The sequence below is a fragment of the Mesoplodon mirus genome, assembly GCF_964341445.2.
Source record: "Mesoplodon mirus genome assembly, chromosome: X".
Classification (NCBI taxonomy): Eukaryota; Metazoa; Chordata; class Mammalia; order Artiodactyla; family Ziphiidae; genus Mesoplodon; species Mesoplodon mirus.
The window spans coordinates 76390962-76535140 of NC_138981.1; positions in this window are offsets into that span (position 1 = coordinate 76390962).

The window sequence follows — 144179 nt, forward strand, 5'->3', positions numbered from 1 at the left end:
GAGCTGAGGCTTGAGCTTCGGTCAGAGGGCAGGGAGAGGACTGGCAGTGTGAACACAGCCTGCAGGGGGTTAGTGCACCACGGCTAGCCGGGACGGAGTCTGGGAAAAAGTCTGGACCTGCTGAAGAGGCAAAAGACATTTTCTTCCCTCTTTGTTGCCCCGTGCGCGAGAAGAGGGGATTCAGAGCGCTGCTTAAAGGAGCTCCAGAGATGGGCATGAGCTGCGGCTAACACTGCAGACCCCAGAGATGGGCATGAGATGCTAAGGCTGATGCTGCCACCACCAAGAAGCCTCTGTGTGAGCACAGGTCACTCTCCAAACCTCCCTTCTGGGGAGCCTGTGCAGCCAGCCACTGCCAGGGTCCTGTGATCCAGGGACAACTTCCCCGGGAGAACGCATGGCATGCCTCAGGCTGGGGCAACATCCCACTGGCCTCTGTTGCTGCAGGCTTGCCCTCCATCCGTACCCTTCCTCGCCCCATCCTGAGTGAACCAGAGCCCCTGAATCAGCTGCTCCATTAACCCCATCCTGTCTAAGCGAAGAACAGACACCCTCAGGTGACCTACACAGAGAGGTGGGGCCAAATCCAAAGCTGAAACCCGTGAGCTGGGTGATAGAAGAAGAGAAAGAGAAATTTCTCCCAGCAGCCTCAGGAGCAGCAAATTAAGGCTCCACAATCAACTTGATGTACCCTGCAACAGTGGAATACCTGAATAGACAACAAATCATCCCAAATTGAGGAGGTGGACTTTAGGAGCAAGATATATTATTTTTTCCTCTTTTTGTGAGGATGTATGTATATGCTTCAGTGTGAGATTTTGTCTCTCTAGCTTTGCTTTCACTGCCTGGTTTTATTTATTTATTTATTTTTACTTTTTATTAGTTTCTGCTTTATAACAAAGTGAATCAGTCATACATACACATCTGTTCCCCGATCCTTTCCCTCTTGTATCTCCCTCCCCGCCACCCTCCCCATCCCACCCCTCCAGGCGGTCACAAAGCACCGAGCTGATCTCCCTGTGCCATGCGGCCGCCTCCCACTATCTATCTACCTTACGTTTGGTACTGTATATATGTCCATGCCTCTCTTTCGCTTTGTCACAGCTTACCCTTTCCCCTCCCCATATCCTCAAGTCCATTCTCAAGTAGGTCTGTGTCTTTATTCCTGTTTTAACCCTAGGTTCTTCATGACATTTTTTTTCTTATATTCCATATCTATGTGTTAGCATACGGTATTTGTCTTTCTCTTTCTGAGTTACTTCACTCTGTATGACAGACTCTAGGTCTATCCACATCATGACAAATAGCTCAGTTTCGTTTCTTTTTATGGCTGAGTAATATTCCATTGTATATATGTGCCACATCTTCTTTATCCATTCATCCGATGATGGACACTTAGGTTGTTTCCATCTCCGGGCTATTGGGAATAGAGCTGCAATGAACATTTTGGTACATGTCTCTTTTGGAATTATGATTTTCTCAGGGTATATGCCTAGTAGAGGGATTGTTGGGTCATATGGTAGTTCTATTTTTAGTTTTTTGAGGAACCTCCATACTGTTCTCCATAGTGGCTGTACCAATTCACATTCCCACCAGCAGTGCAAGAGTGCTCCCTTTTCTCCACACCCTCTCCAGCATTTATTGTTTCTAGATTTCTTGATGATGGCCATTCTGACTGGTGTGAGATGATATCTCATTGTAGTTTTCATTTGCATTTCTCTAATGATTAATGATGTTGAGCATCCTTTCATGTGTTTGTTGGCAGTCTGTATATCTTCTTTGGAGAAATGCCTATTTAAGTCTCCTGCCCATTTTTGGATTGGGTTGTTTGTTTTTTTGCTATTGAGCCTCATGAGCTGCTTATAAATTTTGGAGATTAATCCTTTGTCAGTTGCTCCATTTGGAAATATTTTCTCCCATTCTGAGGGTTGTCTTTTAGTCTTGTTGATGGCTTCCTTTGCTGTGCAAAAGCTTTGAAGTTTCATTAGGTCCTATTTGTTTATCTTTGTTTTTATTTCCATTTCTCTAGGAGGTGGGTCCAAAAGGATCTTGCTGTGATTTATGTCATAGAGTGGTCTGCCTAGGTTTTCCTCTAAGAGCTTGATAGTTTCTGGCCTCACATTTAGGTCTTTAATCCATTTTGAGCTTATTTTTGTGTATGGTGTTAGGGAATGATCTAATCTCATACTTCTACATGTTCCTGTCCAGTTTTCCCAGCACCACTTATTGAAGAGGCTGTCCTTTCTCCACTGTACATTACTGCCTCCTTTATCAAAGACAAGTTGACAATATGTGCGTGGGTTTATCTCTGGGCTTTCTATCCTGATCCATTGATCTATTTTTCTGTTTTTGTGCCAGTACCACACTGTCTTGATTACTGTAGCTTTGTAGTATAGTCTGAAGGCAGGGAGCCTGATTCATCCAGCTCCGTTTTTCATTCTCAATATTGCTTTGGCTATTCGGGGTCTTTTGTTTTCCCAAACAAATCTTGAAATTTTTGGCTCTACTTCTGTGAAAAATGCCAGTGGTAGTTTGATAGGGATTGCATTGAATCTGTTGATTGCTTTGGGTAGTAGAGTCATTTTCACAATATTGATTGTTCCAATCCAGGTGCATAGTATATCTCTCCATCTATTTGTATCATCTCTAATTTCTTTCATCAGTGTCTTATAATTTTCTGCATACAGGTCTTTTGTCTCCTTAGGTAGGTTTATTCCTAGATATTTTATTCTTTTTGTTGCAATGGTAAATGGGAGTGTGTTCTTGATTTCACTTTCAGATTTTTCATCATTAGTGTACAGGAATGCCAGAGATTTCTGTGCATTAATTTTGTATCCTGCTACTTTACCAAATTCATTGATTAGCTCTAGTAGTTTTCTGGTAGCATCTTTAGGATTCTCTATGTATAGTATCATGTCATCTGCAAACAGTGACAGCTTTACTTCTTCTTTTCCAATTTGGATTCCTTTTATTTCCTTTTCTTCTCTGATTGCTGTGGCTAAAACTTCCAAAACTAAGTTGAATAAGAGTGGTGAGAGTGGGCAGCCTTGTCCTGTTCCTGATCTTAGTGGAAATGGTTTCAGTTTTTCACCATTGAGGATGATGTTGGCTGTGGGTTTGTCATATATGGCCTTTATTATGTTGAGGAAAGTTCCCTCTATGCCTACTTTCTGCAGGGTTTTTATCATAAATGGGTGTTGAATTTTGTTGAAAGCTTTCTCTGCATCTATTGAGATGACCATATGGCTTTTCTTCTTCAATTTGTTAATATGGTGTATCACATTGATTGATTTGCATATATTGAAGAATCCTTGCATTCCTGGGATAAACTCCACTTGATCATGGTGTATGATCCTTTTAATGTGCTGTTGGATTCTGCTTGCTAGTATTTTGTTGAGGATTTTTGCATCTATGTTCATCAGTGATATTGGCCTATAGTTTTCTTTGTGACATCCTTGCCTGGTTTTGGTATCAAGGTGATGGTGCCATCATAGAATGAGTTTGGGAGTGCTCCTCCCTCTGCTATATTTTGGAAGAGTTTGAGAAGGATAGGTGTTAGCTCTTCTCTAAATGTTTGATAGAATTCGCCTGTGAAGCCATCTGGTCCTGGGCTTTTGTTTGTTGGAAGATTTTTAATCACAGTTTCAATTTCAGTGCTTCTGATTGGTCTATTCATATTTTCTATTTCTTCCTGATTCAGTCTTGGCAGGTTGTGCATTTCTAAGAATTTGTCCATTTCTTCCAGGTCGTCCATTTTATTGGCATAGAGTTGCTTGTAGTAATCTCTCATGATCTTTTGTATTTCTGCAGTGTCAGTTGTTACTTCTCCTTTTTCATTTCTAATTCTATGGATTTGAGTCTTCTCCCTTTTTTCTTGATGAGTCTGGCTAATGGTTTATCAATTTTGTTTATCTTCTCTAAGAACCAGCTTTTAGTTTCATTGATCTTTGCTATCGTTTCCTTGATTTCTTTTTCATTTATTTCTTATCTGATCCTTATGATTTCTTTCCTTCTGCTAACTTTGGGGTTTTTTGTTCTTCTTTCTCTAATCGCTTTAGGTGCAGGGTCAGGTTGTTTACTCGAGATGTTTCCTGTTTCTTAAGGTGGGATTGTATTGCTATAAACTTCCCCCTTAGAACTGCTTTTGTTGTGGCCTATAGGTTTTGGGTCGTCGTGTCTCCATTGTCATTTGTTTCTAGGTATTTTTTGATTTCCTCTTTGATTTCTGCAGTGATCACTTCGTTATTGAGAAGTGTATTGTTTAGCCTCCATGTGTCTGTATTTTTTACAGATCTTTTCATGTAATTGATGTCTAGTCTCATAGCATTGTGGTCGGAAAAGATACTTGATACAATTTCAATTTTCTTAAATTTACCAAGGCTTGATTTGTGACCCAAGATATGATCTATCCTGTAGAATGTTCCATGAGCACTTGAGAAAAATGTGTATTCTGTTGTTTTTGGATGGAATGTCCTATAAATATCAATTAAGTCCATCTTGTTTAATGTATCATTTAAAGCTTGTGTTTCCTTATTTATTTTCATTTTGGATGATCTTTCCATTGGTGAAAGTGGGGTGTTAAAGTTCCCTACTATGAGTGTGTTACTGTCTATTTCCTCTTTTATGGCTGTTAGTATTTGCCTTATGTATTGAGTTGCTCCTAAATTGGATGCATAAATATTTACAATTGTTATATCTTCTTCATGGATGGATCCCTTGATCATTATGTAGTGTCCTTCTTTGTCTCTTCTAATAGTCTTTATTTTAAAGTCTATATTGTCTGATATAAGAATTGCTACTCCACCTTTCTTTTGATTTCCATTTGCATGGAATATCTTTTTCCATCCCCTTACTTTCAATCTGTATGTGTCTCTAGGTCTGAAGTGGGTCTCTTGTAGACAGCATATATATGGGTCTTGTTTTTGTATCCATTCAGCCAATCCACCGTCTGGTTTTCAATACTTTTTTTTTACCTATTTTTTTCTTAGTAACTATGTTTTATTTAAATAACTTTATTTTATTTTATCTTTATTTTATCCTCTTTCATTCTTTTTTTTCCTTCAATTTTTTCTTCCTTTTATTCTGAGCCATGTGGAGGACATTCTCTTATTGCTCTAGCCAGGTGTCAGCACTGTGGCTCTGAACTGGGAGAGCCAACTTCAGGATACTGATCCAGAAGAAACCTCCCACCTCACCGTAATATCAAATTGCAAAAATCTCCCACAGATCTCCATCTTAACACCAAGACTCAGCTTCACTCAACGACCAGCAAGCTATGGTGCTGGACACCCTATGCCAAACAACTAGCAAGACAGTGGGGTTTATTCCAGGAATGGAAGTATTCTTCAATATACACAAAAAAATCAACATGATACACCATATTAACAAATTGAAAGAGAAAAACCATACGATCATCTCAATAGATGCAGAGAAAGCTTTTGACAATATTCAACACCCATTTATGATAAAAACTCTGAAGAAAGTAGGCATAGACGGAACTTTCTTCAACATAATAAAGGCCATATATGACAAACCCACAGCCAAGATCGTCCTCAATGGTGAAAAAGAGAAAACATTTCCACTAAGATCAGGAACAAGACAAGGTTGCCCACTCTCACCACTCTTTTTGAACATAGCTTTGGAAGTTTTATCCACAGCAATCAGAGAAGAAAAGAAAATGAAATGAACCCAAATCAGAAAAGAAGATGTAAAGCTCTCACTGTTTGCAGATGACATGATACTATACATAGAGAATCCTAAAGATGCTACCAGAAAACTACTAGAGCTAATCAATGAATTTGGTAAAGTAGCAGGATACAAAATTAATGCACAGAAATCTCTGGCATTCTTATACACTAATGATGAAAAATTTGAAAGAGAAATTAATAAAACACTCCCATTTACCATTACAAGAAAAATAATATAATATTTAGGAATAAACCTACATAAGGAGACAAAAGACCTGTAGGCAGAAAATTATAAGACACTGATGAAAGACATTAAAAATGGTTCAGATAGATGGAGAGATATACCATGTTCTTAGACTGGAAGAAACAACATTGTGAAAATGACTCTACTACTCAAAGCAATCTACAGATTCAATGCAATTCCTTTAAAATTACCAATGGCATTTTCCACAGAAATAGAACAAAAAATTTCACAATTTGTACGTAAACAAATAAGACCCCGCATAGCCAAAGCAATTTTGAGAAAGAAAAATGGAGCTGGAGGAAGCAAGCTCCCTGACTTCAGACAATACTACAAAGCTACAGTAATCAATATGGTATAGTACTGGCATAAAAACAGAAATATAGATCAATGGAATAGGGTAGGAAGCCCAGAGATACACCCACGCACATATGGTCACCTTATCTTGATAAATAAACCCACGCACATATGGTCACCTTATCTTTGATAAAGGGGACAAGAATATACAGTGGAGAACAGAGAGCCTCTTCAATAAGTGGTGCTGGGAAAACTGGACAGGTCCATGTAAAAGCATGAAATTAGAACACTCTCTAGCAGTATACACAAAAATAAACTCAAAATAGATTAAAGACCTAAATGTAAGGCCAGACACTGTAAAACTTTTAGAGGAAAACATAGGCAGAACACTCTATGACATAAATCATAGCAAGATCCTTTTTGGCCCACCTCCCAGATAAATGGAAGTAAAAACAAAAATAAACAAATGGGACCTAATGAAACCTAAAAGCTTTTGCACAGTGAAGGAAACCATAAAGAAGACCAAAAGACAACCCTCAGAATGGGAGAAAATATTTGCAAATGAAGCAACTGACAAAAGATTAATCTCCAAAATTTACAAGAAGCTCATGCAGCTCAATAACAAACAAACAAACAAAAAAACAATCAAACAACCCAATCCAAAAATAGGCAGAAGACCTAAATAGACATTTCTCCAAAGAAGATATCCAGATTTCCAACAAACACATGAAAGAATGCTCAACATCATTAATCATTAGAGAAATGCAAATCAAAACTACAATGAGATATCATCTCACACTGCCTAGAATGGCCATCATCAAAACGTATACAGTCCGTAAATGCTGGAGAGGGTGTGGAGAAAAGGGAACACTCTTGCACTGCTGGTGGCAATGTAAATTGATACAGCCACTATGGAGAACATTATGGAGGTTCCTCAAAAAACTAAAAATAGAACTACCATATGACCCAGCAATCCCACTACTAGGCATATACCCTGAGAAAACCATAATTCAAAAAGAGACATGTACCAAAATATTCATTGCAGCTCTATTCACAATAGCCCGGAGATGGAAACAACCTAAGTGTCCATCATCAGATGAATGGATAAAGAAGATGTGGCACATATATACAATGGAATATTACTCAGCCATAAAAAGAAACGAAACTGAGCTATTTGTAATGAGGTGGATAGACCTAGAGTCTGTCATACAGAGTGAAGTAAGTCAGAAAGAGAAAGACAAATACCGTATGCTAACACATAGATATGGAATTTAAGAAAAAAAATGTCATGAAGAACCTAGGGGTAAAACGGGAATAAAGACACAGACGTACTTGAGATTGGACTTGTGGATATGGGGAGGGGGAAGGGTAAGCTGTGACAAAGCGAAAGAGAGGCATGGACATATATACAGTACCAAACGTAAGGTAGATAGATAGTGGGAAGCAGCCACATAGCACAGGGAGATCAGCTCGGTGCTTTGTGACTGCCTGGAGGGGTGGGATAGGGATGGTGGGAGGGAGGGAGATGCAAGAGGGAAGGGATGTGGGAACAGATGTATATGTATGACTGATTCACTTTGTTATAAAGCAGAAACTAATAAAAAAAAAGAGTCATGTACGAAAATGTTCATTGCAGCTGTATTTACAATAGCCAGGACATGGAAGCAACCTAATTGTACAACAACAGATGAATGGATCAGAAGATGTGGCACATATATACAATGGAATATTACTCAGTCATAAAAAGAAAAGAAATTGAGTTATTTGTGGTGAGGTGGGTGGACGTAGTGTCTGTCATACAGAGCAAAGTAAGTTGGAAAGAGATAAACAAATACCATATGCTAACACATATATGTTGAATCTAAGAAAAATAAAAAGAAAACAATGTCATGAAGAACCTAAGGGTAAGACAGGAATAAAGTCACAGACCTACTAGAGCATGGACTTGAAGATATGTGGAGGGGGAGGGGAGGCTGTGGCGAGGTGAGAGAGTGGCATGGACATATATACACTACCAAATTTAAAGTAGATATCTAGTGGGTAGTAGCTGCATAGTACAGGGTGATCAGTTAGGTTGTTTGTGACCATATACATGCTTATATGTATAACTGATTCACTTTGTTATAAAGCAGAAACTAGCACACCATTGTAAAGCAATTATACTCCAATAAAGATGTTAAAAAAAGAGAAAAACAAATATCATATATTAACTCATATATGTGGAATCTAAAAAAATGGTACAGATGAACCAGTTTGCAAGGCAGAAATAGAGACACAGATGTAGAGAACAAATGTATGCACACCATGGGGGGAACGTGAGTGGTGTGGGTGGGATGAATTGGAAGTTTGGGATTGACATATATACAGTATTATTTATAAAATAGATAACTAATAAGAATTTGCTGTATAGCACAGGGAACTCCATTTCACTGTACAGTAGAAACTAACACAACATTGTAAAACAACTATAAACCAATTTAAATGAAAATATAATAACAAAAAAAACTTAAAAAGGGCGAAGTGGGAGAGTGGCGTTGACATATATACACTACCAAATGTAAAATAGATATTTAGTGGGAAGCAGCCACATAGCACAGGGAGATCAGCTCCGTACTTTGTGACCACCTAGAGGGGTGGGATAGGGAGGGTGGGAGGGAGACACAAGAGTGAGGTGATAGGGGGATATATGTATACATATGTTTGATTCACTTTTTTATGCAGCAGAAACTAACACAACATTTTAAAGCAATTATACTCCAATAAAGATGTTAGAAAAAAAAAAAGAAAATATGTATGCCATATCTTCTCACAACTAAATGCTATGTCCTTTCTAAGTTAAAATTAATTAAAGAAAGAAATAGAAGATATTTCTTTGTGGCAGTATTATATTCATTCCACTAAGGTGAAATCAGTAATCCATGTACTTTTAAAATTTATGAGTACCAATCTGTTATAATTTCAGAATCAATTTTTTCTTTACAAATGTTGCTTGAAATAGACTTAGATACCATTTTCATATATTTCAAAAATAGCATTTAATTTTTGAGACTATATGTATACTAAAACTATTCTATTATGTGTTGTGCTCCTTCAATATCAAACTCTGGAGGAAAATTATAAATACCAAACACTCTACAATTCACCCCAATATAATAACCATTTTCCTGTGTTTCAGATTGTTTATACTATTTCAAACCACTCAGGTTGTAGGGGTCAAATTAGTCTTAATTTCACCAGTATTTATTGAAACACTGTAAGGGATATGTCTAATTTTTGTTGAAGTCCAGGATTCATGCAGGAGAGTCATTGCAAGTGAAATCTACAAAGACAAGGCAGATACTAACATTTAGTGAGTGTTTTCCTGGTACTGGCACTGTTAAAATTATTTTATATTAACTGACATAATCCTTAAATAAAACTGTTAGGTATGTCCATTAAAAATAAAGAAAGTGAGGCACACAGAACTTTAGCCACTTTCCAGAGAGTACACAAAGTAGTAGAACAGGGATTTGAACCCAAGAACTATTAACAATCATTAAGCTCTGGAGTCTCTATGTAATTACAGTCCTTAGATCAGTGATTCACAAACATTACTTCTTAACTACCTCCCAGAAGGAGCAGTAATATTTCTTTTTTTTTGGGGGGGGCGAGCTCTCACTGTCGCGGCCTCTCCCGTTGTGGAGCACAGGCTCCGGACGCGCAGGCTCAGCGGCCATGGTTCACGGGCTTAGCCGCTCCGCAGCATGTGGGATCTTCCTGGACTGGGTCATGAACCCGTGTCCCCTGTATTGGCAGGCGGACTCTCAACCACTGCACCACCAGGGAAGCCCCAGTAATATTTCTGTTTGGTATTTTTGATGTGAGACCTGGAAATCTGTTTTCCTACAGAAGTAGGTCAGGTTATTATAATAATAAGATGGGTTTTGAAACACCTGGCTTAGGTCATTTCAGAAACTTAATCAGTACCAGAATTTCCTGTGGATGGCACCAATATTCTCCATCTCATTCAGAGGAGGAAAGAATGCATTTTCTAGTGGAAAATAAGAAAGATTTGGTTTCAAGTCCTAGTCAATATAAAATGTTAGAAAAACTTCATTTTCTATTTGGGCCTGTCACTGGCCTGTGATCGTGCTTGTAACAAAATAGCTTCAACCGAGGAGGTCAATGGAAGGCCCAGACCAGCAATCTCTGTTCCACCATAGTAAGCAAAGTACCACGTTAAGCTTAAGCACCAAGAAAAGTTTATTTAAGCATAAGTTCACTCTCAGAGAGAGAGAGAGAGAGAGAGAGAGAGAGAGAGAGAGCTGGCTGACTCTGCAAATTGAAAGCAGCATTCCTATACGGGCTTAAGGGGGCTTTTAGGGAGCATTTTGCAGGGAGGTGGGGGTGAGTGACAGGGGATCATTATTTGCTTGACAGTCCCAAGCTATGTAACAGGTTTACTGCTGCACATGCTCTTACTTTGAATCGCTAAGAAACGCTAACTTGGTGGGGCGGGCGGGCAAAGCCACATGTACATTTTATTATAATTATGGTATAATGAGTTCGGGTTTACTATAGACCTGTCTGGTCTGGGCATGCACAGCCCGGGGAAGTACCCTCATCTTACTGTGCCCCTCTTTATCAGGATAAGCTGCCCACCACATGACTATAGTTTTGCCTCTTTTGGGTGAGGTCAAGGGATAGTCCCCAGATGGCTGGTTGTGTATCTGGATTTCTTCTTCTTGTCTTTCTTGCCACTGTCACCTCCTTGCTGTTAATGTCTGACTAACAGGCCTAGAGTGTTTTTTCCCCACAGTCACTTGAGAATGAGAAATATGTGGTCTCTTTATCTCTTATCTGAGCAGGGCTCACCTCCTCCTAACTCCTGCTATTATCTTTATCTTGGAGTGTCTGTGCACAGGGGACAAACTCCAGCTGCTCAGCCTGGGGCCAATCTATCGCTTTCCTCACAACCCATCAGCTTGATGGAGTTACCTACCCTGTTCTTTTAGATAGAACTTAATATTCTTGTAAAGATAAGAGATTTGACAGCTAGGAGAATATTTTTCTCTTTTTTACAGGTTTTCAGAGTACCCATATGTTAACTGAATTTGTTCTTAATATGGAGAATAAAGCCTTTCCAAGTTTTAAGTAACTATTCCTTTTACTGCTCAATTATGCTAGTTTATAAACAGTTGACACTATACACTTTTGTTGTGTTCAACTTTGTTGGCATTTTTGATGTTTTTGTGAGACACTGTGAGAGGTTGTTTCTTTACTATTGTCATTTTCAAAGTATGATTATTAAAAAATGATGGGAAAAATAGCACTTTCATTCTGAGGAAATGGTGGTTCAAATGAATATTTCAACCAAACTTCATTTTCATTTGTATTGAGTTGTAAATTTTCACTGAACTTCATTTCTATCTAGTAACAGGAATATCTTCAACCAGAAAACCATAAAGCTTCAAATTGTTTCTGAAAAATGTTCTTTCATAATGATGACATAACTCATAAAGGCTTTTTCACCTCAGTTTTTAAGTTATTTACATTGTCTAGTTAAAAACCACACACTTTAGGAAGGATGTAAAAGGCTAAGTAACTTTCTACCGTAATGTTAAAAAGCAAAGTTTTCCCAGCAAAGGTTATTTTCACTGTGCTTTTATTTACAGTAATGTTTTCTTTATTTGTATCATATTAATGAAAACTAAACTTCATTTACACAAGTAGACCATAAAAATAAAAGGAAGATTTTGACCTATACAGTATACTATTATATACTGTGCAAGTGAAGTGTTAAATTTTGCAATTTTAGTATGAAAATTACAATTTTGTTTTATTATCACAGTTTTGATTGATAGTACATGAGTGACGGCTCTTGCCATCATAAATTTGACTTTTAAAACATTTTTAACTCCATATTATGAAAAATGTAGCCAACTAGAACAGATTTTCATATTTAGGACTATGGAAAACAAACAACTATCAAAATAATCTAAGCTTTCAATATTATTATTTTTGTTGTTAATTATTTTAATAGCTTTTTTGTAACTTTCTCCTTAGAAATATTTGGGAAGACATGAAGAATTAGGCTTTTCATTCTTTAGAAAAAAAAAAAGGATATTCTCTTTACTGATATATTGCTCTCTCATTGAATCTTTTACATGATTATCTCAAAGTCTTTGTTTACTTAATTATTGATATAGAAAATACCTTATCAAGGGGAATTATTCATATTATTCACCTCTTTTCTAACAGAGCCTTACATTCTTTCAACTAAGGCTTCTTTCAGATTGAATTGATACATTTCCTGGAGAACAATAACAGGTTTCACAATGTTGGGAAACTAATGTGTTGTTTATTAATTATCCATGAAGTTTGCTAAACACTCCAGGTCTATCTAAAAATATTAGACAAATAGGTAATTGTTAGATCACTGTTTTTCACTTGAACTTATTAACATGGCTTCTGCCATTAAGCAGGTTATTGTTTAGGTGATAAACTTTGATTTTAGTATAAAAAAGAAAAAAAATGATAATATATAATTATTAAATTAATTTGTATAAACTATAAATATTATGCTAATTCAGAGAATGGATAACTCACTAAGGCAGAAAAATGCTTCATAGAGAAGCTGGGCATTGAGGTGAGCATTATAAAAAACAAATAGAAATTGGAAGTTCAGAAAGGTATAACTTTCTCTAAATACAATGAGATCATCTAAGTTCAATTAAAAAATGAATGCAATTTAGAAGTAGTGGAGACTATAATGTGATGTTTATTAACAAGAGAGGTAAACTATACTAAAGTTCACATATCACAAATATAAATTCTATTTGATTTTTAAAATAGTGAGCAAAAAGTGGGGAATGATAAGACAAAAAATAGCAATGTTCTTACTTGCCCTGGTCAAAGATTTACTTTTCATATATATAGATATGTAGATGTATAAATATAGACATATATTAGTCAGTTTGCTGATATAGTGCTTCATTATATGCTAGGTAATCTCTATACTTAGTCTGTATTAAGGTAGAGGAATAAGATAAATGATAAATGAGAATGCTTATTATTGAGCAGTTTTCTACTTCCTCCAAAAACAATGACACAGAATAGTATAGAAATATTCAGTGGTTACTCCAGTTGCAACTGGTCCTGTTGTTGTCACAGTAGATCCCTAGATGTCAACCCAAACAGATTAAATGTTAATCTAATGCAAAACAGAGACCTTCTATTGAGAATCAATGAGATTTATATCTTAGAAGACATGGAAATGTTTCAGTCTGTGGGTGTAAGATCACGTATGCTCATATTATCAAGAGTATAATGACACCATGATTTCATGGCATTTCTAATAAGTCAGCTTGTGCCCTAGGAGAAAAAGCTAATATCTATACCATTTTCACTCAGATGGACTTTTCTCCCAGATCAGCTATTGATATGTCATTCTGATTTTATATCTAGTCTTAAGAATGAACTCCTCATGAAAAGTATAGCTAAAGACTGTTGAACAAGCCTTGTGTGGGAATTTTGGATGGTTTCATCAAGGTTGGAGAAACAGATGTTTCTCATGAATTGTTTATATGTTCAATTTCAGTTATTCTTGTAACTGAAAAAAGGGTAGAAATCACATAATTTCTTGCCATTCTTGTCTCAGCATTCTATCAGTTTCTATTCTTCAAATACATGTTAAGAATATTGTCCACAAACTCCCCCACAGGGAGCACTCTGGTTTTCACACTACAAACAGCCTAAATAGAGTCAATAGTCGTGGTTAGTTTAGAGTCCAAATAGTTGCATTCCTGATTCTTTTGAAGACAGTGGTCAACTCTCAAACATAGTTATCAAAAAGACCTATTATTCCTTGTTGCCCATGTGCTAATTAGAATGTTACAACCATTTGTAAAGATATTTGCATATTTGATGTATACACTGCTTATGGAGTTCAATGTTAATAAAATAAATATCATATGGAAAAATATGGCTGTCTTTAAAAATAAATATTTATGATATATTAAGTTTAGGCTATCTGCAGACTTCATGTGACTATTTTCTGATATAATTTATAGAAGTTAAGTCTAACATTTCCTATCTAATAACTTTCAATCTGGAATTTGTCTTGTTTCACTATAATAGTATCACTATAATAGTATGTGATCTTTCATTTATAACAAATGTAAGCAAGTAGCAAGAGCTATAAATTAAGAAATATACTCATATGAATTTTGACTCTACTCAAGGACTGACACATCTTTCCTCAGGAATCTTATTCTTTTCCTTATCACTATAATTCTACATGAGATTCAACAATAAACCAGTATGAATTCCCTATGTTCCCTTGATAAGATTTTTCTGAGCTTATTTATGGAAACCACCAACATCTTATAAATGATATTATTAATTTTCTTGTGATTGAAATGCTCCCAAGTGTACCTTGTTATTTTGTTTCTTTGCATATTCTTCCGGTTTTCCTTTCTGTTTCTGGTTAGCTTTAAATATGAGCAGGTATTTGTTCAAAAATTTTCTGTGGACAAAACATTGCTTTGATGATTTTCATTTCAGGTTTTTACTGTAGAAATTATTAGCAAACAGAAATTTCCTCCAAACCCATTTCAAAAATAAGTTAGAGCTTAAGGTCCAGAAAAGGTTCTGTAGACTCATCTCTACTCTATCCTGCTAAATACAATTATAAGTCCTGGAAATAATGCAACAACTTCAGGAGTAAAGTAAAAACAGAGTGGTTTAGTGCCTTACAACACCCCACCCAGCAGAAGAAGGCAACCCCGGCCCAGCATAGCTAAACATTCAAAATAGCAGCAGAAGATGGCTCAAGTAAGAAATTCCTCTCCTGGATTTAATGAAAATTTCAACAATAATACTAGACAGCCCTGTGGCACTGGCAGGGGTGATTCTACTAACAACAAATGGCTTGTATCAGGGAAGTCTTCTCTTTCCCCAAAGGCCTTTCACCCACCTATAAACACCGGCTGCCTGGCCCAGCATTGGGAAGTACCTTCCATCCCTGTGGGCTAGAGGGTCATTTTTCCCACCTGAATGCAGCAAGAAGGATAATTCCTCTGGAAACAAATAGCTTGATGGGATGACTACAGTATGAAACTCCCTTTCCCAAGAAACAGACAACAGGTATTTCAGCAACTCTACAGAGGCTATTAAGTAGAAGATCCTAGGACAAGAAGTGGTCCATAGAAGCACTCTCTGTCTATGTGGGCCAGAGTATCCTATCACCCACCTAGAGATAACAGGTAAACCAGCCAAGAAAAGTACCTCTACCACTGTGGGAAACAGCATTGGAAATCACAAGAAAACAATAGAGAAGATGAATGAAACAAGATGAAAAAATTATAAAACTGATAAACCTCTGACAATACAGGCAAACATAGAGAGGAGATACAAATAACTAAATTCAGGAATGAAATGGAATATTGCTACTATTCCTTTAGTCATTAAAAGGGTAATAAGGACATACTATGAACAAATTTACATTCATAAATTTAACAACTTAGTAGAAATAGACCAATTCCTCAAAAACTACCAAATCTCAACCAAGATGAAATAGATAATTTGAATAGCCCTGTAGCTAATAAGGAAATTAAATTTATAAATTAAATCTTCCTGAAAAAGAAATCCAGACCCAGCTAAATTTACTGGAGAATATTTCTAAAAAATTTAAAGACAACAATTACTTTTGATAATCTCTTATAAAAAATGGAACACTGTCTATCTCCTTTTATGAGACCAATATTAGTCTAATACTAAAACCAGACAATGACAGTAAAAAAAGAAAAATTACAGGCCATTATTCTTTCAAAACTTAGACACAAAAATCTTTAACAAAATACAGTTATGCTTATTATTCACAGATTCTGTATTTGCAAATTTGCCTACTCACTAAAAATTTATTTATAACTACAAAACCAATATTCATGCCTCTTTCATTCTCATTTAGCAGACATGTGCAAAGAGGTGAAACTTTGAGTCACCTGATATGCAAATTCTCACCTAAGTTTGAAAAAGGCTTTTATGTCTTTTGTTTCAGTTTCATACTGTAAACAAATGCCCCTATTGTGGTCTAATTAGTGCCAAGTTTTCCACATTTTTGTGTCTTTTTTGGTGATTTCACTGTTTATAGTTGTCCCTAAGCATGGTGCTAAAGATCTGTCTAATATTCCTAAACCCAAGTAAGCTCTGATGTGCCTTACAAAGCAAATATGCCTGTTAGATAAGCTTCCTATAGGCATGAGTTGTAGCACTGGTCATGTTTTCAACGTTAATGAATCAACAATATGTAATAACATGTCTTTAAACAGAAACACACATAAAGTAAGATTATGTATTGATCCATTGATAAAAATCATGTGAAAAGAAGCTTAAATAAACCTAACCTTATATTTTCCTTAAGAGCAATGGTTCAGCATTTTCTAATTCAGAGGTTGTGGCAATTTCATAAAACATCAACTGTATTAGCAAATAAAATGCAGCAAAGTATAAACATATACCACAACCAAGTAGAAAGAATAACATAGAACTACACACACACACAAGCACACACACAAATGAGTCTGTATAAAACTGATGAAATCTGAATAAAGTCTGTAGATTGTGTCAATGTTAATTTTCCTTTTGTCATATTGTACTATAGTTATACAGGATGTTACCTTTGGGGAAAACCAGATAAAAGGTATAGAGAATCTGTATTACTTCTTAAAATTACATGTGAAACTACAGTTATCTTTAAAGAAAAATGTAATAATATAACAGTAAATTGCTCCTCTCTCACTCTTTTTCTCATGCTCTCTCTCACACACACAATCACACACAAACACAAATACCTTTCCTATTTATAATTTAAAAATTTGTCTTTATGACTTTCTTGAAAGGGTTCACTTTCTTTAATAAGGTGCTTTTGTCATATATTTTATCCTACACTGATTAACTGTGGACCAGAATACAATTTAACAATAAAAACACCTTTTTTCCAAACCAAGGCTGGCAGAATGGCTCCTGAAAAAAAGGTGATAAGCAGAAGGGCATGTCCACCATCAATGAGGTGGTGACCAGAGAATACACTATCAACATTTACAAGCACATCCATGGAGTGGGTTTCAAGAACCGTGCCCTCAGGTACTCAAAGAAATCTGGAAATTTGCCATGAAGGAGATGGGAACTCCAGATGTACACATTGACACCAGGCTCAACAAAGCTGTCTGGACCAAAGCAATAAGGAATGTCCCATACTGTATCAGTGTGTGGTTGTGCAGAAATTGTAATGAAGATGAAGATTCACTAAACAAGCTCTATATGTTGGTTACCTTATGTACCTGTCACCACTTTCAAAAAGCTACAGACAGTTAATGTGGATGAGAACTAACTGTTGATTGTCAAATAAAGTTATAGAACCTCAAAACAAATAAGCAAAAACAATAAAAACAATTTCAATGATTTTTACCAAACTCAATCGAAAAATATTTATATTTTGAAGGCAAAGTAATTTTCAAGGTTTCTGCAGATTTTAGTTTCAGTTTTTAACCTTGCTGATATTTATTCATATATATATATATCGTATCCACAATTTTAAGATGTTACTAAATTTAATCAACTCAGTCAAAGCTACTGCACTAAACTTAGACTATTATCATTCTCATTATATAGATAATAAAACAGAGGCTTAGAGACTTTTTGACTTGCTCCATGTCTCAAAGCTATAGACAAATAAAATTCTCTTGATTTTATTAGAAAATTTGCATTTCAATGAACAGAAATTCATTCTATTGGTAATAAATCTGCTTAGTACATGATTGTATTTCTCCTCTGTTTTTACACAATCAGATCACTTGGCTCTTGAATTAGGTGACTAAAAATAATTAGCTTCCTATATATTTTTGGGGATTTTAGAGAGTTATCAATTTATAGTATCTCTAAGAAGATATTTATTCTCACAAATGTGTATTGATCTTTTTTAAGTTATCAAGCACTGTATTCAGTCTTTTCATCCACATAATAAGTAATTTAAGCTGCTCTGATAAAATGAGTCTATAAGACAAATGTATAACAGATATATGTTTATAACAATTCTAGGATAATATTTTTAAGAGAAGGAGACTAGAGGTTGTGTTATTGGGAAAAATTAGGCCTATATTAGCAAAAGAAGTAGATGACTGAGGAAAAATATATAATTAAATTCTATCACCTAAGATTTTAAAAGATTTAAGTGGAAAAGTCTGAGTTTTGGTTGTAGTAGTAATAGAAGCATGGTTTGGGTACCAGGTAAAAGATCAAGAACACAAAGATTATGACAGAAACAGGTATAGGGAAACTGAGAATGAGTTGAACCTAGAAAGAGGAGAGCAGAGCACTACTGGAATTTCAAAGTTTAAGCAGGTCTTCAGATACTAAAAATTTACAGTGGTTGAGGGAACAACAAAACAAAACATTGGAACACATGGTTAGGGAAATCATTAAACCAAATTTTAAATACTAAAGATGAATATGTTTGGATATATAAAGACTAAACACTTTGGAAAAGTACCTGCATCCTTTGGTTGAGTGTAATTTTTTTCAAAATTTTGGTCTTTTTTTTTTTAATAACCTGATTTTATAATATTGGTAAAAATGTTTTAGATGCCAAATTGATTTTCACTTTCTCAAGACAAAAGGATTTAATTGTCTTAGGGAGATTTGCTATTGTGCAACATAGTGGCTCCCATGATGGAGGATTTACTGTGGTGGAGCAAGATGAGAAAAATAATGCTGATACCCAAAAGAGCACATGCTTTTAGGTCAACCAGCCTTAGTTTGAACCCTGAATCCATCATTTTCTATCCATATAATATTACCTAACACCTTGCAACAACAATCAGTGTTAATGGTTATATTATTATCATCATCATTGTTATATTTGTGATTTGTTATTACCCTAGGAAAAAGTTTGTGCACAATTATGAAGAGTGTTAAGCAGGCGTAAACTTCATCTGTCTGGCTTTGAATATCAATTCTGCCACTTGTAAGCTCTGTAATCTTAAGCATGTCACTCAATCTCCCTGAGCCTCAGTTTTCTATTCCATAAAATAGTGAGAGTAATGAACATAATGTAGAATGAAATTTGGATGAAATAATGGTCATAAAGGTTTAACTTAGTAGCTAGTATATTATAAATGTCTCATGTTAATTATTATTTCTTAGATAAAACTTTACATTTATTCTAGCCTTAGGTAGTTCCTACTTTTGGAGTTTTAAAGTGGTAATTTTTGTGTGTGTGTGAAATCACAGCAATGTTATCTAGAGTCAAAAAAATATATCCAGAGGGAGATCAAGATTGAGGAGCAAGAATTGGAGCTCATTACCTGTCCCCTAAGAACACATCAAAAATACATCTAGAAGTGGAACAATTCTCATGGAAAACTAACTGGAAATTGCAGTAAGGACTCCTATATAACCAAGGCTATAGGAAAGAAACATGTAATAGAGTATGATGGGAAGAAAAGCATCAGGAAGGGACCTGTGACCCTGGGAGGGGACTAAGAGGAAAAGGGAGATCACACAGGTGGACACTCACCCTGAGGAGTAAGTGGGTTGAGCCACAGACTGAACATCACAGTCCTAGGTTCCTACATGTTAGAGACAAGCTCCCTTGGCTGCTTGGAGAACTTCTGCAACAGATAGAAAAGCTGGAAAAGCTTAGATTCTATTCACGAAGAGTGCATGCATGCTGATTTGCTCCCAGGCAGAGTGGAGAGTGATCTTCCATAGCTGCTGCCACTTTCCCAGTCCAAGCCAAGCAAACACTCTGGCCCTGTTCACTCCATGACACACATTGGCACTGGATCTAGGGTGTCCAGGACCTGGGAAAAAAACTTGATCTAGGCAGATGGAGGTGACCCAGGGGCATGCAGTGCAGCTCAGTTGGAGTGGCAGCTGCCATTGTTGGCACTCATTCATGTGGAACCCCAGAAACAACCCAGAGTTCTGACAACAGTATAACTGCTGGAATTCTGGCCACCAACTCATTTTATTCCCCAGTTCAAGCCAGGAAAATGCTTTGGCTCCACCAACTCCATACCACAGCCTAGCTCTAGATCTGGAGCAGCCATGATAATGGGAAAGACACAACCCTCAGCTGACTTTGAGTGGAGTCACAGATGCATACACAGGCAGAGCATTGAGCCTCTGTAAACTTATGAGCCACCTACTTCAGTATTCCCCTCCATCCAGTGCAGGGAGAAAGAAAAACACAAACTTAAAGGGAAAAGAGAGCACTCAAACCTGATACTCAAGACTTCCACTCCAGGAACTTGTGAGCTGACTCCCCCCACCCCCCACCGACAAAATGGTGATGGCCACTGAGCCATCTTCCCAGAGGGGAAGACTCACCTCACATCCTGTGCAGTCTTTTGTTCATCCATCACCAGCCACATCTCCTAACAAGATGACAGTTGCCAGCACACCCTGAGGAAAGATGTGACTGGTGTCTACATCAGATCCAGCCCTCCCACCAAAGGCTTTGGGCACACACAGCCTACATAGGGATGCTCCCACATAAGAACACTCCTTCAAGATCACAGTAGGTAACTCTTTCACCTAAATTCAAAGAGACAGATAAATTAAGTAAAAAGAAAAGGCAGAGGAACTACTCTCAGTTGAAAAAGCAAGAGAAAACCCCTGGATAAAAAAAAAAAAAACAGAAATAAACAATCTACCAAACAAATAATTCAAAAGATTGGTAACAAAAATACTAACTGAATTAGGGAAGATAATTGATATAACCACAGATCTTTTTTTTAACAAGAAACTAGAAAGAAGGTCCAATCAAAGATAGGTAATTCAATAACTGAGATAAAAAGGACTCTAGAAGCAATGAATAGCAGACTAAATGATAAAAGAAAGCATAAGTGATCTGGAAGATACAGTCATGAAAATAACTCAATAAGAACAGCAGACAGAAAAACAAATGAAACAAAAATTGAGTAAAATATACAAGATGTCTAGGATAACATCAAATGCACAGAAATTTGCATTATATAGGTTCTGGAAGGGGAAGAGAGAGAGAGAAGTGTATCAAATGTGTATTTGAAAAAATCATGGCTGAAAACTTCCTAAACCTAAAGAATGAAACAGAATCCAGGTACAGGAAGCACAGAGCACATGTCCAGACAAGATGAACCCAAACATACCCACACCAAGACATACCATAATGAAAATGGCAAAAGTCAAAGATAAAGGGAGAATTGTCAATATAAAGGCAGCAAGAGGAAAACAAAGAGTCATATATAGGGGTATCCCAATATGGTTATCAGCTAATTTTTCTGTAGAAATTTTGCATGACTTAAAGGAGTGGTATGATAAATCCAAAGTGCTGAAAGAGAAAAACATGCAAACTGGGATACTCTACCCAGCAAGAGTATCATTTCGAATAGAAGGAGAAAGAAATAACTTCTCAGAGAAGCAAAAACTAAAAGAATGCATCAATACTAAACCTACCTTAGAAGAGATGTTGAACGGTCTTCTCTAAATGGAAAAGAAGTAAGAATCTATAGGAAAGGGAAAACTCCAATAGGAAAGGCAAATATATAACAGAGATTGAAGATCACTTAAATAAGCCACTATAAAGATTGGAAAACAAAATGTTGTAAAAGCAACTATTGTTACAAAAAACAGTAAAGTGATAAGCATGAAGATGTAAAATGTGACATCAAAAACAAAAAAGGTGTGTGTAGGGGGGTAAAAAATGTAGATTTTTAGAATATACTTGAACTAAATGCCTATCAGTTTAAATCAAGCAGGTATAATTATAGGTCAACATAGATGAGCCCCATGGTAACCACAAATCAAAAATCTATAATAGGTACACAAAAACCTAAAATAAAGTAACCCAAGCATACTACAAAAGAAAATCTTCAAACCACAACAGGATAAACAACAACAAAAACAAAAAAGGAGGAAGTGAACAGATAAGAACTAGAAAAACAAGTGGAAAACAAGTAATAAAATGTCAATAAGTATATACCTATCAGTAATTACTTTAAATGTCAATGGAGTAAATGATTCAATCAAAGACATAGGGTGGCAGACTGTATAAAAAACAAGAACCTTCAATATTTGGCCTACAAGAGACTTACATCAGGGCTAAAAACACACACAGACTAAGAGTGAGGGAATGGAAAAAGATTTTTCATGCAAAGGGAAATGACAAGAAAGGTATCACACTCCCCGACTTCAGACTATACTACGAAGCTACAGTAATCAAATCATCATGTTGACATGGCATGAAAACTGACACATAGATCAATGGAACAGAATAGAGTGCCCAGAAATAAACTCACGCATCTGTGGTCAATGAATCTATGACAAAGGAGGCAAGAATATACAATGGAGAAAAGACCATCTCTTCAACTAGTGTTGCTGGGAAAAACTGAACAGTTACATGTAAAACAATGAAATTGGAATGTTCCCTCACACCACATACAAAAATAACTCAAAATGGAATAAATACATAAATGTAAGGCCTAGAACCATAAAACTACTAGAAAATATAGGCAGAACACTCTTTGACATAAATTGTAGCAATATTTTTTTGGATTTGTCTCCTAAGACAAAATAATTAAAAGCAAAAAATAAACAAATGGGACCTAATTAAACTTGAAAGCATTTGGTCAACAAAGGAAACCATTGACAAAATGAAAAGGAAACTGATGGAATGGGAGAAATTATTTGCAAATGATGTGACCAACAAGGGGTTAAGATCCAAAATACATAAACTGCTCATACAACTCAACATCAAAAAAACAAACAAACCAATCAAAAAATAGAAGACTTGAATAGACATTCTCCAAAGAAGACATAGAGATGGCTAACAGACACCTGAAAAGGTGATCAACATCTCTAAATTATTATAGAAATGCAAATCAAAACAAAAATGAGACATCACCACATACTTGTCAGAATGGCTATCATCAAAAAATCTACAAATAATAAATGCTTGAGAGGGTATGGAGGAAAGGGAAGCTGCCTACTGTGTTGGTGAGAATGTAAGTTGATGCAGCCAATATGGAAAAGAGTACAAATTTTCCTTAAAAATCCAAAAATAGAGCTACCGTATAATCCAGCAATCCCACTCCTGGGCATATATGTTGAGAAAACTCTAATTTGAAAAGACACATGCACCACAATGTTCATAGCAGCACTATTTACAATAGTCAAGACATGGAAGCAACCCAAGTGCCCATCAATGAATGATTTAATTAAGAAATTGCGGTATACACACACACACACACACACACACACATATATATATACACACACACAATGGAAAATTACTCAGCCATTAAAAAGAATGAAATTCTGCCATTTACAGCAACATGGATGGACATAGAGAATATTATGCTTCGTGAAATGTCAGACAGAGAAAGACAAATACTGTATGATATCAGTTATATTTGGAATCTGAAGAATAATACAAATAAATGTGTATGCAAAACAGAAACTGACTCATAGAGATGAAAAGTTGTGCTTACCAAAGGGGAGAGTAAAGGAGGGAGGGACAAATTAGGGGTATGGGATTAACAGTTACAAAGTAGTATGTACAAAATAGATAAGCAACAAGTATATACTGTACAGCACAGGGAATTATAACCATTATCTTGTAATAACCTATAATGGAATATAAACTGTAAAAATCCTTAATCACTATGCTATACACCTGAAACTAATGTAATATCACAAATCAACTATATTTCAATAAAAAAATAAAATTAAAAAAATCCATACCCTCATAAAAGTATATATACCAACCCCCTATTTTAAAATATAGTGCATTAATAAAAAATTTGATGTATAGTAAGGACAAGTGTTCAGGAGGTGATTGCCTTTGAAGAGATAGTTTATTACGGTTCCCAAGAGGTGGATGCATACCATACGTGATCCCCACAGGGAAGCATGCAGTGGATCAGGAAGAACTTTGGGCAAGAACAATTATTGTGGTTTCCGCAATAAGGAACGGGAGAGGCAGGGTAGGCAAGTTTAGGATTGGCTCATTTGAATAATTTCAGCAGGCTCTGGTGTATATGGGCTCCTCCTAGTTATTTGGTACCTGACTTTGGGTATTTATGGCAGGTAGGTAGTGAGTATGAGAGCCTTTTAAAGGAGATGGTTCAGAGTGTGGGCTCTGGATTGGTCACTTTGTATTTGAAAAGCATGTACCTAGGAGGAGGATTTTTCCTGAGGAGGGAGGATCGATGAGGTAGGAAGGAGGCCAAGGCAAGGTGACTCAGACACCTTATGGGGTTGTCCAGAGCAAGTTGTGCCAGACATATGTAAAGCAGATTTGAAGCATCAAATTTATAGAAGCTAGAAATGGATAATACACTCCCTCAAACTCTTACACTTTTTTTCTTGTTTGTTTGTTTTGATAATTGAAACCCAAGTCTAGAATCCACAAGTGACAACCTATCACTTACTGGATTATTCTCATGTGTGCATTCAATAATTATTTAACAAATTAATGAATATATACCCTGAAATATATGTGAAGCGAATTTTGTCTGTATCTTTGATTCATTTTCTCCCCAAGTCTAAATGATTAAAAATTCAATAATGAGGAAGTATTTTTACATTTCCTTTGTCCCTCCTGTTATCAAACACCTTTCATAACACATAATGAACAGTTTAATAAAATAGAATTTTATGAAACATTAATAACAAAATAACAAAAAGGTAAATAATGCATACCTCTCTTATAACTGTTACAAAGAAATACTTTTTCTTTAAGAAAAAAATTACAAAGAATGTTCAGAAACATAGGATTTAAATAAAAGGTTTAAATAATAACATCTAAGAGTCATAATTCATCATCACAAAACCATAAATAGAAATCATTCTAATTATAATGTATAGTGGAAGGGAACTCGAGGTAGTACCATATTTTTATTTTATTTTTATTTTATTTATTTTTGGCTGCATTTTTTCTTCGTTGCTGTGCAGGCTTTCTCTAGTTGTGGCGAGTGGGGGCCTACTCTTTGCTGTGGTGCACAGGCTACTCATTGTAGTGGCTTCTCTTGTTATGGAGCACGGGCTCTAGGTGCGCAGGCTTCAGTAGTTGTGGCACATGGGCTCAGTAGTTGTGGCTCACGGGCTCTAGATCACAGGCTCAGTAGTTGTGGTACACGGACTTAGTTGCTCTGCGGCATGTGGGATCTTCCTGGATCAGGGTTCGAACCTGTGACCCCTGCATTGGCAGGCGGATTCTTAACCACTGCACCACCAGGGAAGCCTAGTACCACATTGTTATAGTGAGAATCAAACCATCTACACACAGCTTCTGATGGACACTAACAACTATACTTTTAGGCAGGTTTCACTAACATGACTTTACTATTCCAACTCTTGCCCAGGAAGATAACAGTTGTAAATAACTTTATTGTTCCCCTCAAGAACTTCCTCCAAACCCATTTTCAATTGTTCAGTTTCCCAATGAATAGCATCAGATAACTGAGTACATTCTTCCAAGCCTTTACCTCAAAACCTGCACATGGCTGTGTTATTAATCCTTAACTATTATAACATGATTATTACCCAAACCTAATCAAGCCCACACATTGAAGAAACCATCTCAAGACAAACCTTAAAACCTCATAATAATTGTGACTTTGTCCTCCCCACTCCAGACATTTCTAACACTACTGAGATAGTGATATATTTTATCATAGTAAGCAATAAACTCAGCTTTGCCGTATCGACAGGTTTACTGGTTATATTTTCAGGAAGCCAGCATTTCAAAATAGGAACTCATATTGAAATTAATATTTTGTATTTTATTTCAATGGATTTTAAGTGTCTTGTTTTTCACGTCCCGCCCTCTTTTTAAATTGTAACCAGAATTCTCCAAACCAAAGCCTGAAGAAGTTGAAAATAATCAAGATTCCAATTTAAAAGCAGGTTGATGTTGCTGTACTATTGCCAACAGTTTTGTGAGGCTAATTCTTCCCTTCAAATGTTTTTGATTATGTATACACCATATGGAGAATCTCAATGTTTCACTTTTAGTAAAGGCTTCTTAACTCAGTTACCATCTATATTGTGTACACATACATACATTCAGCCAGCTACTTTTGGAAATATTTTTAATATACTTAAAAGTACAGAAAACAAAATAACAACATACACCAGTGTAATAACACTTACCTGTCACCCGGAATTAACAAATGCTTCTATTACTATATTTGCTTCAGAGTAAACCAAATGTCAAATCATCTTGAAATATCCTTTGTTCATCCCCCCGTCCTGTTCCCCTCATTACCTCTCCAGAAGCAACAACAAACTTTATGAAATTCACATGCATCCTCCCATCAATTTTTTAAAATATAGTTTTACTATATTAATATTCATTAAATATGTGTGTTTTATAATTTTGAATTTGCACATATGACATCATACTGTCCATTTTTGTACAATTTATTTTTACTCACAAAAATTATGTCCTAGAAATCTGTTTTTATACATGCAGTTATAGTACAATTTTAATTGCTGTAGAGAATTTCATTTTATTGAATATAATAGTTTAGCTTTTGTTTTGTTTTTAAGTTACCCATATTCCTACTACTTCATGTATTTTAGGAGATGAGCTTTTGGTTAAAAACCAATCTGTGATTTTTTTCATGCCCAAGTATAGGCAATTGCAAAGGCTTTACTTGGCAAACCTCAAGGGGGAAATCCGCCCTCCTCACACCAGACTTGAGGCCCAGCCAGTTCATAGCAATCTCCAAGGAGAGTTACGGTCTAGGACTCAGGCTCTTCTGGCTGGTCATGCTCTTCACGTGTTTGCACTCCTAGCCTCATGCCTTCATTCCTAAGTCTCTTTACCTGAAGCATTCAGGTGCCTCTACCAAGGACTTCTTATTGGGGAAGAAGGGGGGAAAGTGAAAGATACTTTTCTTCCACTCTGACTCATTGCCTAGTACTTTTCCATCCCTAACCCTTTTTCTGCCTTCTGGCCCTGGGTCTATGAAGCTGCTTGGAGCCTTTTGTTCAGGGCTCTCTCAACAATGAGATTGCCTGACCCCACTGATCTACCTAATCCTGGATGAGCGTGTGTTCCTTGGGAGAAAATGGAACAAGATAGTCGGCACTTTTTCTGGTTTACATACCATCACAGTAAGTGATCAAAGGCTAAACTCTTTCATTTTGGCTTGTTGCTTTAATTGGCTACTCCTGACTTCTGACAGCCAAGCTCTCTTTCCTGGCTCAACTGAGGTCCTAGCAGTTTGTATGTTTTTTCATTCTTTGAAAAAATAGTAAAATGGCTATTTTTATATATGTCTCCTTTTATGGATGTATGAGATTCTCTACTATATATGACCAGGAATGAAAACACTCAGATGTTAATTATATGCAATTTTAATTTCACTAGATATTTCCCAATTGCATATCAAAAGGATTGTGTTAATTACACTTCCATCAAGAAGTGAGTGAAAGTTCCTAGTTCACTATATTATCATTGGTGCTAAGTATTGTCTGATTTTTAATTATTCTGCCGTCTGATGAGTGTGAGTATATAATTCGGTTTTAATTTGTATTTACTTAATTTTTAGTGATTTTGAGCATACATTCTTATATTTCTTGGCCATTCTGATTTCCTCTTCTATGAATTGCTCGGTCATGTGTTTGGCCATTTTCTTGTTTGAAGTTTTTTTATTGATATGTTGGAGTTCTGTTATATGTTTCAAATATATTCTTCCACATTGTGCTTCATATTTATTTATGATACGTTTTGCCATTCAAAATTTATCAGCACTTTATGAGTTGTGCTTTTTGTGTTTAAGTTAATCTTTTCCTACCCTGAGGTCATAGGTTTGCTATTTTATTATAGTAGTTAAGAACTTTTGTTTTATTTTTCATGATTGGGTTTTAAATGTATGGAAATTTATTTCTGCCTATTTTGTAAGGTAGAAAACTTTTTTTTTTTGCTTTTTTTTGGTCATAGTTGTGAGTCATTACTAGTATATTGCTACTTAACAAATTATCAGATATTTAACTACTTAAAACAATACATATTTATTATCTCACCATTTCTCTGAGTCAGGACACTGGCACAGCCTTGTTTGTTCCTCTGTTTCAGGGTCCTTCACAATGCTACAGTCAAGACTGTGGTCTCAACTCAAGGCTCAACTGGGAAAAGATTTGCTTCCAAATTCACATGGTTATTAGCAGGATTCATATCCTTGTGGCTTGTTGTTTTAAGGGCCTCGATTCCTTGTTGGCTGTTAGTCAGAGGCTGCCCTCATTTTCTTGACATGTGGGCCTCTACATGTGGCAATGCAGATCACTGAAGCTTGCTTCATCAATGCCAGCAAGGAAGAGGGTCTGCTAATAAGACAGAAGCTACAGTCTTATGTAAGACAGAGGTGGCATCCCATCACCTTTGTTAAATTCTGTTGGTTAGAAGCAAGTCACAATTCCCACCCACACTCAAGTGGAAGACAATTACATAAGGGAGTGAATAATAGGAGACAGGTATCATGAGAGCCCACCCAAGACTTTGTCCTACACAATAAGGAGAGTCAGTTTTCCACAAATAATATATTATATAGTTAATAATTTCCCTACAGATATGTAATAACATCGCTCTCACATGATTTTCTTATTTTTCTTTATGCTTCTTACAAGCTAAGAACATAACTGTATCTCCAGCAGTTAGCAGAATGCTTGGCACTTAGAACATAAATACACGTTCATGGAATGTATAGATAGAGGACATTTGAATGGTTCAATCATGGAGGTTGGAGCTGTAACTGTTAGGAAATGAACAAAGGTAATTTCTTCCTCCACTATGCCACATAGTTCCTCTGATTATTTTTCTCATTGATTGGTTATTGATTAGTTATAAGAGCATCACCTAGAATGAGACTGATCCCCAGCTACTATCAAATATGAACCTTCTGTTTCAGTGGGTCTGTTCCACTTAACAATATATCATGTTTACTCTTACTCCAGGCCTTTATTTCACTCCATTTAGCAGAGCTTCCTTCTTTCTTTCAGTTAATCCAAATAGTATAGGTTCTTTCAGAGCCTAGTTTATTTTATACCCCTAGAAGCCCATTTTATCTAACCTAGTTGCTGATAAACTTTCACTTTTCTGAACTAATATATTTACTAAAGTGCTTAATACTGAGGAACGTCTTGGCCTGTCTTGGCCTCTATCACATTTTATGCTTGCCATATGGATTATAAATCTGATATATTCAACTTTCTAAGGTAATTTAAAATACTTACACTGAGAGGACGCTATACTTGAAATGAAACTTAGATTCTATCATGTTCAATTTATAAATAAGGAAGCTAAGCCTGAATGAATTGAAATGATTTTTCCCAGACTCATATACCTAGTGAGTGGCAGCACCCAGATTTGAACAATAATGTGCTGTAGTTTTGCCATGTTCCTTCCCTGTTTGAAGCTTCCTTAGTTTGTCATATTGATATTGGGCTGGAGGCTGTAACATAAAAAGTGGTGTCAAATTGAGATGTAAACTGAATTTGGCACCCTAAATCTAGCAGGGAATGGAGGAATTGCTAGACTGATCTAGATTTTGCTGCAACTCTACTCTGGAAATAAGAGAGGAGGATTTATAAAGTTCCTATCATCCAAAAAGCTACACATCTCAAAGGAATATGGAGAAAGGATGGTAGGAAGTGTAAAGGCACAGATGTTCAGAGACTAGTGGACTTGGTGGTGAAACATAAGGTTGTTTCTGATTGCTATAATAATCTTATACATAGAATTCTGAGAAGGCCGAGAAATAGAGGACTCAAGCAATCCACAACATACCACCAGCTGCCCAAGTCTGGCCCAGAGCTCAGGTAAATTCTTTGTCCCAGGGGCTACATTCATGATTTTGGTAAGCATTCAGCTCATACTAAGACTGGCTGCTCCTGGCAGGAGTGTGGAGAGAATGGATAACCAGCATTGCTTCATCATCTGATTGTTTCTATCTTCAGGTTATTATAGTTTCCCATAGTCTTTCTTTCCAGCAAATAGTAATAGATTTCCTGACACAGACTTATGCTTTGCATTGACCACCTGTCATGTATCTTATCACCTAGCCATATTATCCTTCCAAATTCATGATTTTTTTTAAAAGTACCATTGAAAAAAGTTTTGTTTCTTTGCATGCCACAGTATAATATGTGCTTTAAATCATGAATATACTTAATGGAGAAATACAGTTCTAGAATTATGAGACAGTCTAATTCAGATTAGTATATATTCCGTGATTTACAATAAATGAAAATATCTCTTTCTCAAATATGACACAGTGTTTTAAAAACTATTATCAAATCTAGTGTGATAAGTATAGGATTTCAAAAGTGAACATAGCAAGTGTAAAATAGATAACTAGTGGGAAGCAGCCACATAGCACAGGGAGATCAGCTCGGTGCTTTGTGACCACCTAGAGAGGTGGGATAAGGAGGGGTGGAGGGAGATGCAAGAGGGAGGAGATATGGAGATATATGTATATGTATAACTGATTCACTTTGTTATAAAGCAGAAACTAACACACCATTGTAAAGCAATTATACTCCAATAAAGATGATTAAAAAAAGTGAATGCACAAGGTTAAAATATATCAGATCATTCCATGGGAGCAAGAAGTAGCTTGGGAAGGTATGTATTTCTCACGATTTACCAACTCTCCCAATTTAGTAACAACAATTAACTTAAACATCTACAAGGTTAGAGTAAGACATTTATTTGCATAGAAATATATTAATTAAATTTGCAGGATTTATAAATCAGTGAACTTTTCTTGGGTGTTTGCTCCCTAACCTTGAAAGTAGCTCCATTAAAGTTGTTATAATGAACTCATGATTTACATTTTGGTCTAGTCTATATTCAGAAAAACTTTTACTAAGTGTAATAAGTTGTTTAAAACACTCAGATTTTTAAAACGTTCCGATTTGTTTAAAACACTCAAGCTCAAAGAGGAAAACACCATTTCTGAGTGAGCAGGTACAATAGTCCAAAACACTGCAAAGAGTTCTTCACCACCCTTTCAGGGACCATTTAATAATTTCAGTGCATAATTAGGTAAATCATGGAGGTTTAACAAGAACTATCTTTACTTTTAATTATCTTTAGGAAGACTTGTCCAGGTGAGCATTGCCAGAGACTGTAGAGCCTGTGGACAGCGCCTGCTGTTGTGAATTGCAGTTATGGTTCAGTGAACTTATCAACCCTCTTTATTATACTTAGACATTTAAGAGTAAAATAGAAAAATATACTATACATAGCCTAACGTTCTGCTAGTGTGTACCCCTGGGGCATCTTCTCTTATTCAGAAAACACTCCAGGAATAGTGAAGGATGAATAGACTAGGGCACTAAGAAACAGGGCAAAGGTGACAGCTGAATAAAAGTTGATACAGGCTTTAACCTTAAAGTACTGAAGAAAAAAATTCTGCTGAGCTTTGGTGGCAATATATGCGACAGAAGCCTAAATCAAAAAATCCCTAAGGTATCTGAGATATTGAAAGGCCAGACTAAAGGTCTCATCTTTTCTTTCCATCAGAGTAAAGAACAGGTCTATATTCTTTGTTATCTCCACAGTGTCTAATACTATCATTTGCAATAAAGCCATTGACTAACAGTTGAAACGTTATAGAGGAATGCAGCAAAAGCACATGCCTAATGCACATTCTCCTGGAGAAGAAGCCATTCTAAAAAACGAACTGTGGCTCTAGTTTGGACATGTTCAAATGCCCACTCCTGCTTCTCTTCTCTAGATTTGACCAAGTAGTTTTAGGCTCAGCCTCATCTGGGGCTATAGCTTTAGAACCATCCATAGCTTTTGTAAAACAGGTAATGGAAAAGAAGAAAGAGAAAAGACATAACTGTTTTAAGCAGTGAAATGTACTCAGACTGAAATTTGTATTTGGTCTGTGTCTTTTGCTTTCCTCTGTTTCTTATTTGTCCTTTTCTATCTCTCTTGGCACTTTTCCTAAACACCCATCACCCCAGGCATCCAATATCCTCATGCTGACCCCAAATTTGTAAATGCCACATTTCACTCTACTCAGACCTACTGTCTCACAGCATTTCCCTATGTAATAGACAAGTCCCAATTGTTTTCTTCCTCCACTATCCAAACTTGCCTTGCCTTTGTGAAACATGATGCAGGACTACACATTTTTCACCTTAGCTCCAACTGCTCCTCCCCACTTGCCTTGCTAAACCAAATTGACCAACTAAGGACTGCTAAACTAAAATTCCAGTCTTGCAGTACCTATATACTGCCCTACAATAACCACAGCATTATTTTACCCATACCTTCTGTGAATTTGATCAGTAAATGGTTCTCAGAACAAAACTGAACTATGATCTTCCTTAGTCTACACTGTGGGGTTTTTAACATTATTATTCCTCATAGAATAGTCATCTTGACCTTTTCTCAAGTCACAAGGTTTCAACAAGGCTTGAACTAATAGCTTTCAGTTAGTTTTTCTCTTCCACCACCTGTCCTGATCCTTCTTACCTCAGGACACAGTTCTTTATTAAATATTGTAATTTGATGAGTCAATCTGTGTTCTAAGTTAATGATTACCAATGGATTGATGTGTATTCTCACTGAAGAAACACAAATACATTTCTTTAGGTACCTACTAGAAGAAGAGAAGTTTAAAACAGAATGTGGGAATCTCAAATAATTTAGCAGAGTAAAGAAGGGAGGTAATTAAAGGCAATAAATGATACATATACAATAATCATGTATGCCACCAAAGGACGGTGTTTCTGGGCACCTATGCTTTTTATCCTAGGAATCTGTCATCTATTTCAATCTGCATTGGAAGATTCCCTCTAAGAAAGTGTAGCATTTAGAAAACTGAAGGCAGAGAGAAGGAAGACATCTTTTTACTAGAGCACCTTTGAGTCTCATTCCCAATTCTGAGGTTCCGTAATATTTCCTTTTCCCAGAGGGAATATCATCACATGGGTAATAGTTAAAATCTTTCACCATTGGTTTCTAATTGGATTTAAGACAAACATGGCTTCAAGACTCACAATAAAGTATATTTATGAAGCATGTGCATTTAATGTTCAATTCATCATAACTTAAAATAGGCTACGATAAAATATATTGCATATTTGGACACATTTTAAAACAATTGACTCATTAAGTATAGGAAAGTTGTCTTTGTGTGCTTTTATTACCTACTTCATTAAGTTTCTATGTCTATTTATTTCAGTTTTTAAAATTACATTTAATCTAACTACAGAGGGATTACAAGTCCTTATTTCATGTGACTTTCTTGCCCTAACAATATTTAATAGCATGTTCTATTAAGTTGCTTTAAGGAACATGGTGCAGTTTAAAAATTCTAAAAGGAAATCATTAAATTAAAGCTTATAAGTAAAGAGTTTGCAAATAATTATAAGGGGAGTTTTTGAAAAATCTGCTGATCTGGAAAGCAGCTTAAAAAATTAAGTTTCTTCCACAGGTAATGTTCTGATTCCACTAATCTTTGCCTAGTGACCCATAGCAATGTGAATTTACTCTTTTATCAGCTCAGAGAAGAAGCAAATCTCTTGACAGCCACCAAATTTTCAATTAGAAATGCAAATAGATATCAGTGCTCTTGCCAATGGGATGTGTAAATGTCTATATCCACTACACTAATTGGTTTGCAAACTTTGCTTGATGTTACCCTTTAAAACACCTTTAGTAACTAGTTCTTTGATTGAATTAGAACACTTCTTACTTTTCCGCCCTAAACAAATTTGTATCTGAGATGGGCCTTTAATGGCCAGAGCATATTCACTGTTTGATTTTAGCTTGTGATCAAACTAATGTCAGTGATGAAGTACTGATTTTATAATTTAAATATCTCTCCAGGGAGACATATGCAGGTACCTACCTATGCTTATTTTAACTCTTTCTGTGTCGCCTTATAGACAAATAATTGAGCAAGAAATATACATTTATTTTTTGGATTAGGGAGGACAAGAGAAATCAAATACTGCATTGCAATTTACCTTGTAGATTCTAGTCTAAAAAATATTTCAATACTTAGGGTGAATTTTTTCTAGTGGAAAACTTAATTACATTGCTCATCAAATTATCTATTATTTAATGATAAATTAATAATTTTATGATCATTTATTTTAAGAAATATTTGTCATATAAAGATAATTAGAAAAAATTGGGTACCATTTTCTAAAATCACACCAGAATGGTGAGATTAACTAGACCCTTATGGAAATGAGACCAAAACAGATGTATAACATTAGAAGAGATTCCAAGAAATTTAATTTCTTTGGCATATTTATTTTTCAAATTTATTGAATAAAAAGTTTGAAAATTCAGTGATGTTTTCTATTGCAGCAGGTTTTTATTCAACATGCATCTTTATAATATATAAATAAAGCACTCTTTTCAATGATTGCTGAGTTATAATTATATGGTTTTTGATAAAATTCATAGGAAATATCAGAAAGAGATTGATTTTTAGTGACACATTTTCCTTAAAAATAATGATTCAATGTTTTGTTTCAGAGAAAAAGAGAATAGAGAGGAAAGGAAATTTTCATTTCAGAAGTGTTAACTTTACTGACTCAAGCATGTTGTTTTTTGAAATGTTTCATCAGTTAGAATGCATTTCAAACTGGGAGAAAATGTTACATAACATGTTTGTTAATTATAAACCTTGATTTTTAATCTCCAAATTTTTCAAATTGATGATTTGTTTTTTAACTAAGCATAACAAGACCCACCTGGGGAGGGTTAACTTTACAGAACAAATTATAAATTAGTGAGAATTTAAATTGGGTTATTTCTGTCATAAATCCACAGAGTTATGATTTTTCATACTACAAATATTTTAAAAGACTTTTATTACTGTGAGCCTGCCAACACTAATATAATTGCACAAAACTCCAAAAAGGAGGAAAAAACTTTTTAAAATCTTAAACCATTATGTAATATTTGTTTGATAACAATGATCCCAGTTATTTAGGTACTTAATGGAGTGTGCAAATAAATATAACTGACGGCAAAGTTCACAGATTCCTGTACCTCTTTTCATTTCAACTACCACCAAGAACTAAGCCCATTTCTCATCAGGGTCACAGAAACAAGCCTCTTAGTTGGTCACCCTATATCCCATCCAGTGCAAACTACATTAAATTTGTTTTTTTAGTTATTTGGTTAATACCAGTCTCCCCCATTAAGCTACAAGTTCCATGAAGGCAGGGAACCGACACTATTTTTGCTCAATATTGTGTCTCAGAGTCTGGCACATCGTAGGTTGGTCCTCAATAAATATTTGTACTGGTAAATGGAAACAAAACACAAAATAAATAAACTGGAAGAATATATCATAACAAATTCATAAAGTTTTTTTTGTTTTTCAGAATGTCTAGATATTCTACTTCAGTATGTTTTTCTGAATTTTGAAAATTTTGATAGTGATATTTGATTACTCTTATAATTGGGAAAAAGTTTTATCTTATAAATTAATTAGGTTTATATAATAATTTATTATGCATCCTTCATTCATGAATTTTATAAAGCCTATTGATATTAGTAACTTCATCCTGTTTCCTTCCTTGGGGAAAAGGAACTAGTATGCTTGTGGCAAATTTTTGCCAGTAGTTTCATCTCTCTGATTTGTCTTAAAATTAAACATTTTCATCTTCAGAAGAGGAACCCCTAATTCTAGTTTTGAGATTCCATCATCATTCCAGGACATCATTTGATTCCAGGAATCAAATGATGTCCTGATTCCAGGACATCATTTTTATTATCCTTCTGGAAGCTTATTCAAATCTAATATGCTTATATTATTGAGAAAAATAAGAGTAAAATGTAAACTAAAAAGAATTGTAAGCTATATTTTATTTATTATTATTTTGAATTTTTAGGATTTTTAAATTGAAGTGTAGTTGATGTACAATATTATATAAGTTACAGGTGTATAACAAAATGATTCACAATTTTTAAAGGTTATACTCCATTTATAGTTTTTATAAAATATTGGCCATATTCTTCATGTTGTACAATATATCCTTGTAGCTTATTTATTTTATACATAACAGTTTGTAACTCTTAATCCCCTACCCCTATATTGTGTTTCCCCCTTCCCTCTCTCCACTGATAACCACTAGTTTGTTCTCTATATATGTAAGTCTGTTTCTTTTTGTTATATTCACTAGTTTGTTATATTTTTTAGATTCCACATATAAGTGATATCATACAGTATTTGTCTTTCTCTGCCTGACTTATTTCACCTAGCATAATATCCTTCAAGACCATCCATGTTGTTGCAAATGGCAAAATTTCACTTTTTTTTTAAACTGAGTAGTCTTCCATTGTGTGTGTGTGTGTGTATGTGTGTGTATACAAATTCTTCTTTATACATTCATCTGTTGGTGGACACTTAGCTGGCCTCCATATCTTTGCAAATGTAAATAACACTGCTAGTAACATTGGGGTGCCTGGATCTTTTGATTTAGTATTTTAGGTTTTTTTTTTTTTTTTTTTTTTTTTTTCAGATGTGTATACTCAGGAGTGGAATTGCTGGGTCATATGGTAGTTCTCTTTTTAGTTTCTTGAGAAACCTCCATACTATTTTCCACAGTGGCTGCACCAATTTATGTTTCCACTGATAGTGTAGGAGGGATCCCTTTTCTCCACATCCTCTCCAACCTTTGTTATGTTCTTTTTGGTGATAGCCATTCTGACAGCTGTGAGGTGATAGCTCACTGTGGTTTTAATTTGCATTTTTCTGATGATTAATGATGTTTGAGCATCTTTTCATGTGCCTGTTGGCCATGTGTATGTCATCTTTGGAAAAATGTCTATTCAGGTCTCCTGCCCATTTATTAATAAGTTTTTTTGATGTTGATTTTTATGAACCATTTATGTATTTTGGATATTAACCCCTTACTGATCATATAATTTACAAATATTTGCTCCCATTCTGTAGGTTGTCTTTTAGTTTCTTCAATGGCTTCCTTTGCTGTGCAAAAGCTTTTAGATTTAATTAGGTCCCATGTGCTTATTTTTCCTTTTATTTCCCTTGTTTTAGGAGACAGACCCAAAAAATATTGCTGCAATTTATGTCAAAATGGTCCCTTCTATGTTTTTCTCTAGGATTTTTATGGTTTCCTATTTTACATTTAGGTCTTTAATCCATTTTGAGTCAATTTTTGTATGTGGTGTTAGAGAATGTTCTACTTTATTATTTATTTATAGTGCATTAGACTATGTTTTAGAAACAAAGACATTGTGGTTTTATAGGAGGGGAAGTTTCTTTCTGTTTGCTCTACTACTGATGTGCTGCCCTCCTTCTTTGGAGAAAGTTGGAATAGGCCAAATGTAAATATCATGAAAAAATAGTCTAGATAAAAATATGTTTAGAGTCTGGGCTTGATACAAATTAACTCAAAGTCAATTGTCTTAGAACTAATTATAGTTGGGCTTATTTTTACTGAACTGCTTTTCTTTTATTATCAAAATTAAATCATATAGATTAATATGATGATCTGTTTGACTATTCATACATATTTCCCCATTAAATGATCTGACTAAAATAATTAACTGTCAGTTTTTCTAAATATTTGAGTAAATAATGTTTTCTAGTCTCTATACTGCCTTTCTAGACTGAACTAAAAAATGTGCTACTTTAAACATGATGGCAGCCTGAAAGTCAATGAAACCAAAATGAATATTTTGCAACAAATCTGTACTTAATTGTGTATGTAGAAAAGTTAAGAGTACCGAGACTAACATCCACCACCTGGTTTATTATATGACACTAAATTAAAATTCTTCAAACTTTTGCTAATGTTTCTCACAATGAAGTGTTTTTCTTAACGTTGAAAAAATTTGCTTTTTTGATTGATTCGTCAGTTTTGTGGCATGGTTTTGAATCTCAGACATCTTGCAGAGCAATTACTTCCTTTTTCACTACCCAAAGTGATACAAGAGTGGCTTTTCTTTTCATTTTAATCAGAAAAAAAGTCACAGTTTAAAAATAATGTGCAAGTGTTGAGCAGAGAAACTATCACTGATAGAATTTCCTTAAAACATGATAATAATTAAAGCAAAGTGGTCTTCTATGACACATCTTACTGTAACACTGAGATTCATAATACTCTGCCTGGACATGTTATTAAAAGTGAGTATAAAAAGTAATCATAGGTACTTCCCTGGTGGTATAGTGGTTAAGAGTCTGCCTGCCAATGCAAGGGACATGGGCTCCATCCCTGGTCCAGGAAGATGTCACATGCCGCAGAGAAACTAAGCCTGTGAGCCACAACTACTGAGCCTGCATACTGCAACTACTGAAGCCCACATGCCTAGAGCCTGTGCTCCGCAGCAAGAGAAGCCACTACAATGAGAAACCTTTGCACCACGATGAAGAGTAGCCACTGCTTGCTGCAAATAGAGAAATCCTGCTCAGCAACGAAGACCCAACACAGCCAAAAATAAATAAAAATAGAAAAAAAAGAAGAAAATCAAGACTTAGTTTAAAAAAATATCATAGAATCCTTCATTATATATGTAGAATTTCTACTTCATCGTAATTTCCAAGGCAGTTAGTCCATGTCTTCCCTACAGAGATTCTCCGGAGGAGTTCAAACTTAGTTGTATCTTAAGGAGCCAACTGGAGAATTTACTTGTCTCTAGAGTATTAAGCCAATAAAACTATCGAAGATTATCAGTAGGGTAGTTTCCAGATGGAAATTCCATCCTCAGCCAAATCCTCCTGAGCACAATATCAATGGCAATAACAAAGCAGCTTTCACTCTAGAGAATTTTACAACACTGCACTGGAAAGTTTAGACAGTGTATTTGTTTGTTGGTTTGTTTTTGGTTTGTTTCTTTAATGGAAAGAATTGTTCAATGTTTTAATGTTTGTAGCTATGAAATACACGGAAATTAGCTTTTTAGAGGAAACTTTGCTTGCCTAATGACTTAAATATTCAAATTATGATTGGAAATATGGAGACATAATTTCCTTTGGAAAATTTTCTCTGTCATGTTCTGGAAAGCTTTGATATCAGAAATGCATTATAATATTTTTATGAGATATTAGTTCTTGAGAAAATCAGTGAAAACATTGGATTATAATAGAAATGGCAGAATTTCCCTCTATTCAATTATATGTACATATAGGAAATTTAAATCACCATTAAGCATTTATATCATCATTTGAAGTAACTTTGCCTATATCTTTTATCCTTACATGTACCAGTTCATACTTAAATTAGAAAATTTTGGAAAGGATATAAATTATTTTTAAAGTTCTCCTCATAAACTGCAAAGCAAATTGTTTCATGTATAATGAATTATTTTGCAGTTTTCATGTAAATTGATCATCCTGATTAGGAAACAAACTTACAATTAAAGTAATATTATATAGAACTGGAAGAAAAATAACTTGGGTATAAGGTACAGATGAAGAAAGCAAACTTTCAAACATCAAAGTAGAGCCCTGATTATCTTAATTTTGAGGTTGATAGTGGTATTATGATGAACTTGAATAGCAGTCTTATTCTTAACTCCTATAACCACAGTCTACCTCTCTGTGGTGGTGTGGAAGGAGGAAGGAGGCAAGGGAACAAGAAAACAGAGAAAGGAGAAGTAAGAGGAGGCAGAAGTATTACCAGAGTAATTTACACATGCTTAATTTGGAGAAAGAAATATAAGACCAGCATAAGAAGATTTAAAGCTCTTCTCTTTGTCATTCCTAGTTCCCAGTCTTATCTCTTTCCTTTAGCACTAGGAAAGGGACCACTCCCTACCGTTTCTGCCATTGGAGTAAGGAAGCTATAGGATGAGCATTTAAAAATTCCAGATGAACTACTCTTTTCTGGTTTTTAAATGTGTATTAATACGCAGATAAATTTAGCATTATCAAAGGAGCAATTCAAATATCCATGAAACATGTGTGAAGCAAGAATCTTAAGTGCTATCCTGAAAAAAACTTTAAGTTGTTCTTCTCATTGTTTTTACCATAATCAATCACTTAAAATTGTTCTTCTAGTGAAAGATGGAAGTATCCTTGATCCAACTCAAAAAGCATGGGAAATTTATAATCAAAAGGATGAATGTCCTGAGTTGTATGAAGATTCATAGTGAAAAAAATATAGTAAATTTTTTTAAAAATATGTTGATCAAAGTGTTCTTTACTTTCTTTCATCTGAAAAGTCACATATGTTGGGAAGATACCCTTAAAGTTATTTCTTTATGTTTATCATCTGGCTTGTGTTTAATTAAATAAAAATCAGATTATTCTTTTCATTTTGAGCTGTAGTGTTCTCTTTGAGGTCTGTGACCACTTCCTCAGAATGGCACCCTTCTCTTTGATATTTGCAGTGAAGGAACATGAATGGGAAATTTTGTCTTAAATGATGATTAAAATAGTAAAATTCTACCTGTTAATGAGTCAAGTTCTCTAAGAGTTACTTGAAAAGTAAAGTTTGATGCTGTCTTAAACAAACATCAGGAACAAAGTAAGGCAATCATTACCAGATACATAATTTGTGGAGCCCAGTGCAAAATGAATATGTGGAGGACCCCTTGCTAAGAAGTTAAGAATTTTAACGTGGAAACAGCAGAGCAGTAAAGCAGGCTCAGGGTGCTTCTGTGGGGCCCTATGCATATAAACATGTTGCATGCCCATGAAGTCGGTCCTGGAGGAAAACTATAAACCTTAACAAAGACTAATTTTTAACATTTTATTTTTAAGTAATTATAGATTCACAGTAAATTGAAAAGATAGTACAGAGAGGTCCCATGTATTCTTCACTCAATTGTCCCTAAGGATCACATCTTACAGAATTATAGGACACCATCAAGACCAGGAAATTGACATTAATACAAGGTGCGTTCTATGCCATTTCGTTACACGTGTAGATTCAAATAACCTTCACTGCAATCAAGATACAGAATTATTCCACCACCACAAAGATCTCTCTTGTGCTCTGCCTTATAGTCACACCTTCCTCCCTGCTCAACACCATTCCTGACCCCTGGAAACCATTAATTTGCTCTCCATTTCCATAATTTTATCATTTAAAAATGTTATATAAATGGAATCATATAGTATGTATGTGATATTTTGAAATTTGCTTTTTTCGCTCACCACAATTCCCAGGTCAGTCGTCCAAATGGTTGCATATATCAAAATTTTGTTCATTTTTATTGCTGAGTAATATTCCATGGTATGGCTGTACCAAGTTTGTTTAATTGTTCATTCATTGGAGAACATCTGAATTTTTTTCCCAGTTTTGAGCTATAACAAATAAAGCATGTATAAACAGGTTTAGGTGTGGACATAAATTATTATTTCTCTAGGATAAATTCCCAAGTATAAGATATCTGTCTCATATGCTAAGTACATATTTAGTTGTATAAGAAACTACCAAACATTTTTTCAGAGTGGCTAGAACATTTTATATTCCCACCAGCCATATATGAGAGATCTAATTTCTCCACATGCAAGCCAGTGTTTGGAGAGAGGCCAATTTTGAGGGGAGATGAAAGAACAGGAAATTTTGGATTTGGCAAATTGACTGAGTTGATTAAATATGGTATCCAGAATGTTGAAATCTAAAGAATTAATCAAGAAAGGACAAGAAGAAGGAGTTATGTAAGGTAAAAAGGAGAGTCAGGACAGGTCTCAAACTCATCTCACCAAAAATTGTTCTATAATTTTAGTTGAACTTTATCAGTCTATTTATTCATGCTATGGATTAAACAGTAAAAAGTGAAAGGCACGATGTATCACATGGCTCCTGCACCATTAAATATTTTTTTATTATCTTTTTGCATGGGATATTTTTCCTGTGGGGAAAAAAACTATTGTTTATACTCATGGTTAAGGATAATTTTCACTTATTTGAGTTATTTGGTCTAAAAATCTGGCAATTAACATTCTATTATCCACCTAGTCACCAAATCTTATCAGTTCTACCTCCAGTTCTTACCTATGCCTAATTAATCATGGATCAGTTATTATTGGCACAACCTCACAATTCTTCTGGGCACCAGATGCTGCAGACTATTTATTCAACTCACAATTTTACCAAAGTTAACTTTTAATGGGTAAGGCAGTTTTTGTAACTTCTGTGTTCTAAGATATTTATTGACTCCAGAATGCAAAATCTGAACTCTATAACATTGAGTTTAAAATCTAAACTTGACAATAATTTGCTTTTAATTCTCACTCCCCATTTTCTCCTCCTAATATGACTTTTTAAAACAATTAGTTGTAGATGACCTAACATAGTCTACAAGCTCATGCCTTAGTTCTTCTTTCCTCCTTTCTCTTCCACTAAGATCTTACTTTTCCTTTAAGGCATTCTTCAATTGTATGCTCTTGGTTGAAAGCTCCAGGCAGAATTAATAACCTGTTTCTCAGGTATTTGATGATATTTCATTTATGGTGTTTATTAACCACATAATTATAAAACCACTAGTAATGTATATATGCATTTCATTCTTGCAATAGATTATAAGTTCCTTGAGAGCAGAGATGGTGCCTTATTAATTTCTGTATCATTCACAATAACCCCACTACTAGATGAATATGTGCAGCACTAGTTTAGTAAATGGAGAATAAACTGAATTACAGAAGAGAGTGGGAAAAGATTGTTGGGCATAACTTCCAAGATTACTAAAAGAAACATAAAATTGAATTGTAAGGCCAATAAAAGCCAATGAAATATAATATTTTTCGTACTTGAATAAATAAGAATGAAAAAGTAGAGAAAACCAATGTGTGAAAATGGTTCCAAATAAATTAAGTAGATAATTTGCTCTCTGCTTCCTTTTACCGGGTTGGATAGAATCCCAGATTTATTATTTTATAAATTTAAAAAATAAGAGGGCTTCCCTGGTGGCACAGCTGTTGGGAGTCCGCCTGCTGATGCAGGGGACACGGGTTCATGCCCCGGTCCGGGAAGATCCCACATGCCGTGGAGCATCTGGGCCCGTGAGCTATGGCTGCTGAGACTGCACGTCCGGAGCCTGTGCTCTGCAACGGGAGAGGCCACAACAGTGAGAGGCCCGTGTACTGCAAAAAAAAAAAAAAAAAAAAAAGAAAAAAAAGAAAAAGAAAAAAAATTAATTGGTTTGATATATCAAGGAGAAAAATCTCCAGATATTTAATTGCTTTTAGGAGTTGATGAATTTTCTGGTTATCAAATGTTTCTTGTGAAACTTTGAAATATCCATGTATTTAAATAGTTCCCAGATTTTCTTTTTTTTTTTTCCTTTTTTTTAACATCTTTACTGGAGTATAAGTGCTTTAAAATGTTGTGTTAGTTTCTGCTGTATAACAAAGTGAATCAGCTATAGGTATACATATATCCCCATATCATCTCCCTCTTGCATCTCCCTCCCAACCTCCTTATCCCACCCCTCTAAGTGGTCACAAAGCACCTAGCTGATCTCCCTGTGCTATGCAGCTGCTTCCCACAAGCTATTTTACATTTGGTAGTGTATATATGTCAGTGTTACTTTCTCATTTCATCTCAGCTTACCCATCCCCCTCCCCGTGTCCTAAAATCCATTCTTTACATCTGTGTCTTTATTCCTGTCTTGCCCCTAGGTTCATCAGAAGCACTTTATTCTTTAGATTCCGTATATATGTGTTAGTACACAGTATTTGTTTTTCTCTTGCTGACTTACTTCACTCTGAATGACAGGCTCTAGGTCCATCCACCTCACTAGAAATAACTCAAATTCGTTTCTATATATGGTTGAGTAATATTCCATTGTAAACATGTGTCACATCTTTTTCATACATTCATCTGTCAATGGACACTTAGGTTGCTTTCATGTCCTGGCTTTTGTAAATAGTGCTGCAATGAATATTGGGATACATGTCCCTTTTTGAATTCTGGTTTCCCAGGGTATATGCCCAGTAGGAGGATTGCTGGCTCATATGGCAGTTCTATTTTTAGTTTTATAAGGAACATCCATAATTTTCTCCATAGCGGCTGTATCAGTTTATATTCCCACTAGCAGTGCAAGAGGGTTCCCTTTTCTCCACACCCTCTCCAGCATTTACTGTTTCTAGATTTTTTGATGATGGCCATTCTGACTGGTGTGAGGTGATATCTCATTGTAGTTTTGATTTGCATTTCTCTAATGATTAGTGATGTTGAGCATCTTTTCATGTGTTTGATGGCAATCTGTATATCTATTTAGGTCTTCTGGACATTTTTGGATAGTGTTTTTTTTTTTTTTTTTGATATTGAGCTGCATTAGCTCCTTGTATATTTTGGAGATTAATCCTTTGTCAGTTGCTTCATTTGCAAATATTTTCTCCCATTCTGAGGGTTGTCTTTTCATCTTCTTTATGGATTCCTTTGCTGTGCAAAAGCTTTTAAGTTTCATTAAGTCCCATTTGTTTATTTTTGTTTTTATTTCCATTTCTCTAGGAGGTGGGTCAAAAAGGATCTTGCTGTGATTTATGTCATAGAGTGTTCTGCCTATGTTTTCCTCTAAGAGTTTTAAAGTGTCTGGACTTACATTTAGGTCTTTAATCCATTTTGAGTTTATTTTTGTGTATGATATTAGGGAGTGTTCTAATTAAATTCTTTTACAGGTAGCTGTCCTGTTTTCCCAGCGCCACTTATTGAAGAGGATGTCCTTTCTTCACTGTATACTCTTGCCTCCTTTATCAAAGAAAAGGTGACCATATGTGCAAGGGTTTATCTCTGGGCTTTCTATCTTGTCCCATTGATATATATTTCTGTTTTTGTGCCAGTACTATACTGTCTTGATAACTGTAACTTTGTACTATAGTTTGAAGTCCAGGAGCCTGATTCCTCCAACTCTGTTTTTCTTTCTCAAGATTGTTTTACCTATTTGGGGTCTTTTGTGTTTCCATACAAATTATGCAATATTTTATTCTAGTTCTGTAAAACATGCCATTGGTAGTTTGATAGGTATTGCACTGAATCTATGGATTGCTTTGGTATTATACTCATTTTTGCAATGTTGATTCTTCCAATCCAAGAGCATGGTATAAATCTCCATTTGTTTGTATCATCTTTAATTTCTTTCATCAGTATCTTATAGTTTTCTGCATACAGGTCTTTTGTCACCTTAGGTAGGTTTATTCCTAGGTATTTTATTATTTTTGATGTAATGGAAAATGTGAGTTTTCCTTAAATTCTGTTTCACATTCTTCATCATTAGTGTACAGGAATGCAAGAGATTTCTGTGCATTAATTTTGTATCCCATGACACTACCAAATTCATTGAATAGCTCTCATAGTTTTCTGGTAGCATCTTTAGATTTCTCTATGTATAGTATCATGTCATCTACAGTGACAGTTTTACTTCTTCTTTTCTCGTTTGGGTTACTTTATTTCTTTTTCGTCTCTGAATGCTGTGTCTAAAACTTCCACCATTATGTTGAATAATAGGAGTTAAAGTGGGAAACCTTGTCTTCTTCCTGATCTTAGAAGAAATTGTTTCAGTTTTTCACCACTGAGAACAATGTTAGCTGTTATTTTGCCATATATTGACTTTATTATGTTGAGGTAGTTTCCCTCCATGCCTACTTTCTGGAGAGTTTTTGTCATCAATCGGTGTGGAATTTTGTCAAAAGCTTTTTCTGCATCTATTGAGATGATCATATGAATTTTATCCTTCATTTTGTTAATGTGGTGTATCACATTGATTGTTTTGCATATATTGAAGAAATCTTGCATTCCTGGGATAAACCCTACAGTGATCATGTATATGATCCTTTTAGTGTGTTGTTGGATTCTGTTTGCTAGTATTTTGTTGAGGATTTTTGCATCTATGTTCATCAGTGATATTGGTTTGTAGTTTTCTTTCTTTGTTACACCGTTGTCTGGTTTTGGTATCAGGGTGATGTTTGCCTCATAGAATGAGTTTGGGAGTATTCCTCCCTCTCCTATATTTTGGAAGAGTTTGAGAAGGATAGGTGTTAGCTCTTCTGTAAATGTTTGATAGAATTCGCCTGTGAATCTATCTGGTCCTGGGCTTTTGTTTGTTGGGAGATTTTTAACCACAGTCTCAATTTCAGTGTTTGTGGTTGGCCTGTTTATATTTTCTATTTCTTCCTCATTCAATCTCAGAAGGTTGGGCTTTTATAAGAATTTGTCCATTTTTTCCAGGTTGTCTATTTTATGAGCATTGAATTGCTTGTAGTAATCTCTCATGATCCTTCGTCTTTCTGCAGTGTTAGTTGTTACTTTTCCTTTTTCATTTCTAATTCTGTTGATTTGAGTCTTCTCTTCTTTGTTCTTGATGAGTCTGGCTAATGGTGTATTCTGTTGTTTTTGAATGGAATATCCTATAAATATAAGTTAAGTCAGTCTTGTTTCATGTGTCATTTAAAGCTTGTGTTTCCTTATTTATTTTCATTTTGTATGATCTGTTCATTGGTGAAAGTGGGGTGTTAAAGTCCCCTACTATGATTGTGTTACTGTCAATTTCCCCTTTTCTGGCTGTTAGCATTTGCCTTATGTATTGAGGTACTCCTATTTTGGGGGCATACATATTTACAATTATTATATCTTTTTCTTGGATTGATCCCTTGATCATTATGTAGTGTCCTTTTTTGTCTCTTGTAATAGTCTTTATTTTAAAGTCTCTTTTTTTCTGATATGAGAATTGCTACTCCAGCTTTCTTTTGATTTCTATGTGAATGGAGTATTTTTTTCCAACCCGTCACTTTCAGTCTGTACGTGTCCCTAGGTCTGAAGTGTGTCTCTTGTGGACAGCATATATATGGGTCTTGTTTTTGTATCCATTCAGCAAGTCTATGTCTTTTTGTTGGAGCATTTAATCCATTTACATTTATGGTAATTATCTATATGTATGTTTCTATTACCATTTTCTTAATTGTTTTTGCTGTGTTTTTGTATGTGTTTTCCTTCTCTTGTGTTTCTGGCCTAGAGAAGTTCCTTTAGCATTTGTTGTAAAGCTGGTTTGGTGGTGCTGAATTCTCTTAACTTTTGCTTGTCTGTAAATGTTTTAATTTCTCAATTGAATCTGAATGAGATCCTTTCTTGGTAGAGCAATATTGGTTATAGATTTTTCCCTTTCATCACTTTAAATATGCCCTGCCACTCCCTTCTGGCTTGCAGAGTTTCTGCTAAAAGATCAGCTGTTAACCTTATGGGCATTCCCTTGTATGTTTTTTTTTTTTTTATTTTTCCTTGCTGCTTTTAATATTTTTTTCTTTGTATTTAATTTATGGTAGTTTGATTAGTATGTGTCTCAACATGCTTCTCCTTGGGTTTATCCTGTATGGTACTCTCTATGTTTCCTGGACCTGATTGACTGTTTCCTTTCCTGTTTTAAGGAAGTCTTCAACCATAATCTCTTCAAATATTTTCTCATACCCTGTATTTTTCTCTTCTTCTTGTGGGACCCCTATAATTTGAATGTTGGTGCATTTATTGTTATCCCAGAGGTCTCTGAGACTGTCCTCCATTCTTTTCATTCTTTTTCTTTATTCTTCTCCCTGGCAATTATTTCCACCATTTTATCTTCCAGCTCACTTTTACGTTCTTCTGCCTCAGTTATTCTGCTATTGATTCCTTCTAGAGTATTTTTAATTTCAGTAGTTGTGTTGTTCATCACTGTTTGTTTGCTCTTTAGTTCTTCTAGATCCTTGTTATTTTTTTTTGTTTTTTCTCCATTCTGTTTCTGAGATTTTGGATCATCTGTACTATCATTCCTCTGAATCCTTTTTCAGGTAAGTTGCCTATTTCATCTTCATTTATTTGGTGTTTTAGGTTTTTTCCTTGCTCTTTCTTCTTTGACATATTTTTATTGTCATTTCTTTCTTTCTTTCTTTTTTTTTTTGGATGGGTGAGGCTGTATTCCTGTCTTACTTGTTTTTTGGCTTGAGGCATCCAGCCCTGGAGTTTGCAGGCATTTGTATAGAGCCAGGTCTTGGTGCTGAGATAAGGACCTCCAGTAGGTCTCACTCTGATGAATATTCACTGGGGTCTTTGGTTGTCTGTTAGTCCAGTGGTTTTGGACTCAGAGCTCCCACCACAGGAACTAGAGCACAGCCTCTGGCCTGGGACAAGATACCACAAGTTTCATGGAGTGGTTAAAAAAAAAAGTAAGAAAGAAAAAAAGGAGCAGTACAATATCAAAGAATAAAAACCAAAATAAAATTAGAAGGATAAAAAATATATTAGGAAAAATAAAACAGTAAGTGAAACAACTGCAGCAAGGTAAAATAAAACCACAAGAGAAAAAAGAAAAAAAAAAGGGGGGGAGGTGAGAGTGTTGAGAAGCCAAAGCAATATCAAATTATAAAGAATAAAATAAAATTAGAAAAATGAAAGATTTAGTACAAAAAGAAAAATACAAAAGAATCAACAACAATGAATCAACAAGGTAAAACAGAACACCAATCTAAAAGAGGAAAAAATAAAAAAATAAAAAAACCTTGGCTATGATGGTGGAGTTTAGGTGGGCAGGGAACTTAGGAAGGGGTGGGGTTTAGGGTGGGGCAGGATTTAAGTGGGTGGGATAGTTAGTTTTGAGCACGGGGCTGGGACTAGGCTTAGGACCCATGTATCCAGAAATGGCCTTGTGGGTGTGGCCTAGATGGGGCAACTTTAAATCTTGGGGCAGGCCTCTGCTTAGGACCTGCACAGCAGGGTTGAGACAGCATGTTGAAAGGAGGGCCTCTGGAGTGTGGAGTTCTGGAGTTTGGAGGTAAGGCCTTGAGTGAGGGTCTGTGAGTGGGATTTAGGTTCAGCTTGTTGGAGGGGGTCTCCGAGTGTAGAGGTAGGGTCCTGGGTGGGGGTGTAGGGGTGGGGCTTTGGCTCTGTGTTGCAGAAGGGAGGCTCCAAGGGCAGATAATTAGTCCCAGGAGCCCAACAGGCTTCCCAGTGCCTAAGTGGACAGGGAAAGCACTGGCCGTATTCCCTTCCATTCCTTTGTGCCCCTCCCCCACCAACTTTCCCAGGGTCTCCCCCGTGGCCACTGGACCCCTAACTGTGGGTGGTTCCCACTGGGTGTAGGAACTCCTTCCCTCCCCCAACCACCCCATGGGTGCCAGTCCCAGAGATATGGACTTTACTTTTGCTCCCCCTTCCCTCCCTCCCACTCCCTCAGGACCTGTGCAGCTGGAGGGGGCCTAGGTGGGCAGAGGATCATGCCTAGGATCTCAGCAGGTTCTGTGGGCCCAAGTGGGCAGGGGAAACCTAGCCAGGCTAACTTTTTATCTTCTGCCTTCCCAGTGGTTCCCCAAATTCCGCCTTTGGGCATGGGATCCCTTCCCCTACCCCAGCTGCCCCTCAGGGATACCAGTCTCGTGTCACCTCCACTTCTCCTCCCCCTTGACTCCCCCTATGCCCCACGTCTTACCCAGTTGCTGGGGGTTCCTTCTAGCCCCTAAGGTGTCCATGGTCTCCCACCAGTGTCTGGTAGGTGCCCTAGTTGTGAAGAAACATGAATTCCACATCTTCCTCGTATGCCATCTTGACTCCGCCCCTCCCAGATTTTCTTAATTTAATTCATCAGTTAATGCATTTATTCAGCACAATTCAGTTGAGCATATTTAATATACCAAAACCTGCAAGGTCTATGGATACAAAGGTAAATAAAACACCTTTCTCAAGAGTTTGAAAATAAGACTTGGTTGATAGTTACTTCAAAACATGTGAAACTGAACAATGTACACTGGTGTTTTGGCACAGGAAGCTCTAAAATAGCTTCATGGAAAGGATGACATTCAAATTGGGCCTTAAAGAATACAGTGTTTCTGGGGACAAATGAAAACATTATATGTAGAAGGAAGAGCACAAGAAGGGACATACTAGGCTTTGACTTAAAGAAGTAGCTAGAAAGGTAGGATTATCGTTGTAAATATGCAGCCTCATATTTTACATTTTCTTTATATTTGGGGAGTTAAAATGATTTATTTGTATTTTATTAAAAGCTTAGTTATTTTTGCAAGTTCTTTTTATTTTTTATCATTGATTATAGTTCTTAATTATTGTGTCTGTTTATTTATTTACTTATTTATTTTAGTTCAACAGCTCAGTAAAAAATGGTAAAGACTAAGGTATAGATGCTTACTAAGACACTATTTTTTTTTTTTTTTTTTTTTTTTTTTTGCAGTATGCGGACCTCTCACTGTTGTGGCCTCTTCCATTGTGGAGCACAGGCTCTGGATGCACAGGCTCAGCAGCAATGGCTCACGGGCCCAGACACTCCACGGCATGTGGAATCCTCCTGGACTGGGGCACCAACCCGTGTCCCCTGCATCAGCAGATGGACTCTCAACCACTGCGCCACCAGGGAAGTCCTAAGATACTTTTATGTGGGAAAAATTTAATATAACCTAAGTTTCGAAATAGGGACAATGATAGTAATTTCTCATTAAGCTGATTCTCTATCTTTGTAATTTTTACCTTGATTACCATGGCATATCATTAAGGTACATTTTATGAGGTTAAAAGCCAACACTCCTGAATCCTTAAATCATTGAAAAGTAATCTCAAGGAAGAATTTAAGCTCTTAGGACATGTAGAATTAGCAATCGGGGGCAACATTTTTTAGTATCTATAAAATACCATTTTTCCATGCTATAGATAGAATGTTTGTGTCCCACGAAAATTCATATTTTGAAAACCTAATTCTCAGTGTGATGGTAACTTTAGGTTGGGCCTTTAGGGAACAATTAGTTCCTGAGAGTGGAGCCTTCATGAATGAGATTAATGCCCTTTTTAAAAAGGCCAGAGAGAGAGAGAGAGCTCTCCTACCCCCTCTACCAGGTGAGGTTACAACTAGAAGGTACTGTCTGTGAACCAGGATTTGAGCCCTTAGCAGACATTGAGCCTACCACTTTGGTACTGAATTTCTCAGCGTCCAAAACTGTGAGAAATAAATGTTTATTGTTTATAAGCCACTCAGTCTATGGCATTTTGTTATAGTAACCTGAACAGACTGAGACAATACACAATGACGAGTCAGTTTGGGGCAGCTCTGTCTACTATTTGCTAAAACTAGGCCTCTCTTTCAGATGTTACTTCTTTAATTCTTCAAAAGTAGAGACTTGAAAGGACAGGAGCTAAAAATTCACAAATGTTGGAATGAAAATGGACGATACATAAAAAGCCAATATCTAAAGAAATATTTGTTATAAAATCCATGGATTTTCAATTACCAGATTATCATGTTTTGTTCATAATAATAATAACAAAAGTTGGTAGATGTAAGAAAACAAAAAGATTCTGTGATATAGTTTTATAAAGAATATATTGGTATAGTCTTGCTGCAAGGAAATTTAGCAAAATCCTTGAAGACATACCTTTCTTCTTTTATAAACTGTTCAATTTTAAGAATATATTCTAAAAAAGTAATGAGAGAAGTGTTTATAAGCAAGTGCACAAATATATTTACTTCAGTATATTTTATATCATAGAAACAAGACAATTTAAATGTTCAATAACTGGAGATGAGTTAACTTAACACACTTAGAGACAGTGTTGGACCATTAGAATCATTTGTTAAGGTGCTTAATGCCCTCCCCCCAAAAAAAAACAAGAACCTGGTAACATTATAATATCACATGAAAAGTAAACAGGAAAAACAACTTTAACTATGGTATCGTCAAATGACCTAAGATTACTTGTTAGATTTCTCCATGTCTGATTCTTCTTTATTAATTCTCTGAGTTTTTTTTAGATATTTTACAATTGATATACATTGACTTAGTAAACAGTAAAGATGCTATTCATATTTAGAAAAGGAATTAATATATTGCTATTGATGGTGTTTTTTTACCTAATTATAGGCTTTGGGAAAATCTATATGGTGCTGGGGAATCTTGATATAGTGTCTTATGTGATTGCTCAATAAAACCTATTGTTCTCTGACCCCATTTGATATGAATAACTGTAATGGAAGATATTCTCTACAGATCTTCTCTTATTTGATAAGTACACACATGCACCTGAAGCTTGGCAATATATTTAAAAAGCGTATATATGTATTTTGAATTCTGCTTGCTTTTCCTCCTTTTATCAGGTTATGAAAATGAAAGGAAAGCCATTAATTGACAGCTTCACCATAAGAAAAAAACCTTAACAACTAAATACTTGTTTAAAACATTCATTTAATTATTTCCATTTTTATTGTCATCAAGATAATTTAAAAAATCCCCTTTGCCTTGAAGTCTCCAAAACTAACTTCATTCTTTACTTCTCTATATGTATGTAGTTGTATCCTTAGAATTTCTCTGATTTAAATCAAACTATAGAAACAAGATAAGAATATTGGCCCAAAATTTTAGAAAGGACAAATTTTCCTGTTTGATTTGAAATTCCCCAGATTCTTTTGGAGCAATTATTGTACTTTTCTCTTGGTATCCAATGGCTTAAAGATCAACTATGTTAGAGATCCATAATGAGAGCATGAAAAAATATATATAATAGCAAAATCTTAGAAAATATTCTTAGATTTGATTTCACTAAAAATGTTTTTGCTACATATAAGAAAAAATATGGGGGAGGAGTCAAGATGGTGGAGCACGAGGACATGGCATTCACCTCTCAATACAAATGCATCAAGAATACATCTACAAATGGGACAATCCTCACAGAGCACTTACTGAAGACTAGCAGAGGATATCGGACACCTAAAAGGACAAGCAATATCACCGTGTAACTGGGTAGGACAAAAGAGAAACAGAAACAATGAAAAAGCAAGTGGGATGGGACCTGCAACCCTGGGGGTGGAGCTGAAGGAGAGGAGAGGTTTTTGCACCCAGGGAAGCTCCCTAACTGGAGAGGAGATAAGTTGAGACAGAAGGGGAGCTTTGGGGGTCCAGAGGAGAGTACAGCACCTGGTCTGTGGTGTGTGGGACAGAGTGAGACATACACAGATGGTCTGTGCCACAGCCCTGTGTACCTCAGCTTGAGATAGGTGTCTGCTGGTGTGGATGAGGCATGGGTGCTGGAACATGGTGTTTGGAGAGAAGACCCAGGGAGATGACTGCTGTTGACTGCATGGAGACACCCTGAGGGGATGGGAGTGGGGAGCTCAGAAACTGGGAACACTCATAGATGAAGCCCGGACCACTATAGAAGCAAAGTGCTATTGTTGAGTGATGTGAAGGGCAGGGTTGCCATTACATCATCTCCCCACTTGAAGTTCCCTGTCACTGCAGGCACTAGAAGGGGCTCCCACCTATGTTGGCCCATGCACCCGCAGACTCCACCTCCACCCCTTCCCACCTGAGTGGGCAAGCATGCCCCAGTCAGTTGTCACCTCTGCCCCCTCCTCCCAGTGCGGGCTCCTGCACTCCCATTAGCTACTACCACCCCCTCTCACCTGGGTGGGGAGCAGATGCATGAAGGTGACCCATACGTAGAGGTGGGGCTGAAAGCAAAGCTGAGCCACAGAGGCTGTGTGACTAAAGAAGAGCTGAAATCTCTTCTTGCAGCTGTGTGAACCACAGATTAAACCCCTGCAACTGGCTTGGTAAAATCAGTGCCTACAGAAATTCAGAACAGACAAGGAGTGCTCCCACAGCTGAGACAGGTCTAGCTTTAGCAGGTGTGGACTTTCTGGGCAAGTACAAGCAGGGGTTGGGCCAGGTCAGAGTCTGAGCTGCCCCCATAGTACCGATAGTGGGTCCAGATCCACAATTACTTCAATCCTGGGGCCTGACTTCAGTGGATCTATGCTAGTGGTCTGGTGAAAACAATGCTGGACAGACACCAGGGCCAATTGCCAGCATACCCAGGTTAAGGTGAGGCTGAGAGCAGTGTCAACAGCAGAGTAACTTGTGAGCTCACAAAACAGGTAAAAGGTGACACAACAGAGCTTTCTCACAGGCAAACATCTCCAGAGGAAGAACATTCAGAGACTTTTCTCTGGGTGGGAGTGCTCCAATCCTTCCTACCTAGCACAGCAAATCAAAAACGCAGCTAAGAAACAGATCTAGGAACATCTACTCCAACAAGTAAGGAGCAGACCCCACACCTGACAAGGCAGTGACAACCACAGAGTAAAGGGGAGGCCCTGCTCAAAATCGAGGCAGGCTCTGGTCAACACAACACCAGTAAAAAACCCTATCAAAGCGATAACAGTTAGCGTACCCTGAAGAAAGAGGTGACAGACATCCATACTAAAAAACATTAAACCCTGAAGGCTACACCAAGATGTCCCCACATAAAAATAGCCCTCCAAGACAGTCTGAGGGTCTAGCATCAAGAGGAGGAACCCCCAGAGCATTTTAGCCTTGAAGACCAGAAGGTCTTGAGTGCAGGAGCTCCACAGGACTGAAGGAAACAGAGAATCCACTCTTGGAGGATGTGAACAAGGTCTCACATGCACTGGGACCAAGCACAAAGCAGTAACATGGGCTAGACCTAACTAGGGGTCTTGGAGAGTCTTCTGGGGAGGTGGGGGTTGACTGTAGCTCACTGTGGGGGCAAGGACACTGGTAGCAGAGACCCCAGGGAATATTAATCAGTATGAACTCCACAGAGGTCCCCATTTTGGCACAAAGACTGGCCCCATCCAATGACCTGAAGTCTCCAGTGCTGGAACACTTCTGGCCAAACAATGAGCAAGACAGGAAAACAGCCCCACCCATTAGCAGGCAGGCTGCCTAAAGTCCTAATAAACTCACAGACACCTCAAAACACACTTGACATAGCCCTACCTACCAGAGAGATAAGACCTAGCTCCAAACCACCAGAAAGCAGACACAAGTCCGTCCCACCAGGAAGCCTGCACAAGCCACTGGACCAACCTCACCCACCAGGGAGCAAACACAAGAAATAAGAGGAACTATGATCCTGCAGCCTGCAGAAAGGAGACCACAAACACAGTAAGTAGAGAAAATGAGACTACAGAGAAATATGTTGCAGATGAAGGAGCAAGATAAAACCCCAGAAGAACAGCTAAATGAAATGGACATAGACGATTGCCTAAAAAATAATTCAGAGTAATGATAGTAAAGGAGATACAACATCTCAGAAAAAGAATGGAGGCACACACTGAGAAGATACAAGAATTTTTTTAACAAAGAGATAGAAGATGTAAAGAAAAAAAAACAGAGATGAACAACGCCATAACAGAAATAATAAATATACTAGAAGGAATAAATAGCATAATTGAAGCAGAAGAATGAATAAGTGAGCTGGAAGACAGAGTGGTGGAAATCACTGCCACAGAACAGAATAAAGAAAAAAGAATGAAAATAAATAAGGATAGTCACAGAGACCTCTGGGACAACATTAAATTCTCCAAAATTCACATTATAAGTATCCCAGAAGGAGCAGAGAGGGAGAAAGGACCTAAGAAAATATGTGAAGAGATTACAGCTGGAAACTTCCCTAACATGGGAAAGAAATAGTCATCCAAGTTCAGCAAGTTCAGAGAGTCCCAAACAGGATAAACTTAAGGAGGAACACGTTGAGACACATAGTAATCAAACTAACAAAATTAAAGACAAAAATAAATAAATAAAAGAAACAAGGGAAAAGCAACAAATAATATACAAGGGAAGTCCCATAAGGCTATCAGATGATATCTCAGCAGAAACTCGGCAGGCAAGAAGGGAGTGGCATGGTATGTTTAAGGTGATGAAAGCGAAGAACCTACAAACAAGAATACTCTACCCAGCAAGGCTCTCATTCAGATTTGACAGACAAATCAAAAGCTTTATAGAAAAGAAAAGCTAAGAGAATTCAGCAGCACCAAACCAGCTTTACCAAAAATGCTAAAGGAACTTCTATAGGTGGTGGGAAAAAAAGAGGCCATAACTAGAAACAAGAAAATTAAATCACAAAGGAGAAAGCTCACTGGCAAAGGCAAACATAGAGTAAAACTAAGAAATCATCCACACACAAATATGATATAAAAAAAAAGCACTGTGAGAAGAGGAGAGTACAACTTCAGGAAATAGGAATTGCATTTGAAATTAAGAGACCAGCAACTTAAAACAATCTTGTATATATATAGACTGCTATATCAAAACCTCATGGGAAATGTGAAACAAAAAGATACAATAGATACACACACAAAAAAAGAAAAAGCAACCCAAACACAACACTAAAAATGGTCATTAAACCACAAGGAAAGAGAGAAAAGAGGAAGGGAAGAAAAAATACCTACAAAACCAAACCCAAAACAATTAAGAAAATGGCAATAGGAATATACATATTGATAATTACCTTAAATGTAAATGGATTCAATGTGCCAACAAAAAGACAAAGACTGGCTGTTTGTATACAAAAACAAGGCCCATATATATGCTACCTAAAAGAGACCCACTTCGGACCAAGAGACACAAAGAGACTGAAAGTGAGGGTATGGAAAAAGATATTTCATGCACATGGAAATCAAAACAGAGCTGGAGTAGCAATACATATATCAGACAAAATAGATTTTATAATAAAGACTGTTGCAAGAAACAAGGAAGGACAGTACATAATGATCAAGGGATCAAACCAAGAAGAAGATTTAACAATTGTAAATATGTATGCACCCAAGATAGGAGTTCCCCAGTATATAAGGCAAATGATAACAGCCATAAAACTGGACTTTGACAATAGCAAAATAATAGTGGAGCAAATTACCACCCCACTAACGCCAATGGACAAATCATCCAAACAGAAAATTCATAAACAGAAGCTTTAAGTGACTCATTAGTCCAAATGGACTTAATTGGTATTTATAGGACATTCCATCTGAAATCAGCAGAATACCCTTTCTCCTCAAGTGCACATATAACATTCTCCAGAATAGATCACATCTTGGGCCACAAATCAAACTTTGGTGAACTTGAGAAAAGTGAAATCATTTCAAACATCTTTTCTGACCATGAACTATGAGATTAGAAACCAATTACAGGGAAAAAAAGACTGGAAAATACACAAACAATATGTTACTAAACCACTAATGGATCACTGAGGAAATAAAAGAGGAAATCAAAAAATACCTAGAGACAAATGACAATGAAAATACAATGATGCAAAACCTATGGGATGCAGAAAAGCAGTACTAAGAGAGAAATTTATAGCAATGCAACCTTACCTCAGGGAACAAGAGAAATCTCAGATAAACAACCTAACCTTATACCTAAAGCAACTAGAGAAAGAGGAACAAACAAAACCCAAAGTTAGTAGAAAGAAAGAAATCATAAAGATCAGAGCAGAAATAAATGAAATAGAGACAAAAAAAATCAAAGATCAGTAAACTAAAAACTGGTTCTTTGAGGAGATAAACAAAATTGATAAAAGTTTAGCCAAACTCATCAAAAAAAAGAGGGAAAGTACTCGGATAAAATTATAAATCAAAAAGGAGGAGTTACAGCAGACACTGCAGAAATAAAGAATCATAAGAGACTACTACAAGCAACCCTATGCCAATAAAACGGATAACCTGGAATAAATGAACAAATTCTTAGAAAAGTACAACCTTCCAAGACTGAACCAGGAAGAAATAGAAAACATAAAAAGACCAATCACAAGTAATGAAATTGAAACTGTGACAGCAACTAACACAACATTATAAAGCAATTATACTCCAATAAAGATGTTAAAAAAAATCTTCCAACAAACAAAAGTCTAGGACCAGAAGCCTTCACAGGCAAATTCTATCAAACATTTAGGGAAGAGTTAACACCTATCTTACTGAAACTCTTCCAAAAAACTGAAGAAAAAGAACACTCCCACACTCTTTCTATGAGGCCACCATCATCCTGATAAAAAAAAAAAAAACAGACAAAGTTATCACAAAAAAAGAAAATTACAGGCCAATATCACTGATAAACATAGATTTAAAAATCCTCAGAAAAATACTAGCAAACTGAACCCATCAACACATTAAAAGGATCATACACCATGATCACGTGAGATTTATCCCATAGATGCAAGTGTTCTTCAATATATGCAAATCAATCAATGTAATACCTCACATTAATAAACTGAAGTATAAAAACCAAATTATCATCTCAATAGATGCAGAAAAAGCTTTTAACAAAATTCAACACCCATTTATAACAAAAACTCTCCAGAAAGTGAGTGTAGAGGGAACTTACAATGACATAATAAAGGTCATATATGACAAACCCACAGCAAACGTCATTCTCAATGGTGTAAAGCTGAAAGCATTTCCTCTAAATTCAGGAACAAAACAAAGATGTCCACTGTCTCCACTTTTATTTAACATAGCTTTGGAAGTTCTAGCCATGTAAATCACAGAAGAAAAAGAAATAAAAGGAGTCCAAATTGGAAAAGAAGTAAAACTGTCAGTGTTTACAGATGGTATGATTCTACACATAGAAAATCCTAAAGATGCTACCAGAAAATTACTAGAGCTCACCAATGAATTTGGTAATATTGCAGGATACGATATTAATACACAGAAGTCTCTTGTATTTCTATACACTAACAATGAAACACCAGAAATAGAAATTAAGGAAACAATCAAATTTACCATCACATCAAAAATACTACAATGCCTAGGAATAAACCTACCAAACGAGGCAAAAGACCTATACTCAGAAAACTATTAAGATAAGGATGAAAGAAATCAAAGATGACACAAACAGATGGAGCGTTATACCTTGTTCTTGTATTGGAAGAATCAGTATTGTCAAAATGACTATATTACCCAAATTAATCTACAGATTCAGTGCAATGCCTATCAATTTACAAATACCATTTTCACAGAATTATAACAAAAAAGTTTACAATTTGTATGGAAAAAAGATCCCAAATAGTCAAAGCAATCTTGAGAAAGACAAACAGAGCTGGAGTAATCAGGATCCCTGACTTCAGACTATACTTCAAAGCTACAGTCATCAAAATTGTATGGTACTGTTACAAAAACAGAAATATAAATCAATGGAACAGTATAGCAAGTCCAGAGGTAAACCCAGGCACCTATGATCACCTAATTGATGACAAAGGAATATATGATGGAGAAAAGACGGTCTCTTCAATAAGTGGTGCTTGGAAAACTGGACAGCTAGATGTAAAAGAATGTAATTAGAACATTCTCTAACACCATACACAAAAATAAACTCAAAATGGATTAAAGACCTAAACATAAGACTATATACTATAAAACTTTTAGAGGAAAACGTAGGCAGAACACTCTCTGACATAAATGTCAGCAAGGTATTTTTTGACCCACCTCCTAGAGTAATGAAAATAAAAACAAAAATAAACAAATGTGGCCTAAATAAACTTAAAAGCTTTTTCACAGCAAAGGAAACCATACACAAGACAAAAAGACAACCCACAGAATGGGAGAAAATATTTTCAACTGATGCAACCGACAAGGTGTTAATCTGCAAAATATAAAAACAGATTATGAAGCTTGATATCAAAAACAAAACAAAACAAAGAACCCAAATCAAAAGCTGGATGGAAGATCTAAATAGACATTTCTCTAAAGGAGACATACAGATGATCAAAACTCACATGAAAAAATGCTCAATCTCACTAATTAGAGAAATGCAAATCAAACTACAATGAGGTATCACCTCATACTGGTCACGATGGCTATCATCAAAATGTCTACAAAAAGTAAATGCTCTAGAGGGTGTGGAGAAAAGGGAACACTTCTACACAGTTGGTGGGAATGTAAATTGGTGCAGCCACTATGGAGAACAGTATAGATGTTCCTTAAAAATCTAAAAATAGAGCTACCATATCATCCAGAAAAACCACTCCTGAACATATACTGGGAAAACACATAATTAAAAAGATATATGCACCCCAATGTTCATTGCAGCACTATTTACAGTAGCCAAGACATGGAAACAACCTAAATGTCCATCGACAGATGAATGGATAAAAAAGATTTGGTACATATACACAACAGAATGTTAGTCAGCCATCAAAAGAAATGAAATAATGTCATTTGCAACAACATGGATGGACTTAGAAATTTCCATACTGAGTGAAGTAAGTCAGACAGAGAAGAGAATATCATATGATACTGCTTATATGTGGAATCTAAAATAATTGTACAAATGAACTTATTTACAAAACATAAATAGAGTCAGAGATGTAGAAGACAAACTTATGGTTACCAGGGTGGAAAGCACGGGGGTGGGATAAATTGAGAGATTAAGATTGACATATACACACTACTACACATAAAATAGATAACTAATAAGGACCTACTGTATAGCACAGAGAACTATACTCAATACTCTGTAATGACCTATATGGGAAAATAATCTAAAAATGAGTGTATATGTGTATATGTGTACACTTTGCTGTACAGTAGAAACTAATGCAATATTGTAAATCAACTATACTCCAATAAAAATTTTAAAAACCTGTGAAACAAAAGAAAAAGAAAAAAATGATTATAGAGGTGTATACAGATTACAAAGAAAGAAACTTCATCATGGATTTTCTGACTTCCAGTCTGGGGGCTCTCTCAGTGATATAGAAATGAAAATCAAAAATCAGTTTAGAATACTAAAGAAAATTTAGTTGAAAAAACACACCAAAAGATGTTTCAAACTAGCTGATATCTTCTGAGAAAAACAATGTTAAATAACATATATTTTTTGTTTGCTTGTTTGTTTTGTTTGTTTTGTTGATGTATTCCCAGACAGTAAAAATCCAGATGTGTTGTTCTCCATTGTCTGAGAGCCTGTTTTCAGCAGATTATCTCACCTTATAAGTAGTTAAAGAACACTTATTTATAGTGAAGTGAATCAAAACTGTTCCTATCCATTAAAAAAAATCATGTTGAATTTTAGGGAAAAAAAGTAAAGATAAATATAAAATGTCTAGTAATATGATGGGCAGTCCTGAAATGGCATTAATTTCAGAATATTTAATATGGTCTTTTCCAAATATAATATAAGCAGATAGGTAGACCAGCTATGTATTGCTTCTACTTTAGTGATACAGAACTCTCAAAGTGAGCTTCCAAATGATGTTGGCTCTTTGCCCATTGAGTATGAAATTGGAAGCAAAGAATATCAAATGCTTCCACATACTTCCATCCTCCATAGTTCTTGGTGCTGTGAATCAATTATTATTCAAAATTAACATTTTGATATCAAGGCCTTTTAAATAAAAACCAATATATTATTATTTTCAACTAATAGGATCTCATTCTTTTTATTACCTTTATTAACATTAGTAGTTGAGCTTTGTGTCCTTGGTAATCCAGAGAAATAATAATTTTTATAAAGTGAGATTAAGGTTCTCCTTCCTCCTCCTCCTGCCCCTTCTTCTTCTTCTTCATCTTCTTCTTCTTCTTCTTCTTCTTCTTCTTCTTTTTCAGCTTAGTGCTGTATCTCTACATGACTTTTCTTAAGAAGATCATTGAGTGGTTTAAGGAGCACATACATTATACTTTGTGATTGAGTTAGCTCTTTAATTGGCAATATAATGGAAGTTAAAATAACTAAAAATGTAATTCAATATTAATTTTAATATTTCAATATTAATTTCAATATTAATACTTCAGAGCTGATACCTGTATTTCTCAGGAAGAGAAGAAAATAATTACATATATATGTTAATTATAAACAGAAAAGAGAGTTTGTTCACAAACTTTTAAAAACTAAATCTACAGTGCATATTCTTTAATTTTCACCATGTAAAAGCTTGGTACATATAGCCTCCAAAAAATCCTACCTTTGGTTCATGTTCACATCTCAAAAAGTCCATAGTTTTGCTATCATGACATAATTTTGTACAAAACAGACACTAGTAATAGATATTACAAGCTGCTATTTAATTATTGCTTGTATTATAATATGGAATAATTGGATTACAAAATATTTTCTTCTAAAACATCCCTTTTTCTGTCTCTGTAGCAAATATACAGAATTAATTTTATTTCTTTAAAAAAATTATCAGGAATTCCTGACAGTCCAGTGGTTAGGACTCAGCATTTTCACGGCCATGGCCCAGGTTTAATCCTTGGTCAGAGAAAGATCCTTTGGCAAGCTGTGTGGCAAAGCCAAAAGAAAAATTCAAAAATTATCTTAATATCCATATGACATCTTGAAATAAGTAGTGATACTGAAATGTTAACATGCCAGGTTGCCTTAAAATAAAGCAAACCAAGAAAAACAAATAAAACCAGCCAAGTGCATATGGGGAAGTATGGTATTTTCATACCTTTGATTTTGCTGGGGCATCATGCTTAATCTAGGGGATAAACATTGTTGAAATATTTCCTTCATTTTTGTCATTTGTGGGGAGTGGGTGAAGTAGAGATGAAATAAGAGTGTTAGCATATTGATAATCATTGAAGCTGGTTGATGGAACATAGAGGTTCATTATGTTCTTCAGTTTACTTTTAATGCATTTAAAATTTTCCTTAATAAAAGTTAAAAAATAGAAAACAAAACAAAAACACCATAAAGTGTAAAAAGCCTCAGGGTAGATGGAGGTTTTTGCAATACATGTAGCTGAGACAAGACTGGTATGCAGAATATATAAAGAATTTCTATGGGACTTCCCTGGTGGTGCAGTGGTTAAGAATCTGCCTTGCAATGCAGGCAACACAGGTTCGAGCCCTGGTCCAGGAAGATCCCACATGCCGTGGAGAAACTAAGCCCGTGTGCCACAACTACTGAGCTTATTGCCACAACTACTGAAGCCCATGAGCCTAGAGCTCATGCTCCACAACAAGAGAAACCACCACAATGAGAAGCCTGTGCACCACAATAAAGAGTAACCCCCGCCCGAGCAATGAAGACCCAACACAGCAAAAAATAAATAAATAAGTAAATAAATAATTTTTAAAACAATAAATAAAAAATAAAAAGAATTGCCACAAATCAACAAGAAAAAACAACACAGTATATGAAAAGCAACTTATTTTCAATCATTCTCAGTTACCAAGGAAATTTAAGACCACAGTGAAAGGTCGTTTAAAGTACATATGATTTGCAAACTACTAAGAAGTCTGATAATGATGATATTGGAGATAATGGGAATTAAACATAATCCTTTAAAAAAAGAAACACTTGTTAGTATCTTGTTCATTTGAACATGGTCATATTTCCACTCCTTGGTGTATGTCCAAAAGAAACACTAGTTCATGAGTACCAGAAGATGTGGATATAATGTCTATTACAGTGATGTTCATAATAACAAAAGGCTGAAAACAGCACAAATGTCCCACTATCAGAGAAAGCTTAATTAAATTAAGGTTTGCTCACACAGTGGAATATTCTACATCAGAATATGATATATTACTGCATATTTCACTGAAAAAAATATTGGAAACATAATATTGAATTTAAAAAGTTCTAGTCCATTTAAAATGTTACAAAATATTTACAGAACTTGTATAAATAGTATTTTCTTTTTGAGTGAAAACACAAGATTTAGGATTGTGTTTATCTTTGGCGGGTTTATAGACAATTACTATATTACTAAATGTTACAATTGGCATGGAAATGATGTCATTTTTCACATCAAAAATATATAAAGATACTGTAAAAAAGGAAGAAAAATTATCTAACTTGCTGACCCTATTCTCCAAGTTTCTGAGTAAAAATTTCTACCTGATGTTTCAAATGGAGGGCTCTGCTACAAAATTTAAAGCACATGCCTTTTTAATTTCATTCTTTCTAGGCTCTAAAATATCATGGCTTCCTATATTCTAAGGTGGTGTTCCTAAATTTGAGTTGGTGAGCTGCATAGAATCACATATTGAACCAATATCTCCTGATATTAGAGTCCAGAAACTGCAAATTAGCAAAGCATTCTAGATTACTTTGATGCCAAGTCAGGCTGGGAACAGTGTCCCCATCCACCTAAAAATGTGCTGCCTTTGTTCCTCTCTGAATTTTTAGTATAAATTTTCTCTTCCTTTATAGTGGAAGTCCAATGTCAAATGCACCCAAACTCACAAGGCAAATATGTTACGGCATGATTTCTTTTTTTATTCATATGAACTTTTTTCCTTTTCATACCCACACCCTCAAGATATGACTTGTTCCTCCTTTCTTATAAAATGTAGATTTGCAATTGAACTGTTTCCCAAGGTTGATATGATGTAACCACTGAAAATTATAACATTATAACAAACAACTGTGAAGAATAAATGGTACTGTTTTTTCACAATATAACCAGCTTTATAAAAATATAACCCTGAGCCTCATTCAGTGTTTTGGTTTGAGTGCTCCTGGTTTGCAAGCTGTCTTTTTGGTGTATGAAAAATAAACTTTTACTAATTATAAAAAAAAAAAATGTGGGGCTTCCCTGGTGGCGCAGTGGTTGAGAGTCCACCTGCCAACGCAGGGGACACGGGTTCGTGCCCCGGTCCGGGAAGATCTCACATGCCGTGGAGCTGCTGGGCCCGTGAGACATGGCCACTGAGCCTGCGCATCCGGAGCCCGTATTCCACAACGGGAGAGGCCACAACAGTGGGAGGCCCGTGTACCACACACACACACACAAAAATGTGGATCTGCTAAGATATTATTTTTGGTTTCACTTTGTTATGCCACAATCAAGTAAAACCATTAAATGGGCCCATGGGTTTTGAACATTAACTTCATGAAATGGAGTATATGGAAATAGGTTTATCAAACAAAAATATTTTAGCAAACTATATAACCGCATATAATGAATGCAAACAGAAGAGATTTATTTTTTGTCAGTTTTATAGAAGTTATTATGCATTTGTCACAGATAAAGTAATGGGCCCTCAAGCTGTTTGTTTGTTTGTTTGTTTTTGCTTTTGCTTTTGGAAAATGAACATAGGAGCCAGTCAACTCTTCTACTATAATAAAGCAGAAGTCACAGAATAACCATGATGACATTTAAAATAAGTCTTTTAAAATTTTTGCTCAATTTTTCCAAAACCATATGCTTGATCTTTTTGAGGGCTGGAGTAATGTTCTCAAAATGATGAGGGGTAGTGTAAAACTGCCTGGGTGCTTTAATTATCTAGTAAAAGGAAGGAAATGGTAACTTATAAAGTTTGTTGATCTCATTAAAAACATCACTTTTTGATTATTTGTAAAGTAGATTTCATTTCAAGAAAATAATTCCATCTCATCTTTGTCTGTTTCAGACAGAGCAGATGTGGCTCACAACTCTAAGTGCACTTGGCCATATTCCATATGACAAATACTCTCCTTGACCAAATTTTGGACAGGCTCCACTGAGCCCTCTTTTTGACTAGTCCTTGTCCTTGGTCCCCTTCCTATCTTCGGGCCTACCTAGCCGAGTTTTAGCAAGAATCTTGCTAAGTCAGTTTGGCAAGATTCCTCTTACCCTTGATACCTCATAATTCTGGCCTACCTTCATCAAGAATCCTGTTAAATAAGTTTAGCAGGAATCCCTCTACCCTTGATATCTCCTGTTATAAATTTTACATCCACTGATCTCCCCACTCTGCTTCCTGGGTATAAATCTCCAAGTGATCTTTACTGTATTCAGAATTGAGCCTTATCTGTCTCCCCTATTATGATAATTTTGACACCTATTGCAATAGTCTTGAATAAAGTTGTCATTACCATTTTAACAAAGTGTCAGAATAATTTTTAACATGTACTGAAATGACCAATATCAGAAATTGTGTAGGATATACATAGTTATCTAAAATGCAATTTAAATGTACAAGTGTACATTTTCATTATTCAAAAATAATTTATTATGTCTCTTTGGGATATACTGTCATGTAGCTTGAGACACTTTCATGAAACTCTGTAGCTGGAAATATCAGCCTCTGAGGGGGAGAAAAGAGATATACCTGATGTGGGGATTTTAATCCCCAATTCAAGGCTGAAAGATCCTGTGGGTAGAAACTACCTGCTAGTCCACAAAGGTAGGGCTCTCTCCAAGGATCTGTAAGAAAGGCAGTGAGGAACAAATACAAAAAAGAATGAGAATCTTAGTTCCAAGACTTAAGATCTCAGAGTCCTTATGTTCGCATTTTTAAGAGTGGGTGCTTATACCTTTGCTGAAAATGAACATGTCTGTAGAGCACTCTCCTCATTTCATGATATCATTTATGAGGCATTAAGCTGACTAATACTTATATACTTGCATGTTGTCTGAGCTCTTTAATAAAATATAAGCTTCATGAGGGTACCACTTAGTTTCCTTAGTTCATCACTGTATTTCCCATGCCTAGAACTTTGCTCACCATATGGGAAGCACTCAATAAATATTTATTGAGTTAGTATATTAAATGATCTTAAATGTGTTTAATAAACAGCTATTCTTAAAGAGCATTTTTTGGATTCACATTTGGGTTTTTAATTTATATTATGTATATCCAAAGAAATGCTCATTAATAATATGTTTACTTTGTTTATATTTATACTATACATCAATACTTATGAATTACTTCAGTAGTTCTTTGTTATATGATAAGAAGTTACTGAGTAAATATTGTGTATTTTTTCTGAGTTAATAGAACATACATAATGATTTGTCTCTTCGTTTATGAAGTGACTACCAGAGTGGCTGTGTCAGTGTGGCAGATGGTAACACCACATGTCAAGGAGCACTAGTCACAGAGGACAACCACATGAGACAGTGTCTGGCAGGTAGGGTAATGTTGGGTGTTTGACTGGCAAAATTGTACTCTTTTCTTCCCTCCACAAAGATGCTGGTAGAGGTAGACGTTCTTTTTTTCCCTATTTTTTAGGTCAGCATTTTACTGACATATTAGATGCAACTGAAACACATTAGAACAAAATAAATGTCTGTTTTAAATATGATTTACTGCTTGTTAATATGGAGGCCCAGCAGTTGATTATCGTGTTAAGTAGTTCACAGCAGGTATATAGAAGAGAGGGCTAAATGAAAGAGAATACAGGGTGGTGGCAGACTAAAAGAGGGTGGTACAGGAATCCAAAGGGCTTTCCAAATTTTGTTACTTAGGAAAAAAACAGAATTATGATATGCTTAGAAAATTTGGGAAACTATATGCAAAGGAGAATGTCAGACATATATAAGAAATGTTGACATTATTGTGCCAATCAGATTTGATAAATTTAACTTTGTGTTTCTGATTTTGTTTTTAAAGCAGTATGATCCCTCCTAGTGTAATAGATATTTAACTAACTCCAATTGTCACTTTCTTTGGTGCTGGTGGCACATCTAGTCAACTTAATACATCCTCTGATGCACTGTTGTTTTCCGACCAGAAATATGACAATATTGACACTGACAAATGGAATTTAAAAAAAAAAGAAAAGAAAAGAAAACACTTTATGTGAAATTTCAAACATATGTAAAAATAAGGAGAATAATATAATGAGCCCTTGCATATACTCACGACCCACTTTCAACAATTAACTCTTGGGCACTCTTGTCTCATGTATACCCCTATTGATGTTCTCATTCCCCTTTGTAGATAGTCATAAACCAGTTCCAGACATTATGTCACCTCATCCATCAATATTTCCTTGTGCACCTCAAAAAGAAAAGGACTCCTCAAGGAAACATAACCACAATACCTTAATCAAATTTTCTTTTAAAAAATCATTACATTCTTCTGAAAATCCTTAAAATTAAAATTTTTAGAAAAATCTATTTGGTAAATTTTGCATTCCTAAATGGTAAGGGAGGATTCCTCTGGAATTACTCAATTAATGCAGGTCATTAAAAATAATTAAGAGGACGGTTTCATTACAAGATATGAGGTATTTTTATTTTTATTTTTTTATGTTTTTACAAATCCAGGAAAGTGGCCCTGTAAAGGGTATTATTGCCTTTTCTATTGAGACCACTGAAAACCTATCATTTTCTGAAAGAATTGTAGGCATAGCAGTGTGAAATTAAATGACGTTCATTTTGTTAAAGTGAAAGAGTTCAAGAATAACATACAATAATGGGCTGTCAGTTAATCCACCAGATTCCTTGTGCATAATTGGTCCAAAATGTGTTACAAAACCACACCAAGACACTTTTCATCTTAATATGGAGATTTCCAAAGTCTTGTATTACTCAAAAGTGTAATACACATCATCATAGAGTTTCTATAAATGGAGGCAATTGACACAGTTTTATGAGACATTGTGAACAATTGCCCATGATGACCTCAAAAAATAACCTCTGCAGAATCAATGTGATGTAGACCATTTCTGCTAGATGTTTGTGTGACTGTAAGACATAGAAGCCCCTCTTAAGATACCCTGTAAGTAGGTGAATAAAAGGGTCAAGTATGTTCAAACTATCTAGAGAAATATTGCATTGGGGAGAAACACCTCCAAAGTGAAATAATTATAAATTGCATAACATTATGTAGACTACTCTATTTTACTGGTACAGATGAATTCTTATAAATAGCTGATTCATTTTTAAAGAACAGAAGATACTTTTATGGAGCTACTTCACTGTAAAGTGATTTGATTCAGTTAAAAGGAAATGTGACAAAATGATGGTGGATAATTTGGGAAACCTTTAAATCTCTTAATGTGCAGAAGTAAGTTTAAGGATGTGCTCTAACGTTAACAGCTAGGAAAATTGTATCATTATTATTTCTCCCAAACCTAAAATATACTTGTATAACAGTATACAGAGAAAGACACATGCGGACATACAAACACATGAACATGCAGACACACACATATGTTTATGAACAGTCAAATGGATGCATTTGGAAACTTCAGCAGACCTTTTGATATGCACCTGAGTCATAATTGCTGGACCATCTTAAATTTAAAGGAGTAAACCTATAATTTGTAGGTCTGAATAATTTGACTGCCTTTACTGTATAGGATATCTGTAAAGAGATTAAGAGCAAAGGAATGGAGAAACATCTTTTAAGGGACCACAATAACTTCTAGGGTGACGGATTTCTGGATAACTAAAGGATATCTCAAAAGACTGGTGTTCTTGAAAAAAATAATTAATGCATTAATTAAACTTTTATGATGAAGTAAAAGAAATGTGCCACCATTGTGGCAATGGGGTTGAATTAATTTTAATGGACTGAATATTTCTATGACCACTATATGCCTCTTCAGGCCTCTAAGGCAGAGAAAACCCATTCAGTAGTGTTTAACTTAAAGCAGTAAAGTAATTCTTGGTAATCGAATGCAAAATTTGTCCAGAACAATTCCTCTGAACTGAATCAAATTCTATTGAGCTTACTGTTTTTTTTTAATTATTCTTTATATTTCTATAGCTTTATAGATATATATTACATGGGTTACAGGTGCAAACCTGGCTAATTGAATTTGTCAACAACAAACAGGAAAGAATTTGAGGGGTAACTGACATATACTTCAAGATTCGTTTGTCATATACAGCTAAATGATAAGGGAAGAATAAACTCAATTATGATGTGGAAGTTCTGTAATAATAGGGAGCATATTTACTGTGTGGATTTGTTTTAAATGAATGTGAAAAGCCATGAAGTAATGGTCTCTATGGTGGCTTAAGACTGCAAGGTGATGGTTCTTATATTTTCAAAGAGAGCTATCTAAAAATTGAAGTTACTGAAAGACGTAATTTGTATCTTCATTCCATATATATATATATGGAGTAGAAGAAATACTATTAAGAGGTCTGCATTCTCTAAATAAAAGTTAAGACTTGGAAAATTGTCTGTGGTGTCCATTGGCATAGATGGCAAACAAGTCTATGGCAGACTGGAAAAATGGCCCTCCAAAGATGTCCACATCCTAATCCCCAGAACCTGTGAAGATGTTAGTTTGTATGGTAAAAGGGACTTTGCAGATGTGATTAAGTTAACAATCTTGAGATGAGTGAATTATCCTGAATTATCTGGGTGGGCCCAATATAATCACAAGAGTCCTTATACAAGGGAGGCAGACTCACAGACAGAAAACAAACTTATGGTTACCAAAGGGGAAAGGGGGGAGGGATAAATTAGGAGTCTGGGATTAAAAAACATACACTACTATATATAAAAGAGATAACAACAAGTGCCTACTGTATAGCACAGGTGACTATACTCGATTCCTTGTAGTAACCTATAATGGAAAGGAATTGAAAAAGGAATTTATATATATATATATATATATATATGCATCTATTTGCTGTACACCTGAAACTAACACAACATTGTAAGTCAACTAAATTTTAATAAAAATTAGGAAAAAATTAACAAAAGAAGGAGGCAGAAAAGAAAGAAACAGAGGTTATGTGATAAAGGAAGCAGAGACAGACAGAGACAGGGAGAAATTGAATGATGCTTCATTGCTGCATTGAAGATGGGGGAAGGAGTCACCAGCAAAGGAATGCAGAGAACCTCTAGAAGCTGGCAAAAACAAGGAAATAATCCTCCTCTAGAACCTCCAGAAGGAATCAATCCTGCTGATGCCTTGATTTTAGCCCTGTGAGAATAATTTTGGACTTCTGACTTCCAGAATTATAAAATAATAAAATTGTGCTCCTTAAAGCCACTAAAAGTGTGGTAATTTGTTCTAGCATCAATAGAAAACTAATAAAATCCTGCTCAAAATTTCTAGTGGTCAGGAATGTACATGTCTAGGGACATGTAACATTGGTCTCAACTAAGTATAGACTGAAGGAAGCTTTTTTGTGTGATTTGTTAACTTTTTCAGTATTCTGGCAGCTATTCATGTGGCTGATAAAATGTAATGGGAATGAAATCTTACCTGAAATTTGTCATGTTTATAAAGTAGAGGGAGAATTATATGATGCTACTTGACTTTTAATTGAGATAATTAAATTAATTAGAATTTTGAGTTTATTGAGTTGCAAAACCTTTCAGTTGAAATTTGTAGCTGAAATTTATATCTGTGCATATTGACAGGGATTTTTGTCAAAAACTTTAAAGCCTCCTACAGAAGGAGGCAAATGTTTCTTCCCTAATGTAATAATTACATTATTGACAATGAGATATATGATTTGATGATTAGTGATCACCATCAATGAGCCAAAAAAGTGTAGAAATAGGACAATCATCTTTGTTAAGGTCTTTGGTCTGTAATTTCAATGGCAAATACCCAGAGTGGTCTCTAATCAATGAAGTAATATCAAATTCATATCCAAAATAATGGTTTCTCACATATTCTCACAAAGAGATGTTAAAAGACTGAGAAGATTTAATATTATACTTCACTATGTTACTGGATATTTATATAAGAAGGTAACAGAAATGATTTTATGGGAACACAGGGTCAAAGTTTGCCTTCAAAAGCCTATACCTAGTTTATATTGTGAAGGAAACTTTTTATAGTATCTCCAGGAGTATGAGGCACAAAAATCCACTTGCAAGATTTTGATTAACTAATAGGTAGGAACAAATCCCCAATATCTATGTATGAAAAATGTGTGCCAGGAAATGCTACATGGTTTTGAAATACATCTACATACAATTAAGTTTCCAATGAAATATTAAAAATTAATTCATGTATCATGGTAGAGCCACATTTATATGGCTTGTTGTTTTATAAAATGAGTAATGCTGCTGAGAATTTGTTGTCTATAACAAACTTGAGGGTATTTTATAGGGTTATGAGACTGTAAAATGAATTGATTTTATTGATTGGACTCTTGAGGCCTGTGTAAATAACAGACATATTTTGGCAGAATTTGTAGCACACCAGGTTAAGAGTCCTTGTTAAATGTTTGGTTTCAATAATGTGCTAAGGATTGTATTTTGAAAATTGAATTAACTGAAATGATGAAAAATTCCTCAGAACACTTATAAATCTCCAGTTTTGCAGAATTCAATTTGCATAAATGGGTTGTGTTTAAATTTAAGAGAGTTTATCCTGAGTAATATATGTCTAGAATATGAAAGATGACTTATGAATGGAATTAAATGTTTCTTTTTGATACTGTATAATAAATAAGAAAATATATTTTATTACTTTCTATACACTTTACATTTGAACTTATTTTTATACTTACATTGTTTATATATTATTCATTAAAATTTGAATAAAATAAAAGTCACAGATGATAAATGTATAGTTCCATGAGTTTAATTAACAAAGTCATATACTCCCTTAATTCATAATCCTAATATACTAAGATAGAGTTTTTCCACCACCCCAGAAAGTTCTATTGTACATACTGTTTCCAAATCCCTCTCTGAAACACCTCCTCCAGAAAACCATTGTTTTGCTTTTTATTAAAATATTTGATATTGTGTATTTGAGATTTTCATATAAATAGAATCATATAATATGTACAATTTTGTGCCTGGCATTTTTCATTCGGTATAATATTTTTCAGGTTCACTCATATTTTTACATGTAGTTCATTCTCTATTAGTAAACACTATTAGTCCACTGTAAGAATACATGACAATTTGTTTATACATTATATGCTGATGTATATTTGGCTTGTTTCTAGACTTAGCTATTAGAAGTAAAACTGTTATAATCATTTATACAAGTCTTTGTGTAGATATCTGTTTGCTTGTTACTTAGGTCCATTCCTAGTAGGGTTAATTTCTGTCACAGGACAAATGTAAATTTAAATTTATTAGAAATTTCCAAACTTGTAGTTTTTTAAAGTAGTTGTAACATTTTAAAATCCCATCAGCAACATATAAGAACTTTGATTCCTCCACACCATCATTAACATTTAGATTTGTCAATCCTTTTCATTTATCCAATCAAGTAAATGAGAGAGCATACATTTGTTTTATTTTGGCATTCTCTGATGACTAATAATGTTGAGCACCTCGTCATCTACATATTGGCTATTTGGTGTCCTCCTTTGCCAATTGTGTATTCAAATCTTTTGGACATTTTAGTGAGCTTGTTCTCCTATTTATTATTTAATTAAAGAGGACTATCGTATATTCTTGACACAAAGCCTTACCAAATATATAGTGAAGATTGTTCATTGTAGGGTTAGGCATTCCTATTCTTTTTTTAAATGAGCAGAAGTTTTGTTTGATGAATTTCTATTTACACTTTTTTGAAATGTTTGGTATTGCTTTCCCTTTATCCCCAAATTTATTGAGGAATAATTAACACATATAACTTTGTATATTTAAAGTATATAATGTGGTCATTTGATGTACATATGTATATACAAAAATTGAGGAATCATTACCAAGATAAATATGATTGACACATTAATCACTTCACTTAACTCTTTTTAATTGTGTGTGTGTGTGTGTGTGTGTGTATGTGTGTGGTGAGGTTAGAAGGCTTAAGATCCACTCTTAGCAACTTTCAAGTGTACGATACTGAATTATTAATTATAGTCACCATTAAGCGTAGTCACATTAGATCCTCAGAACTTATTCTTACAACTAAATATTTGTAACTTTGATGTACATCTTCCAATTTCCCCGTCCCACCAGCACCTGTCAATCACCATTCTATTCTCTGTTTCTATGTATTAGCTTTTTTCATTTGTTTAGATTCCACATGTAAGTGATATATTACAATATTTTTCTTTCTCTGTCTGGCTTATTTCACTTAGCATAATTCCCTTCCAGGTTCACCCATGTTTTCACAAATTTCAGGATTTCCTTCCTTTTTGTGGCTGAATAATATTCCACTATATATATATATATATATATATATATATATATATATATATATATATATATATAATTTTTTATCCATTTATCCATCAAAAGACATTTAAGTTGTTTCCACATCTTGGGTATTGTGAGTAAGGCTGCAATGGACATCAGAGTACAAGTATCTCTTTGATATCCTCTTTCCATTTCTTTTAGATAAATATCCAGAAGTGGGCTTACTGGATAGTGAGGTAGTTCTATTTTTAACTTTTTGAGAACCTTTATTCTGTTTTACATAGTAACTGCACCAATTTACATCCCCACAACTAGTTTGCACGACAGCTTCACCAACACTTGTTATCTCTTTTCTTTTTGATAATAGTCATCCTAAAAGGTGTGATTTGATATCTCATTGTGCTTGATTTGGATTTTTATTCCTCTGATGATTAGTAGTAATGTTTAAAACATTTTCATACACCTATTGTCCATTTGAAAGTCTTCTTTGGAGAAATGTCTATTCAGGTCTTTTGCCTATTTAAAACAAAAATTGGAGTGTTTGGTTTTTTACTGTTGAGTGGTTTGAGTTCTTTACATATTTGAATATTAACCCATTATCAGATATATGGTTTGCAAATATTTTCTCCTATTCTGTAGATTGTCTTTTCAAATTATTGAGTGTTTCCTTTGCTGTGCAGAAGCTCTTTGGTTTCATGTAGTCCCACTTTTTTATTTTAGCTTTTGTTGCCTTTGCTTTTGCTGTCTTACCCAAGAAATCATTGCCACAATAAATGTCAAGGATCTTTTTCCCTATGTTTTCTTCTAGGTGTTTTATAGTTTTAGGTCTTATACTCGAGTGTTTGATCTATTTTGAATTAATTTTTGTGAGTGTTGTAATATAGGGAACAAATTTCATACTTAAACATGTGGCAATCCAGTGTTCCCAGCAGTGCTTATTGAAGAGAATGACACTTTCCCCATGATGTGTTCTTGGTGCCCTTGTGAAATACTAGTTGACTGTACATGCATGGGTTTTTGTCTGAGCTCTCTATTCTGTTTCACTGGTCTATGTGCCTGTTTGTATGCCAGAACCATACTGCTCTGTTTACTATAAATTTGTAATATAACTTGGATTCAGGAAATGTATTGCCTCCAGGTTTGTTCTTCTTTCTCAAAATTGCTTTTGCTTTTCAGGGTCATTTGTGGTTCCATATATATTTTAGGATAGCTTTTTTTTTCTATTTTTGAGAAAAATGCCATTGGAATTTGGAAAGGATTTTGGTGAATCTGTAGAAGACTTTGGGTAGTATGAACGTTTTCACAATATTATTTCCAAGAACAGAGAATATCTTTCCAACTATTCATGTCTTCTTCAGTTTTTTTCATTGTCTTGCTGTTTTTAGTGTACAGGTTTTCACCTACTTGGGTAAATTTATTACTAAGTATTTTATTGTTTTTGATACTATTAAAAATAGGATTGCTTTCTTGATTTCTCTTTCAGATAGTTTCTTCTTAGTGTATAGAAACACAATTGAATTTTGTATGCTCATTTTGTATCCTGCAAATTTATTGAACTCAGTTCTTAGTTCTAATAGATTTTTTTGTAGAATATATATATATATATATATATATATATATATATATATAGTAATTTACAGACAGATAACTTATTTACTGATTTGGATTCCATTTATTTATTTATTTATCTATCTATCTTACCTAAGTGCTATGACTAGGCCTTCCAGAATTATGTTGAACAGAAATAGTGAGATTAGGTATCCTTGACTTGTTCTTAATCTTAGAGAAAAGGCTTTTAACTTTTCATAGTTGCATATGATGTTAGTTGTGGGCTTTTCATATACACTCTTTATTATGTTGAGATGCATTCCTTCTATACCTAATCTGTTGAGAGTTTTTATCATGAAAAAATACTGAATTTTGTCAAATGCTTTTTCTGCATCTACTGAAATGATCATAGAATTTTTATTTTTTTATTGTTTTTCTGTAGTGTAGCACATTGAGTGATTTGCTCATATTGAACCATTCTTTCATCCCAGTGTCCAATCCCAGTAGACTGTGATATGTTGCTTTTTTAATGTGCTCCTGAATTAGTTTGTTAACATTTTGTTGAGACTTTTTACTTCTACATTCATCAACAATTTTGGCCTATAAATTTTTTCTTGTAGTTTCCTTGCCTGGCTTTGTTATCAGGGTAATGCTGATCTTGTAAATTTGAAAAGATTCCTTCCTCTTCAAATTTTTTAAAAGAGTATGAAAAGGATTGAAATTAATTTTTCTTTAAAAGTTTTGTAGAATTCATCTGTGAAGCCATCTGGGTCTGTTTTTTATTTGTTGGGAGATTTTTAATTACTGATTTAATCTCCTTGCTCATTATTTGTTTGTTTAGATTTTCTATTACTTCATGATTCAATCTCTGTAAGGTGTTTCTAGGAGTTTGTTTTCTTAAGTTATCTATTTTATGGCATATAAGTTTTAATTGATGTCTGTTATGAGCCTTTGTATTTTGGTAGTATCAGATTTGATGTCTTCTCTTTCATTATAATTTTATTATTTTGTTATTTAGTTTTCTTAATCTAGCTAAAGCTTGCTCAGTTTAATTTATCTTTTCAAAAAAACTAGCTTTTATTTTCATTGATATTTTATTTCTAGTCTTTATTTATTTCTGGCCTAATCTTTATTATTTTCTTCCTTCTAATTTTGGACTTAGTTTTTCATCCTTTTCTTGTTTTATTAGGACCAAGTGTAGTTCTACTGAATTTTTGTCCTTTCTCTGGTCACACTGAGTGACAAGAGTGTTCAATATGGACTTGATGCTCTGGACACTTGGAATGCCAATGTTTTGTAGTGCTACATGACCTCCAAAATTTCTATTCATCTCACAGATTTATATTATGTTCTATTCTAGGGTTCATTTAATGTCATCCTACTCATACATGATTTTGTATTCAGCTGTATACACCAAGGGACCCCTATGAATATTTTTTAACTCATTTTTTGCACAGCTTCTTCTTCTCTTTAATGCAGCAATTTTAAACTCTACCTTCTTTCTTCTGCTCTGAGAAACCACTGGTGGCTCTTTGGGTTCCATTTCCCTATGCTACAATTAGTAAAGTATCCTGAGGGGAATTTCAAAATAAATTGTGGAGTTTTCCATATATTATTTCCTTCCCTCAAGGATCATATCCTTTAACTGCCCATTGAACACTGCCTGAAGACAGTTGCTTCATATAGTTTGTCTAGTTTTATATTTGCCTATGGTGGGAGGAGGAACATATAATATTGTTATTCATTAAACAAATCAATATGCAGTTATCAAAGTAATAGACTCTTATTCATAGTCAGTAATTAGTACTGATCACATTCATTGAGTCATTTCCGTTAAAATTATAGAAACAGTTATATAGGGATATTGGTCAATATAGTGAAAGTAGATATTCACAGTAATCAATTTATTTGTAATACCACAAAGTGATTTCAAAGGAATACTGTGAGTAAAAATTACACTTGATAACACTCTAAACATTTAAAGAGACACCCATGTTTATGGGTAAGAAGACTTAAAATTATTAAGATGAAAATACTCCCCAAATGTATCTATAGATTCAACATAATCCTTATCAGAATCTCATCTGACTTCTTTATAGAAACCGACAAGCTGATCCTAAAATTCATAAGGAAACTCAAGAGACACAAAATCACTGAAACAATCTTGAAAAAGGAAAATAAATTTGAAGGACTCACATTTCTCCAAATCAAAACGTGCTGCAAAGCTACAGTAAACAACCCTGTGTGGTAACGTTGTAAGAATAGATGTATAGAACAATAAATAGAACTGAGAGTTCAGAAATACTCTCATACATATGGTTATTTGATTTTTGACAAGGATGCCAAAACAATTTTATAGAGAAAGTATAGTCTTTTCAACAAAAGGTGCTGAGACAGCTAGATATCCACATGCAGAAGATTAAATTTGACACCCTATTTCATACCATATACATTAATTCAAAATGAATCAAAGACCTAAGTATAAGAGCTAAAAGTATAAAACTCTCAAAAGAAAGCATAGCAGTCAATGATGGCCTAGATATGACACCAAGAGCATAAGCAACCAAGGAAATAATAGATAAATTAGGCTTCAAAATTAAAAATTTTGGGGCTTCAAGGGACTCTCTTTCAAGAAAGTGAAAAGACAACCAACATAATGAGAGATGTTATTTGAAAATCATATGTCTGATAAGGGACTAGTATCTATAATATATAAAAGAACTCAGTTTAATAATAAAGACAATATTCTAATTTTAAAACTTGACAAAGTATCTGAAAAGACATTTCTCCAAAGAAGATATACAAATTGCTAAAAGTACATGAATAAAAACATTTTCAGCATTACTAGTTACTATGGAAATGCAAATTAAAAAACACACTAAGATACCACTTCCCACCCATGAGGATGGTAATAATAAAAAGTCACATAAGAACAAGTGTTGGAAAGAACGTCAAGAAATTTATATTGTTTATGGGAATATAAAATGATGCAGTCACTTTTGAAAACAGTTTGGCAGTTCTTCCAAAAGTTAAACATACCAGTTATGATATGATACCAAAATTCTATTTCTAGATATATATCAAAGAGAATTGACAGTATATATTCATAGAAGCAAATGGTATAAAATGTTCATAGCATCATTATGCATAATAGTCAAAAAGTGGAAACAGCTCAAATTTCCACCAAATCATTAATGTTTAAATATATGTGGCATATCCATACAATGGAATATTATTTAACTTTAAAAAAGAATGAAATACTGATAAATACTACAACATGGATAAATCTTGGAAGCACTATGCTAAGTGACATAAATGACATAAAAGGTCCCATGTTATATGATTCTATTTATATAAAAGTCCATAATAGGCAAATCCATAGAGACAGAATTCAGATTAGTGATTGTCTATATTTGGAGAAGATAGAAGAGTTGCAACATAGTAGCTAAAGGGTATGAAGTTTCTTTTTTGGAGTGAAGAACATGTTCTAAATTTCATCATGGTGATGGTTGTACAACTCTGTGAATATACTAAAAACCATTGAATTGTACACTTTGAGTGAGTTAATTGCAAGGCATGAGAAATATATCTCAATAAAGCTGTTACAAAAAATAAGATAAGGAAAATAAATAAAATGCAGGAAAAAGTTGATAACATGAGATATAAGTGAAACTTAAAAATCTAACAAAAACCATGAAAAACTATATGTAAATTTGTTTGAATTATAAAGCAAATAGATATATTCCTGAAAAAAAATACTAAAGTCTTTAAAGAAATCAAAATGTTCAAGAAACACTCCCATCCCCCTCAAAAATACCTCTACACACAAATGGTTTTAAAAGTGAGTTATAACAACTTTTTAAGGAAAAAATAATAATAATCCTTACTTATGGAAATTTTTCCAGAAAAAAACTTTAAATGTTGAAAAGCTTCCCAACTCATCTTATGAAAGTAGCATGAACTTGATATCAAAGTTATATAAGATAGTACAAAACATTACAAGTCAATTTCACTAAAATTATAGATTTAAAATTTCTAAATTCAAAAAAAACGGTTAACTGAGTAACACAGGTGGAATTAGAGTTTATCATACTAAGTGAAGTAAATGAGACAGAGAAATACAAATCACTTACATGTGGAAGCTAAAAAAAAGGTAGAAATGAATGTACCTACAAAACAGAAATAGAAACTCACAGACATAGAAACTAAACTTATGATTACGAAAAGGGAAGCAGTGTTAGGGATAAATTAGGAGTTTGGGATTAGCAGATATAAACGACTATATATAAAATAAATAACAAGGTCCTACTTTGTAGTACATGGAACTATTTTCAATATCTTATAATAAACTATATTGGAAAAGAAAAAAATGGTTAACTGAACTTAGTGTATTAGCAAAAATGTAAATCATTTCTACATTTCTAAGTAGTCATTATCCCAGTAATGGAATATTTTATCATCTGATAATTTACTTATGCAATTAATCATACCATGTATGAAAGGAGAAGATTCACACTGTGAGATGAATGAGTTCTTATACATACATTGGAGTTTTTAATATATAAGGGAAAACAGTCCCATTCTGAGTGAGTTTGTATCAATTCAGGATAAAAGCACACATTAAATAATTCATTTTTTTTTTCCGGCTGCACCACATAGCTTGTGCAAGCTTAGCTCCCTGACCAGGGATTGAACCTGCACCCTCTGCAGTGGAAACACAAAGTCTTAACCACTGAACAACCAGAAAGTCTCCCAATAATCCATTTCTATAATGTGTGCCGTAATTTTGAGGAGTTGTGCATCTTAAAAGTTACAAGAAATTGTCACGGAAGGAAGTTTTCAAAAAATGTGGAAGAAGCCCTTTGAAGGGGAAAGGATATTTGATTTTTTGAAAACATAAATATAATGGAATCGATGTGTATTTGAAGTACAAAGATAAAATAATTGTCCCCTGATACATGTGCAAGGTAGGTTATTTTTAGTTACGGTGGTAAAATATTAAATTATAGGGATCAAAATTAAAGTGAGAGTCTCTTATAATAAGTGCCCCAGACAATTCATTGAGCATTCTGTGTATTATATTTAGATTTTTCATTCTCTTTTATCTTAATTTCAAATCACTTGTAAATGTAATACTTTAAGGAAGAGCTTATTATTTTTTTTATTGAAGAGATACACTTTCTGCATACCATCTATGCTTATTTCACTAGCTTTGTCTAGAAAAGTTCAAAGAAGCTCTGGGAAAGACTGTACAGTCTGTAAAATGTTAAGAACTTGTTTTTGGTACGTGGTATCTGAATGTTCCATAAGATACAGTCAAAAATCTAGATTTTCGGAAGATGGTGGAAGAGTAAGACACAGAGATCACCTTCCTCCCCACAGATACATCAGAAATTCATCTACATGTGGAACAACTCCTACAGAACACCTACTGAACGCTGACAGAAGACCTCAGACCCCCCAAAAGGCAAGAAACTCCCCACATACCTGGGTAGGGCAAAAGAAAAAAAGAATAAACAGAGACAATAGGATAGGGACGGGACCTGCACCAGTGAGAGGGAGCCGTGAAGGAGGAAAGGTTTCCACACACTACAAGCCCCTTCACGGGCGGAGACTGCAGGTGGCGGAGGGGGAAAGCTTCAGAGTAGTGGAGGAGAGCACAGCAACAGGGGTGTGGAGGGCAAGGCGGAGAGATTCCGGCACAGAGGATCGGTGCCCTCAGGCACACACCAGCCCCAGAGGCTTGTCTGCTTGGCCGCCGGGGCAGGCGGGGCTGGGAGCTGAGGCTTGGGTATCAGCTTTCAGTCGCAGCACAGGGAGAGGACTGGGGCTGGTGGCAGAAAGAGAGCCTGAAGGGGTTAGTGCACCACGGCTAGCCCGGAGGGAGTCCGGGGAAAGGGTCTGGAGCTGCCGAAGAGACAAGAGACTTTTTTCCCTTTTGTTTCCTGGTGCGCAAGGAGAGGGCATTAAGAGGGCTGCTTGGGGAAGCGCAGGAGACAGGTGCGGACCTCGGAGATGGGCGTGGGATGCTGGGGCTGCTGCTGTTGCCGCCGCCGCGGAGCCTGTGTGCGAGCGCGGGTGACTGTCCGCCCCGCCTTCCGGGGGGCCTGTGCACCCCGCCACTGCCGGGGCCCCGGGACCCGGGGACAGCATTCCGGGGAAAGCGCACGGAGCGCCTCAGGCTGCTGCAACGTCACGCTGGCCTCTGCCGCCGCAGGCCTGCCCCACACTGCATGCCCCTCCCTCCCTTCTGCCTGAGTGAGCCAGAGTCCCCGAATCAGCGGCTCCTTTAAACCCGTCCTGTCTGAGCGAAGAACGGACGCCCTCCGGCGACCTACGTGCAGAGGCGGGGCCAGGTCCAAGGCTGAGACCCGGGAGCTGTTAGAGCAGAGACAGGGAAATCTCTCTGTGCAGCCTCGGAGGCAGCGGATTAAAGCTCCATGGTCCACTTGATGTGCCCTGCGTCTGTGTAGTGCATAAATGGACAGCGAATCATCCCAAATTGAGGAAGTGGACTTTGAGGACAAGATTTAAGCCTTTCCCCCCTTTTCCTCTTTTTACAACGAATTATCCCAAATTAAGGAGGTGGACTTAGAGAGCAAGATTTCAGACTTCTCGCCCCTTTCCTCTTTTTACAACGAATTATCCCAAATTGGGGAGGTGGACTTGGAGAGCAAGATTTTTTATTTTTCCCACTGCTCTCTTTTTGTGAATGTGTATGTGTAATCTTCTATGTAAGATTCTCTCTGTATAGCTTTGCTTCCACCACATGTCCCAGGGTTCTATATGTCCAGTTTTTTTTTCAATAATTACTTTTTAATTTTAATAATGCTACTATAATTCATACTTTATTCTATTTGACTTTACCTGCTCTTTCTTTTTTCCTAGCTTCCCTCCCTCCCTCTGCTCCTCCTTTCCTTCTTTCTTTTTCTTTCCTCCCTCCCACCCTTCTTCTTTCCACTTTCTTTTTCTTTCATTCCTCCCTCCCTCCCTCCTGTCTTTCTTTCTTTCTTTCCTTCCTCCCTCCCTCCCTCCCTTCTTCCATTCACTCTTCCTTTTGCTTTCATTCCTCCCTCCCTCCCTTCCTTCCTTCCTTTCTTCCCTTCTTCCTTTCTTTCCCTCTCTCTTTCTTTCTTCTACTAATTCTTTCTTTCTACTTTTTCTCCCTTTTATTCTGAGCCGGGTGGATGAAAGGCTCTTGGTGCTGCAGCCAGGAGTCAGTGCTGTGCCTCTGAAGTGGGAGAGCCAACTTCAGGACACGGGTCCATAAGAGACCTCCCAGCTCCACATAATATCAAGCAGCGAAAATCTCCCAGAGATCTCCATCTCAACACCAGCACCCAGCTTCAGTCAACGACCAGCAAGCTACAGTGCTGGTCACCCTATGCCAAGCAACTAGCAAGGCAGGAACACAACCCCACCCATTAGCAGAGAGGCTACCTAAAAACATAATAAGGCCACAGGCACCCCAAAACACACCACCAGACATGGACCTGTCCACCAGAAAGACAAGATCGAGCCTCAACAACAAGAACACAGGCATTAGTCGCCCCCAACCAGGAAGCCTACACAACCTACTGAAACAACCTTAGCCACGGGGGACAGACACCAAAAACAACGGGAACTACGAATCTGCAGCCTGCAAAAAGGAGACCCCAAACACAGTAACATAAGCAAAATGAGAAGACAGAAAAACACACAGCAGGTGAAGGAGCAAGATAAAAAACCTACCAGACCTAACAAATGAAGAGGTAATAGGCAGTCTACCTGAAAAAGAATTCAGAATAATGATAGTAAAGCTGATCCAAGATTCTATTTCCAAGATCCAAAATCTTGGAAATAGAATAGACAAAATGTAAGAAACACTTAACAAGGACCTAGAAGAACTAAAGATGAATCAAGTATCAATTAAAAACACAATAAATGAAATGAAAAATACTCTAGATGGGATCAATAGCAGAATAATTGAGGCAGAAGAACGGATAAGTGAGGTGGAAGATAAAATAGTGGAAATAACTGATGCTGAGCAAAATAAAGAAAAAAGAATGAAAAGAACAGACGACAGTCTCAGAGACCTCTGGGACAACATTAAATGCACCAACATTCGAATTATAGGGGTTCCAGAAGAAGAAGAGAAAAAGAAAGGGACTGAGAAAATATTTGAAGAGATTATAGTTGAAAACTTCCCTAATACGGGAAAGGAAATAGTTAATCAAGTCCAGGAGGCACAGAGGGTCCCATACAGAATAAATCCAAGGAGAAATACACCAAGACACATATTAATCAAACTGTCAAAAATTAAACACAAAGAAATCATATTAAACGCAGCAAGGCAAAAACAACAAATAACACACAAGGGAATCCCCATCAGGTTAACAGCTGATCTCTCAGCAGAAACTCTACAAGCCAGAAGGGAGTGGCAGGACATAATTAAAGAGATGAAGGAGAGAAACCTGCAACCAAGATTACTCTACCCAGCAAGGATCTCATTCAGATTTGATGGAGAAATTAAAACGTTTACAGACAAGCAAAAGCTGAGAAAGTTCAGCACCACCAAACCAGCTTTACAATAAATGCTAAAGGAACTGCTCTAGGCAAGAAACACAGCAGAAGGAATATACCTACAATAACGAACCCAAAGCAATTAAGGAAATGGGAATAGGAACATACATATTAATAATTACCTTAAATGTAAATGGACTAAATGCTCCCACCAAAAGACACAGAGTGGCTGAATGGATACAAAAACAAGACCCATATATATGCTGTCTACAAGAGACACACTTCAGACCTAGAGACACATACAGACTGAAAGTAAGGGGATGGAAAAAGATATTCCATGCAAATGGAAATCAAAAGAAAGCTTGAGTAGCAATTCTTATATCAGACAAAATAGACTTTAAAATAAAGACTATTAGAAGAGACAAAGAAGGACACTACATAACGATAAAAGGGATCAATCCAAGAAGAAGATATAACAATTGTAAATATTTATGCACCCAACATAGGAGCACCTCAATACATAAGGCAAATACTAACAGCCGTAAAAGGAGAAATCGACAGTAAAACAATCATAGTAGGGGACTTTAACACCCCATTTTCACCAATAGACAGATCATCCAAAATGAAAATAAATAAGGAAACACAAGCTTTAAATGATACATTAAACAAGATGGACTTAATTGATATTTATAGGACATTCCATCCATAAACAACAGAATACACATTTTTCTCAAGTGCTCATGGAACATTCTCCAGGATAGATCATATCTTGGGTCACAAATCAAGCCTTGGTAAATTTAAGAAAATTGAAATTGTATCAAGTATCTTTTCCGACCACAATGCTATGAGATTAGACATCAATTACAGGAAAAGATCTGTAAAAAATACAAACACATGGAGGCTAAACAATACACTACTCAATAACGAAGTGATCACTGAAGAAATCAAAGAGGAAATTAAAAAATACCTAGAAACAAATGACAATGGAGACACGACGACCCAAAGCCTATGGGACGCAGCAAAAGCAGTTCTAAGGGGGAAGTTTATAGCAATACAATCCCACCTTAAGAAACAGGAAACATCTCGAGTAAACAACCTGACCCTGCACCTAAAGCGATTAGAGAAAGAAGAACAAAAAACCCCCAAAGTTAGCAGAAGGAAAGAAATCATAAGGATCAGATCAGAAATAAATGAAAAAGAAATGAAGGAAACGATAGCAAAGATCAACCAAACTAAAAGCTGGTTCTTTGAGAAGGTAAACAATATTGACAAACCATTAGCCAGACTCATCAAGAAAAGAAGGGAGAAGAATCAAATCAATAGAATTAGAAATGAAAAATGAGAAGTAACAACTGACACTGCAGAAATACAAAAGATCATGAGAGATTACTACAAGCAACTCTATGCCAATAAAATGCACAACCTGGAAGAAATGGACAAATTATTAGAAATGCACAACCTGCCAAGACTGAATCAGGAAGAAATAGAAAATATGAATACACCAATCACAAGCACTGAAATTGAAACTGTGATTAAAAATCTTTCAACAAACAAAAGCCCAGGACCAGATGGCTTCACAGGCGAATTCTATCAAACATTTAGAGAAGAGCTAACACCCATCCTTCTCAAACTCTTCCAAACAATATCAGAGGAAGGAACACTCCCAAACTCATTCTACGAGGCCACCATCACCTTGATATCAAAACCAGGCAAGGATGTCACAAAGAAAGAAAACTACAGGCCAATATTACTGATGAACATAGATGCAAAAATCCTCAACAAAATACTAGCAAACAGAATCCAACAGCACATTAAAAGGATCATACACCATGATCAAGTGGGGTTTATTCCAGGAATGCAAGGATTCTTCAATATAGGCAAATCAATCAATGTGACACACCATATTAACAAGTTGAAGGAGAAAAACCATATGATCATGTCAATAGATGCAGAGAAAGCTTTCAACAAAATTCAACACCCATTTATTATAAAAACCCTGCAGAAAGTAGGCATAGAGGGATCTTTCCTCATCAGAATAAAGGCCATATATGACAAACCCACAGCCAACATTGTCCTCAATGGTGAAAAACTGAAACCATTTCCACTAAGATCAGGAACAAGACAAGGCTGCCCACTCTCACCACTCTTATTAAACATAGTTTTGGAAGATCTAGCCACAGCAATCAGAGAAGAAAAGGAAATAAAAGGAATCCAAATTGGAAAAGAAGAAGTAAAGCTGTCACTGTTTGCAGATGACATGATACTATACATAGAGAATCCTAAAGATGCTACCAGAAAACTACTAGAGCTAATCAATGAATTTGGTAAAGTAGCAGGATACAAAATTAATGCACAGAAATCTCTGGCATTCCTGTACACTAATGATGAAAAATCTGAAAGTGAAATCAAGAACACACTCCCATTTACCATTGCAACAAAAAGAATAAAATATCTAGGAATAAACCTACCTAAGGAGACAAAAGACCTGTATGCAGAAAATTATGACACTGATGAAAGAAATTAAAGATGATACAAATAGATGGAGAGATATGCCATGCTCCTGGATTTGAAGAATCAATATTGTGAAAATGACTCTACTACCCAAAGCAATCTACAGATTCAATGCAATCCCTATCAAACTACCACTGGCATTTTTCACAGAATTAGAACAAAACATTTCAAGATTTGTTTGGAAAAACAAAAGACCCCGAATAGCCAAAGCAATCTTGAGAACGAAAAACGGAGCTGGAGGAATCAGGCTCCCTGACTTCAGAGTATACTACAAAGCTACAGTAATCAAGACAGTGTGGTACTGGCATAAAAACAGAAAGATAGATCAATGGAACGGGATAGAAAGCCCAGAGATAAACCCACGTACATATGGTCAACTTATCTTTGATAAAGGAGGCAGGAATGTTCAGTGGAGAAAGGACAGTCTCTTCAATAAGTGGTGTTGTGAAAACTGGACAGGGACATGTAAAAGTATGAGATTAGATCACTCCCTAACACCAGACACAAAAATAAGCTCAAAATGGATTAAAGACCTAAATGTAAGGCCAGAAACTATCAAACTCTTAGAGAAAAACATAGGCAGAACACTCTATGACATAAATCACAGCAAGATCCTTTTTCACCCACCTCCTAGAGAAATGGAAATAAAAACAAAGATAAACAAATGGGACCTAATGAAACTTAAAAGCTTTTGCACAGCAAAGGAAACCATAAACAAGACCAAAAGACAACCCTCAGAATGGGAGAAAATATTTGCAAATGAAGCAACTGACAAAGGATTAATCTCCAAAATTTATAAACAGCTCATGCAGCTCAATAGCAAAAAAACAAACAACCCAATCCAAAAATGGGCAGAAGACTTAAATAGGCATTTCTCCAAAGAAGATATACAGACTGCCAACAAACACATGAAAGAATGCTCAACATCATTAATCATTAGAGAAATGCAAATCAAAACAACAATGAGATATCATCTCACACCAGTCAGAATGGCCATCATCAAGAAATCTAGAAACAATAAATGCTGGAGAGGGTGTGGAGAAAAGGGAACACTCTTGCACTGCTGGTGGGAATGTGAATTGGTACAGCCACTATGGAGAACAGTATGGAGGTTCCTTAAAAAACTACAAATAGAACTACCATATGACCCAGCAATCCCCCTACTAGGCATATACCCTGAGAAAACCATAATTCCAAAAGAGACATGTACCAAAATGTTCATTGCAGCTCTATTCACAATAGCCCGGAGCTGGAAACAACCTTAGTGTCCATCATCGGATGAATGGATAAAGAAGATATGGCACATATATACAATGGAATATTACTCAGCCATAAAAAGAAACGAAACTGAGCTATTTGTAATGAGGTGGATAGACCTAGAGTCTGTCATACAGAGTGAAGTAAGTCAGAAAGAGAAAGACAAATACCGTATGCTAACACATATATATGGAATTTTTTTAAAAATGTCATGAAGAACCTAGGGGTAAAACGGGAATAAAGACACAGACCTACTTGAGAATGGACTTGAGGATATGGGGAGGGGGAAGTGTAAGCTGTGACAAAGCGAAAGAGAGGCATGGACATGTATACACTACCAAACGTGAGGTAGATAGATAGTGGGAAGCAGCCGCAGAGCACGGGCAGATCAGCTCGGTGCTTTGTGACCACCTGGAGGGGTGGGATGGGGAGGGTGGGAGGGAGGGAGATGCATGAGGGAAGGAATGTGGGAACGGATGTATATGTATGACTGATTCACTTTGTTATAAAGCAGAAACTAATAAAAAAAACTTTAAAAAATCTAGATTTTCTTATGGAGAAAAAGAAATCACAAAATCCAGTATGTCTGCAGATGTGCAACATGGATTTGAAATACTTCTGGAATAACAGAAATTCACATTATAGATTTATCCTTCTGTAACATTGTTAAATCTTTGTTACCTGGCTGGAATTTTTATGCAACTCTTTGGTTGAGAGGTGAATAAAAGTTATTCTCTGCAATTAGGTCCGTATAGTAAACTTAATGTGGAGGAATTTTTATTTTTTTCAATTTCATAGATTCTATTAAAATTTATAAGAAGATTGAACTCATTTATGAAAGCTTAATTATTGTTAAAAATATTAAAAATATAAATCTTCAAGTTTTAGGTATAAATGCCTATAGGAAAAATAGTGTGTCTTAGGTAAAGTTGGATCATTTCATTGGAAACATTTGTCCATAAACATAAATGTGAAGTTTTAAAGTATATGGCTCTTTTCTTTAAGGATCAATTTAATATGATAGATGGCTCTTGAAACTAGAGAGATAATATTCCTGGTAACCTAGCTTTGAAAGATAGTCCAGACTCATTTATTTGCGTGGTATTCCTGTATATTGTAGTGACCAAAATCATTGGGTTTGTTTTGCAAAAAGTGCAGATAAGCCCACAGAGTGGCCAGTTCCAAAAGGCTACAGAGAAGCACCTCCACAGTGATAGTACATCATTCAGTTCTACAAAGCAAACTAAAAATACTTATTAATTTGAATGTTTTGAAAAGAACAGAAATATATTGAGAGCCCTGAGCCCAGAAACACTGTGGCATCCCATGAAAAGACTGGCATATGTTTATGATGAATAATAATTATTTACCATATTGTGGGTCTGTAAGATCCAGTCAAGTGCTTAGTGTTTCTGATGGGAAAAAAATCATCATAGTTCTAGCATTAAATATGTAAGATATATTATCTAAGTCTCCTGGGGTCCCAAAGCTAAAAGATGTTCCCACAATCCAATTGTTCTTTAACATCATCCTGGAGGCTCCACTCTCTGGTGTGGGTGGGAGCATAACTTCAGTGATTTTGTTGTAAATATAATATAACCATGAAATATAAGAGTCCTTCAGGATAGTACAGAATATCAGCATGTATAGAACATTTCTTTCGGTTTTGTAAGTCATTAAAATCCAGCCTGGTCACCTTTAAGGTGAATAAAATATGTTCAACTTGTCTTAGGCAACATAATGATGTATAGGTGTTCTCTCTGATTTTTAGTTTGTATCAGTCCCTTGTCAGTTGCAAACACTGCAAAATTCTTCTTCCAATGTCTCATCTGTTTGTTAATTTTATCCATAATGTACTTTGTAGAACTGAAAACTCTATATAATTATTTTTTCCTTTATTTTCCTTTTCTTTTTCTTTATCACAGATTGTTTTTTAAAGTTTTGCTTAAATACTCCTTATTATTCAAAGATAGCATCCTAATTCAAGTAACTTTACAGCTTTATTCTTCATATTTAGGTGATTATTCCTATGCAGAATATATTTTTGCATATAGGGTTAAATTGAGACCTGGATTTATCTTTGTCTGTATAGGGAATCAATTATCTCAGTATCTTCTATTATATGATCTCTCCTTTCCATTGAAATTAATGACTAATTTTTGGACAACTGGCTTCTTTACATTATTATCTCATCCAAGGTCATGGAAAGTATTTCCATTTACTCAGATGATTTTCTACATCCACCATTAGCTTTTAAAGTTTTCTCCATAAAGATTACATATATTCTCTAGACTATATATATATATATATATATATATATATATATATATATAATTTATAGATTCTTCATAGTTGTTTTTGCCAATGTAAATGACATATTTCTAGTTTGTTATTGATTGGGAAGTGAAATGCTCAAAGTTGATCTTATATCTACCAATTTTCTAAATACTCTTATAGGTTTCAATGGGATATGTTGATTTTATTGTTCTTTTTAAGTAGATGAGCATATCCACAAACAATGACAATTTTGTCTCCATTTCAATTCTTACATTTTTAAACATTTTTGTTTATATTACTAAATACTTTATAAAAAATCCTAGTACCACTACTATAGTGAGACATATGTCAATAAAGGAGTCTTAAGGCAGATACAGCATACAAAAGCAAATGTTTTTAATACGTAAATGAAAACAAAAAGAGGAATTGAACAATCAACAGAGATGGCTCTTTGACTATGTATGTTTATTGGTGGCATATTAGTTGAATAAGGAATTGTGATATTGTGATTTATCAAACATATATATATATATATATATATATATATATATATATATATATATATATATATATAGTCATTCAGATGACCAAAATATATTTCTCATATTTATTTGGTCTCCATCCATAGTTCCTGGCTCACAGCTCCCAAAACCTTTGAATTATCTGATCCATAAAGGCGTTGGGAGCATATTTTGTTACAATATTTGGTATCTTGTCCTCGGTTCCTGAAAAAGTGCTTAAGGGACATTAAGATGAATGGTGTTACTCATAACAAACCCTTTCTTTCACAATTGGGCTTACGTTAATGAAGGTGACTTTTAGAGGTTTGGAACTTTGAGTCCCATCCTCTGGTTTTCCAGGGAGGGCAGAGGGGATTGAGGTTAAATCAATCCTCTTTGGCCAGTGGTTTTGTCAATTATGACTATGAAATGAAGTTTCCATAAAAACACAGAAGGACAGTTTTTGGTCCTTTATCAGAGAGCTTCCACATGGGGAGACCAGAATACTATTGCATGCCATCATGCCAGGCCCCAAGTTCATGAGGACAGAAGCTCCTTTGTTCAGGAACTTGCCCTATGTATTGCCATCTAGCTGGTTAGTAGCCTTTAATAATATTTTATAATAAATTGGTAATCTAATGAACAAACATTTTCCTAAGTTCAGTGAGCCACTCTAGGAAATTAATTGAATGTGAGTTGGGGGGCATGCTAACCTCTGGTTTATAGCCAGTTGATCAGAAGTACAAGTAAAACCTGGACTTGCAAATTGGAATCCTGAGTTTGAAGGGGTCATAGAAACCTTCAATTTGTAACCGGTTAGTTAGAGGTACAGGTAAGAACCTGCTCTTGCAAAAGGCATCTGAAATAGAGGGTGGTCTTGTGGGACTGAGCCCTTTACCTGTGGAATCTGTTCCTTTCTCCTGGTAGATAGTGTCAGAACTGAATTGAATTATCAGACATCTTGCTGGCATCCAAGAATTGCTTGTTGGTGTGGGGAAGCCCCCACACACATTTTTGGAATTTGATCCAGGGACCCTGAGTATTTAACAAAGTTTAAAATCACATATTCTGCCAATATTTGGGTGAAATTCTGGAAGGAAAAGCCTATAGGCCTTTTTGGCTGCTTTATAAACTATTTGTTTCCTTTATCAAAGAAAGTATAACACTTCCATTTTCTTTAAAATATTCTTGTATGAATTAGTATTTAAAGATCACAGTGAACACATTAAGGTAACTACTAATCATTTCACCAATAGCAAGAAGCTTAACAACTCATTCCATTATTTTTTTCCCTCTCATTCAAATTTTAATTAATGCCACTTCCATATAAAAGTTTGATATAAAGCAAGAGAATTTACATAATTCAGGGTAAGAGAGGTAGATTTCTGAATATTTAGCATAAAAGCCTTGAGATAAAATTAAGTATCCCAACAGGTGAATGTGAAAAGAACAGAAAGCCAAAGACTGATCCTGTGGATATCAGAAATATAAGATTGGATTTTCTTCTCCCCAATAAGAATTTCTCTTCTAGTCTCTTCATATCAATTTATCTCAGTCAGTGGCTCTATTATTCTCCCATTTTCTCAAGCCAAAAGCTCAGGAGTCGTCCTTAATCATTTTATTGTCCTCACCACTTCACTTCATATAATCTGTCAGCAATACCTGTCAACATTATCTCCAAAACATATCTCAAATTAATTACTTTCCCTTTGTCACCAGTGCATTTAAGAAATCATCGCCTCTCCCCTAGACTACTGCAATATCCTAACTGTTCTATTTCTTCTCTTGAATGCTGTTAACAACCTATATTCCATACAGCAGGCAGAGTGATCTTTTTATAATGTAAATCAGATCATATGACATCATATAATTCACTTGCTTATAAACCTTCGATGACTTTTATTATATTTATAATAAAAGACACACCTTACTATAGTCTACAGAGCCATGATCTGTATGCTACCTCCCTCTCTGATCTCATTTTCTACTTCTTTTTTCCTTACCCACTTTAATCATTTATACTGGCCTTTCAATTCCTATTGTGACCCAAGCTATTTTCACCTTGGCATTGTAATTATGTCTGCTTGGCACATTCTCACACAATCATATATGAGAATTGCTGGCTCCTTTGAATCAGCTCAGGTCTCTACTAAAGTATCACCTCCTGACATTGTCCTTACTTGACAACTAAACCTAAAGGAAACTACCCTCCCTTCCAATGCCTGTTATCTCTCCCATACTTACAGTCACTCTCATCTATATCACTCAGATTTATTATCTTTATAACACTTGTAATACATAAAAATTACCTTGTTTTATTTTGTTTGTCACTACCCCCATACGAAACTAGAGATCTACTCATATTCCCAGTTGTATCCCCAGATGTTTACCTAGCTTTACATAGCATAAAGTCTAGAGCTCAATAAACATTTGTTTAATGAATGACTTTAGGTAACAGAGCAACAAGAAAAAAAGAAAAAAAAACTTTTGACAAGGAAGCAGGAGGAAAACAAGGTAATGTGTTTATTGTACCTAAGGGTGAGGAAGGATTTCAGGTATAGGGTAATCAATTATGTCAAGTAACACAGAGAGTTTGAAAAGGATCTGAGTAAATGCCATTGGGTTTGACTAGAGAGGTCATTGGTGATCTTGGAGAAAGCAATTTATGTGGAATGGTATGGCGAAATCAGATTTGCAGAGAGTTAATGAGGACACAAAGAGTGAGGAAATATAGAATGCAGGCAGAGACCATTTATTCAAGGTTTAGCTGTCAAAGAAATTAAAGATAATGGACATTTTTTGAAAAGGATAGAATCAAGAAAAGGTAGTCAATCTCCTCAGGCAGGCTTTAAGAAAACCAGAAATATATCAAACATAAGCCTCATCTAACTACAATGAAATTGAATTTTCCTACATCATAATTAAATTAGTAGATGAGTCACTACTGGAAAACAAGATCACAATTGACACTGAGGAAATTACTTGTATTTGGCAAACTGACCGGCTGTTCAGCAGCAAAGCACTAAGGTATGTGGGCTATTTTCTTTTTCTTTACTATTGGGAAAATTTTACCAACACATCCTAATGCCTATAGACGCTAAGTGCTCAATAAATACTAACCAATATTAAAGTAAAGCAATGATGGTGAAAAATACAGTGAATATTTGTTTGGAAAAAGGTATAGGCATATTTTTAACTCTACAGTCAGTCAGTATCTATGTTAGTTTGGTTTGAGGTGATATATAATATAATTCTGTGGAAGAATATTTACTGATATTGAAAAAGTTATGGGAAATTTTTTTTTAAAAAAATGAAGATTTTTCAAAACAGCAAATCTCAATCCTCACCCCTTGTCCCCAGAAAAGGAAGATCTAATTATTGTCTCATGAAAAGGAAAGGTCTCTTGCAGCAATCCTGTTTGAATTTACAGTATTCAACAATTCCTACAGGGAGGAAACAGTTCATATAAATTGTTTTCTAAGACATTACATTAGGAACATTTTTGAGGATAGCTGATGAAAGGTAAGCACTCAGACAAGTCTTCCTGTTAATAAAATGTGTTTCTGAGTTAAAAGCAATAGCAATAAAATTTTAAAGTAGATCAAACAAGTTTTAAGGCAATGTCATAGTCCATTCGGGCTGCTATAACAAAATACCACAGACTGGGTAGCTTATAAACAACAGAAATTTATTTCTCACAGTTCTGGAGGCTGGAATTCTGATATCAGAGTGCTAGCATGGTTGGGTGAGGGCCCTTTCTAATCACAGACTTCTCACCGTATCCTAGTATGGTGGAAGTTGGAAGGGATCTCTTTTATAAGAACACTAATCCCATTCATGAAGTCTCCACCCTCATGACCAAAGCACCTCCCAAAGCCCCCACTTCATCTTTGCGGATTAGGATTTCAACATGAATTTAGGGTGGACATATTCAGACGATAGCAGGCAGTCTTATGGTTATACTTAAAACAACAGTCTGGCTCAAGAAGTCGGTGCTTCTTGCTGTCAACTCGGTTTATTAAAAACTGAACATCTCACTATATTTCACAAAATATTGGTCATTTATTTCATTTAGAGATAGAAAAAGATGACTAAACAGAATAGGGGATAAGCTGAAGATCACAGGGTAGGAGGAGCACCAGATTCTAGTTTCTACTCCTATATACTTATTCCTATTTTTGTCCATAATCCTTTTCTGAATTATAGATGCTAGACATCAAATAAACATTCAAATTGTACTGGGTATAAATATTAATTTTATACAAGAACCATTCTTGGTCAGTGGTATTTAAATGATTTTGCTTGGATAACCTCTAAAAGTATTGTGGTAAAAAACAAGCCTGCAGCACCTGTACTTTTAGTTTTACATGTGAAAATTTTATCATAATTTTAAATAATTGAAGAGATTGTAATTTTGGTGTATTATAAATATTTGCAAATAAAAATATTATATCACACTTTTAAAAGTACTATTGGAATCCAAATATATGGCAATTTGATAATCTCTACCATCCATTAATAAAAAATTAAAAGTTCTTTTATAAAAGTCAGAAATTTTTTCCATTCTTAAGGTCTTCTTTCCAATCCATCTTCTTCATAGATCCTTATACTAATAGTCATATAAGGGTTACTATAATACTTCTCAGGAAAAAAAATATATGTATTTTGTCACTTTTAATTGTTGTTTTTATTTTTTTTAAATCTATATGTCTCAAAGTGCTAACATTTCTTCTGGTTTTATTTACCATTACAATTATTCATGGGACATTGCTCAAAACACATAAATATAATATAAAGTGTATATGATTACTAAATATAAAAAATATATAATTGTATTGGAAATGTGTCTATTGAGATGAATATGCACAATTATTTCATGTGCTTATAAACAGAGTTCAGCATTATATTTTATTTTTTACAGACATAAACCATGAAGAAACTTTACATAAAATAGTAGATGGGAATGGAAAGAGCTTTGCTATAGGAATGTCACTCAATTATTTGATATTCTTCTGACTTATTTGATAAGAATAGCAGCGTTCTATCATCTATGAAACTCCATTAAGTCTCCCTTCATTTTTTTAAAGCAACCCAGATACCAATATTTAGAATTGTTCCTTATTTTGTTGCCTCAGGGGTTCTCCCTTCTGAATCCAGAAGTCATAAGCCACATTAAAATGAGGATGGGTAGAAAATATTCCTTTTTTTTTTATAAAATAGGACTAAAGACTGTTAAGAAAGAAGGTCCTAGAGAAAAGGATAAAAAAGACTTCATCTTAGAACGGTTTTAATAAAACACATAGAAGTTGAGGAAAGGGAAACTGATTCTCTTAAAACTGTATATTCTCTGGTAATGTATGTGTATCCTCACTTTCAAGTCTGCTGTTCCAAACATCTCTACATTCCACCACCAGGATATGTATAGATTTCTGGATCTCCTATACATTCTATATAAGCTACTGGGCTCAGAGCCCTATCTTAGGACCACCTATCAAGACACTATCTTCACTTGCTGATATTTGTCATGTTTAATGAGGCAGAAAGACAAAGAATCTGGTTGGATGGTCTCTTATTTTCTATCAGTTTGTGTACAGATTTATCAGTGTTTCTATTATCTTGCTTGCTTCCCACTTTTTGTCCAACTTGGAAAGTGTCCACATGACCACAGAGTTATTGTGTTTCCCAGGCAAAGACCTCTGTACTTTGTAACAACGTTTATAACTTGCTTGGAGTTTCAAGTGAAATGCAGCAGATAGCACTGTTTGGTTTATTCCTCTGATCCTGCACTTGGTGATTATAAAAATCTGAAAAACACTACATTCATTCTTAATAATCACTTCTGTTCTCCAAATGAAGAAGCGTATTGTTAACATATGCAGTTGCACTTGCATTATGGGAATTAATGATTTTCATCAATACACCTATGTAAATCTGGGTTTTCAATAATGACTCTATGAAAATAAAGTTTGAGAGCAAATTGTAATCAAACTTTACTTTCTGTTATTTCACTATCTACTATAATCTTCAAACTAACATTTTTGTATCAAGAAAGCAAAGTAATATCACAAAATATTATATTGGTAAAATATTTGGTATTTTTTTCAAATTTATTTCATACATATCCATATATATATATATATGTTCATATGTATGTATATATATATGAAGTTCATACATATATGTATTTGTTGTTACTTACATTAGTGTGACTATATCTTTCTCTACTTTCTGAATTTACTTCCTTCTATTTCTGTGGTGTTAAAATGTCAATTGTTTTACACTGCAATTAGCATAATAACTGGAAGTTGGTATAGTTACTGTGTTCTTATATGTTTTATTTTCTTTTCCTCAGGAAAAATAATCAGCAACACTATATTAGTCTTCAATTTTATTTTTGGTTTATTACTTCCAAAATTCAGGTAATGAGTATAAAGATTAAAGTTCTCTAAATCTTTGAACAGAGAAAACACCAAAGCACTACTTTTCAAGTTTTGTTGGGAAGACAAAAGAGGTAGAACCAAGAAGGAAATCTCAATGAACTTTGTAAGCCAGCTCATGGACATCAGATTCTAATCACAATTCTAATAAATATATGAGCTCCATAAATTAGACTGTTGAGCATTAATTGAAATCCCATTTATATGCTTCTCTTCCCTCACTATAGATGTCCCTTCTACTAGCCAGAAATATCATCCATGTAGATCTGCAAATATATATATATATATATATATATAATTTTTTCTACATATATAGAAACAATCATATTTCACACAGTAATTAAAATATATTGATAGAAATAATTCAAATACAAGTAAAAAAGACATATCTTACAACTGGCTAAATATTATTGAGTAAAAGAAATCTAATTAATTTGTGCTTAGTCATTATTTATTCATCAAAACTTTGAGCATATGCCAGGCTATTCTAGTCAATCATCAAGCAGAAAACTTGCTGTTTTAGTCTGTTATGCTTGGGACTGATGTTTGTAAGAGGTACACCATCTTCAGACTTTAATAATTTTACAATATATTGAGAATTGCATGAGCAGAAGCAAGAAGATGAGATAGTACATGGCAGATTTTGAAAGTAATGAATAGACTATATGTCTGGAGCTCAAAATTTATCTAATAGACTTTTACGGAGTGTACCTTCCAAGAACTCTAACATTTTAAAAAGAGACATGGGTCATTAATGGTTATGCTATGATCTATATGTGTTATCATGTCATGGACCACCTACATAGTCAAGTACATTTTGCTCTATAGAAACTTAATTTTACTTCCCAACAGATTAGTATCTCAGAATGGTTTTAGTATATCAGTTTGGGATAGACTGTTTTCTAACTCAAGTTTTGAAAATGTAATCCTATTTAGCTTTATTAAGGACTGATTAGAAGCAAAATAATAGATAAATGCCACTAAAGTATATCTAAGATGAATTACGTGAGTTCAGAAATAATGGTGAATGGAAATATCTCTTGTAGAAGGAGAATAAATGTAGCATTGCTTCTAGGTTTTGGAAATACATTGAAAACATTTGATTTAGAGTATTTGTAAAAAAGATTTAATTATGTTATACTTGTTAAAGACAATACAAAAATATTACTTAAAGTGATTAAAGCAAAACAAAACAAAGAAAAATAAACTTGTTTAATCTTATACATCTCAATTACTTTACTTTTTCCTAATTTCTTTGCATGCTTTTACTGTGCCTGCATAAAAGGGGCAATTGAATATTCAAATTTAAAGGTCAGCTCTGGCTACAACTGTCATGAATGCCCTGGCACTCACCCAGTTAATTACACTATAACTTTGAATGCAATTGTGCCAGTAGACTCATACTACATTTGTAAATGATCATTTCCTATTCATTTGGTTCAAACTATGACATTATGCATGACCTTCCTGGTACCTGGGCATCTGGGTTCTGACTTCATATTCCTTAGATATAAATTATAATAATTGTCCTATAAGAATCACTCTTGATTACTTATGATCAACAGAAGTATTTTAAAGGGTTTATATACCCACTTGTTACAGAAAAAAATGCATATTGTTTATTCTGTAACAAACGTTTCCCTTGATTTCCTGTCAAACATTTTTTTCTTTTTATTCTTCCAGCTTTATTAAGATAATACTGAAATACAGTACTGTATAAGTTTAAGGAGTAGAGCATAATGATTTGATTTACATGAATCATGAAATGATTATCACAGTAAGTTTAATGAACATCCATTTTCTCAGATAGATACAAAATTAAAGAAATAGAAAAAACATTTTCTTATGATGTTAACTTTTAGAATTTACTCTCTTAACAACCTTTATATATAACATATATCAGGGTTAATTATATTTATGAAGTTGTACATCAAATCCCTAGTACTAATTTATTTTATAACTGTGTCTGTACCTTTGACTGCCTTCATTCAATTCCCCTTCTCCATACTCCCCACCTCCTGTAACCACAAATCTCATCCCTTTTTCTATTAGTTTGTTTTTGAAGAATAATTGACCTACAATGCTATGTTGGTTCTTGTTACACAACACAGTGATTTGATATATCTATACATTTCAAACTGATTACCACAATAAGTCTAGTTACAATAAGTCACCATACAAAGATATTACAAAGTTATTGACTATATTTCCCACACTGTGCATCTCATACTTGAGTCATTTATTTTACAATTGAAATTTGTACCTTACTATCTTCCTAACTTATTTCTTCACCCCCTGCCCCCACCCAGCAACCACCTCTTTGTTCTCTCTATCTATAACTCTGTTTTTGTTTTGTTATGTTTACTTGTTTTTTTCAGTTAAACATATAAGTGAAATTATACAGTATTTGTCTTCATTGGATTATTATTTCATGTAGCATAATACTCTCTAGATCCATCCATGTTATCACAAAAGGCAAGATATTATTCTGCTTTATGGCTGAGTAATATTACATTTTGTGTGTGTGTATACATATATATATATATATATATATATGTATATGTATATATATATATATATATATATATATATATATATATATATTTTGGTACACAGGCCTCTAACTGCTGTGGCCTCTCCAGTTGCGGGGCACAGGCTCTGGACATGCAGGCTCAGTGGCCATGGCCCACAGGCCTAGCTGTTCCATGGCATGTGGGATCTTCCCGGACCAGGGCACGAACCCGTGTACCCTGCATCAGCAGGCAGACTCTCAAGCACTGTGCCACCAAGGAAGCCCTCACATATTCTTTATCAATTCAACTATTGATGGGCACCTAGGTTGTTTCCACATTTTGTCTATCATAAATAATACAGCAAGGAACATAGGGATGCATTTTTTTTCTAATTAATGTTTTTGTTTTATTCAGATAAGAGTGGGATTGCTGAATCTTATGTCTTAAACTTTCTGAGAATAAACATTTTCACATTAGGAAATTTGTCAGCCAAAGGTAGTTTGTCCAATATTTTTGAATCTAGGGAATAAAAATAATGAGAAAGGTACAGAGGCACTGGTTTTTAAAAATAATAGAAGTTATAGCTTACATTTAATGAGGTAGAGTGGTGAAAACAAAAGGTATAAAAGTTTACATTGCTTAGTGAGACATCAAGCTTAGTACCCCACCCTACTTCCAGAACTAGGGAAGACATTCATAGATCCCCAAGCAGGGGTCTGTAGGATTGCTTTCCTGAAAAATTAAATAACTTCAGAGAAAAGACCTCTAGAAACTAATTTCTGGGTTTATCAACAAAACAGTGAGTTATTCACATGTTCACACTGGAATGAGCACTATCATTTAAACAGAGTGCAATTGAAGATTTTAAGTCCTCACTCTTAAATATGAATGGACATGTCAGGTACACCAGACTATTGAGAGGGGTACCAGAGATGAAAGAAAGAACCAAAACAAATAGGAACAAAATGGACAAATTAGAATCAATTCACAGAACAGAAGAAATCATAAAAAAAACATAATATCCACAGAGAAATGAAAAGATCTTTTTTATATATAAATCAATTACTAGATTATATGGAAAAATCAGAAAATTAAGAAATAGCTATTGGACATTAAAATATTTAACCACAAAACAAAACTTTAATAAATATTTTGGAATAAAGTTTAAAAATTCCCAGAAAGTAGAACAAAAAGATAATAAAATGGAAGAAAAAAGAGAAAGAAGATAAGGAGTTCCCTTTCAGTCCAGTGGATAAGACTCTATGCTTCCCATGCAGGGGGCACGGGTTTGACCCCTGGTCAGGGAACTAAGATCCCACAAGCTGTGTGGTGCAGCCAAAAAAAAAAAAAATGAGAGAGAGAGAGAGAGAAGGAAGATTAAATATTTAGAAAGTCACTACAAGAATTCAAACATATGACTAATAGTAACATAAAGAAAATAAAATAGTTTAAATCTCCCAATTGGAAGTGTCCAACAAAATAAGCAGCATGATGAAGGAAAGAGGAACTACACCCCAAAGCACAGTATCATGAAATTTCTGAATCATGGACAAAGAGATTGTAGAGTCTCCAAACATTAAAATTTTAAAAGTAAGTAGAAAACATTAGAGCTCATAGGTGTCATACTTCTCAGTAGTTAACTTTGTTAGAAGAATGCACCGATTTTTTTTAAGGAAACTCCATAATGTCCTCCACAACGAAGACACTGAATAGCCAAAACAATTTTGAGAAAGAAAAACAGAGGTGGAGGAATCAGGCTTCCTGACTGCAAATTAAACTACAAAGCTACAGTAATGAAGACAGTATGGTACTAGCACAAAAACAGAAATATAGATCAATGGAACAAGTTAGAAAGCCCAGGGATAAACCCACGCACCTATGGTTAACTGATCTATGACAAAGCAGGCGAAGATATACAATGGAGAAAAGACAGTCTATTCAATAAGTGGTGCTGGGAAAACTGAACAGCTACATGTAAAAGAATGAAATTAGAACACTCCCTAACACCATACACAAAAATATACTCAAAATGGATTAAAGACCTAATGTAAGGCCAGACACCATCAAACTCTTAGAGGAAAATATAGGCAGAACAGTCTATGAAATAAATCACAGCAAGATCCTTCTTGACCTACCTCCTAGAGAAATGGAAATAAAAACAAAAATAAACAAATGGGATCTAATAATACTTAAAAGCTTTTGCACATCAATGGAGACCATAAACAAGGTGAAAAGACAGCCCTCAGAATGGGAGAATATATTTGCAAATGAAACAACTGACAAAGGATTAATCTCCAGAATTTACAAGCAGCTCATGAAGCTCAATATCAAAAAAACCAAAAAACCCAATCCAAAAAATGGGCAGAAGATGTAAATACACATTTCTCCAAAGAAGATATACAGATTGGCAGCAAACACATGAAAGAATGCTCAACATCATTAATCATTAGAGAAATGCAAATCAAAACTACAATGAGATATCATGTCACACCAGTCAGAATGGCCATCAACAAAAAATATACAAAAATTAAATGCTGGAGAGGGTGTGGAGAAAATGTAACCCTCTTTTTTTTTTTCTGTAAAGCACAGAGAACTATACTCAATATATATATTTTTTTTCACACACACACACTGTATTTTATTTTTACAAGAGATAAACTGACACCAAGCATTGTAAATGGATGACCACAACAAAAGCAACAATGATTGCAATTACCAAACACGAAACATACTCATACTATGTCATAATATTGACATTCAGTCCAGTATTCCTCCACTGTAACAGGTCCATTACTTTACAGTGAAAACTGAGTTGTATATTTTTTGATTCTGAGTCCTTGTGGGATTTGTTTTTATATTCAACCAGAAAATCACAAAAATTATAATCAACCTCATCAGTTCATGCAGTCCCATGCAATTAATAATTTTTTCATCTTGATCTTTTGTTAGCACTTTTATGAGTTCATCAGTTTTCCATTATAGTTCTGAAAATGCTTATTCATTCAATTCAACAGTATAGTCAGTTACCAGAAACCTGTATTTGTCAGAGTCCTTTCCATGAATTCCTTGAAGATGAAAACCTTTTATAGGAACATTTTTGCAAAAGCATTAGAGTACACACAGAACTGTCTGTAAATGACAAAAGACTTAAAAATGACCACGGTAAAAGATTTGATGAAAGTTCATAATAATGCAATTGCCAAGGAAATTTAGTTATTTCTGAGATATACATTTTAAAGTAATAACTAGAATTATGACTCATAACATTATACCAGAACATATAAGATTTTTAGAAATATCATGTAAGGTCTGAAACATTTATATTAACATATTTCTACACTAATAACCCAATGAAAGTATAGTATTAGATTTTTTTTTCTGTGTGTTTGCTTTTTATACTGCATGTCCTTATTCATCAATTTTATACACATCAGTGTATACATGTCAATCCCAATAGCCCAATTCAGCACACCACCATCCCCACCCCACAGCAGTTTTTCCCCCTTGGTGCCCATACGTTTGTTCTCTACATCTGTGTCTCAACGTCTGCCCTGCAAACCGGTTCATCTGTACCAACTGTCTAGGTTCCACATACATGCGTTAATATATGATATTTGTTTTTCTCTTTCTGACTTACTTCACTCTGTATGACAGTCTCTAGGTCCATCCACATCTCAACAAATGACTCAATTTAATTCCTTTTTATGGCTGAGTAGTATTCCATTGTATATATGTACCAAAACTTCTTTATGCATTCATCTGTCGCTGGACACTTAGGTTGCTTCTATTACCCTACTATTGTAAATAGTGCTGCAATGAGCATTGGGGTGCATGTGTATTTTTGAATTATGGTTTTCTCTGGATATATGCCGAGTAGCATGATTGATGGATCATATGGTAATTCTATTTTTAGTTTTTTTTTTTTTAAGAACTGCCATACTGTTCTCCATAGTGGATATATGAATTTGTATTCCCATCAACAGCGCAAGAGGGTTCCCTTTTCTCCACACTCTCTCCAGCATTTGTTGTTTGCAGATTTTCTGATGATGCCCATTCTAACTTGTGTGAGGTGATATCTCATTGTAGTTTTGATTTGCATTTCTCTAATGATTAATGATGTTGAGCATTCTTTCATGTGTTTATTGACAATCTGTATACCTTCTTTGGAGAAATGTCTATTTAGGTCTTCTGCCCATTTTTGGATTGGGTTGTTTGTTTCTTTAATATTGTGATTCATGATCTCTTTATATATTGTGGAGATTAATCCTTTGTCTGTTGAATCATTTGCAAATTTTTTCTCCCATTCTGAGGGTTGTCTTTTCGTCTTTATGGTTTCCTTTACTGTGCAAAAGCTTTGAAGTTCCATTAGGTCCCATTTGTTTATTTTTGTTTTTATTTCCGTTACTCTAGGAGGTGGGTCAAAAAAGATCTTGTTGTGATTTATGTCAAAGAATGTTCTTCCTATGTTTTCTTCTAAGGGATTTATAGTGTCTGGTCTTACATTTAGGTCTCTAATCCATTTTGAGTTCATTTTTGGGTATGGTGTTAGGGAGTATTCTAATTTCATTCTTTGACATGTAGCTGTGCAGTTTTCCCAGCACCACTTATTGAAGAGACTGTCTTTTCTCCATTGTATATATTTGCCTGCTTTGTCATAGATTAGTTGACCATAGGTGCATGGGTTTATCTCTGGGCTTTCTATCTTGTTCCATTGATCTATGTTTCTGTTTTTGTGCCAGTACCATACTATCTTGATTACTGTAGCTTTGTAGTATTATCTGAAGTCGGGGAGTCTGATTCCTCCAGCTCCGTTTCTTTCCCTCAAGTCTGCTTTGACTACTCAGGGTCTTTTCTTTCTCCATTCAGATTTTAAGATTATTTGTTCTAGTTCCGTAAAAAAATGCCATTAGTAACTTGATAGGGATTGCACTGAATCTGTAGATTGCTTTGGGTAGTATAGTCATTTTCACAGTATTGATTCTTCCTATCCAAGAACATGGTATATCTCCCCATCTGTTGGTATCATCTTTAGCTTCTTTCATCAGTGTCTTATAGTTTTCTGCATATAGGTCTTTTGTCATGCTAGATAGGTTTATTCCTAGGTATTTTATTATTTTTGCTGCAATGGTAAATGGGAATATTTCCTTAATTTCTCTTTCATATTTTTCATCATTAGTGTATAGGAGTGCAAGAGATTTCTGTGAATTAATTTTGTATCCTGCAAATTTACTAAATTTATTGATTAACTTTAGTAGTTTTCTGGTGGCATTTTTAGGGTTCTCTATGTATAGTATCATGGCATCTGTGAACAGTGACAGTTTTTCTTCTTCTTTTCCAATTTGTATTCCTTTTATTTCTTTTTTCTTCTATGATTGCCATGGGTAGGACTTCAAAATCTATGTTGAATAATCATGGTGAGAGTGGACATCCTTATCTTTTTCCTGATCTTACAGGAAATCCTTTCAGTTTTTCAACATTGAGAATGATGTTTGCTGTGGGTTTGTCATATATGGCCTTTATTATTTTGAGGTAGGTTCCCTCTATGCCCACTTTCTGGGGAGTTTTTATCATAAATGGGTGTTGAATTTTGTCAAAAGCTTTTTCTGCATCTATTGAGATGATCATATGGTTTTTATTCTTTAATTTGTTAATATGGTGTATCACACTGATTGATTTGCATACATTGAAGAATCTTTGCAGCACTGGAATTAATCCCACTTGATCATGTTGCATGATCCTTTTAATGTGTTGTTGGATTTTCTTTGCTAGTATTTTGTTGAGGATTTTTGCGTCTATATGCATCAATGATATTGGTCTGTAGTGTTTTTTTGCTTTTGTTTTTGTTTTGTAGTATCTTTGTCTGGTTTTGGTATCAGGGTGACAGTGGCCTCATAGAATGAGTTTGGGAGTGTTCCTTCCTCTGCAATATTTTGGAAGAGTTTGAGAAGTATGGGTGTTAGCTCTTCTCTAAATATTTGATAGAATTCACTTGTGTAGCCATCTGCTCCTGGACTTTTGTTTGTTGGAAGAATTTTAATCAGTTTCAATTTCATTACTTGTGATTGGTCAGTTCATATTTTCTGTTTCCTCCTGGTTCAGTCTTGGAAGATTATACCTTTCTAAGAATTTGTCCATTTCTTCCAGGTTTTCCTTTTTATTGTCATAGAGTTGCTTTTAGTTGTCTCTTAGGATGCTTTGTATTCCTGCGGTGTCTGTTTTAACTTCTCCTTTTTAAATTCTAATTTTATTGATTTGAGTCCTCTCCCTCTTTTTCTTGATGAGTCTGGCTAATGTTTTTTCAGTTTTGTTTATCTTCTCAAAGAACCAACTTTCAGTTTTATTGATCTTTGTTACTGATTTCTTTGTTTTTATTTCATTTATTTCTGCTCTGATCTTTATGATTTCTTTCCTTCTGCTAAATTTGGGTTCTGTTTTTTCTTCTCTCTGTAGTTCCTTTAGGTGTAAGGTTAGATTGTTTATTTGAGATTTTTCTTGTTTCTTGAGGTAGACTTATTTAGCTATAATCTTCCCTGTTAGACCTGCTTTTGCTGCATCCCATAGGTTTTGGATCATGGTGTTTTCATTGTCATTTTTTCTCTGGTACTTTATGAATTCCTCTTTGATTTCTTCAGTGGTCTCTTGGTTGTTTAGTAACGTATTGTTTAGCCTCCATGTGTTTGTGTGTTTTTACTTTTTTTCCCCTGTAATTCATTTCTAATCTCATAGCATTGTGGTCAGAAAAGATGCTTGATATGTTTTCAGTTTTCTTAAATTTACTGAGGCTTGATTTGTGACCCAAGATATGATCTATCCTGGAGAATGTTCTGTGCACACTTGAGAAGAAATTTTTATCTCCTGTTTTTGGATGGAATGTCGTATAAATATCAATTAAATCTATCTGGTCTATTGTGTCATTTAAAGCTTCTGTTTCCTTATTTATTTTCATTTTGGATGATCTGTCCATTTGTGTAATTGGGGTGTTAATATCTCCCACTATTACTGTGTTACTGTTGATTTCCCCTTTTATAGCTATTAGCAGTTGCCTTATGTATTGAGGTGCTCCTATGTTGGGTGCATATATATTTATAATTGTTATATCTTCTTGGATTGATCCCTTGATCATTATGTAGTGTCCTTCCTTGTCTCCTGTAACATTCTTTATTTTAAAGTCTATTTTATCTGATATGATTATAGCTACTCCAGCTTTCTTTTGATTTCAATTTGCATGGGATATGTTTTTCCATCCCCTTACTTTCAGTCTGTATGTGTCCCTAGGTCTGAAGTGGGTCTCTTGCAGACAGCATATATATGGGTCTTATTTTTGTATCCATTCAGCAAGACTCTGTCTTTTGGTTGGAGCATTTAATCCATTCACGTTTAAGGTCATTATCAATATGTATGTTCCTATGACCATTTTCTTAATTGTTTTGGATTTGCTTTTGTAGATCCTTTTCTTCTCTTGTGTTTCCCACTTAGAGAAGTTCCTTTAGCATTTGTTGTAGAGCTGGCTTGGTGGTGCTGAATTCTCTTAGCTTTTGCTTGTGTGTAAAGCTTTTGATTTCTCCATCGAATCTGAATGAAATCCTTGCCGGGTAGAGTAATCTTGGTTGTAAGTTCTTTACTTTCATCACTTTAAATATACCATGCTGCTCCCTTCTGGCTTGTAGAGTTTCTGCTGAGAAATCAGCTGTTAACCTTAATGGAGTCCCCTTGTAGGTTACTTGTCATTTCTCCCTTGCTGTTTTCAATAATTTTTCTTTGTCTTTAATTTTTGCCAATTTGATTATATGTGTCTCAGCAGATTTCTCCTTGGGTTTATCCTGTATGGAACTCATTGTTCTTCCTGGATTTGGGTGGCTATTTCCTTTCCCATGTTATGGACGTCTTCTACTATAATCTCTTCAAATAATTTCTCTGGTCCTTTCTCTCTCTCTTCTCCTTCTGGGACCCCTATAATGTGAATGTTGTTCTGTTTATAGTTGTCCCAGAAGTCTCTTAGGCTGTCTTCATCTCTTTTCATTCTTTTTTTTCTTAATCTGTTCCGCAGCAGTGAATTCCACCATTCTGTCTTCCAGGTCACTTATTCATTTTGCTACCTCAGTTATTCTGCTATTGATTCCTTCTAGTGTAGTTTTCATTTCAGGTATTCTATTGTTCATCTCTATTTGTTTGTTCTTAATTCTTCTAGGTCTTTGTTAATCATTTCTTGCATCTTCTCGATCTTTGCCTCCATTCCTATTCTGAGGTCCTGGATCTTCTTCACTATCATTATTCTGAATTCTTTTTTCTGGAAGGTTGCCTATCTCCACTTCATTTAGTTGTTTTTCTGGGGTTTTCTCTTGTTCGTTCATCTGGTACATAGCCCTCTGCCTTTTTATCTTGTCTATTTTTCTGTGAATGTTGTTTCTGTTCCACAGGCTGCCGGATTGTAGTTCTTCTTGCTTCTCAAAGGCAATCCTCTTGCACTGTTTGTGGGAATGTAAATCGATACAGCCACTATGGAGAACAGTATGGAGGTTCCTTAAAAAGCTAAAATATAACTACTGTACAGTGCATCAATCCCACTACTGGGCATATATCCTGAGAAAACCGTAATTCTGAAAGAGTCATGTACCACATGTTCATTGTAGCACTACTTAAAATAGCCAGGACATGGAAGCATCCTAATTGTCCATTGACAGATGAATGGATAAAGAAGAGGTGGCACATATATAAAATGCCATATTACTCAGCCATAAAAAGAAATGAAACTGAGCTATTTGTAGTGAGGTGGATGGTCTTAAAGTCTGTCATACAGAGTGAAGTAAGTCAGAAAGAGAAAAAAAATACCATATGCTAATGCATATATATTGAATCTCTCTCTCTCTCTCTCTCTCTCTCTCTCTCTCTCTCTCTCTCTCTGTGTATGTATGTATATATATATATATATATATATATATATATATATATATATATATATATATATATATCATGAAGAACCTAGGGGCAGGATTGGAATAAGACAGAGACCTACTAGAGAGTGTAGTTGAGGACATTGGGAGGGGGAAGTGTAAGCTGGGACAAAGTGAGAGTGACATTGACATATACACTACCAAATGTAAAATAAATAGCTAGTGGGAAGCAGCCACATAGCACAGGGAGATCACCTTGGTGCTTTGTGACCAGGTAGAGGGGTGGGATATGGAGGGTGGGAAGGAAGGACATTCCAGAGGGAAGAGATATGGGGATATATGTTATGTATAGCTGATTCACTTTGTTTTAATGCAGAAACTAATACACCATTGTAAAGCAGTTATACTCCAATAAAGATGTAAAAAAAAGACTGAAAAAATAAAAACAAACAGTCGTGTTCTGCCTATGCTTTCCTCTAAGATCTTTATAGTGTCCAGTCTTTCATTTAAGTCTTTAATCCATTTTGAGCTTATATTTGTGTATGGTGTTAAGGAGTGTTCTAACTTCATTATTTTACATGTAGCTGTCCAGTTTTCCCAGCACCATTTATTGATGGGACTCTCTTTCTTCCATTGTATTGTCTTGCCACCTTTGTCATAGATTAATTGACCATAGGTGTGTGGGTTTACCTCTGGGCTTTCTATCCTTTTCCATTGAATCATGTTGCAATGAATATTCTGTTACATGTATTTTGGTTTACATAATCATAAATTTCTGTTGAGTGTATACATAGGAGTGAAATACAGTAGTCATAGGATCTGTATATATATAAATTAATAGATAATGCTGACAGTTTTCCACAGTGTTTATATAAATTCTGAGAGGAATGCTTTTGATGTAGAATTGTATAAGCCAGTAAACCATCAATTAAATACAATGGAAAAAACAAGATTTTCAGACATGAAATTTACTTTCCATGGATTCTTTCTTAAGAAGTTGCTGGATTAAGTGTTGAGAGGAAGAGAGAGAGAGAGTTGGGGAGAGAGAGGGAAAGTAAAATCCCATAATAAAAACTGTGCAACTGGCTCACACACACACACACACAAAACAGTTGGAAAGATGAAGAGTTGAATGAATGATATATCTGTGAAATAAAATTTAAAGATATTTAGATATATTGAAGCAAACACTAAGGAAAATAAGTAAATTTGATGAATGTTGTTGACTCTGGGAAACAGGAACAGCAATAAATACTGATGATGTTGGATGCTGATATTTTTAGGTATAAGCCTTTTAGTAGTATTTGATATTTTAATCTGAACTACTTTTTGTAAGTACTCTGCTAGATTAAAGAAATTCCTTATATTCATTCCTCTTTTAAAAAGGGTTTTTACCATGAATGATTGTAAAATTTGTGCAAATCTTTATTCTGCATTGCATTTATGAAGATGATTTTGTACTTTATTCTATTAATGTGATGAAACATTGGTTTTTATTTAAATATTGTATCTACTTTGCATGCTGAAATAAACCGAACTTGCTCATAATATACTATACTTTAAAAAATCATTAGATTCATTTTATTTTCTTTAACATTTTTGTATTTATGTTTATAAAAATGATTAGTCTCTAAGTTTCCTGTCCTGTTATTTGTTCTTTACAGAGTTATCCTGGCCCCATAAATTGACTTCTCTCTCTCTCTCTCTCTTTCCCACTTTCAATCTCCCTTTTATTTTCTCTCTCCCTCTCCTTCCTTCTTTGTTTTTCTAGATGAAGTTCTGTAAAATTGGTGTCTCTTTTTCATTAAAATTTGGAGAATTCACTAGTGAGTATATTTGGCACTATAGAATTTTGTGGGAAGGGTTTTGGTTGCCAATTTAATAGTTTAATTTTTAAAATAATTAATTTATTTAATAATACAGTAGTGTTTATTTTATTTTATTTTTCATCAGTTTTGGTCATTTAGGTTTCTCTAGGAATTCATAAATTTTATGTAAAGTTTTACATTTACTTTTGTTAAATTGTTCATTATATTCTTTTAAAATCTTTGCAGTATCTGTAAAATATATAGTGATACCACTTTTTGATCCCTTTTGTTTAAAATCTGTGACATTTAATTTATTTACTTATATATCTATCAATGTATTTACTTATTTTTATTTTGCTCAATTTTGCTAAATGCCTATCAAACATGAGTTTTCAAAGAGTCCACATTTATCCTTCTTAATTATTTCTATTGTGTTTTTTGTGACTTACATTAATATATTTACTATTTTCTTTCTTCTACTTTTTTAGTATGTAATAATATGTCCATTTACTCATTCTTTAGATGAACTGTTTTGTAATTTAATTCAATTCAATTAGATTGTAATTCAATAACTATTGGTTAGTAATCTACCTTTTCTAATATATAAAGTTATTGATATATTTTTTCTCTGCACAGATTTGCTTTGTTCCACAAGTTTTAATATGTTGTATGTTCTTTTTTTCTAATAAAACATTATGTTCTACTTTTCATTGTGATTACTGAATTGCTTTGAAGTATATTATTTATTTTCTAAATATTTGGATCTTTTTTCATTATGTTACCGATTTCAGGTTTAATTCTACTGTGGCAAGAGAATACATTCTGAATGATGTCAGTGTTTTGAGCTTTGTTTAGATTGTTTTATGACCCATATTGTGCTCAGTTTGGGTAAAAGTTACACATGCATTTGAAAATAATAGCGATTTAACAGTTTTTTGCAATGTCAAGTATGTGAATATGGTCAGTTTTGTGAATTTTGTTGATTAAATCTTCTGAAGACAATTTTTTTTCTGTTTGTTATATCAGTTACTCAGTGTGATGTGTTAAATCCTCCCACTATGATGGATTTATCTATTTTCACTTTCATTCTATGAAATATGTTTTTTCTTTAATATTTTGAACCTGTGTAATTTGGTACATACAAATTAAAGTTAAATCTTTCCAGTGATAGACCCACTGGATAGAATTACAAATTTTAAAATAATAACAATATTGGCAAGGATATGGGACAGTTGGAACTCATATACTGACAGCAGAGATATAAATTTGTATAACCACTTTGGAAAACTCTCTGCATTATCTACTAAATTTATATATATACAGAACCTATGACCACTGTGTTTCACTCCTATGTATATACCTATCAGAAATTTATGATTATGTAAGCCTAATTACATGTAACAGAATATTCATTGTAACATTATTCATTAGCCCAAACTGCAAGCATCACAACTATCCAACAGTAGAATGTACACATGAATTGTGACATATTTATTTCATGGCTTACTGGATAGAAAAAATAAATAAACAAAATACCGTTACATGTAAGAATGAACTTCACAAATGATGTTGATCAAAAAGAACTGTACATAAAATAATACATTTTTATGCTTCCACTTATGTAAATCTCAAAATAAAATGGTAAAACTATACTATGATTTTAGAAGTCAGAATACTGGCTACTTTTCTAGAAGGAAGAGATTTCGGTTGATAAGGAGCCTGAAGAGTTATTTCAGGGTGCTGGTAATATCTTAACTCTTTACTTGTGTGGGGATTGCATGAGGTTTTCTCTTAAGATAATTCATTGACCTGATATATTTTATATACTTTTCTACATGTATGCTATGCTTTAATAAAGTGTTACAAAAATAAGAAGTTAGTTATATTCCCTCTATTTATTTACTGTGAAGTAGATATTTGAGATGCAAATAATATTTCCTTCTCAGGAAGGACCATTTCACAACACCAATGTGATTTTTGTCTCTCCTCTTTCTCACCTGAAAGCCTTATTCCCTTGCCTAAAACACTTTAAGAGCATTTCTGTTGCTATTAAAATAAAGATGAGCATATCTATCTTGGCTTTTAAAGCTCTATATGGTCTCATCCCTGTGTACCACTTTTGTCTCATCTCACATTATCTTCAGTCTTCATCCTAAGCTCTGTGTGAGTATGACTGGCCTTTTGTCATTCACCATTGGATAACCATAAATACCAGCATGGTAGTGCTAAATATAAAGATTTACTGAAGTGAATTAGATAACTGAAACATAAAATAAATCAATAAAAAATAATGGGCCATTAATTATTTCTAGCTTGCTCTTGCTTTCACAGAAAGTGGGAAATATATAAAATAAACAAACAGCTCATAAACTTTATAAACATTAATTTTAGGAAGCTAAGAGTAATAGCAACCTAAATTTTAAAATATCATCTGGTCCACACTCAAGCAGTTTATACCTAAATCATTTTAGACAAATGTGTCACTGATATTTAAAGACTGAAAAATAAAGGAATGAGAGTACAAGATTTTCATTCCATATGGAGCAAATAGAATACCATTGTCATTCATCTAGTATGTCGATCAACAGATAGCAGAAGTTATACATTCCCTGAAAATTTTGGACACAAACTCTGGAAAACAAGGATTCAACCTTATCCTTCCTCTGAAATTTTTTCCCAACATTTGTGACTGTTTCTGTCATTTTTCGGATCTTATGTTTGGATGTCATGTGTTCTTTCCTAATAGTGTTTAAATGTTCTTGAAAGGCAGTGCAATACAATACAAGGAGCAGCAGCCATTGAGTTAGAAAACTGATTAGGTTTAAATCATATATCAGTCACCATATGACGATGGGAATGTCATCTAACTTTTCTGTATAGTTTTTCTGTGTTTTTTATGTAATGTTATGGGAAACTCAATGGTTATTATAATGCTACAAATTCCACAGTTTTAGTTTAAGGTGATTTACTGAAGTGATAGATGTAAATGTACTTTAAAAAGTATATGTTATGTACAAACTTAAAACACCATTTAATAATCTCATTGTAATAAAGAAGTATAGAAGGCAAAGCAGATTAACTTTAGTTGAGGCCCCTTATAGTCTCTATATGTTTAGCATATGTTATCTTCTTTAATGTACACAACAGTTTTGAACATTAAGTATTTAAAATTACTAACTTATGTCAGGAAACCTATCAATGTACAGTGTAAATCATTTGTGTAAGGTCACATAGCTGGTCTTTCTTGTGCCTTAGTCCTTGCTCTAGAAACAATACCATTCAAAATCATGCTGTTTCCCAGAAAATATAATACAAGTCATTGAAGCGATGCCATACAATTGTGAACATTTTTGTCATTTTATCCAATATTTTGGGCAACACCTTAAATACAGATCAGTTTACCATAATGTCACTGAGTTATATCATTTCACAATTTTAAGTATAGGGAACTGTTTGGTCAATTTTAAGATCAATTGTACTTGAACATTTGAAGTAACACTGTTCCACAAAAGATTAATTCCTAGACAAATGTACTTCTAGGGTGGTCAAGGGTTGTGGTCATGCTTAAATACATTTCCTCCCATGTTACTTGAGTTAATATTGCCCTGGTTACCTAAGGTCCTCAGTGCATGACTAACAGTGTAGGAAAAACTAGTCACTCAAAACAGGAAAAATCCAACAATTCTGTATGAAACAATAAAGTCATTATTTTTTGAGGGCATACTTTCTATTTGTTAAAATGACATTTAAAAAAAGTAAGTCATAGTGTTTTCCCTTGCTATCTGATCTTATGACACTTAAGAGACTAGTAATCCAGCTATTTCCCATATTTTTATGGACACTCTCACTCCAACTTATTTTTTTTATTTAGTTGTCAGCAGATTTCCCAGAGTGTATGCCAACCATTCTTTCTAGTAATGAAATTTTATTTACAGAAAATACATGGTTAAAATTCAAATACAAGTGTGTAAGATCTATAAGTACAGCTTCTATATCAATAATCTACTAACATATAGCCACTGTTTTAAGAGGGGGAGGTAAAAGGAGGTGTAATGCGCATAAGATAATTTTGTGTTTTAGTTGTTCTTTCTTTTTCTTGTAGGATTTACTCACTTGTTTTCTTTTGATAATTGCTATGGGAGTTTGGGTAACTTTAGGTGCTTGGAATGCTTAAGATAGGAAAGACTAAAGGGGGTTAAAGGGTGATTGCTAGTTAATAGCAGTGCAAATAAAGCATGAATCATTCAATTGAAACTCAGCTCAAACTCACCTCACTCACAATGAACACATACATTATTTCATGATTCATTTTTTTTATCACAGAATGCATATTCCATTTAGAAGTCCTAGAGAAAAATCATTGAAGTACTGGTAGATATGCATTTTAATCAAACAAAGAAAGAATAGTTTCTGGGCCATCTGCCATGAACAACTTTGTATTTCAACTTTGTATTGTATCAGCACTAATTTTAATAAGATATTACCTCTAATATCCAGTTAGTTAAGATGAATGCACATATTGATTTTAATTCTACACTCTATCTCTAGAGATAGTATTAAACTGATTTTTAATTGGTTGCATGACTGACGAACTGAAATTGCAATAGATGTTATTCTAAAAATATATCTTGAAGTTGTCAGTATTTAGTTATCCAGTCCCTGTGGATGGAAAGCCCTGTGATTCTTTTTTGTAAAAACAATACATTTTGCTATGTTTAATGCATTCTACCTATTAAAAGGTGAAACTATTATCTTTAAAGATGGCTCTTACTATTGCTTTTAAATCTGTAAAACTTAAAAACCATCTTTAGCACATTTAATTTCAATTTAGAGATTAAAATGAAAACAAAGTTTATTATGAATGCAAAGCTTTCTGAAATTACTTCAAACTGCTAAAGTCACTTTTTGTTTGGGAATTCTGGCATTCTTTTCATTTAGATGTCACTTATATTTATGGACATCAAATGAAATATTTGTAATTCAAAGTCTCTTCCCTTATATTAAAAGTTCTCTTCGATGAATAAGCTTTTAATTTTTTTTTCTGAAATAAAATATAAAACTTCCAAACAAAACAAAAACAAATATGTTATAACTTTTCTAATAGTGTTTCTTTCTGGTTCTTTCACTATTAGATTTATAGTGCATATTTCTCCATGTCATTTTTCCATGTAATTTACTTCAATTTTTTATTTATGGTATGATGTTATTAATATTTAAAGACTGTTTTTTTAACAGGATTTAACTAAAAGTTCAGAATGACCATCGCCAAGGACTCAAATATCAGTACTATGAATCACGAATTATTTTAAAGAGGGGATTAAATACCATCATTCAGCCTCCCTGAAGTATTATCGGCAGTCATGTGATATATGTTTAAAATACAGTTATAAAATTTTAGTACCTGAAGATACCTTAGCCATCATTTATAGTACTACCTCTAGATAAAATAAGGATTGTGTGTTAATCAACTTTATATCTTTCCACAGATGTCTTTGAATGACCAATAACATATACAAAAGAAAACACTCAAATACTTGATGAATTAGTTAGGACACAAAGTCTTATGAGTTTAGTTATCTCTTCCAAAGACACACAACTAGTGAGTGTCAGTATTAATTTTCTGTTACTTCCATAATAAATAAACACAAGCTTAGCTGCTTAAAATTGCACAGATTTATTATGTCACAGCTTCTGAGGATCAGAAATCTTGGTAGACCCAACTGGGTCATGTGCTCAGGATCTTATGAGACTCTTATCAAGGTGTTGGTAGAGTTGTGTTTCTTACTGTAGGATCTGTAAAAAAATATACTTATAAGATAATTGAATTTGCTGGAAAATTGAGTTCCTTGGGGTTACATGACTAAGATCCTATTTCCTTACCAATTGTGGGCAAGGGTGTTTTTCTTACTAGATACTATTCATCTCCCTTCTCACGCTTTCCATGTGGCTCCTTACAGCAATACCGGGCAAATATATTTAATCTCTGATTTCTCCTTCTGCTGCATCTCAGACTCCAGATCAAAAATGTTCTTTGGGACTTCCCTTGTGGTCAATTCCCTGGTGGTCCTCTACCTGCCAATGCATGGGACACGGGTTCAAGCCCTGGTCTGGAGAGATCTCACATGCCATGAAGAAACAAAGCCCGTGTGCCACAACTACTGAGCCTGCTCTGTAGAGCCCACGAGCCACAACTACTGAAGCCTGTGCACTCTAGAGCCCACACACCACAACTACTGAGCCCGTGTGCTGCAACTACTGAAGACTGCGGGCCTAGAGCCCATGCTCTGCAACAAGAGAAGCCATCACAATAAGATGCCCATGCACCACAACAAAGAGTACCCCCTACTTGCAGCAACTAGAGAAAAACCTGTGCACAGCAATGAAGACCCAACACAGCCAAAAGCAAAAATTATTTTTTCTTTGCTTTTAAGGGCTTAAGTGACTAGATTGGGCCTGCCTGGATAATGCAGGTTAACCTCTATACCTTAATTATATTTATAAAGACAATTTTTCCAATGTCATGTAAAATATTTACACATTCCTATGATTAGGACATGGGCATCATTGTGAGTGGGAGTCATCATTCTGCCAACCATAGTGTCAAAGCCATGTATATAACCCAGTACCTTTCTCACTATCTTTCAATGACAATTCAGCTGTAATGTGTCTGGAAAGGGAAGGATGAACCAGATAGGACTGCTACCTGTGAAGAAGAAACTCATTTGAAATTTCAGCTTCAGAACATAAGGTAAGAAAAAAGCAAGTTTTAGAAATGACCCTGTAATCCCTGTTGTGTTAATGTGACAATTTGTAACCATCTATGCAAAGTGATTATATATTTGTATAGTATATAGTTTGTATATATGTGGGAAAAAATATGAAATGTTAAAATTCAAGAGGGAAAACTTACAAATTCATCCTATGAGGCCAGCATTACCATGAGACCAATGCCAGACAAGGAAGTTACAAGAAAAGAAAACTACAGACCAATACTCCTGATGGATATTGATGAAAATCGATCAACAAAATCTAGCTACCAGAATTCAACAGCACATTAAGAGGATTATATATGAGGAGAAATATGGATTTATTCCTGGAATGTAAAGACAGTTCACCCTGAGAGAACCAATCAGTGTCAAACACTGCAATAATAAAAACAAAGGCCAAACTTACTTGATTATCTCAATTGATGCAGAAAAATAAATTGACAAAATTTAACACCTTTTATGATGAAAGCATTCAAAAATCTAGGAATAGAAGGAAATGACCTCAACATAATAAAGACCATGTATGAAAAACCCACAGGTAAAATCACACCCATTGGTGAAAGATTGAAAGCTTTTCCTCTAAGATCAGGAACAAGGCAAGGATGCCTGTTTTTTGCCACCTCTGTTGAAAATAGTACTGGAAGTCCTAGCCAGAGCAATTAGATAATAAATAAATAAATAAATAAATAAAAATAAAGGCATTAAAATTGGGGAAAAAAAGAAGTGAAATTATTTCTTTTACAGATGACATAATCTTATATGTAGGAAAACCTAAAGATTTACACACAGACACACACCCAAACACACAGACACACAAAAGCCCTGTTAGAACTAATAGTCAAATATAGCAAAACTGCAGGATACAAAATCAACACTCAAAACTTAGCTGTGCTTCTCTATACTATGAGTGAATAATCTGAAAAGGAATTTAAGAAAATAATTTTATTTATAATACACCCAAACCAATAAAATATTAAAATTAAACTTTAACCAAGGAATCAAAAGACTTGTACTCTGAAAACCACAAAATATTGCTGAAAGGAATTAAATAAGATATCCATAAATGAAAAGACATCTGATATTCATGGATTTATTGACCTAATATTATTAAGAAATATGCCACATTTTTTTCAGAGATAGAATTTTTTTTCTAAAATTCATATGGAATCTCATGGGAGCCAGAAAAGCTGAAACAATTCTGAAAATGGAAAATTAAGTTGGAGGACTCATGCTTCCTGATTTTAAACTTCTTACAAATCTACAGTATTCAAAGCAGTGTGGTGGTGACATAAGGACAGACATGTAGAAAACTGGAATAGAAGAGAGAGTACAAAAGTAAATTGTCACATATGGTCAAATGATTTTTGAGAAGGGCGCCAAGGCAATTCAATGAGGAAATAGTAGTCTTTTCAGCAAATGGTATTGTGAAAGCTGGAATTCCACATGTAAAAGAACAATGTTGGACCCTTACCTTAAACCATATACATAATTAAGCCAAAATGAATAAAAGCCCTAAATGTAAGAGTTAAATTTATAAAAACTCTTACAAGAAAACAGGAAAAACTTCATAACATCAGATTTGGCAATGATTTCTTATATGTAATACCTAAAGCAAAGGCAACAGAAGAACAAATAGATAAATTGGACTACATGAAAATTAAACTCTTCTGCATATCAGAGAACATAATCAACAGAGTGAAAAGGCAACTCACATAATAGGAAAAATATTTGCAATAATACATGTGATACAGGGTTATATTAGTCTGTTCATGCTGTCATTATAAAATACCATATACTGGGTGGCTTATACAACAGAAATTAATTTTCTCACAGTCCTGGAAGCTGGAAGTCCTAGATCAATGTCTGGAAGGGTCAGTTTTTGGTAAGGGCACACTTCCTGGTTTATGGATGGTCATCTTCTTGCTGTATTCTCACATGGTGGAAAGACAGAACTCTCTGGTGTCTCTTCTTAAAAGGTCACTAATCCTATGGGATCAGAGCCCCACCTCTGTGATATGGACAGACAATATCACCTTCCATTTCAGTAAGCAAAGGATGTTGAGTCATAAAGCCATCAGCCACTGCAGCCACCCCCAACAGTGTACACTGAAGGGAATTCAGGGCAGAGAAAAACAGGATCCTGGAGCTAGATAGTTAAGATGTGTATCAAAGAAATTATTTCAATAAGTCTGGACTCTTGCATTTTCCCATACATAGAAAAACACTGAAGTAATTAACTTGAGAAGTTGTTTTTTTGTGATTAGCATTAATCTTTTGATGTTTAACTACATTATTTTTTTTTGGCAGAAAATCCTACATATCCTGGCTCCTCCCTTACCTTGCTGGAACAGTCCCCCAGAGCTCTCTGAGAGGCTGTATGCAGCTTAAGTCGACCAAATAAAACATAATTCTCAACTTTTATGCTGTGCATTTTTTTCAATCGACAATGACCTCACTTCACCTTTACCTCCTTATAGGCCCTATCTCCAAATACAATCACACTGAGGGATTAGGGCTTCAACATATGAATTTGGACGGTGAACACTATTCAGTCCATAGCAGGGGTTAATATCATGAATAGATAAAGAATGCCTACAACATAATGACAAAAAATACAACCCAATTAAAAAATGAACAAAGAACTTGAATTGTCTTTTCTTTGAAGAAGCTACACAAGGGGCCAGTAAACAACTGAAAAGATCTTCAACACCTTCAAATCAGAAGCTTCAAATCAATAGGGGAAAGAAAATCAAAACCACAATGAGATATACACCATACCCATTAAAATGACTACTATTAAAAAATAGAAATAACAAGTAGTTGCAAGGATGTCAATAAATAAGAACCCTAGTTCAGTGTTTTCAGGAATGGTGCAGCTCCTGTGGAAAATAGTATGGCGGTTCTTGAAAAAATGAAATAGAATTACTATGCATAATAGAATTATGTTACAGTAGTTCCACTCTTGTGTATATACCCAAAATAATTGAAAATTGTCTCAAAGAGATAGCTATATATTCATGTTTATAGCAGCATTATTTACATTAGCCAAAAGGTGGAATCAACCCAAGTGCCCATCAAGGATGAAAAAAAAAATGTGATATATACATACAATGGAATAAAGGAAAAAAAAAAAGATCTGACACATGCTGCAATATAGATGAGCCTTAAAGATATTATGTTAAATGAAACAATCCAGTCACAAAATGACAAATACTGTACGCTTTCATTATATGAAGTACTTAGAGGAGTCAAATACATATAGATAGGAAGTAGAAATATGGTTGCCAGGGACTGGAGGAGGGGGAATGGGGAGTTATCATTTAATGGTTATAGAGTTGTAGTTTTGCAAGATAAAAAAAGGTCTGGAGATGGATGATGGTGATGGTTGCACAACAGTATGAATGCATTTAATGTCAATGAACTGAACACTTGAAATGATTAAGACATTTAATGTTATGAGTATTTTACCACAATTTTAAAAATAATAACTAACATAATTAATTAATTATTTTTTAAATGAACAGAGAGACAATAGTGCTAACATTATTACCAAATAAACTAAATTAAATAGTTTGAGATAGAATAAGTTAAATGCATATGTAAAAATCACATTATCAGTTTGAGTTTTAACCCAAAGGAACCATCTGGTCCCAGACTTTAAAATTGTGTAATTGCTAGTTTCTAAGTAATTTTGATACTCACATGGATTCAAAGCAGAGATACTAAAGACAGGAGCTTACAATAAGAGCTAAACTAATTAGAATGACAGAAGGTACATATTAGGTAGCATTTTACAACAGAGGAAAGTTTTTGAAATAACAGGATCCAGATGTTACCCTAAATTGAAGCTTATTCTCTTCAGAAACCCTCAAATCATATCTGATAGTAATGTTTCACCCAAATGCTGACTTAATTCATAAATGATTCCATTGTTTATGTATTCTAAAAGGAAACTACACACCTGTGAAGTAAACCTGCTTTCCAATGGCATTAGAATGACAGCTGTGTCATGTAAAGGCATGGAGAATCTATATATTTGTTTTAAATCTCACACACTAGACTCATTCTGAACAACTTTATTTTAAAAGGTATTAAAGGAAAATATTAAAACTGTCTAATTTACTTTTTTTTTTTTTTTGGTACACGGGCCTCTCACTGTTGTGGCCTCTCCCATTGTGGAGCACAGACTCCGGACGCACAGGCTCAGTGGCCACAGCTCATGGGCCCAGCCGTTCCACAGCATGTGGGATCATCCCAGACCGGGGCCCGAACCCATGTCTCCTGCATCGGCAGGCAGACTCTCAACCACTGTGCCACCAGGGAAGCCCCTGCCTAATTTACTTTTAAACCAACACTTCAGATAGAGTGAGGACTAACTCAATAGTATAAAGGACACAAACATGAACAATACATAAATCATTAAACTTATTTAGATCATTAACATCTATTTTCAAATCATAATTTGGCAATTATTCAATGATACCAAGTAGTAAATAAAACTTCAGTTTAAATATTTATAGAATAATATATGTTATTTTAAACATAAAATAATTGGCATTCTGCACTAAGAAAAATAAGATTTATAATTATATACTACTACAGATAATATCAGATGACATGAATTTTTCTACTGTTATGGTAGCAATTATGATTGGACTAGAACTGTAAAGAAACAAGAGATGACTTGTGGGTTGAGTAAAAACTCAGATGCCAGATAAGCCTAGAGACAACTCCCATCCTTACGATTTAAGCTAATCTTTCCAAACTCAAGTTTTCTTGCAGGCATAATTTTATTTATATTAATATGAGGATAAGATGATAAATACAAATTATCTAACACAGTGCCTGGAATATAGTAAGTGCTAAATACATTTTAATTACTATTATGGTATTTGTTTTTATAATTATCATTTCAATGAAAATTTGGCAAAACTTAAATGGACTCCAGAACCGACCTGATATAGTCTAATTAATTTTAATTACAGCTAACCCATGAACAACATGGTTTTGAACAGTGTTTGGGTCCTCTTTTACACAGATATTTTTCAATAAATATGTACTAAAGTACTATACACTGTGGTTGGTTGAATCCACAGATGTGGTTGGTTGAATCCACAGATGTGGAACTGCAGATATGAAGGACCAACTGTAAAATTCTTTGAAGATTTTCAACTTCCTAGAGGGTAGATTCCCCTAATCCCCTCATGGTTCAAGGGTCACCTGTATTCTTTGTGCTGTCCCAGATTCTACTTTCTTTCCAGTTTGTCATTTATACTTAGAATTTGGTCAGGGTAGCATCAGCTCCTTCTTATCCCAGCTGTTCAGTTTTCACAGTAGCTTTATGAATTTTATTTATTCAATAATACTTATCAATTATCCAATTTGTGCCTGGAAATGTACTAACTTTGAAAATACAGAGATGTATAGCAAGTGCCCTCAAGCATCTTAATGTATTGAGGAATATAAGCAAAAATAATTAACTAGTTCAATACAAAATTATAAGTGCACTGGATATAAGATGGTCACAAAGAAGGAACATAAAGGGAGGGTTTTTTCCTTAGTATTGTGGGGGAAGGTAAATTAGAAAATGTTTCTGAAAATAAATAAAGCTCTAGTTGAATTACAAAGATCTAATTAAGCTTTAAGAACAATGAAAGCATATTTTAAAATAATGAGACCAAGGAAATCATGGTTCCTTAGAAGAAGTAAAATTATTATTATATTTGGAAAAAAATAATAATAAGAGTTGAGGCTGGAAAGATAAACAATAGTAAGAAAAGAAAGAGGAGTTCATCACAAGTGTGGAGATTAATCTTTATCCTCAAGTTGATGGGAAGCCACTGAAGCATTTTAAGCAGGCAAGTAACATAATGAGGTTTGTAATTCAGGAAAAAAAAATGCCTATGATAGTTTCGGAGATGAGTTGAGAGGGTGAAAGTAAAATCAGGAAAAACAGGACACCATTGCAATAAGCCAGATGAGATATTACAGAGGAGGCTAGATGTTCAAATAGAAAACTTAATTATCTGGACTGAAGGTATAAGTTTAAAGTACTCATAATATCATAAATTAAATAATGGGTGTGGATGAATTTCCCATAAAAACATACAGAATAATTAAGATAGCATAATACTAAAATGGCATGAAAATACCAAATAAGCATACACACAAATCCACATCAGAAAAAAAGATAAAGAAAAATGATTTAAAGGCCAACGTTTCTTAAGAATAGAGGTTGGGAAATTCTAAGTAATAGCAAACAGAATCCATCAGGATATTTTTTTAAAAAAACTAGTACATTATGATGTATTTTATTCCAAGAATGAAAGGATGTTCCAACATTAGAAAAAATTACCAATGTAATTCACAATAAAGAGAATAAAAGAGATAATAATTCTCTTAGAAAATCAAAAAGCACTTGATTAAGTTGAAAACTCAATTATGAGTTATATAAATAAAAACTCCTAGAAAAATAGAAGTGAAAGGAACTACAAGGGAGTCCTACTATCTGGCAATGCATAATTGAAGTCTATACAGTTATAGGGAAATGTAGGTAACTAAATTTTCATGGAGAGGTAGATAGATAAATAGATAAGTAGAGACAGAGAGACAGAGAGAAATAATACACATAAACTATATATATATAAATATATATATATATACATACTAATAAAATATTAATTATTAATTTGGTCACTTATAAAATTATTTTTTATTAAATTCTCCTAGTTTAGCAATAATATGTATCCTATATGGTCACATAAATATCTTTGCAGGTCAGTGGCTACAATGAAAGTAAAATGTTTATCTCTTCAGAGGTATATACTTTCATGATGATTATAGAAATAATGTTGAAGTACAATTTGATCATAACAAAATATATTAAGAATTAGAGAGATAAGCTCAAGGTGATGGAGTAGAAGGACGTAGGCTCATCCCTTCTTATGAGAACACCAGAATCACAACTAACTGCTGAACAACGATCGACAAAAAAATGCTGGAACCTACCAAAAAAGATATCCAACATCCAAAGACAAAGAGGCCACAACAAGATGGTAGGAGGGACACAATCATGATAAAATGAAATCCCATACCTACTGGGTGGGCAAACTGCAAACTGGAAAATAATTATACCACAGAAGTTCTCCCATTGGAGTTAAAGTTCTGAGCCCCACATCAGGCATCCCAGCCTGGGGGTCTGGTAATAGGAGGAGGAGCCCCCAGAGAATCTGGCTTTGAAGGTCAGCAGGATTTGATTGCAGGACTTCCATAGGACTGGGGGAAACAGAATCCACTCTTGGAGGGCACACACAAAGTCTTCTGCACACCAGGACCTGTGCACCAGGAAAAAAGCAGTGACCCCATAAGAGACTGGGACAGACCTACTGCAGGAGAATCTCCTGCCGAGTTGGGGGGTGGCCTTGGCTCACTGTAGGGACAAAGACACTGGCAGCAGCAGTTCTGGCAAGTACTCATTGGGATGAGCCCTCCTGGAAACCACCATCAGCCCCACCAAACAGACTTTAGGCTCCAGTACTGGGTTGTCTCAGGTCAAACAACCAACAGGCAGGAACACACCCATAAGCAGAGAAGTGGATTAAAGTTTTACTGAGCACAGTCTGGCCCACCAGAGGGAGAAGACCCAGCTCTACCCACCACCAGTCTCTCCCATTAGGAAGCTTGCACAACCCTCTAAGATAGCCTTATTCACCAGAGGGCAGACAGCAGAAGCAAGGAGAATTACAACAGTGCTGCCTGCAGAATGGAAACCACAATCACAGAACTTTATGCAAAATGAAATGGAAGAGATTGAATATGTCCCAGATGAAGGAACAATATAAAACCCCAGAAAAACAACTAAGTGAAGTAAATAGGCAGCCTAATGGAAAAATAATTAGATTAATGATGGTGAAGATCATCAAGGATCTTGGAAAAAGAATGGAGGCAAGGACTGAGAAAATTCAAGAAATGTTTAACAAAGACCTAGAAAAACTAAAGAACAAAGAACAGAGATGAATAATACAATAACTGAAATGAAAAATGCACTAGAAGGAATCAACAGCAGAATAACTGAGGCAGAAGAATGGATAAGTGACCTGGAAGACAGAATGCTGGAAATAACTGCAGTGAAACAGAATAAAGAAAAAAGAATAAAAAGAAGTGAAGACAGCCTAAGAGACTTCTGTGACAACATTAAACACACCAACATTCACCTTATAGGGGTTCCAGAAGGAAAAGAGAGAGAGAAAGAACCTGAGAAAAATATTTGAGGAGATAATAGCTGAAAACTTCCCTAAGATGGGAAAGGAAACAGGCATCCAAGTCCAGGAGGCACAGAGAGTCCCAGGCAGGATAAACTCAAGGAGGAACACAATGAGACACATAGTAATCAAACTGACAAAAATTAAAGACAAAGAAAAAATATTAAAAACAACAAGGGAAAATGACAAATAATGTACAAGGGAACTTCTGTAAGGTTATCAGCTGATTTCTCAGCGAAACAGCAGGCCAGAAGTGAGTAGCATGACATATTTAAAGTGATGAAAAGGGAGAAACTACAACCAAGAATACTCTTCCCAGCAAGGCTCTCAGTCAGATTTGACAGAGAAATCAAAAGCTTTACAAACAAGCAAAAGCTAAGAGAATTCAGCACCACCAAACCAGCTTTGCAACAAAGGCTATAGGAACTTATTTAGGCAGGAAATAGACCAGCAACTTAAAATAACCTTGTACATATATAAATTACTGTATCAGAACCTCATGGGAACAGCAAATTGAAAAACTACAATAGATAAACACAAAAAAACCGAAAAGCAACCCAAACACAACACTAAAGATGGTAATCAAACCAAAAGAGAAGAGAACAAAATAGGAAGGGAAGAAAAAAGACCTACAAAAACAAACCCAAAACAATTAAAATGTCAATAGGATCATACATATCAATAATTATCTTAAATTCAAATGGAATAAATGCTCCAACCAAAAGACAAAGACTGGCTGAATGGATACAAAAACAAGACCCATATATATGCTGTCTACAAGAGACCAACTTAACACTTAGAGACATACACAGGCTGAAAGTGAGGGGAAGGAAAAAGGTATTCTATGCAAATGGAAATCAAAAGAAAGCTGGAGTAGCAACACTCATATCAGACAAAACAGACTTAAAATAAAGACTGTTATAAGAGACAAAGAAGGATACCCCATGATGATCAAGGTTTCAATCCAAGAAGAAGATATAACAACTGTAAATATATTTGCACCCAACATAGGAGCACCACAATATATAAGGCAAATACTCACAGCCATAAAGGGAGAAATCAACAGTAACACAAAAATAGTGGGGAACTTAACACCCCACTTTCATTAATGGACAGATCATCCAGACAAAAAATCAATAAAGAAACATAGGCCTTAAATGACACATTAGACCAGATAGCCTTCATTGATATTTATAGAGCATTCCACCCAAAGCAGCAGAATATACATTCTTCTCAGGTGCACAAGAAACATTCTCCAGGATTAACCACATGCTGGGCATGTGGTTTAAGTTTAAGTTTAAGAAAATTGAAATCATATCAAGCATCTTTTTTGACCACAACACTATGAGATTAGAAATAAACTACAAGAAAAAAAATTGTGAAAAACACAAACTTGTGGAGGCTAAAGAATATGCAACTAAATAACCAGTGGATCACTGAACAGATCAAAGAGTGAATCAAAAAATACCTAGAGTAAAATTAAAATGAAACCACAACTATCCCAAACCTATGTGATGCAGCAAAATCAGTTCTAAGAGGGAAGTTTAGAGCAATAAAATCTTACCTCAGGAAATAAGAAAAGTCTCAAATAAATAACCTGACCTTACACCTAAAGCAGTCACCGAAAGAAAGTAAAACAACACCTAAAGTTAGTAGAAGGAAAGAAATGATAAAGATCAGAGCAGAAATAAATGAAATAGAGACAAATCAATACGAAAGATCAATGAAATGAAAGAGTGTTCTTTAAAAAGATAAACAAAATTGATAAACCTTTAGCAAGACTCATCAAGGAAAAATAGAGAGGACTCAACTTAATAAAATTAGAAATAAAATAGGAGAAATTCCAACTGACACCACAGAAGTACAAAAGATCATAACAGACTACTACAAGCAACTGTATGCCAATAAAATGGACAACCTGGAAGAAATGGACAAATTCTTATAAAAGTACAATTTCCCAAGACTGAACCAGGAAGAAATAGAAAATATGAACAGACTAATCACAAGCACTGAAATTGAAATTGTGATTAAAAAATTCCCAACGAAATCCAGGACCTGTTGGCTTCACAAGCAAATTCTATCAAATATTTAGAGAAGAGCTAACATCTGTAATTCTGAAATAGGTCCAGAAAATTGCAGAGGAAGGAAGACTCCCAAACTCATTCTATGAGGCTACCATCACCCTGATACCAAAACCAGACAAAGATACCACAAAGAAAGATAATTACAGGTCAATATCACTGATGAATATAGACCCAAAAATCCTCAACAAAATACTAGCAATCTGAATCCAACAATACATTAAAAGGATCATACACCATAATCAAGTTGGATTTATGCCAGTGATGCAAGGATTTTTCAATATCTGCAAATCAATCAGTGATACACCACATCAACAAATTGAAGAATAAAAACCATATGATCATCTCAATAGATGCAGAAAAATCTTTTGACAAAATTCAACACCAAATTATGATAAAAACTCTACAGAAAGTGGACATAGAGTGAACATACATCAATATAATGAAGGCTATATATGACAAAACTACAACTCACATCATGCTCAAAGGTGAAAAGCTGAAAGCATTTCCTCTGAGGTCTGGAACAAGACAAGGATGTCCACTCTTGCCACTATTTTTCAGCACAGTTTTGGAAGTCCTAGCTATGGCAATCAGAGAGAAAAAAAAGAAATAAAGGGCATCCAAATTGGAAAAGAAGAATTAAAACCATTGCTGCTTGCAGATGACATGATAACATAGATAGAAAATCCTAAAGACACTACCAGAAAACTACTAGAGCTCATCAATGAATTTGGCAAAGTTGCATGTTACAAAATTAATAAAAAACTTGCAGGTTTCATTTCTATACACTAACAAAAATGTTCAGAAAAATAAATTTAAGAAACAATTCCATTTACCATTGCATCAAAAAGAATGAAATACTTAGGATAAACATACCTAAGGAGACAAAAGACCTGTACTCTGAAAACTATAAGACACTGATAAAAGAAATTGAAGAGGACACAAACAGATGGAAAGATATACCATGTTTTTGGATTGGAAGAATCAATAGTGTCAAAATGACTATGCTACCCAAAAAAATCTACAGATTCAATGCAATCACTATCAAATTACCAATGGCATTTTTCACAGAACCAGAACAAAAAATCTTAAAATTTGTATGGAGACACAAAAGACCCAGAATAGCCAAAGCAACCTTGAGAAAGAGAAACATATCTGGAATAATCAAGCTCCCTGTCTTCAGAATATACTACAAAGCTATAGTAATCAAGACAATATGGCACTGGCAAAAAAAATAGAAATATAGATCAATGGAACAGTCTCAAATGCCCAGAAATAAATTCACACACCTATGGTCAATTAATCTACAACAAAGGACGCAAGACTGTACAATGGTGGAAAGACAGTCTCTTCAATAAATCATGCTGGGAAAACTGGACAGCTACATGTAAAAATAAAAAAAAGAATAATAAAAAAGTTAGAACATTCTTTAACACCATACACAAAAATAAGCTCACAATATATTAAAGACCTAAATGTGAGACTGGACAGTGTTAAACTCTTTGAGGAAATCCTAGGCAGAGCACATTCTGACATAAATCACAACTGTATCTTTTTCAATCACTCTCCCAGAGTAATGGAAATAAAACCAAAAATAAACAAATGGGACCTAGTTGAACTCAAAAGCTTGAATTTTGCATCCACAGCAAAGGAAACCATAAACAAAATGAAAAGACAACACACAGAATGGGATAAAATATTTGCAAATGATGTGACTGACAAGGAGTTAATATCCAAACTATGCAAAGAGCTCATACAACCTAATATCAAAAGAAAAAATCAAAAAATGAACAAAAGACCTAAATAGACATTTCTCCAAAGACACTATGAGTCCAGACAACAGCATATCTTCTAGATTATCTCAATAGCTTCCTAACTGGCTTGTGTGTTTCTTTGCTTGGCCCCCACAAATATTTCTCCACATGGAACTCAAAGAAACCCACTAGCATAGGTCAGATTCTGTCACTCAAAGAACTCCAATTTCTTCCCATTGCAATAATAAAGAAAAGCAAAGTTATCTTAAAATAGATTGAAAGAGTCTACATGTTCTCAGGACTTCCTATCATTCCCTCTCTGCTCTCAACTCCTACTACTCCTCTTTTGTTCTCTCTGATTCAGCTGCTCTTTCCCAAGTATATCAAGCACACCCACCCACTCTGGAGTGCCTGTGCACTCACTGTTCCATTTGCCTGGAATTCTTTTACCTCAAGTTTCAAGTGACTATCTTTCTCCATTCCTTCAGCTTCTATACCATATTAGGTAGGCCTTCCCTGAACATAATAAATGATATAAAACATCATTACTACCCTCAGCACTCTCTATCCATTTACTGCTTCATTTTCTCCAGTGCCTGTAATCACCATCTGATGGTGATACATTTTTTTTTTCAGTTATCTGCTCTAGAGTGTAAACCGCATGCTCATGAAGGGCAAGATCTTTGTCACTTTTATGCACTGATGTATCTCCAGAACATGTAACAAGTCCCTGTCATAGAATAGGTGTTAAAAAATATATATTGAATACATTAATGGATAGATGAATGAACAAGCAATAATGAAAGGTAGAGAGTGAATGAAACCAGTCTTTCAAGAAATTTAGTTTGAAGGGGAAGAAACATTGTATGCTAGCTAGAGAAGGCCTAAGTGTTCATTGACTGTTTTAAAAATGAGGAAATTAAGTACATTATATGCTGAGGAGAAAGAGAATATAAAAGAAGAGAAGGTTAAGGATCAGCATATTAATGAGATAATTTTTAAAAGTTGGAGGTGAAGAGTTGAAGGACAGGTTGTTAAGGATTCATAGTATTGAGGAAGATAATTAGATAATCTGAAAACAAATAATTGGTACCTGTACATGAGATTAGTTTGTAGGGTAATGGGCAAAATCTAAGGGAGATGTTTCTATATGGCCTCTAGTTTTCCTGAACATTGTGAACAAATCATCAGAAGCAACTGAGTGTGGTAGAATTGAGGAAAACAATTAAAAAGTTGAAAATCCATTATGGATAATGACAAAGGAAGTTTACAATAGGCACATATAAGTATAAAAGATAGTATTAAAGATTTAATTAATATTAGAAACCATGACCTCACAGTGTCCCAGCAGTGCTGAGCAACCAGAACATTGGAGAAGAGAAATTGATAGTTGGTGTATTTCAGAATTACTGACTTAAAGCACAATACATTGAGGAAATATAATCAATAAGAATGGCAAGGTAATAATTATGATATATCTATGTTCTAGGCTGGATATGTAATTCAGAGACTTTAAGTTATGGGTAGTTTTGAATGCTAGCATAAGTGGAATAGAGGTATCATTAGAGGTCATTTTGGGGCTTGAAGATCCCAGGTATGTTGGGAAAAAAATATTTTCTGAACTTTGGATGAGTGACTTACACTAAATTAAAATGTCTGGAAGAACCTGTTTTTTGTGTGAGGGTTAGCCAAATATAATCTCTTCTTAAAATGAACCATCACTCTTTTGGGTCTAGCTTTTCTATTGGTCTCTATCAGTCTTTAGTGGTTTACAGTATATTGGCTTTGTTGATGATCCAGGCTGGTATAGTGAGGGGTAGTGGGTATTGTAGACTTGGACCAATTTAGAACAAAGTTGTAACTGATTTTTTTTTATAATGGTTTGTTGAGATATAACTCACATATCATACAATTCAATGGCATTTAGTACATTCACAAAGTTGTGCAAACATCACCACTGTACAATTCCAGAACATTTTCATTACCCCAAAATTTAGCAGTCACTCGAAATATCCCCATTCCCTCCAGTCCTAGGCAAACATAAATCTATGTTTTGTCTCTATAGATTTTCCTATTCTGGATATTTTACATAAATAGAAACATATAATATATGATCCTTTGTGTTACTCTTCCACTTACCATAATGTTTTAAAGGATCATACAAGCTACAAAATATATTAGTAATTCATTCTATTTTATTGTTGAATAACATTCCACTGTGTGGATATTCCACATTTTATTTATCTATTGAGAAACATTTGGACTCTTTCCATTCTTTGGCTATTATGAACAGCTAGGAATATTTTCATACAAGTTTTTGTGAGGATATATGTTTTCAGTTGCGGGATATATATCGAGGAGTTGGATCACATGGTAATTCTGTTTAACCATTTAAGGAACTGACAGACTGTTTCCCAAAGTGGCTGCACCATTTATATTTGTACCAGCAGAGTGTGAGGGCTCAATTTCTCCACATCTTAACCAAAACTTGTTTTGATTTTTTTCATTTTATTATAATCATCGTGGTGGGTATTAAGTGATATCTCATTGTGGTTTGATTTGTATTTCCCTCATGGCTAATAATATTGATCATCTTTTCATGTGTTTATTGGTATATCTTCTTTGAATAAATGGCTTTTCAGAATATTTGCCCAGTTTTAGTTGGGTTAAGTGTTTCTATTATTGAGTTGTAAGAGTTCTTTATATATTCTACAAATCCATTTTCTGATATATGATTTTTTTTCCCATCTGTAGGTTGTTTTTTCACTTTCTTAAGTGTTTATTGAAGCACAAATTTTTAAATTTGATAATGTCCAGTTTATTTTGTTGGTTTTGTTGCTTGTGCATTTGATGCCATATCTAAGAAACCAATGCAAAATCCAAGGTCACAGAAACTTATGTCTGTTTTTTTTTCCCCACAAAGTTGTAGTTTATGCAATATGTTTAGTCTTAGTAAGAAGGGTTCCTATAACATGGGGACTTTTTGACAGCAATGTTCTAAGTGTAGTTTTTTTTTTTTTTTTTTTTTTTTCTTTTTGCGGTATGCGGGCCTCTCACTGCCGTGGCCTCTCCCGTTGCGGAGCACAGGCTCCGGACGCGCAGGCCCAGCGGCCATGGCTCACGGGCCCAGCCACTCTGTGGCATATGGGATCCCCCCAGACCGGGGCACGAACCCGTATCCCCTGCATCGGCAGGCAGACTCCCAACCACTGCGCCACCAGGGAGGCCCTGTTCTAAGTGTAGTTTTAATTTTGTTTTGAATTTGTTCTGTTTCATCTTTTTCTTTGATAGTTTGGATTGGAGGAAGGTGAAAGCCTACACTGCTCTAGTAATGGACCATACTATGTCCATACAGGAAGCATTAAAGTTAAAAATTAGTCAAGAAGAAAAAAGCCAAGAAACAAGGCAAAAAAGACTTCATTGAAATGGTCAGAGGAAGGGTAGTTTATAGAGGAAGGAGAGAAGTGAAAGAGTACCAAGTAAAGGAGTTGCAGATATTTAGACTAAATTATTGCACCTATTAAGAAAAAAAAAAAAACAAGCAAACAAAATATGTATGCAAAGACAAAGAAAATTTTCAAGAATTGTCCAAAATTTAATTTTGTCAAATTGAGAAGGAAAGAAACAATGCAATACAAATACAGAAACTGTATGTAGGTAGTAGTCCTGACAAGAAAGCAGACAAAGCTTAGGTGATAAAGGAGAGGTAACATAAAGAGGAGAGCTGATTTTAGCTGAGATAACCTAGCTAAGGGAATTAAGAGTAGGCAACAGGGCTTCCCTGGTGGTGCAGTGGTTGAGAGCCTGACAATGCAGGGGACACGGGTTCATGCCCTGGTCCGGGAAGATCCCACATGCTGCGGAGCAGCTAGGCCCATGAGCCATGGTCACTGAGCCGGAGCATCTGGAGCCTGTGCTCTGCAATGGGAGAGGCCACAGCAGTGAGAGGCCCATGTACAAAAACAACAACAAAAATGTAGGCAATACACAGGAGGAACAAAACCAAAAAACAAACAAAAAAACAAAACAGAAAGAGTAACAGAAGAGAAGGAGATAAACAAGATCAAAAGACAACCCTCAGAATGGGAGAAAATATTTACAAATGAAGCAACTGAAAACGGATTAATCTCCAAAATTTACAAGCAGCTCAATAACAAACAAAACAAAACAAAAAACAATCCAAAAATGGGCAGAAGACATAAATAGACATTTCTCCAAAGAAGATATACAGATTGCAAACAAACACATGGAAGAATGCTCAACATCATTAATCATTAGAGAAATGCAAATCAAATCAAAACTAAAATGAGATATCATCTCACACCGGTCAGAATGGCCATCATCAAAAAATCTAGAAACAATAAATTCTGGAGAGGGTGTGGAGAAAAGGAAGCACTCTTTCACTGCTGGTGGGAATGTGAATTGGTACAGCCACTATGGAGAACAATATGGAGGTTCCTTAAAAAAAAAACTACAAAAAGAACTACCATATGACCCAGCAATCACACTACTGGGCATAAACCCTGAGGAAACCATAATTCCAAAAGAGACATGTACCAAAATGTTCATTGCAGCTCTATTTACAATAGCCAGGAGATGGAAGCAACCTAAGTGTCTATCATCGTATGAATGTATAAAGAAGATGTGGCACATATATACAATGGAATATTACTCAGCCATAAAAAGGAACGAAATTGAGTTATTTGTAGTGAGGTGGATGGACCTAGAGTCTGTCATACAGAGTGAAGTAAGTCAGAAAGAGAAAGACAAAGACCGCATGCTAACACATATATATGGAATCTAAGAAAAAAGAAGTCATGAAGAACGTAGGGATAAGACGGGAATAAAGACACAGATCTACTAGAGAATGGACTTGAGGATATGGGGAAGGGGAAGGGTAAGCTGTGATAAAGTGAGAGAGTGGCATGGACATATATACACTACCAAATGTAAAATAGATAGCTAGTGGGAAGAAGCCACATAGCACAAGGAGATCATCTCATGCTTTGTGACCACCTAGAGGGGTGTGATAGGGAGGGTGGGAGGGAGGGAGATGCAAGAGGGAAGAGATATGGGAACATATGTATATGTATAACTGATTCACTTTGTTATAAAGCAGAAACTAACACACCATTGTAAAGCAATTATACTCCAATAAAGATGTATAAAAAAAGAAGAAAAAAAAAGAAGTCAAAGATAAATGAAACATAGAAATGTGAAAAGACTACTTGTAAGAAATTTAATATAATAGTGATAAAAGTTAGTACTCTGGAAAACTTTGGACAGCACAGCTATTTATACATTTACCCTTCACTGTATTTGATAAACATTAAATGATTAACCTAGGTCCCAGTGTGAATAATAGCCAGTTGAAAATCCAATTTGCATTTCTTTATGAAAAGTATAGTCTCTTTTACAGGTTTCTGAACTCAGTCCTGGATATATTTCTTGCCGCCTTTTGCCCTATTTATATTCCTGATAAATTTGCTATCTTATCCTTGAGTTATTACTCATTAGGAAACCTTTCAAAGGTTACTCAGCTTCCTCAGAGTTGATATACCTATGTATTCTAAAATTGGAACAAGAGTCACCTTTATTGTTACTATTTAGAGGAAAATATTCTAACAATTATGCCGCTCATGATGTAGGGACTAATCTAATATATAGTAGGTGAAGAGCAGGAAACAAAATCTGGAGCAAGGGATTCTAATAATAATATGAGTCATTAATCAAATGAATTTAAAAATGACATTTAATGCTTCACAAATTATCTGTGATTCAACTCAATAACCACTAAAAATGGCTCAAGGCCAGAGGATGAAATTGGAGTAAAATATAATAGTACTAAAGAATTTTTGCAGTTAAACATATTAACTCTTATTGTTGTTGTTTTCTCAGGTTTATGAACTAGAAGAGAAGTTATTCATGTAGCATGGTACTTTGCATGCCATTTGACTTGCTACTGAATTACTAAAATACTGAACTTGTGATCTCACTCATCACTCATTCTTTGATTTATAATCAGTCAACTGAAATAAAACAATATTTACTTATACTTCAAACCACAGTAAGATATGTTGAATGGTTATAGGCCTGGAATAATTAACAACTCAAAGAAATCTATTAAGATGCAAAGAATAGTTAGTGATCTGTGGATTTCACTCACTCTAAACTTCTTGGGGAGGTACAAGTCAGAGAATTGTGTTTTGTTCTATTTTCCTATAACTGCAACAACAAATGTGTATATATATATATATATATATATATATATATATATAGTCATTGAAAAAAATAGAAATATGGTCAAGCTAAAAAACGAAATTAAAAATCACTCAAAATGCCAGTTCCCAGGGGTAACCAACAGTGATATTTGTAGTATATTCTTCTGGTTTCTTTTAATTGTTTATGAAATATTTTAACAAAAAAATGGCTTCTATCCTAAAGAATAGACTTTGCATGCAATCCCTATAGATTTGAATGAATTCCTGTCTTCTCGAGGCCCCTCAAATATCTTGAGGTTCTTGGGCCAGCCAGAAAGTGACTTTCTTTAATTACCTGTTAAGACTGCCAGGAACCCTGAAAAGCAAGGTATCAGACTTTTTTTCCAACGACTTTATTGGCTCCAGAAGTCAACATGAGTTCCTTAAGACTGTCCTCTCATATCTGATTATATGCACATTATCAAATATGACATTCCAGTCAAAACCTTGGTAATATAACCAACGTTTCCAATTGTGTCCTCTTACAAAGAGAAAATAATCTTATTGAAATTATTCAAAGAACTATTTGCCATAAAAAAAGAATACTCGTTAAGAGTTTCCAAATTCTTGAGGGATCAGATAGGGAGAAGAAAATAAATGTGTCATCTTTGTTTACAAAATTATACTTTATCAAATTGCTGTAAGTCATAGATAGCTTAAAAGAAAAATGTCTCCTTAAATCTGTAAAAACAAAAATTAAGGAACAAGCAATGTTTCAAACAAGTCATAAAAATTATAATCAAAGCTTCCCTGGTGGCACAGTGGTTGAGAGTCTGCCTGCCGATGCAGGGGACACGAGTTCGTGCCCCAGTCCAGGAAGATCCCACATGCCGCAGAGCTTCTAGGCCTGTGAGCCATGGCCACTGAGCCTGCACATCCGGAGCCTGTGCTCCGCAACGGGAGAGGCCCGCATACCTCCAAAGAAAAAAAAAAAAAGTCCATTGTTAAAGTTCTGATGAGAGTTCATTATAATAGAAATGACATGAGAATTTGGTAATTTCTATGACATATTTTAAGATGGTAACTGGAACTATGATTGATAATATTATACGAGGACATATCAGGTTTTTAGGAATTTCATACAATTTCTAGAACACATATTAATAGCTTGCATCCATACACATATAACCTAAGAAAGTTTATTATCACTTCTTAGATAATGCTTCTTATGTAAATTAATAGACCAAATAAACCTAATTAGTTTAACATCTCTCTTTTACAAGGTGAGAGGTTAATCCTTTGAGGTCAAAAAGACTCCATGTGGAATTTGATTTGGGGTACTTGTCAAAAGGTTTGAATATTTGACTAAATAGAAGCATAGATCATTATAAAGTTATACTTAATTATCTATTTATCCAAAGTGACAATAAAATATTTTAAAGACAAATAAAGAGGGTTACACAGTTGTGAATAAAACTTAGATCTTTTAATATTGAGAAGACTGGGTTTTCTTAAGTAATATTAAGTCCTGATACAGACAGTGTGAAGCACAGTAAATTACTTTGGTAAGACACAAAATCTTTGCTTTCTACGTAGATTAACCAAAAGGTGAAAACAAATCAAATAAAAAAACCTTTCACAATCTCTTATTTGGAGCAGACATAGTCCAGGAACATTTTGTTCTTTTAACAGAGGGAAAACCAAATTCTAATTTTTCACCAGTGTACTTTTTATGCTAAAATTCATTTTTTACCTTAATTAAACCTATTCCAAATGTAGCCAGCTTGACCATACATGAAATTCCTTTTCCAAGTTTTCTTTTCTGCAAAACTCCTACAACTTTTTAAATATCCATTCAGATTTTGTCCTACATTTTTTCCTCTTTTTCCTTCTGGAACAATCAATAATTTCACTTGCCTTACCTAGTTTTTACACACAGTTGTTTCACCCTTATTATTTCTAAGTAGTTTTAATTACATATATTGATTATAATTCTTAACCCTTAGAATCCTTAATTCTTAGTGAAAACTAAGAAGTAAGCAATTGTGGACTATCTGTTACACTAGAATTCTGTAGATTGGCTAATTTATAAATAAATTTCATAATTTCTAGAAATATAGTCTTCTTCATAGTAAATGTTTTAATGTGACACAAAACATGTTTACTAATAGAGCCAAATATCTTTAATTCATTTGTAAAAAAAGGCAAAATTGGATAAACCTATATTCAGTAATTATTTCAGTATTTTATCTTATTTGGAGATGATCTAGATATTCAATAAATAGCCTTAATTTAATTTATTTCTGTATACTTGAAGGTTTCAAGTTACCAAAAAGAGTTTGGGAACTATTTTGGTAAACATGCAATAAAGTATAATTATTGTTGACCAGTTTATTTATAAACTTTTATCTTACAACTATTCAATTCACTGGTTCTTAACAATTATGTTTAGATTAGTTATGAAAGTTTTAAGAGACATTAAACAGCTAACTATCTTAAGTTATCTTTCTGGCTAACAAATTCTTTAACAGGTAACATGAGCTTATTTGACTTTTAGTAAACTAAGTCGAATAAAAGTATTATATTAAATGTTAATAACTCTAAACACATGTTTGTTTTAATTAAACCAACAAATTTAAACTAGCCTTACTTGTTAAATATTATCCTAGATCATGTGAATTTTTATTTATTTATATTTTTGGTATGCGGGCCTCTTACTGTTGTGGCCTCTCCTGCTGCGGAACACAGGCTCAGCAGCCATGGCTCACGGGCCTAGCTGCTCCACGGCATGTGGGATCTTCCCAGACTGGGGCACTAACCCGTGTCACCTGCATCGGCCGGCGGACTCTCAACCACTGCACCACCAGGGAAGCCCAATCATGTGAATTTGAAAAAAAAAAAACATTTGGGTTAGTTTCTATATTTCTGAGAGTATACTTGATTTATAAAACACTTGTCGCTAAGCCAATTAAATAGAAATCTTTACAAATAAATTTTGTCAATTATCATTTGAAGGTATAAAAATCACATTTATAACACACCTACATGGACATACATAAACATAGAGACAGATGTAAACAGAGATCTTATAGCTTTTGTTTTAAAATTTTAATTATGAGACAGGTGCAATCACACAAAACTCACTAGTTTATAAAAAGAACAATTGGATTCAAACTGTGTTTCTGGAAGATGGAATAGAGTAAGTTAAGGTTACCTGCTTAGATGGCTAAAGCTTTTTGCTACTAATGTTTGTGGAAGAGACTTTAAAAAAAAATTATATGACTAGTTTTTAAATAGTCTGTTTTCTTTTCTTTTCTTTTTCTTTCCAATAAGAAGACCAAGTAGGATATATATAGGCACGGAGAGAGAATGCAAGTTCCACCAAGAAGGAATTGTTCTCCCTAAGTCCATATCTTTTATAATATCTGAAAACTTCTTGAGATGAATAGGGTAAGTTTGGGGATTGGTGAAAATGAAAGGTAGGCTTTGAATTATTTCTAGAGTCACAATTCTGTTCTTATACAGACTTGATTTGTAAGACAAGTACAGTTGTTTTTAATTCCTCAAAGAATTGGATGGCAACCTGACCCACTCACATAAGTATGTTATTTTCAATTTGCTTCTTAATATTATGGAGAACACCTTTAATTAAGAAGAAAATCAGAAGATTCCTGTGTTGCAGATTTAGAGTTCTGTGTCTTTGGAATGGTTTAGTAAATTCTTCCACTATGTCTTCAGAATGTTTTTTTTTTTTTTTCTTTCCCCCTGGGTGTATTAGTCTCATTTTGGCTTCAGGAAGAAGACTTAAAGAAGTTCCTCCCAGACTCTGAACATAAGTATCTAATATGGCCAACTTCTGACCATAGAGCTACTTAATAAAAGTCTTTTTCAATATCTTGTCAGGTTTCAGCCAGGACAAAGAGTAAATATTTCTGGCAGTATCAAACAACCACATGGATAAAAAAGGCATCCACAAAGAGGGTGCAAAATATACTACCCTCTCAAGTACCAGAGCCATTACCAAAGATAACAAAAAAAAAAAAGATTCTGACAATTCTGTTGAGAGCTGGCAATAGTCAATAGGATCCTAGCTGCAAATGGAGTGCAACCCAAACTTCTGTCTAGCCATATCTAGCTGAAAACTGGGTGGAATCCACATTTCTGTCTGGCCATAGTTTAGAGAATCTCAATTTGACAGTTGCCAAGACAAGTTTTCAGGACACCACCTGAAACAATCAAGAAAGCAATAGCTGTCCCTGGGAGAGAAAAGTCCAACAACAAATGAGTACCCAAAAGCAAATTCATAAGTCACAATTCAAAAATCTCATGCTTACAGATGTTTTTTTGCTTGTCAATCTGAATTTGGAAAGGAAAGGAAAATGTGAAATTACCTTCATCTCTCAACTAGGCACTACAGATAGAGATCTGGGAGATCTGACTTTGGTAAGAATTCTCCACCCTTTGCCAGCTTCTGCCAGTTTTCCCAGGATCCAATCTGCAGGCTCTGGAGTAAGTGGGGTATCCCAGCACGTCTCATTCTGATCACCATAAATGGTAGAGGGGGAAAAATAATTTTTCCTCTACCCTTTAGGGTGAGTGCCAGGCTGAGATCACTTTTTTTCTAGAGAAAATATATTAGGTTATCTAGGTTAAAAGTTCTCCACTGTGGCCACTGTAATTCTAGATTATCTTTGGTAAGGTTAACCTGTTTGTTCAGCCTTCAAGCAGAATTTTATTCACCTGAGGTCTCACACTGCACCCAGTCCAGGTTAAGTCAGATCCAGCCTGGTTTCTCTGTTGGACCCAATCCAACTCTGGCCAGTTTTCAGACTCAGTGCAGAAAAATAAATGATGAACTAAAGTACGAAAGCTCATAACACAAAAGCTGTGGAGTTGTGATCTGAGAGGGACTTATGCATGACCTCCAAAGAGAGAAAAAACGCAGCGAGCTCACAGGGTTCATTGGGTACCTTTGCCTGGCTTCTCCTTTCTCCTGGGGGCCTCTGGTGTTTACTTTCAGTTCACTCTTCTGACATCAGAACTGTTAAAAGATAAGCGGAAACATATTAACAATCTTAAGAGTTTGAGCAAAAATCGATTCTAATTAGGCAGTATCCAATGTAGCAGATAGAAAGGAACTTTCAGGAGCTGTTAAAAATGAGACATATAGGCAGAAAGAAGAGGAAACAAGGGAATTATAAAAGACAAAAAAGCAGATTGTTTATAGTCAACTTCCTTTAGGGGATAGCAGGGGTATCAGGAAGACTACCTAACTAGCGATGATCAGGCAATTTCTGATTTACTGGTTTAAGATTCCATTTCTGGGAGAGCCAAAACTGTAATTTAGTCTTGATTTGGTGACATGGGACTTAGCATAAGTGAATCCATTTTGCACCTGCTGTCCTGTTTTTTTTTTTTTTTAAAAATCATTCTCTAAGGTTATAGTAATGATTAAAAATGCCTCAAAAAAGTTAATCTTTAATATAAACAAATAGATCATTCTGTCTAATATCAATAATCTGGAAAGAATATTGATTGTTATGATAGTTTTGATTTCAGAGAAAAACGGAAGTTTCAAGACAGTCTTCACAAAAATTTTGGTGACAAATACACAGAAAAAAGACAGTTGTTATCACACAAACTCATTAAAACCACTAGAAAGAATCATCCTAAGAATGAGAGTACTCTTTGTAAAGCTTTGGCTATAATAATGTACAGTCTGGAGATGTTGAACTTAATGTCAGAGTAGGAGCAAAATATGGAGTAGAAGATCCTGTTGCAGGGAAAGGTGCAGGGTTATGGTTATGACTTATTTTGCTCTTAGATAGAGACACATAACTGGTAATTCAGTAAGAAATCATATTTCTTCCTGAATTTTCCATGTTCCAAGATATTTTGATATTTGGATTTCTCTTTTCAGGGTAGAGATTATTATGCTCCTGAGGTTAAAAGTTGGCATAGAGCAATACATGTACAAAGAGTTCACTCATGTTCCTTCAACTATTTTTTTTCTTCTATGAAGTGCCCTTTACTCTTATTTCCACAAAATCACTCATATTTAATGAATACACACATGCAGACAAAGGTCATCATGCCTGCATGTTTTGCAGACTATGCTTTTGATCTCAAATATTTTTACTTAGGCATGAAATTATTTTGTGCAAGATTTAAAGGTTTAAATGGTTGAACTCACATGAAAAAATATCTAATATGATGTCAAATGGAAATAAGTTTTGAGTTTGTTTTCAGTTATTCTGCTGCTTATTTGTAGAAAGAGATGTATTGTGTTAAATAAACATATCTCCTCTATCAAAAAAATCTAAAATTAATTTATCACATGGAATATTGAAATTTTGTGTGCCAGTAAATGAAATATAAAATGCTCATTGTCATTAAATATTTCTCTAGTATGATTTCAATTATAGGTTTCTCAAAATTTTCACTGAAAAGTGTAAAAAACTGGCATTTATTAAAGTTAAAAGCAATGGACAGAAAAGTGTTATATTCATGTATCTAAATAACTCTTTTTCAATTAAAATGCACAATAATAACAGACAGTGATTAAATTTTCTTTCTTATATGGTTGAGACCATGTAACTTCAGCCTGCAAATTTTCTGTAAGTCTTAGCCTGAAGATAAATACATATCTTAAATTATTATTAGTCATTTTTAACATTATATTAGGAGAAATATCCTCTAGGAGCAGTGTACACACTTTGGAGTTAGAACTGACTTTGACCTTGGAAAATATATTCAAGTTCTCTAATTCTCACTTGTTTTTCATTAAATTTTTTTAGAGGACTTCCAATTTTTGGTTCCACATGAGAGGAGCTTGAAAGTCACTACTCCATCCTAAGAAGTTCAACTGGACAGATTGAAACACTCAAAAAATCTTCTTGGATCTGTAGCAGAGGGGAGGACATAGGGCAAACCACTGTGCCCAAGATTGGAGAAACTGACAGGTGAATACATGGCATAACAAATTACTAGAGAAATACTGAGAAGCAGAAACCCCTGTGGGATCCAATTCCAGTATAGGTCTGAGAGCTCAACCAGGCTCCCACAGTGAACATCAGAGAAAGATCCCCTCAGACTTCCAGGAGGGAGCAGTGAAAAGAAACCACTTTGAAATATGTCAAAGTACCCAGTTCTTAAACAAGCCTGTCTTCAGGAGAAAGTATTTAACCAGAGCCTTACCAGTTGGAGTATTATCAGAGCATAACTGACCTGGGGGAAGTAATTTAGCTCTAGTTTTTAATGTGGGAAAAGGGAAATACACAACTCCAGTCCACATTAGCCATTTTATCCCACTTAATGCAGGGTAGGGGGAAGAAAAAAACTGAGAAACACTTGTGAAGTTCAGAGTCCAGAGGCATAGGCTCCCTGAAAGAATAAGACCTAACCATAGAGCTCTAGAACACTTCCTCTCCCCTGATACCTCACCATCATATACTAAAGGCCTATTTACAGAAGTTTATTTTAGCCAGCACATCATGTCTGTATATGAAGAAGATAATTATAAGCCCTACTAAAAGACAAAAACACAATTTGAAGAGACAGAGCAAGCACCAAAACCAGAGAAGGTAGGAATGTTGAAATTATTAGGTCATGAATTTAAAACAACTATGATTAATATGTTAAGGGAGCTAATGCATAAAATAGATAGCATGCAAGAACAGATGAGCAATGTAAGCAGAGAGAAAGAAATCCTAAGAAAGAAGCAAAAGTAAATGCTGGAGATCAAAAACTCTGTAACAGACATGAAGAATGATGGGTCTATTAGCAGACTGAGCATGACCAAGGAAAAAATCTCTTAGCAGAGGATACATCAATAGAATCCTCAAAAACAAAAAGGAAAAAGAAGAAAGACTGAAAAAAAAAACCCTCAGAATATCCAAGGACTGTGAGACAATTACAAAAAGTGTAACATATGTGTAATGAGAAAACCAGAAGGAGATGAATGAAAGGAACAGAAGAAATATTTGAAGCAATAATGATTGAGAATTTGTCTAATTTCAGACACCATACCACAGATCCAGGAAGCTAACAGAATACAAAGTAGGAAAAAATGAAAGAAACAAATAAGCCTACACCTAGGCATACAATCTTCAAAGTACAGAAAATCAAAAATCAAAAATAATAATAATCCTGAAAGAAGCCAGAGTTAAAAACAAACAAACAAACAAAAACCTTGCCTTTAGAGGAACAAAGATAAGAATCACATCTGACTTCTACTCAGAAACCATACAAGCAAGAATAGAATAGAATGCAATAATTGAAATGCTGAGATAAGAAAACCCACACCAACCTAGAGTTCTGTATCCTGCAAAATTATCCTTCAAAAGTGAAGTTAAAATAAAGACTTTCTCAGACAAACAAAAACTGAGGACCTTCAATGAAAGAAATGTTAAGAAAACTTCTTTAGAGAGAAGGGAAATAATATAGGTCAGAAACTCAGATCTACATAAAGAAAGGAAGAGCATTGAACAAGAAACAAATAAAGAAAAGTCAAAACATTCATATTTCTTATTCTTAATTGATATAACAGATAAGAGTTTGTTCAAAATGTTAATAATAACAATGTATTTTATTTTATTTGCTCATTTATATATCATATATATTTGCTTAGGTATGCTTATATGTAAGTAAAATGAATGACAGCAATGATACAAGAGATGGGAGGAAGGAATTAGGATTATTTCTTAAATTATAAGATACTAATACTACCTGTGATGTAGTATTCATTATTTTTAAATAATGAATTCACTGTAAATTAAAATAAATTGCATAGTCTTTTGCTGAAATGTGCAGTCCAGTTTCCCAACTTCATATGATCTAGAGGTTTTTTTTTTCTGAAAAAAATGCCCTTTATAAAAACATTACTAAACATATGTCAGAATATCAACTTCCATATGTCTTCTTGGCCTAACCTTATTAAGATACTAGCTTACCTTTAATATCTTAAACAAACAAACAAACAAAATCTGCACTTAGCAAATAGTGGGAAAGAAATATAGAAGACTGAATTTTAAAAATGTTAAGTTTCGGCATGATCTGGTCTTTAATTCCAGCTTCATGATTTACTGTGTGACATTTGAAAGTTATTTAACCTATCTCTTAGTTTTCATATTTGTCAAATAATTATAGCAACATGTTAAAATTAGATGAAATAATTAAATGAAAATAAGACAGTGAAATCCCTTGTAAAAAGTGTT